Raw genomic sequence first — 135911 nt, forward strand, 5'->3', positions numbered from 1 at the left:
AATATCCACAACAACTCAAAAAAGCCATTAAACTATGAAATAGGTAACTGAAGCTAAAACAGACATAAAAGGCAAAATAAATTTAAAAAACTGGTCCTACCGTTCCCAAACGTACGGTAACATGTTTGTGCCTATGTGACAAATAAAAAAGACATTTTGCCTAACTTCCAGGCTCTAGTGATTACAATATTGACGATCTGACGGTAAGTTGGCGGCCCCGGTCTAGAAAGCCAAGAAAAACGGCCGAGAGGATTCGTCGTGCTGACTACACGACACCTCGTAATCTGCGGGCCTTTGGGCTGAGGAGTTGTCGCTAGGTACGCCACAGCACTTCGAGGCTGTTACGCCGTGGGGTTTGGTTTGTTTGGTTTCATTAAAGATCTAAGCTAATTTTATTACAAATTAAATTATAAATAAACCTTATTCCTAAAATTTACCTGATTTTAAAATGTATTTTTCAGTGATGTTTGCTAAATAAAATCATGAAACGTTCAGTCGAATGGATTTATATGTAGTACAATCTAATACCTAAATTAAGTCAAACGATGGGGTTTTATGATGATTTTAAAGGAAAATAACCGATGACACACTATACAGTGAAAAGCGATAAGCAAAACCTTAATTGACACACTAGTTGGTAAAGGTTTGCCATCCCTGTCCTAGACTATGCTGTTGTTTGAGTCATCAGTCCATAGACTGGTTTGATACAGCTCTCCATGTCACCCTATCCTGTGCTAAACTTTTCATTTCTACATAACTACTACATCCTACATCTGCTCTAATCTGCTTGTCATGTTCGTATCTTGGTCTGCCCCTGCCGTTCTTACCACCTACATTTCCCTAAAGAACCAGCTTAGAAGACCTGGTTATCGTAAGTTGTGCCCTTCTTCTGGTCAAATTAGCCAAATCGATTACCAATTCGATTCAGTATCTCTTCATTCGCGATTCTATCTACCCATCTCACGTTCGACATTCTTCTGTAAAACCACATTTCAAAAGCTTCTATTCTCTATCTCTCTGAGCTAGTTATCCTTCATGTTTCAGTTACATACAATGCCACACGCGAGACGAAAGTCTTCAGAAACATCTTTCTAATTCCTATATTAATGTTCGAGGAGAACAAATTTCTTTTTGTAAGAAAAGCCTTCCTTGCTTGTGCCAGTCTGCATTTTATGCCCTCGTTACTTTTACCATCACTGGTTATTTTACTACCCAAGTAACGATGGTCATCTACTTCCTTTAGGACTTCATTTCCTAATTTAATATTCCCTGCATCACCTGTTCGACTGCACTCCATTACTTTTGTTTTGGACTTATTTATTGTCATCTTGTATTCCTTCCCCAAGGCACTGTCCATACCATTCAGCAATTTCTTCAGATCTTTTGCAGAGTCAGATAAAATAACGATATCATCGGCAAATCTCAGGGTTTTGATTTCCTCTCCTTAGACTTTGATTCCCTTTCCAAATTCCTCTTTGGTTTTCTTTACCGGACAAACTGTAGCCTTGCCTCACTCCTTTCTGGATTGCTGCTTGTTTTTTTAATGCCTCGATTCTTATCACTGCAGACTGATTTTCGTATAGATTGTAAATAATCCTCCTTTCAGGTTATCTGATCTCGATCACCTTCAGAATCTTAAATAGCTTGGTCCAATCAACATTATAGAATGCCTTTTCTAGGTCTACGAACGCCATGTATGTTGGCTTGTCATTATAACATTTAACGTCTAGGACAAAAATAAATACATTTATTTTAAACCACAATTTTCACTCTGGGTGTAAATAGTGATTAGGTGTAATTGGAATAGATAAATTGATTGTAACAAGAAAGTCATGCATGTATCAAACAATAATTTGGGTTACAGTAAATGATTACTGTCTCTCTAGTTCCTGGTCATCCGGAAGGAGGGGATGGGAGTATTCTATTCTAAAAGAAATAAAGAGATAAAATGAACATGCGTTAACTTTGTAAGATTTTAAATAACCTAAGTTATTGGGCTGTCTTTTAAAAGCTATTGCCATGTGATGGGTTCCTAACAGAGCCTTTAGCACTGATGGAAATGATCGAGCGAGAACGATTGCACACCCTGCAATAAGAAGTACTCCTCGTCGAGCTCAGTTGGTTGCGAAAACTTCTCCCCATCTCCTCACATTTGTTTCTTTGACCAACTGTTTCGTTTTCTCTCAACACTCAGTTTCGATCTACTAATATATTGCCGACTTTAAGACTTTAAATTCTTCCAGTAGCTGACTCTAAATTCTCAAGTTTTAATTTAATTTTAGCGACCAGCCAACTGTTTAGCTGATGTCGTTACCTCGTCCAAGTTTCAAACTGAAGACAACACCTGCGATCTCTGTACAGCCAAAGAAAGCGGGCGATGAATTTTCACGTAGAATACATCTATAGTCAGGAGCCCCTGAGTGCTACAAAAACATAAGAGTATTAAACTTGAAATCATTTCCAGACAACACTTCCGACGGCTTTGTTCAGTATTTCATGTGAAGAGGAAGGAGCACTACATTTAAAAACAAGAGTCTGATCTCAGTAGGATTATCTTTCTTACAATTTCCTTTATTCCGCAGCGACACAGGCAGGTCTTATGGCGACGATGGGATATAGAAGGGCAAGGAATGGGAAGGAAGCGGCCGTCGCTTTAATTAAGGTACAGTGCCAGGTTGCGTGAAAATCGGAAACCACGGAAAATCATCTTCAGGGCTGCCGACAGTGGATTTCTAACCCACTATCTCCCGAATGCGGTACGATTTATTTATTTACAAAAAATATTTTTTTCATGCTGAAAGTTAAGCCGCGCACAAATTGAAGAAGAAGGAATGCGATGAAGACACAACGAACAAGTTAAAAAAACAGAATACAAATATAAAGCGAAAGAAGAAGACAATGCAGAAAAGATAAAGAGAAATACAAAAACAGAAAGGAAACAAAATATGAATAAATATATAAATTAATAGGTTGTCTGGCTCCATGGCTAAATGGGTAGCATGCTACCGTTTGGTTCAAGGAGCCACGGGTTCCATTCTCGATCGGGTTGGGGGCTTTATTTTTCACTGGTTAATTCCTCTGGGCCGGGAGGGTGATGGGGGCTGTATGTTCGTGCCGTCTTAATAATTATTAGAATTCATTTAAAGTAGGACCCCATCCTCACAGTAGCGCAGGTCTCCTTTAAGGGTGTCAGCTCGAAAGAAATGCACCAGGTCTGTCCGCAGGCCACACGCCATTATTATTAATAGATTAACTTAAATAGATTAACTGAATAGCCGTCGTTGACGCTGTTAGTAGGCTCTGTGTGGGTACCTGAAGGTGATGTCGCTTTGTCTGGAATTCTTCTCCGCAGTCACAGCTGGGAGAAGGCCGTACGCACCAAGAATGCATCGCAGAGCCACTTCTTCCGCGCCTGGCATAGCAGGGCGCTGGAAGATGAAATCCGGGTGGGAGCTGTGTAGAGTCGAAGGTCGATGTATATTGACCAGGGACCTTCGCAGTTCATTCTTAATTCCAGGTTCGCGATCCAGAGCAATTTTCTTCCATCAGTTTTTGAGGCAGCAGCAGAGGAGGTGTCTGGATTTCAGTCGGGTTGAAGCGATTCTATGGATGCCTTGGTGAATCGAAAGTGATTTATTGGCCTTTATTTTATTTGCTTCTCGTACAAGAGTGTTCTTGTGGTATACACGTGCTGGAAGAATGTAAATATGTGGATATTACATTAGGGTAGCTTTGTTCTCCGGCATGGTAGCTCGTCCGGGTTGTCTCAGTGAGTTCAACAAGTATACGGCAAAAAATAAAATAGAAGGCATCTGAGAAAATCGCGGTGCGAAGAATTCCTTTCTTTCGCAAAATCTCCCGATATGTGGACAATAAATGGCTTCAAAACTATCGAAAAAGCATTTCTTAGGGTACTGTAGAGCGGCTTAAGAATCGCAAAAGGTTTATCGGGAGCGTTTGAAAGTCAAGGCGGCCGAGCGTCGAGAGGCAAGTTCCCAACTGAGCACACCTACCACCCCAGTAGCTCTTAAATTGGGGAGCGAGGGTTGGCGACCACGGAGCTCTTAGCTGAGTCCTGGCATTGGCTTCCACTTACTTGTGCCAGGCTTCCAACTTTCATCTATCCTATCCAACCTCCCTTGGTCAACACTTGTTCTTTTCTGACCCCGATGGTATTTAGTGTCAAGGCCTGGGGAGTCTTTCATTTTCACGCCATTCGTGAGCTTTGTCTTTCTTTGGCCAATGGCTTCATTTTCGAAGTTTTTTAATAACTGGCTTTACGATCCATTGCAATGCAGCCTTCCACCTCATGTCGTATGTAATCACGCATTCGTTGGAACACCCCTCGCTGCATCACAGGCACTGAACACGCGTACTCGTAGTGTACCCATATCGTTTATGGGGACCGCACACACCATGATCTTACATGTTCCCAAAGCTAAAACTCTGAAGGATTACGTTCAGGCGGACGGATATTGGCCTACCCCGACTAATCCATTGCTTAAGGAAGACCCCTGTAAGGTGCCGCCAAAGACATTCTTCGAACCGTGTCTTAGGCAGTAACAACTGTTGGTCAGTGTGACTGGTCATGCAAGATATTTACTAAATTTAACCATATATAAGAAAAATATACAATGTTTTATTTGTCACTTGTGGACATTTATACGATTTACTTCGTTCACTGTCGGAGGCAGAACTTCACATGCCCGTACGAATGCGATGGAATTTGGCGCAAAGCTCGGCTTTGTTAAATATGCATAAGTGACTTTAATTCACTTAGTACACTTATTTCGTTATTTTATTAAAATGAGTGCAAGCATTTTCCCCTGAAGGACTTAGGAACACTTGTTCTTCTTCGCACTCGTTACAGCTTTCAGATCTTTTTCTCATTTAAGATCCTGTTGTCGAACAAACTTCCTTTCCACACTCACTTTCAAACTGCACACTTTACAAAATTCACCAAAATTCTAATTCAAAATTCAAAATTTTCCAAATTCACTCACCAACTGAATTTAAAAATACACTTTGCGATGGTCACACTTTTGGCCTTTTCCCTTATACAGAACTACTTGGGAGGTAATTCCGTGCTGAACCGGAAAGTTATATAACTGTTGTTTCCAATCCCTTCTCCGTTCAATTTAAAGCTATTGGTATCAAAAGGAGCAATCTCCAATTTTCGTCTAAATTGAGTTACTGACACCATTGCATTGTACTACTAGCCCTCTATTAAAATATGTTGTTTTTCCCAAAACAGAACAAAATCCTACCGTGTCAGGGCATGCGAGTACAACATTTCTTTCAAACAGAACAACTCCGCCATCTGTTGGAATCAAGTGGGACAATCTCCATAACCACCAATCAGCCCTTTCCGTTCCGCAGCCATATTGTTTCAATGGAGTTATGAAGTGAGACTGCCCTGCAAATTTGTCGGATTTGTATGCATTAGAGGTATATTCGGTGTTTTGAAACTACATGAAGGTGCACGAACAAATTATACCAGGTGGCTCACGAACGCCGTACTTTCTACATATAAATGTCCCGCATGCACAAGTGAAGACTGGGATGTCTACAACTGATTTTCATAGGGGAACTACTGCCAGCGGGCAGGTTACGTCAGAATATGAAGAGATAAGGACAGCAGTGTCGCTCACAGCATGTTACTAAGCGCTACCGGTCAAATGCACCCCTTGCATTAGTAAGCATCATTTTCGACCGCATAGTTCTAGGCTGGTGTATGGTACAGCCGCACTATATTTGCTGTCTGCATATCGGCAATGGCTAGTGTGTTCAGCAGCGCCGAATACACAGACATTATTTTAATGTGGATAACCTGGTCGGAATGCAACAGAAGCTCCAAACAGATGTATGCCTTCTACATACGTACTTCACCGAACAGTATTCGTTTTCGTTTCATACATGCAAGTCTTTTATCTAGTGGAATGTCTACACGTGTATAAATTAATAAGTTATTAGATTTCCTTGTCTGCATCTTTGGCGTATCTACAAACAGTAGCGGTGATCAGGGGGTGGGGGTGAAGAGGTACTGTCACCCCCCCCCTACTTTGTGGAGTAAACATTACATTTCTATTCCAATTTAGCCAGCTGGAACTAGGCATTCTTTTAAAAACAGCTCTTTGTACAAACCTTCTTACCTTATCTGCTAATTCCTTCGTTTATTTTTTTTAATTATTAACATAATTATTGACGGAAGTACGCACAAAATGCTGTTCGTCGCGGCTAACCAATTTGTATAGCACTACGGCAAGTAGTGGAGACTTTGCATGTGCTGTGAGGAAGGGTATTAGGGGTAAATTTTTTTGCCAAGGTCGTGGCCACTGAGTTATAATTCACCCGCTTTCCGCGCGCATTCGTCAGTCTGGCAGTCACTTTAGTGTCTGTTAGGTCATTAGTGTGTATTCAAATACTAAATTATTTTTAATTGCATTATCATGCCATACTTCTATGTAATTTTACTGGGCGAGCTGGCCGTGGAGTTACGGTTGCGCAAGCTGGAATCCCACTGTCGGCCGTCCTGAAGATGGATTTCCGTGGTTTCCCATTTTCATGCCAGGCAGATGCTGGGGCTGTACCTTAATTAAGGCCATGGCCGCTTCCTTCCCGCTGTGTCAGTGCGACGTAAAGTCAATTGTAAAAAAGTTTTATATTTAATTGTAATTTCAACGCGAGCGAATACCAACCTTACTTTAACCGGACTAACTTCATTCGTTTTTATTATGTTATATGTAAATGTAATTAACCTGCCCCGTGGATTATTCGTAATAATAGTTTTCTTTTGAAAATTTGATTCAATGCTGCATAATCACATTTTCACCAGGTCTCACATACTACGGAACAGTTAAATACATTTACTTAATAAATAACATAACACAAAGAAGTAATGTAGCCCAGTGAAAGGAACGTTGGTATTATCAACCGTTGAAATACATTTACAACAGAATATTTTTTTTTACAATTGGCTTTACGTCGAACCGACCTAGATAGTATTTATGGCGACGATGAGACAGGAAAGGGCTACGCGTGGAAAGGAAGCGACCGTAGGCTTAAATAAGGTACAGCCCCAGCACTTGCCTGGTGTGAAAATGGGAAACCACGGAGAACCATCTTCAGGGTTGCCGATAGTGGGATTCGAAACCACTACCTCCCGAGTGCAAGCTCACAGCTGCGCGCCCTTAACCACACTGCCATTTCGCCCGGTACAATTAAATAGAAGTACGGCATGATTATGCAATTAAAAATCATTTTGTATTTAAACACACACTAAGAAACCAAGAGCCATTAAAGAGACTGCCAGACTGACGAATACACGCGGCAAGCGGGTGAATTATAACTCAAGTGGCCACGACCTTGGCCCAAAAAAAAAAAAAAAAAAAAAATTGTACCCCTATTACCCTACCTCACAGCACATGCAAAGTCTCCACTATTTGCCGTAGTGCTATACAAATTGGTTTGCCGCGACGAACAGCATTTTGTGCGTATTTCCGTCAATAATTATGTTAATAATTAAAGAAAATTAACGAAGGAATTAGCAGATAAGATAAAAAGGTTTGTACAAACAGCTGTTTTTAAAAGAATTCCTAGTTCCAGCTGGCTAAATTGGAATAGAAATGTAATGTTTATTCCACAAAGTGGGGGGGGGGCGACAGTACCTCCTCACCCCACCCCCTAATCACCGCTACTGTTTATAGACACGCCAAAGAAGCAGACAAGGAAATCTAATAACTTATTAATTTATACACGTGTAGACATTTCACTAGATAAAATACTTGCATGTATGAAACAAAAACTAATACTGTTCGGTGAAGTACGTGTGTAGAAGGCATACATCTGTTTGGAGCTTCTGTTGCATTCCGACCAGGTTATCCACATTAAAATAATGTCTGTGTATTCGGCGCTGCTGAACACACTAGCCATTGCCGATATGCAGACAGCAAATATAGTGCGGCTGTACCATACACCAGCCTAGAACTATGCGGTCGAAAACGATGTTTACTAATGCAAGGGGTGCATTTGACCGGTAGCGCTTAGTAACATGCTGTGAGCGACACTGCTGTCCTTATCTCTTCATATTCTGACGTAACCTGCCCGCTGGCAGTAGTTCCCCTGTGAAAATCAGTTGGTAGACATCCCACTCATCACTTGTGCATGCGGGACATTTATAAGCAGAAAGTATGGCGTTCGAGAGCCACCTGGTATAATCAAAACAAGCTGCAACTTTCTGTTATAGATACGATGCCACAAAACTTCACAGCTTTGTCAATCACAAAAGCGAGAAAATGGAGCCAGGAACAAAGGAAATGGAAAACAACTGTTGCTAAAAAGCTGAGCTAATAATAACCTGTGCAGAGGGGGAGGAAGAGGAGGAAGCCAAAAGATGAAAAGCATATTGGAAAGTGATTTCATACTAAATTTTATGTTCGGAACAGTAAAAGTACAAAAGTTTCTGCATGTAAGCAAGCTTTTCTGAATATCCTTCATGTTTCCGGAAAGCGTGTTGAAACTATAGCTAAAACATATGCACAAACAGCCAACCCCCCTGTTGAAAATCGTAGGGATGATAAGAAGACACAAATATTCTGACAAAATCAGGAAAATGTTGTGCAATTTATATCTTCCTCAGTGTGTGTTGATTCTCACTATTGCCGTAATAAGCCAAGGCTGAGAATGTACTAGCCTTATGAATTAAGTGTATTTTCCTTGCAGATAACATTATCCGTCACTTTTCTAACAGTCTTAAATAAACGTACCTTATAGTGCTATTCTTGGCCTTTCAGTTTAGTGTAAAGAATATAAATAATATTTTAATGGCATTTATATTCAAATAGAGAATGTAGATATCACAATTATATATGTTATTAACAGAAATATATATCTCCACGCATGTTGATATAAAAAGGAGCAATATGCACGAAAATCGTTCAGTTTGTATCAATAGGGACAATGTCCAAAATAAAATTTAAAATATCTAATAATTAAGTAATAATCATGAATGTGTTTGTTTTTTAAATTTTATTATTCGCATACAACCTGTTTTCTGTATACATAAGAAAATAAGGGAAATTGTAGAAGACAGGTGGTCGAATGTTCTAAGGGGGAAGGAGATTGCAGGCTAAGGGCTCTATTTACGATCAGAATTCAGGACAGGTGTCTGTGAGAAATCGGTACGAGTCACTCCAGGTAGAACAACAGAGGGAAGATGAGGGACAGGGAATTGTTGCTGAGAAGTAGGAGGAAGGGAAAAGTTAGGAAAGGGAAATGTAGAGTAGAGGATAGGTAAAGACAGGTGAAACAGGATCATGGCCGTGGGGGGGAGGGGAGGAGGAAGTAGCTTCTGCAGCTGTCAGTAAAGTTAGGGCTGACCAAGAGGGGAGGGGAGCAAAATAGGTGGGTAGATTTGAGGCTCTGGTCATGGGCGATTCCATTGTTAGACATGTGGGGAAAGTGTGTGGAGTAAAGGGAACCAGGGTATAGTGTTATCCAGGAATTAGGTTGAAGCAGATATTGAAGAAAGTAGAACAGAAGGAGGAGGGAAAGGAGAAGGTGGTAATGCTTCACGTTGGTACCAACAACGTAAGGCAAGCAGGTATAAGAACCAACATAGTTGCGGGATGTGTGGGATCTGCTTAATACAGCTCGGGTGAAGTTTAAGGAAGTGGAGATTGTTATCAGTGGAATAATGTGTAGGAAGGATACTGACTGCAAGGTTATTGGGGATTTAAATGAGACGATGGAGATGGTATGTGGGAAACTGGGAGTGAGATTCTAGATCCTAAAGGTGGGTAGGAGATAGGGATCTATGCTGAGATGGCCTTCATTTAAACCGCAGTGGTACGGATAAGTTAGGAAACTTGTTTAGAAGTGTTATAAGGAGGTACATTCAGGGAAACGGAGTGGTCCAGGGAGCGGTGATAAGGGTACAGGGATCTGGAAGTCAAGTAGGGATGGCATAAAACGTTTGTGGTGAACCGCAGAAGTATTGTAAAGAAAGGAATAGAATTAAGTAATTTAATATATATGCTTACCAGATACTGTAAATAGGAGTTGAATCATGAGTGAGAAATGATATAATGGATGCAGAAATTTTCTCACGGAACTGGAGTGTGTATTGTAGAGATAGGATAGGAATGGTAGGAGGTGGAGTGTTCGTTCTGGTAAAAGAAGAATTTGTAAGCTACGAAAAAGTTAAAGATGAGAAACATGACATTCTAGGTGTAAGGCTCATTTCTAAAGATAATATAAAATTTGATGTCTTTGGAGTGTACAGACAGGAAAAGGGTAGCGCTGACACGGATTCAGAATTATTTGATAAGATAATCAGCTATGTGGGAAACGACGTGGAAATGAATGTTATTGTAGTGGGAGATCTCAATTTACCAAATGTCAATTGGGAAAGTAATGCGAACGACAGGAAGCATGACCAACAAATAGCAAATAAGAAATAAACTACTACCTTGCTACGACTTTTTACTCAGGCTGAGTTAGATCTCGCCCTGAGTAAATTTCAAACTGGGAAGGCTGCAGGCCTTGATGATATAAGAGTTGAGCAGATTAAGAACTTTGGGCCGATAACTAAGTGTTGGTTGCCAGATCTGCTGAACAACTGTATCCAGTCTTGTAAGATTGCTAAACTGTGGAGGAAACCTGAACTTAAAGCTATTCGTAAACCAGGAAAGGATAAGGATGATCCTACTAGTTATCGTCCTATCTCTCTCCTCTGTTATTTGTATAACGTTCTTGAAAGGCTCATTCTGAACAGAATATCGGAGAAGCTAGAGGCAGTCTACACACCACAACAGGCTGGATTCAGATCAGGAAAGAGTTGCACGTCTCAGGTGTTGAAACTAACACAGCACATAGAAGATGGTTTCGAAAGGAAAGAGATTACAGGAGCTGTGTTTATAGACCTAACAACGGCTTATGATACAGTAAATCACAGTCTATTTCTTATGGAACTGTATAATGCTACCAAAGATTATCAACTTACTTGCTTCATAAGGAATATCCTTGAAAATAGAAGATTCTTTGTTGAATTTCAAGGACAAAGAAGCAGATGGGTATCGCAGAGGAATGGATTACCCCAGGGGAGCGTGCTTGCTCTCGCGCTGTTCAACGTTTATACTAATGATCAACCATTACCTGAGGGAACGCAGAGTGTCACCTATGCAGATGATTGTGCCAAACTTGCCCAAGCTCATTATTTTGAAAATGTTGAACAGACACTTACTAAGGAATTGACAGAATTGTCCGACTAATATAGGGAGAACCACCTGAGACCAAATCCCAGTAAAACTCAGACTTGCGCTTTTCACCTTAAAACAGACAGGCAGCAAGAACCCTTAATATTAACTGGGAAGGAATTACACTAGAACAATGCACGTCTCCAAAATATCTAGGAATCACCGTCGATCATGCTCCGGCTTACAGGAGGCATTGCCTGAATACCAAACAAAAAGTGGCAGCCAGAAACAACATTAAGAAGAAATTAACGGGCACAACACGGGGAGCTAACCACACCACTGTGTAACTGTTCCATCTCGTCAAAACACTTGGGGAGATGAAAGTTATTATCTTGGGACACATGAATATTAAATAAACTATTTGTGACTTGCCCGCAAATTGCCACGCAAATAGAAACAATTAACATTCCATGGTTTCCCATTTCTCTATGTAATGTTTGGGCGCCATGGTTACAGTTTTAAATAAAACTGTAAACCAAAATTTATATTTACTAGCATAGAGACTTACACTTAAATCACAGGGGTATTATTTTAAATAATTAACCATTAAGTATCGCTTAAGAAAGAAAATTAACGCAATATAAAATACAAATGAATTTATTATACAAAAAATGAGATGAATCGGAAAAGTTTCCTTAAAGCGTGGAGGAATTTATAATTTACTGAATTTACCATTGCTTGCTTTATCTAATTGAAGATCACCAATTGCAGCTTCCGATGAAGTCATCTGGTTTCCGTGGTTACTCGTTCTCTTCTTCTCGATGTAGACTTTGCTCCATGGACATCCTTCCTTCCTTATTTGATATGGTACGGGCTATCTGGACTAGCACTCCCTGCTTGCCTAGTCTTTAAATTAGACATTGGCTCTATACTTGTAAAAACTGATCAGCGTTGATCGTATGAGGAGAAAATTCAGAGATATGAATTTTTCCATATTAGTAGAAATCTCAATCCAACTGAGCTATACTATTTATACGGTACAGACTTGTACCAAAATTCCGTAGACTTGAACTAAACATAGTTCTTCGTTCACAATATTTACTGAATATCACACAAGCCATAAGCTTGCTTCGTTTCTCGTAGATCCGATAACATTACCGCAGCGACAACACATTGTACAAAAGTAACTATGTCGCGGAGCGACCACACACTGTTTCAAAAATCACATCACGTCGTTCAAAGTAGATGTTCACAGTAGAAGTAGTACTTAGTTAGGTGCCGTTCTCGTGTTGAGAATCAGTATATATCCGGGCTCACCCCCACTCTTGGTAACAGTTCAATCTCAAAACTCATATACAACGAAGTATCTGATTCGATAGATCGAAGCATCAACTCCCCTTCTCTTCCTTCTCGACAAGTCCAGAAGGCGTGGCGATGATATAGCTGACCAGCTTTGCAAGCCTCGCGCACGGGTCGCTGTTTACTAGCCTTGGTCATAAAATAAACCCATGACTAACGCAAAATCCCAAGCTTCAAGAATAACCCTCCGTATACACAAACATGAGATGAAATGAAAACAACTATGTCTCAACATATTGACCGTATTTACAACATAATGAATTCTTATCCTACATAATATAATAATTTAAATAATAAAACGATGTTATCATATATACAATATGATTCCAAAAAGCCTTGATTACAAATGATTGACGTTGAATAAATATGTTATTACAAATAATTGCCGATGGCGGATAAATTTGATATCAAATGATATCGCGTAAAATGATGTTATATTAAATTAGTAGGGCTGGAGAAGCCTGGACGGTTACAACTGTAAGAACATTTTCCCTTGCACTCTGTTACTCTGCCGGGGAATATGCAAGTCCAGTGTGGTCTCGATCTAGTCGTGCCAAATTAGTAGATGTCGCTCTTAACGATACTTGACAGATCATCACCGGGTGCTTAAAGCCCACCCCGCTTGACAAGCTTTATTGCCTTGCTGGTATTGCACCTCCTGACATCGGCAGAGAGGTAGCGCCAAAACGTGAGATGTACAAGGTGCAAACTTCTCAAGCACATTCTTTATATGGATATCAACCAGAAACCCCACGACTAAAATCAAGGAACAGCTTTCTCAGAACAACAGAGGCTCTTGTCGGGACACCACAGCATTCCCGAACTGATCTCTGGCGTGCAAGTTTTAACAGCCCTGAGGGATGGCTTACACCCTGTGAAAAACTTCCCGCTGGATTCACAAAGAAATGGACCACATAGAGATCGCTCAATAGATTACGTTCAGGTGTTACTAAATGCAGGAATGACTTGGTGAAATGGGGTTTCCGTACGGAGTACTGTGGAGGACCTGATTAGTGCTACACAAAATGTAATCGATGTTGCTAACTTCTAGGCGGCAAAAGTGTGAACGAACTGTCAATTCATTATTATACTGTATCATGTAAATATTTTGCATTATTATTACATTAACTTCAATCATTTTAAGTGTTCTGACACGAATAATAATAATAATAATAATAATAATAATAATAATAATAATAATATGAGTAAAGAAGTGGAATCAGAGATAAGGCTTTTTGCGGTTGATGTTATTCTGTATAGAGTAATACATAAGTTACAAGATTGTGAGCAACTGCAAAATGACCCCGATAATGTTGTGAGATGGACATCAGGCAATGGTATGGTAATAAACGGGGTTAAAAGTCAGGTTGTGAGCTTCACAAATAGGAAAATTCCTCTCAGGTTTAATTACTGCGTTGATGGGGCTGAAAATTTCCCATCGGGATCACTGTAGGTACCTAGGTCTTAATATAAGGAAAGATCTGCATTGGGGTTATCAGATAAATGGGATTGTAAATAAAGGGTCCAGATCTCTGCACCTGGTTATGAGGGTATTTAGGGGTTGTAGTAAGGTTGCAAAGGAGACGGCATACAGGTTTCTGGTAAGATCCCAAATATATATGGTTCCAGTGTATGGGACCCTCACGAGGATTACTTGATTCAAGAACTGGAAAAAATTCAAAGAAAAGCAGCTCGATTTTTTCTTGGTAGTTTTCGACAAAAGAGTAACGTTACAAAAGTGTTGCAAAGTTTGGGCTGGGAAGACTTGGGAGAAAGAAGACGAGCTGCTCGACTAAGTGGTATGTTCCGAACTGTCAGTGGAGAGATGGCGTGGAATGACATTAGTAGATGAATAAGTTGGATTAGTGCCTTTAAAAGTAGGAAAGATCACAATATGAAGATAAGGTTGGAATTCAAGACGACAAATTGGGGCAAATATTCATTTATAGCAAGGGGAATTAGGGATCGGAATATCTTACCAAGGGGGATGTTAGATAAATTTCCAATTTCTTTGAAATCATTTCAGAAAAGGCTAGGAAAACAACAGATAGGGAATCTGCCACCTGAGCGACTGCCCTCAATGCATACCAGTAGTGATTGACTGATTGAAACCAGTCATGTAGAGTGGACAGACATGTATTACATGAAAGTGACTCCTACTGCAAAATACAGGAAGGTGAAGATTGCTCCTTGTGATACCAATAGCTTCATTTGTCCTTAAGGCATGCGGGGGTGAATGACTGGATCTAGGAGCGGGTGCGAATGCTGAAGCATTCATTGTGCTTGAGACACGTTTGGAAATACTTTGTCCTAATCTTCAGAGTTCTATATTATTCCTGCACAAGTTTTGGAAACACAAGACTCACAGGTATAATTCCTTCCCTTACTGTTTCTTAGTCAGTAACAACTGCTAGTCAGTTTGCTTGGCCATATGAGCATTTAGCAAATTTAATCGTATATAAGAAACATGTACTGTATAATTGTTTATTCGTCGTTTGTGGACTTTTATCAGTTTGACAATAAAGAATGCATGCATAAATTAAAAATAACATTTTAAAATGATATAAAAATTCCTCAGAATTCTATATGTACAGATGGTCGTTTGGGATCTCTGGTGACGAGTTTGAAGGACGCTGGCTTGATCACCTTCAAGAAGACATCCGCTATGTTCATCTTAATAGAACTAAGTGGGCATTGGCTTGCGGACCCTGCTCTATTGCGGGAGAAACGCTAAGATGATGATGATGGTGATGGTGATGATGATGATGATGGTGATGATGATGATGATGATGGTGATGATGGTGATAATGCTAGAGACTTTATTTGGACAATGCCTATCACACTGTTAGTATTCTGCGTCAAAACTTGTGGCTTTGACCGTGGCATAGCCCCCTTTGAACTTTTCCTTCAATCCATTTCCTGTTAATTAGAGAGGCTGGGCAATCTCACCTTTTGTTTCTCTTCACTCGTACCCTCTGACAGTTGATAATACCCAAATAATTAATGTCTGAGAGTTTTCAATTAAGAGATTACCTCTCCCTCAACTAATTACTCATCAGATTTTTTTACATACACAGAGGAAGACATCAATCTTAGTAGGGCAAGATTTTCAAAATGTTGAATAAGGACTATACTTCGATAATTATAGCATGGAGTTGGTGGTAGTGGTGATTTATTTTTTTAATAGGAAGTTCAACTAGGCAACCATCCTCTATATAGCACTAATCACAGAGAAAAATGGAAGAGATCCGACACTTCGAAAAATGAAGGTATCGGCCAAAAGAAGACAAGTACCACGAAGGGCGTGAAAATTAAAGACTCAAGAGACCTCAGAAACTTAATAGCGTCGGGATCGAAAAAAACAAGGGTTGAACATGGAAGGTCGGATATGATAGATGAAAGTGAGGAGCCTGGCACAAGTAAGTGGAAGGAATGCCAGGATTGAGCTAAGGGCCCCGTGGTAAAAATAGCTGCAAATATCTAGTGATCTGGTTGTGTGTTTCGAACCGTGTTGCTAATAGCTTGCATTAGGGAGATGGTGGGTTCGAACCGCAGTAGTAGCAGCCCTAAATATTGTTTTCCATGGCTTCCCATTTCCGCACCAGGCAAATGGTGGGGTTATATCATAATTGAGACCACGGTCGGCACCTTCCCCTCCCTATCCTTGTCTCTCCATCACTATAATAACTGCTTAAGTTTTTGGTGAAAGGGGCCTTCTAAACTGTGAAATGGGCAATATTTTCCCGGGGTCATTTATGGGGCCCAGGTGAGCACGCTCAGAATTTTAAATGGAACCACGATAAAAAGAATTTTGTTCTCTTGTTTTCCTCAATAAACTCATTTTTACAAAATATCTAGACTAGTTTTGCTCAAACAATTCACAAAATTGCCTATAATTTGAAGCAAATTCTTTAAATAATGAGAAAAGGTAGCATATCCCTGTCGCTCATTTCCCGCGCGCCCTTTTCGCTTATAAATATTACACTATAACATACTTGTAAAAAAATTATTAGTCAAGGAATAAAAATACACACCATTAAACAAGGAATGACATGTTTCAATCTTAAAAGAATATCATCAGATTCGATTGTCACACTCAAATATTTAAAAGTAACATTTATGTTTATCTCTGTTTAATATGTAGAAACATAAATTCCTGAACTTATCTTAATGATGTCCTGCTTTGTCTCCACTGCGAGGTTACACTTGATATTTATATTCAACTTGTGTGTTCGACATAATGAAGAGCGTTTAAGTTATATTTATCTGAGTCTACACTGGAAAGAATAACTTTCTTCCTAACGAACTTCTCGCTTATATACAAACGAATTGCCCTGCCCTCTTACTAATTCCCTGAAACTGCATCTAATGTGTGAGTTCTTCCTTATTAGGTGACTAGTTACCGGGCGAGTTGGCCGTGCGCGTAGAGGCGTGCGGCTGTGAGCTTGCATCCGGGAGATAGTAGGTTCGAATCCCACTATCGGCAGCCCTGAAAATGGTTTTCCGTGGTTTCCCATTTTCACACCAGGCAAATGCTGGGGCTGTACCTTAATTAAGGCCACGGCCGCTTCCTTCCAACTCCTAGGCCTTTCCTATCCCATCGTCGCCATAAAACCTATCTGTGTCGGTGCGACGTAAAGCCCCTAGCAAAAAAAAAAAAAAGGTGACTAGTTGTAGATGAATGAAGCGAACAGCTTGGAGCCTACCAATTTTCCAACTGCGATGTATTTGTTAATAATAATAATAATAAAATATTAACTCACTGAAACAACTAAATGTTCTCAGACAACAAGCAACAAAGTTAGGGCTACACATTTCACTTGAGAAAAAACACACTACATCAAAAACATTAGCGAATCTTCGTGTACACTGCATCTGGAGCAAGGAGAGATCAAGAAAACCAACAGGTTTAAGTACCTGGGAGAATGGCTGGAGTTCAATCTCTGCGAAGGAGTAGCATTATCAACTCGAGTTAATAAGCTAGATCTGGCATACCAACAGACCAAGTACACCTACAATAAAAAGTATCTCTCCCGAAACACTAAAATGAAGCACTACCAGTCAGGCATTCGCCCTGAAGCCTTACATGTTTCAGAATGTCTAATATGTAACAGGAAGGGACTCATGGACAAGCTCGAAATCCAGGAGAGAAAAATATTGAGGCAGATATTAGGACCAGTCAAGAAGGGAATGAATACAAAACCATACTGTAAAAAATCATCATCATCATCATCATCATCATCATCATCATCATCCTTTCATGTATTAGTCCTATAGAAGAACTGTTACGGTCTATATAAAAGATTTGCATTTTCACGCCATGTCTTCCTGGAGCGTCCCAGAGATGTCTTCCCACCGGGGCAGTAGTTTTTGACTGCTTTGGGGATTCTGCTTCTGTCCGTCCTGTTTAGGTGTTCTACCCAATTTCTCTGGTATTTATAGATGTATTCCAATATAGGTGTGCTTTTAAGATCATTCAGCACTTCTGTACTTCTGTTGTTCGCCGCATGTATTTCATTTCAGCTGTAGTTATTCTTCTTCTTTCATCGCATTTCCTCAGGGTCCACGCTTCACTTCCAAAGCAAAGTACAGGTCTTGCCAAGGTTTTGTACATTCTTGTATGGGTGTGTTTTTGAACTAATGATGACTAATGAACTGTATTGATGATTTCCAAACATCTGTTGAATTTGGAAATTTTCTGAGGAATGTCCAGTTCTTCAAATAAAGACAGTTTGTAGCCGAGATATTTAAAATCATTTACTCTTTCCAAAATGTTGTTACTTAAGCAGACCTTGCTTCTTACTGGTTCCTTGCTACAGAAAGCCATTATCTTAGTTTTCTCACAGGCATTTCCATTGAGTATTTTCCTGAGACTGTGAAAAAATACTGTGAAAAAATCATGAATGTGGGCAGGAAGGGACGCCTAGCATTTTACGGACATTTCTACAGGATGCATCATGCTAGATTGACCAACCAGATTCTTGTTTACTAGCAAAAGAGGAAGAACAAGTCGCCATGGTTGACGGAAGTAAACAAAGAACTGCAGGAACTGGGAGGACTAGAACGAGACTTGAAAGACCGAACATCTTTCTGGAGGATGCTTAAACAAACGAGGTTCCAGGACAGACCTCCAAGAAGGAAGAAAGGTACCCTCTGGACAAAGGAGAAGAAAGAACAACTGAGCCAGAGGATGCGCAATTACTGGGCAAACATCAAAACCCACCCCATCCGCAATAGTTGGATATCGTGACCCTTAGTCGGCCTATACGAAAAGAGAATAATAATAAAATATTAACTGTTCATCCTCGTTGCCTTACTGACGTCGATTTAGCTTGATACTGTAATAACTGAAGTTTGACACTTCGTGGCATTCATTCTCTTAGCTACATTTTATTGAAGAGAATATTGTTACCAAAGAGTAGCCTCCGTGGCTTAGGCGGCAGCGCGTCGGCCTCTCACCACTGGATTCCGTGGTTCATATCCCGGTTAGACCATGTGAGATTTGTGCTGGACAAAGCGGAGGCGGGACAGGTTTCCCTGTCATATTTCATTCCAGCAACCCTCTCCAATACCATTTCATTTCATCTGTCGTTCAATAATCATTGCCCCCGAAGAGTGTGACAGGCTTCGGCAGCCGGCACGATTCTTATCCTCGCCGCTAGATGGAGGATTCATTCCATTCCTGACCCGGTCGAATAACTGGAAACAGGCTGTGGATTTTCATTTTCATTGTTACCAAAGTTGATATCGTACCTGCCATCCTGCTAGCCATGATCGTTAAGGTAAGCAAAGCAAGGATTCATCTCCGTACAGGTCATGAAGGTCCCGGGAGATATGGAAGGTAAAGGCTTCCACTATCCGTAACCTCGGCACTTGGAGTGGTAGAGTGGTTAGCTTTACGTCCGGCCGCTTTTCGCCCTAGGAATTAAACCTGGTATGTACTCATTTTTGGTGTTTGGCTGAATGGTCAGCGTTGAAGCCTTCGGTTCAGATGGTCCCAGGTTCGGCTGGGCCGGGGATTATAATCGTGTTTGATTAATTCTTCTGGCTCCGGGACTGGGTGTTTATGTTTGTTCCAACACTTTTCTATTCATATTAAGACAGCACACTACACTACCAACCACCACAGAAACACGCAATAGTGATATAAGGTTGGCGTCAGGTAGGGCATCCAGTCGTAAAACAGGGCCAAATTCAGATGTGCGACCCCACAGGTGTGGGAAGAGAGCTAGAAGAAGAAGAATAACTCATTTTTTGTGTAGGCTGAGTGAACCTCATGGCCATATGCACCTACGGAAGTGGAAATTGTTCGGCTTCCTGACGGGGAATCGAACCCACGTGAACCAAGCACGCCTTTATCGCCTCGGTCAGGCAGCCCACTGATCGTTAAGGAGTGAAGTCTATATTGTCTGAGACCGTGGTTACGCGGCTTGGTGATTGTGGTGATTGTTGTTTTTAAGAGGAAGTACAACTAGGCAACCGTAATCAGAAAGAAAAAAATCGAATTTAGGTCGGAAGTGATTTTCGAATTTTTTGTTAGTTTGATAAAGTTATCCAAGACTCATAATTTGAAACCTTTGCCGGCCCTTTAGCCCTTCAACTTTCGGCACAATTAAGGAAATTGCTTAATTTTACGTTTTTCGTAGTGTGGGGACCCTACTTTGATTGATAAGAAGCGTTTTTAACATTAACAAATTATTAACTTCGTGTTAGGTGGAGCCGGTGGATCAGCTATTGAGGCCGGTTGCTGTACCATGGTTCAGTTTCACACCGGGATACTTATTTATGTAATGTTCGGAATGAGAATGATGCTGTAGCCGTATTTACTGATTTCTCCAAGTCATATAACTGACTGCGGCATGTGAATATTTAAATCGCTCCAATTCTTTCACGTTTTTCCTCTGTGAAGATGAATAAACACAAGAGTCGGTTAACTTTCTTATTACTATCGACAAATTGTCGCAAGTTCCCCCAGCATGCGCCTCGGCCATACATATGCAAGCAGCCTTGTGTAAACACGGTCTCCGAACTGAAGCTAAATGGAAGGCTTCTGCAGACCCAGCTTCCCTTACAGCTCTGTTTCATGTGCTGCTACTTGAATACGATTGTCTGTGAGTTACTCTCGAAGGAACTAATCAAATGTCATCCACATAACAACAAAATGGGCAATATTATCACTTTTATTACCATAATCATTTTTCTTTCCTTCCGATTTTGACCTCTATAGATCGCGTGGAACTTAAGGTATTCTGGCCAGACCTTTTTTTTTTTTTTTTTTTTGCAGAAGCTTTTCACTTTTTCGCTCCTCATCTTCCTCTGTTGATGGAATATTATCGGGCTAGCGTTTTAGCAATTTCTCTTGTAATTGTTTGAAGATGTGGTTCAAATCTGCTGAGATATAAATGTTTTCTGTGCCCTTCTTGACCTCCCCCACCCTTTAGTCAAGGATATATTCAAAATTACGTTTGTTCAGTGGCGGTGATAAGGACCCCGAAGACTCCGCGGAGCAGGAGGGCGGGGGCCATGGGTTGTGAGGAGCCCATGACTGTTTCTTAATTCAGTTGCTGAAGAGTGATTTTAAATATTGATAAAGCTACAACACATAACACAATATTATTTGTATTACAGTGGATTGTTCAAAACTTGTCCGGCTCCATGGCTAAATGGTTAGCGTGCTGGCCTTTGGTCACAGGGGTCCGGGTTCGAATCCACTTCAGGATCGGGAATTTTAACCATCATTGGTTAATTTCACTGACACTGGGGCTGGGCGTGCGTGTTATCTTCATCATAATTTCATCCTCATCACGACGCGCAGGGCGCCTGCACCTAGAGAGCCGAACATGTCCTCGGACACTCCCGGCATTAAAAGCCATTCGCCATTTCATTTCATTCAAGACTTAGGCCGTTCGTAGTGCAGAGCTTCCTATATAAATAGGAGTACGGTAGTTATTTATGAAAGAATGTGTGTTTCCCAACCTGTTCCAATAATAACCATCGCTTGCTACCACTCACAACAATCAACAAGGCGTTTGAAGTAATTAGCCAGTTGTGAGAACCCAGTAGTCAGCGAAGTGGCGATAACAAGACATGCTCCTTATCTAAACTCAAAATAGCGGTACTGAAGTTTCGAGCCTGTTTATAACTCTTGGCAGTCAGTGTAGCTAAGTAGGTTTACAATGGAGGGTTGAGTTGTGAATCATTTGGTCCTAGGAAAGAGATTATTTCTTAATATTGTGACGGTCAGAGTGTTTTGGTTAGTATAATTGAAATATGCATTTCTTGTGTGTGTGCTCGTACCATGTAAGTGTATTTTAATTCTTTCGCATTTGAAAACGAAATTATTATTATCATCGTTGCATCGTTGTTGTTCTTTGTAATAATATATAACCCTGTACTACGGAATAACCTTGCAACTTTCCTTATCAGGAAACAAGGGGGCCTATTTTCAGTTATTGCGGGCATACTCCGAGCTTCTTAGCGCCGCTACTGCTTTTTTTCAGTCGGTTTTCGTCCATACTCATTATAGGCTTTTCTTTCTTAATCTGCTTACCCTCCGGGGTAGGTTCTTCCCTCGGACTCAGCGAGGGATCCCACCTCTACCGCCTCAAGGGCAGTGTCCCGGAGCGTGAGACATTGGGTAGGGGGATACAACTGGGGAGGATAACCAGTACCTTGCCAAGGTGGCCTCACCTGCTATGCTGAACAGGGACCTTGCGGGGGGGATGGGAAGATTGGAAGGGATGGACAAGGAAGAGGGAAGGAAGCGACCGTGGCCTTAAGCTAGGTGCCATTCTGGCATTTGCCTGCAGGAGAAGTGGGAACCACGGAAAACAACTTCCAGGATGGCTGAGGTGGAAATCGAACCCACCTCTACTCAGTTGACCTCCCGAGGCTGAGTGGACCCTGTTCCAGCCCTCGTACCACTTTTCAAATTTCGTGGCAGAGCCGGGAATCGAACCCGAGCCTCCGGGCGTGGCAGCTACTCATACTAACCCCTACACCACAAAGGCGGACCTATAAAATTTCAACATTCGTTTTCACATTGTGTCGTTAATATTTTCGGTGTACTTGTACAGGTCCTCATTTATCTTCTTCCATGTCCCGTCTGAAGTCTTCTGTGGTCCTAAATTTTCCTAAATATATTTTCTTTCTTTCTTTCTTTCTTTCTTTCTTTCTTTCTTCGCGACATTTTTTTTTTTGCTATTTTGCTTTACGTCGCACTGACACAGGTAGCTCTTATGGCCACGATGGGATAGGAAAGGCCTAGGAATGGGAAGGAAGTGGCCGTGGCCTTAATTAAGGTACAGCCCCAGCATTTGCCTGGTGTGAAAATGGGAAACCACGGAAAACCATCTTCAGGGCTGCCGACAGTGGGATTCCTTCGCGACATCTCCCCCACCCTCTCTCTTATTCAAAAAGAGTGTAACTCCGTGGCTCAGACGGCAGCGCGCCGGCCTCTCACCGCTGGATACCGTGGTTCATATCCCGGTCATTCCATGTGAGATTTGTGCTGGACAAAACGGAGGCGAGACAGGTTTTTCTCCGGGCACTTCGATTTTTCCTATCATCTTTCATTCCAGCAACACTCTCCATTCTCATTTAGTAGCATCTATCATTCATTAATATATCACTTTGGGAGTGACGACCCCATCGTAATAATAGTCTATATATGTTTCCTTCATTACATCCCTGACCCGGTCATTGACTGGAAAACAGGTTGTAGGTTTTTCCTTTTTCATTTTCAATATCATCATCATCATCATCTGTTTACCCTCCAGGTTCGGGTTTTCCCTCGGACTGAGCGAGGGATCCCACCTCTACCGCCTCAAGGGCAGTGTCCTGGAGCTTCAAACTCTTGGTCGGGGGATACAACTGGGGAGTATGACCAGTACCTCGCCCAGGCGGCCTCACCTGCTATGCTGAACAGGGGCCTTGTGGAGGGGTGGGAAGATTGGAAGGGATAGGCAAGGAAGAGGGAAGGAAGCGGCCGTGGCCTTAAGTTAGGTACCATCCCGGCATTCGCCTGGAGGAGAAGTGGGAAACCACGGAAAACCACTTCTAGGATGGCTGAGGTGGGAATCGAACCCACCTCTACTCAGTTGACCTCCCGAGGCTGAGTGGACCCCGTTCCAGCCCTCGTACCACTTTTCAAATTTCGTGGCAGATCCGGGAATCGAACCCAGGCCTCCGGGGATGGCAGCTAATCACACTAACCACTACACCACGATTCCCGACAAGGTCGGGAATTTTAACCATCATTGGTTAGGAATAAGAACATGTTCATTTTTACGGACAGCCAAGCGGCCATTAATGCACTAGAGGCAGTCCGGATAATATCCAGAATTGTCTGGTATTGCCAGTCACTTCTCCTGAAGCTCTCAAAGTACAACATTATCAAAATAATATGGGTACCAGAGCATCCAGGTATAGAAGGAAATGAAAAGGCAGATAAGCTGGCCAGGAAAGGGGCAGGAACACATTTTTTTTGCTAGGGGCGTTACGTCTCACCGACAGAGATGGGTCTTATGGCGACGATGGGATAGGATAGGCCTGTTGGAAGAAAGCGGCCAACTCGCCCGGTGGAACACATTTTGTAGGCCCAGAACCTGTCTGCGGGATTTCCTATAGACAAGCCCGACACTACATAGAAAAATGGATACAAAAGGAACAAATGGAAAACTGGAAAAATACTCCATGATGCAGGCTTGCAAAGGAACTGATAAAAGGACCAAACAAGAAGCATACTAAAGAACTGTTGATACTCAGCAGAGAAAATATAAGATGGGTAGTAGAACTGTTGACAGGACACTGCCATCTGAAAAAACACCTACATAAAATTGGAGTAATAAGAGACAATATATGTAGGAAATGCAATGAAGCAGAGGAAACAGCTGAACACAGACTTTTCGAATGTGAGGCGATGGGTAGAATCAGACTCTCCACTCTAGGACTACCAGGTGAAGAGAGAGAAAACACCCAGGAAGACCCAATAAGAACAACCTGCAGCTTTGTGAAGGGAGCAGGTACATATAGGTGGGAATGAAGGAAAAACATGGTAGCAAAAGATCTTAGAGGTCAACTCTAATTAGGAACTAATATTTAGAGGCCCCATGAAGAAAAGGAGGAGGAGAAGAAGAAGAAGTACCATCATTGGTTAATTTCACCTCCACGGGGACTGGGTGTATGTGTCGTCTTCATCATCATGTCATCCTCATCATGATGCGCAGGTTGCCTAAGGGAGTCAAATCAAAAGACCTGCACTTGGCGAGCCGAACATTTCCTCGGGCACTCCAGGCACTAAAACACATGTCATTTCATTTCATTTTACATGAAATGTTCAGAACTGAATAACTGAATCAGCGACGGTGGGTTGATGCATGTTTCACTGCTAACGGAGGGAAGCGGTAAAGAGTTTCTCATATAAACTCAGACCGAACGCACGGTGTTTGTTCTCTGCGCTACGGCAGCTGCCTCAGCCGAATTTACGTCGCGCGCGGCCGCCCTGCTTTAAACGTGTATTCAATCTTAATATATGAAATCTTACTGTAGCGTCTGGACAAGCAATGTTGTTATGAATCGAGAAGGCGTTGAACTTGTAAGTTAAGTTTTAAAAACGAAGACGAATTTACCTTTGTTGTGCTATGTGATTGCTGTGAAAACTGGCTGAATCTCTAAATATACGGTTGAGAATTTGGGGAAGGGGTGAAACGGGTAGTTTCATTGCTGTTCCAACATGATTTGGTGACCCCGACGTGATGTAAGTACCTAGGTGTTAATGTAAGGAAAGATCTTCAATGGGGTAATCACATAAATGGAATAGTAAATAAAGGGTACAGATCAGTGGCGTATCCTGGAATCTCCACTGAGGCATGCAACTAGTAACCATGCAGTTAACACAATGTATTAAGTAAATTTCAATTCTACTCACCCTAATTACATGTAGGTGAACTCGAGCCAAACAGTTTTACTGTAAGTTTCTGGAGTGAACGGGCGTGCACAATTCTTGTGTTCTGTTTTTAAATTTACGAGGGCCCGTCTCTGTGGTGTAGTGGTTAGTGTGATTAGCTGCCATCCCCGGAGGCCCGGGTTCGATTCCCGACTCTGCCACGAAATTTGAAAAGTGGTACGAGGGCTGGAACGGGGTCCACTCAGCCTCGGGAGGTCAACTGAGTAGAGGTGGGTTCGATTCCCACCTCAGCCATCCTCGGAGTGGTTTTCCGTGGTTTCCCACTTCTCCTTCAGGCAAATGCCGGGATGGTACCTAACTTCAGGCCACGGCCGCTTCCTTCCCTCTTCCTTGTCTATCCCTTCCAATCTTCCCATCCCCCGCAAGGCCCCTGTTCAGCATAGCAGGTGAGGCAGCCTGGGCGAGGTACTGGTCATCCTCCCCGGTTGTATCCTCGACCCAGAGTCTGAAGCTCCAGTACACTGCCCTTGAGGCGGTAGAGGAGGGAACCCTCGCTGAGTCCGAGGGAAAAGCCAACCCTGGAGGGTAAGCAGATTAAGAAGAAGAAGAAATTACGAGAGAAGGTAGAGGTCTCCCGGCTTTAACTATTTGAATCTTTTCATCAAACGAACGGCCAGTAAATGGCTTTTCAAACTGATTTACAAGTATATCCGTTTTAGACTCATCCATCGTTAATACCACATGTGCGCAAAATATAATAAAACACCGAAAACACAATGAATTAACTCAATAGTTAGCCACAACTCAAGCACTGGAGGTAAGTCACCCCAGTGGCATTGGTCAGTTTCGTCACATTGGGTTCTCGCTGGGGTGGGGGTGGGGGGTAATCTGTGGGTCCCGTTCGCTGTAAAGATGCCGACTTTCTCCAAGTTGCTAACAGATGGCAGAGGATAGCACGGGTATGGGGTGACAAATTCTGACCAAGTTTCAATTGCAGCGACATCGTTCGGAGGGTTTCAGAACTACGTCTGCCACCGAATGCAATTTTAAGACTGAATGCCTTACATCCTTAACTCCTCCATCCGCTGTCTCTTTCTTCCTAGAGTGGAGTAGACGGCGAGACTACACCAGCACCACACGTAGTCAAGCAACGGAACCAGTACAGTTGCGCGAACCTTTTGAACTTCTGAGAGATGAAATAGTTAATATTTGACTTGAAACAACCTAAAATCGTACATCACACAGTTCTTTGTGTTATCAGAACGCATGCAACGAATGCCTTGCATTCAAGGAGAATACGCCCCTGGTACAGATCTCTGCATATGGTGATGAGGGTGTTTAGAGGTTGTAGTAAGGATGTAAAGGAGACAGCATATAAGTCTCTGGTAAGACATCAACTAGAGTATGGTTCCAGTGTATGGGACCCTCACCACGATTACTTGATTCGAGAACAGGAAAAAATTCAAAGAAAAGCAGCTCCATTTGCTCTGGGTGATTTCCGACAAAAGACTAGCGTTAAAAAATGTTGCGAAGTTTGAGCAGGGAGGACTTGGGAGAAAGGAGACGAACTGATCGACTAAGTGGTATGTTCTGAGCCCTCAGTGGACAGATGACGTGAAATGACATTAGTAGACGAATAAGTTTGAGTGGTGTCTTTAAAAGTAGGAAAGATCACAATATGAAGATAAAGTTGGAATTCAAGAGGAAAAATTGGGGCAAATATTCGTTTATAGGAAATGGAATTAGGGATTGGAATAACTTACCAACTTCAATAAATTTCCAATTTCTTTGAAATCATTTAATAAGAGGCTAGGAAACCAACAGGTCTGCCACCTGGGCGACTCTCCTAAATGCAGATCAGTATTGACTGATTCATTGATTGATTGATTGATTGATTGATTGATTGATTGATTGATTGATTGATTGATTGATTGATTTAATAACGCAGATACTGGTGAGTCACAATCTGGTTATTATAGGTCTATTATCGTAACGGAAGAAATAAGGCAGTACTTAAACGTAAAGTGGTGAGAGCATGCTTTATTAAACTTATGACAGTTTTACACAAGAAATAGATTCTGAGAATCCGAATGAGGAAATAATGAAATTAAAGTTTTCTACGTTAGATAGGTTATGTGGCGATCTTAATAAACTAGACGAGCGAATGGCCACCTTGATGTTAGATGATGAAAATGCTGACTTTAAAACATAATATAACATAGCAGAAGCATGTAGAGAAAAAGTGGATCGTGTTAATGTGAAGATAATAATAATAATAATAATAATAATAATAATAATAATAATAATAATAATAATAATAATAATAATTTCGTGTGGCTATTTTTAGCCGAGTGCAGCCCTTGTAAGGCAGACCCTCCGATGAGGGTGGGTGGCATCTGCCATGTGTAGGTAACTGCGTGTTATTGTGTTGGAGGATAGTGTTATGTGTGGTGTGAGAGTTGCAGGGATGTTGGGGACAGCACAAACAACCAGCCCCCGGGCCATTGGAATTAACCAATGAAGGTTAAAATCCCCGACCCAGCCGGGAATCGAACCCGGGACCTTCTGAACCGAAGGCCAGTACGCTGACCATTCAGCCAACGAGTCGGACAATGTGAAGATGGAAACCTTTGTTACGAAATGAGTTCAAATAGGACTAGTCAATGATGCCCAGTCGGTTATTTCATCTCTAAGCTCGAGTAGGATGAAACTTAAACTTCATAAAATAAAGCTGAAACAATATTTTTTGAGTTTTTGGAACCAGTTTAAAAGAATTGATGAAGACAGGGAAATGGAAGAAGCAGATAAATTTCGGTATTTGCTTCAGGCTACAGTAGAAGGTTCACGGGCTGGAGAGTTTGTAAATAGTTTCGCCACATCTGCTGAAAATTTTAACAAAGCTATTGAAAGCTTAAAAAATAGATTCGGTAAGGAAGAATTGTTAACCGAATATTACGTGAGAGAATTTAACTGAGATCCAAACCAAGCTTGAAATAGATCATCTCTACGATAAGTTAAAAGCACACCTGAGAGCATTGGAATCATTCGGGATGACGTCAGATAAATACGCAGCGATGCTATTTCCACTTGTGGAATCCTGTATTCCAGAAGATCTACTTCGCGTGTTGTTAAGGAAACCTGTGGCAGTCGAACAAGAGAACGAAGAAGGTAGAAACTATGAAGACCGATTGAAACATATTTTAGCATTCTTGCGGTGTGGAGCTGAGGGTGAGGAACGAATAACACTAGCAAAACCTGGCTTTAAATTTCGTGGAGATTTCAAGTAACAGGAGAACAACGAAGAGCAAGTTAATGACAATGATGTTATGATTACTTCAGCAGATTGAATTTCTGGTGAGAAGAAGAAGAGTCCTGTTGTGTGTCTGTTCTATGATAGAACTCATGACAGTAAGGAATGTTTTCATGCCCAAAAATTATCCCTTAGCCACAAGCACGACTTGGTGAGAAAAGGGAAACGATGTTTCGCGTGTTTAAAACATGGCCATCGAACAAAAGACTGCAAGCAGAGAGTATGTTGCCTAATCTGCGCCAAAATACATTATACAATCATGTCTCCAAATCTATAAAATGCACAGAAAAATTTATCTGTAGAAGATAAATGTGATGAAGACGACAAAACGTGTTTATCTAGCCAGTGTACCTCAGAGGTATTTCTTCAAAAACTCATGGTAAATCTCGTTGTAAATAGGAGAAAGCGAAAATTAAGGGTGCTAATTGACTCAGGTTCATAACAATCGTATATCTTGAAGAAGATTGCAGAAGAAATGAGGTGTTGACATGTAAATACTGGGGTGGTAAAACACGTCTTATTTGGTGAATGCTCAACCAAGAAAACGGAGTACCGATGTTACAGCATCTCATTAGAGTGCTTGGAAGGAAACTACGCTAGCAAAGTTGAGGTACTAGACCAGCCCATAATATGTGGATCCATATCTCCAATGTCGTCTACGGCTTGCTTGGAAGAGCTGAACCAACGTTGAATGAAAATAACTGATGTCGGAAACGGACAGCCAACAATTGAGATACTCTTAGGTGCTGACGTTGTGGCGATGCTTTACACTGGAAATGTTGAAGAAATGGAATGTGGGCTCACAACAGTGGAAACTCTACTAGGATGGGTTGTGATAGGACGAATGGAAAGACGACTCGGGTAACCTAACCATGCTGTGATGTTAACCACCTTGCTGATAAAAACCAATAATTTACCAGAGCTATGGAAATTGGATGTTTTAGGGATTCTTTATCCTTCTGAAAGTCAGACTAATGAAAAGGGGGAAGCAGTGGTTATGGGACTTTGAAAAACTATGAAGAGGAATTATGAGGGGCGCTATGAAATCCGTCTACCTTGGTTACAGGGTAGGGAAGAGTTACCAGATAATAGGCTCCTTGCTGAGAAACGATTACTATCTACAACTTCCAAACTCAGAACTGCTAATAAGTTACTAGATTACAATAGGGTACTGAAGGGTTGGCTGGAAGAAGAAAAAATTGAAGAAGTGTCAAGAAAAGAAGAGAATTGTTCAGCGTATTACCTGTCTCATAGAGGAGTGTTTAAGAAAAACTCTACAACTAATATTAGGCCTGTTTTTGATGCGTCTTGCAAACCAAAGAATGGCTGTTCTTTGAATGACAATCCCTCAAAGGGTCCAAACCTGTTAGACTTGATTCCAAAAGAAATGCTGGACTTTAGATTAAGAAGAATTGGAGTCATCTCTGATATTAAACAAGCTTTCATGCAAATGTCTGTCAATCCAGAGGACAGATATTTTCTGCGATTTCTCTGGTGGGAGAGTGTGAATGAGAAGAAGATCAAGATTTTGAGACATTGTAGAGTACCATTTGCAATAAACTCCAGCCCACTTCTTTTTACGGGATGTCATACAACATCATTTGCATCAATACAAACCACAGCTGAAGGACATTGCTGAAAAACTGAGACGAACATTTTATGTAGACAACTATGTCACATCTGTTAATTCAGAAGAAGAGCTACAAAAGTTTATTGATAAGGCTACGCAGATAATGGCTGATGGAAAATTTAAATTAAGAGGATGGGAAAATACTTAATTTAAACATCTGGAAGAAAGTATAAGGCCGCTGTCTGTGTTCAGACTCTGATGGGACAAAGTTCACTGTTTTGTCACGTAAGTGGAATTAACAAGCCTCAAGATGTAATTACACGAAGAATTTTGTTGTCTACTGCACAAGGAGTGTTTGACCCCATAGGTTTTAGCTAGCCTGTTACCCTTTGTCCGAAGCTATTCTTGCAGGAAAGTTGTAAAACCAAGTTTGGATAGGACAATGAGGTTCCAGTGGAGGTGTACAGGGAATTCATCAAGGGGTTGAAGAGCTACCATACTTAACAAAGTTAAGAGTGCGTAGATGATCTTTGCAGAACATTACTCATGCTCGTTAAATATTTTCTGCGGTGCTTCAAAGTTTTCGTATGTGGTTGCGGTATACCTACGGTCTAAAGATAATGCCAATGTAATGTTTCAACTGTTTGTTTGTCCAACCCTTGTCCCGTTTCTCTGTGGGGTCGGGTATGAGGTCAGATGAATCTGTCGTGGCGGGTTTTATGACTGGATATCCTTCCTGACGTCAACCTCATTAGAGTCAATGAGATGAAATGAATGATGTGATTATGGTAGTAGGAAGGGAAAGGGTGAAACCCGATGCCGGCACATAGCCTACTCCTGTCGAATAGCACAAAGGGGTGTGCTCAAGGCTTAAAGTCCCCATCCGACGGACGAATCACCATCAAGAGCGTAATATTCCCTCACTCCACATGAGCACTGAGGAGAGGTTTGGAATTTAATCCAGGCTTTTGGCACGCAATCTAGTGATAATATCACCACCTCTCCTACCATGGCAGCGAACATTCTCATGGCGAAATTTTTTCGACCAACGAGACTCGAACCTGCTAACCTCGGTGTCAAACCGCTTAGACTTCAACGCCTTAACGATCATGTCCACCAGGCGGTCTAATCCAATGTTTCAACTGCTGCAATGTAAATCAAGAGTTGCCTCTCTGAAGAACACAACAATCCCTAGACTAGAATTAATGGCATGTTGCATAGGGGTACGAATGGCCTTACAGGTCAAGAAGAGTCTCAAATCGTTACATCTGAAGGAGTATTATTGGACGTATTCCACTTCTGTTCTTACTGGATCAAGAATAATGAACAGTGGTGGACCTTTGTCAAGAACAGGGTTAAAGAAATACGTGCCGACTCGGACAGTGCAGATTGGAGACATATCCCAGGTCAAGATAACCCAGCTGATCTGCCTTCAAGAGGCTGTAGTGTGAAACGGTTAATCGAATCCAGATGGTGGCAGGGGCCGGAGTGGTTAAGATATGATGAGAACGAGTGGCTCACAACTCACTACAGCCGAATGAAGATGAAATAAACCAAGAAAAGGTCTGCATCACCCTCATCTGGAGAAGAATGGTATCTTAAATATTTCTCGAGATATTCAAGAATTGTACGCATGGTGACTTGGGTACTTCGGTTCCTTAACAACGCTAAACGCAAAGAAGACAAGCTTATGTCGACAGAAATAAAGAATGCAGAAATAAAACTGCTAAGAATTGTACAGAACGACGCGTTTCAAAAGCGAGAGAGATAAGACTTCAAATCAATGTATTCATTCCATAATAGAGAGGGGCTATTGAGAATCCGCACCAACATAGTGAGAAGAAACTATGAAGAAGACTTTGGATTTCCCATATTGTTGCCACCTGAACATGAAATAACAGCTTTACTTGAAAGCTTCTCATGCAGGAGTACAGATCTTGTTATCTATACTTAGAGAACACTTTTGGGTCATCGAGGGAAGGAAGACATTTCGTAGCATTCTGGCCACATGTAGAAGGTTTGAATCAAACAATGCTGAAACAGAACCTGTGGAACTTCTGGAAGCTCGAGTAACAAGTGATCGGAAATGATCTAGTGGGTCCATTGCACCTAAGAGGTAATACAAAATCATGTGCTGTTGTCAGGGCAGTTCACTATCAATTAGTTAGCTCACTCTCTGTGTCCAGTTTTATGTTGGCATTGAGACGATTCATATCTAGACGGGTTAGACCGTATGCTAACAGCGACAATGGCACAAACTTCCGTGGAACCGAGAATTTACTCAAGACACTTGACTGGAAGAAAACAACCGAAGAAACATCAGTTTTGAAAATTGAATGGAGATTCAACCCACCCACTGTAGCCTGGTGGGGTGGGAACGAGTCGTTCAGATGGTCAAAAGGTTGTTTCGATGGGTACTAGGCCATGCTAGTCCGCCTCTGTGGTGTAGTGGTTAGCGTGATTAGCTGCCACCCCCGGAGGCCCGGGTTCGATTCCCGGCTCTGCCACGAAATTTGAAAAGTGGTACGAGGGCTGGAACGGGGTCCACTCAGCCTCGGGAGGTCAACTGAGTAGACGTGGGTTCGATTCCCTCCTCAGCCATCCTGGAAGTGGTTTTCCGTGGTTTCCCACTTCTCCTCCAGGCGAATGCCGGGATGGTACCTAACTTAAGGCCACGGCCGCTTCCTTCCCTCTTCCTTGCCTATCCCTTCCAATCTTCCCATCCCTCCACAAGGCCCCTGTTCAGCATAGCATGTGAGGCCGCCTGGGCGAGGTACTGGCCATTCTCCCCAGTTGTATCCCCTGACCAAGAGTCTGAAGCTCCAGGACACTGCCCTTGAGGCGGTAGAGGTGGGATCCCTCGCTGAGTCCGAGGGAAAAACCGAACCTGGAGGGTAAACAGATGATGATGATGATGACTAGGCCATGCTTTTGTAAACCATGAAAAAATGATAGCGATTCTTATTGACTGCGAAGCGGTTGTAAATTCCAGACCATGGACTTACATATAAGATGACCAGAAAGACCTTATGGCTCTGGCACCCTCAATGTACATACAAGATATCAAAAGGTTGGGAGTGCCAGATCTCGATTCCATTGATAACATTAATTTGTCAAAAATTCTGCAATACTAACAACGCTTTGCAGAAGAATTGAGGAAGAGATTCAGACTGGAATATATAGGACAACTCGTTCACAAGAAAGGAGACATGAAGGGGAGGAGAGAAGAGATAAAGTGTGGAGATGTTATGCTGTTCGGCATTGACAACATGAAGAGAATGGACTGGCCATTAGCGAGAGTGACATAGGTGTTCGCCGGTAAGGACAATGTAGTACGAGTAGTGAAGGTGAAAACTGCTGCTGGAGAATTCATCCGGTCAATGGAACGCAACTATCCCTTAGAGATGTGTTTCTCTTCCATACGCCCACGTAAAGGCGCAACACTAGACGTTACCCCCCGAAATACCAAAGTATCTGTTCCAAAGTCTCCATCTCGTGGTCCCCACTTGCAAGGTACCAAAGTTACCAGAATAGGTTGGAAAGTGAACATCCTTACACGTTTTCTTGAGAGAAAGAAATTAAAATGTGTTTGAAATTCTGTTTAATATATCTTGTTAAAGTGTAAATAAATTTGATTTGAAAGTGTAAAATCAAAGATGGGAGAAAGCGTCAGGACAAGCAATGTTGTTGCGAATCGAGAAGGTGGTGAACTTGTAAGTAATGTTTTAAAAACGAAGACGAATGTCCCTTTGTTGTGCTATGTGGTTGCTGTGAAAACTGGCTGAATCTCTCAATATACGGTTGAGAATTTGGGGAAGGAGTGAAACCGGATAGTTCCATTACTGTTCCAACACTTACCTTAAAAAGATGCTGGAAGTGTCCTCCTTCCTGGGTTAAACAGGCATTGTATCGGGTAACCACATTCTTGCTGACGCGAATGAGTTCTGCCATTGTAATCTTTCTGATTTCATTCGCAATGTTTTCTTTCAGTACCTCCAATGTATAAGGATTTGTTCGATACACTTTTTCTATCAGTTTACCCCAACAAATAAAAATCACACACTGTTAAATCTGGAGAACGTGGGGGAAATAGACCAGCACTGATCACTCTGTCTGCAAACACTTCCGAGATCGTAAGAAAGGAATCTTCTGCTGTACGAACAAGGGCTGAATATTACTACCTACTGACTACTACCTACTGAATTCCGTTGCAAATTCAGGAAAAACACTTGTCGAACCCCGGGCCCGGACCAGAGACCATTGGATCTTCGGCCTAACACTCCACAGCTGAGCTATTTCGGTTGCGAAGGAAAGCATAGTACCAGTAACACAACGTGGCGCGTAAAAGCGTAGAATTCCGATTTAATTTGTTCAAATTTACGCCAAGCTTCGAGCATTCAAAGAAAAATAATACCACCTACTGCTGCTACCTGCAGAATTACGTTGTAATTTGACCAAAACTACCGGCCGAAACCCGGGATCGAACCAGGGACCTTTAGATCTTCAGTCTAATGCTCTCCCAGCTGAGCTATTTCGGCTACAACTCATCCAATTTTGCATATAATAGCCTAGACATCCGTTGTAATTTGAATAAATTGGGCTAACCTTTTCAATTTGAAAGACGGAATATTACTACCTACTGACTACCACCTACTGAATTCCGCTGCAAAATCACGAAAATTACTTGTCTAAACCGGGACCATTGAATCTTCAGCCTAACAATCTCCCAGCTGAGCTATTTCGGTTGCAAAGGAAGACATAGTGCCAGACACACAAAGTAGCGTAAAAAAGCGTAGAATTCCGATTTAATTTGACCAAATTTACGCCAAGCTTCGAGCATTCAAAGAAAGAATATTACCATACATAGGCTACATACATACATACATATCTTTATTACCCACCCTAGAATACACCATCGGCTTTACAGGTAATAAAGACAGACAGAGCGACTACATCTCTCCTAAAACTACTTAGCAAAATTATTTACCTCTAAATCTACTCAGTGTCCTCCCACACGCACGCGGATAGCCGGCAAACGTGCAGGAAGCACTGCACTACAAATTACCCTATTTCCCTATTCCCCTATTCCTACCAACCACCTAGAAAAAATATATATAGTAGACCGGTCTCTGCGTCAGCCCTGGTATGGAATACATGCCCACCAACCCGTTGATCGCAGGGACCAGCCTCGCCACGTGAGAACTGATCTTATTTCTCACCTACACCTGCTGACAATGTATTCCTTACCTACCATGTGTGCCAAGCCAGCTTGGCGGAAACCGGACCCATCACATGGCTTGTCACACACTTCCGCTATATACGTCACACCTTCTCTGTTCATTGTCAGCTCACTACCTTCCCTCTTCTTTTTCTTTTCTTGCCGTGCAGACATGCTAAAGCCTAGCTTCTTTGGGTTGGGTCAAGCCCCAACCCGTCCCTCTTCCCTTGATACGCCACCTTCTCCTCTCTCGCACTATTCCCGCCCACTACATCTCACCTTCTTGAACTTAAGACTTAAACATCAACAATTTTTTTTTCACTTACACACAAACAGACAGTTTCCATTCCAAGTCCATCAGTTCACTCAGTCTTCACAATCTACAACACCACACTTGCCTCAAACCGTTGGACTTAATTTTTATACTTCCAACATTTTCTCCTTAACTACAGTCCCCCTTAATCTATCTAAATTACTATTACACATTAAACTTAATACATAAACATCAAGAATCCCTCAATTTTACACCCTTCATCAAGGCATCTACACCATTTAATTTTTTTTACCTACTTTCATAATTTACATACTGCCCACATTTTCTCCTTAACTACATTCCCACTTAATCTATCTCAATATCTATCACATATACCTTCTTTATACTTCTTCCTCACAAACAATCCCTTTTTTTTTCCACTCCTCATTTACACACCAACAGACAGTACTCCATTCCAAGTCCATTAGTTCACTCAGTCAACTCGCTTTTTTTTTTTTTTTTACTAAGCTTTACACTACCCTCAAACCTACTCAACCTCCCCTTTTCTCAACGCTTACCTAATTTTCTCAGGCTTTCCCTTTGCCCCAGGCGGATCACCTTTCCACAGGGCAAGGTGCTCTCCCCCTTTCCCCTAACACTAAAGCCCCCTCTTCTGATATCATGATTATCATGATACCCTTCCCGCATTTGCTCAGGGCGGATATCCATTCCCCTGAGCAGAATGCCTTCCCTCTTTCTCCCTCAGCACAAACCACATTATCTGCACAACCCCTGTTACTCCCTCAATTTCTTTATAAATATAGCTCTGGCCACATTTAAGAATTTCGTTATATTCGTTCCTTTCTCCCACTCTCTACATAACCAAGATGTTATCTTATAGCTTTCCCCTACCATATGCAGCTCCTTCTTACTTAGTAGTTTGATCTTTATCTCCGCCAAAGGTCGGCATTGATTAAAAATATGCAGGTCCTCCCACTTCTCTCCACATAACACACATCTATCCCTATTCTCACTACCTACCCATCCCCTATTCCTCGGAACACCCAATAACCACCAATACAAACCTCTCTTATCCCTTCTACCCTCAAACTCCGTTTTCGGGTTTATTACTTCCACCAATTTATTTAAAACTGATAAAGAGACTCTCTCTCTACATTCCCCTATTAAGCTCTGTCTTTCCATATCTAGTAGTCTTCCCTTTATCCTTTCCCATACCCATTTATTCCTACCATCCCCCCAGACCTCTCCATATAACCCCAATCCAATCTTTTGTAACCATTTTTTGCACTTATTCACCCAGTAACCTTCATTCGTCATATCTTTCTGAAAATTAAACGTTTCTTGTACTAACGCCCCACCCTTCCCTTCCTCCAATCTAATCCAGTACTTGAACACCCTCTTAGCTATTTCAACCTCTATCGATTCTTTACAGACTAATCTGGCCCCGGCATTGGCTGTACAATTCGGTAGGTCCATCATGATCTTGCTAAATTTCGCCACCACCTGGTTTAGTTCACTCCTATCTTCCTCCATTCCCCATACTTCAACCCCAAATAGCATTTTGCCCATTACCAGTGATTTAAACACCGTTTTCTGAATTTTGTATTTAACGTCTGGAAATTTCTTTTCTAATGCCCCTACTACCGCAAGCGCTCCTCTTCCTTTAAGTTTTGCCTTCTTACACTGATTTTTCCAAGAAGCATTCTTACTAATTATTACACCTAGGTACTCAATTTTTCCCCCTGGTTTAATTTCTTCCTGCTCCAGCCTCCAGACTTCCTTATTCTTTCTCCCACCCCTTTTCCTACACACCAATATCTGAGTCTTTCTTACATTTACTCTGAGAGACCATTTCCTAGTATATTCAACTACCTTGTCCAACCCTTTCTGCAAACCATTTGCCGTCAAAGCCAAAATCAATAGGTCATCCGCGAATAGCAACCCCGGAACCTCCATTTTCCCTACCCAAGGGCAATGCCATGCGTCTCCACCATGACCCTCTAAAATATTATTTATAAATAATATAAATAATATCGGGGATAGCTTACATCCCTGTCTCACCCCGCTTTTCGATTCAAAACACTTACTCAACCTTCCATCCTGCAATTTAATCATCACAAACACTTCCTCATAAATAGTTTCAATTGCCACCCTCATTTTTTTCGACATTCCAACCTCCCCTAATCTCAAAAATAGCGCCTCCCTACTGACCGTATCAAAGGCTTTTTCTAAGTCAATCGCTGCTATAAATAATTTACGCCCTGCTATCCTCACATACTTTGTAATCAAAGTGTCCAGAATCCAAACATTATCAACTGTATTACATCCTTTCCTAAATCCATTTTGGAACTCAGATATCCTACCGTACTGTTCCGCCCAATTTGTTATCCTATTCGCCAAAACCCCTGTGTACACCTTTGACAGCGAGTCTAGGAGTGTAATTCCTCTATAGTTGTTTGGATCACTACTAGCTCCTTTATTTTTATAAATAGGGCATAATACCCCCATCCTCCATTCTCTAGGAAATTTCCCCGTTTCCAGCAACCTATTAAAGAATTTCACTATCCCTCTCAACATCGGTTCATTTGCCCCTACCTCTTTCCATACACTATTGGAAATACCATTCACACCTCCTGCAGCCTTGGGTCTAGCATTTTTTAATACTGTAATTACCTCCTGCCTTGTTATCTCCCCATCCAATATTGTAATGCCTACTTCCAGTTCCCTTCCAATTTGTGACTTGTCTATTTCTCTACCCAATTTCCTCTCCCCTTCTAAAAGCCTTTTAAAATGCCTAACCCACTCGTTTTCTCCTATTTTATCTCCCTTCCCCTCCGGTTTCGTTCTTCTGATCTTGTTTATTGACTCCCAAATCCTCTCAAATTTCTTCTCTCTGCAATATATATTTATTTTTTCAGCTTCCGCCTCCTTCCATTCTCTCTTCTTCTCATTCAATACCTCTTTATATTCCCTTCTCAATTTACAATATTCCTTCCTTTTTTCTTGCGTGAAGATGGTTTTCCGTGGTTTCCCATTTTCACACCAGGCAAATGCCGGGGCTGTACCTTAATTAAGGCCACGGCCGCTTCCTTCCACTTCCTAGGCCTTTCCCATCCCATCGTCGCCATAAGACATATCTGTGTCGGTGCGACGTAAAACAAATAGCAAAAAAAAAAAAAAAATTTTCTTGCGTACCCTCCTTCCTAAACTCCGCTAGGGCTCTCATTACAACCTCACGTTTTCTCCTACAGTCTTCATCAAACCATCCATTCATTTTATTCTTTTTTCACTCTACCCTTCTCCTCACTTTCTTCCCCACCCTCCATACAGGGAGTTCAATTAATTTTAACACGTTATCCATATCATTCCCTTCTACCGCCCTTTCAATTCCTACCCTTAATATATCTCCCTCCTCTTTCAAATGCCGTCTTAATTTCTCTTTGGTATTATCATCCCATACATACTTCCATCCTCCATTCCTATACCTCTCCTTACTTTCCTCCATCTTTCCCTTCTCATCAGCAACCAAAGTTCTCAATTTTATTTTGATAGGCATATGTTCTGTCAACCCATATTCTAACACCTCAAAAATGATTCTCCTTAACGCTATCTCTGAGCTTATTCCTATGTCCACCACACTCCCTCCATTTGTTGTAATATACGTCAAATCACCCACACTATCCCCCTTCATCCACCCATTTAAAATAAATAAATGTTCTAGAGCACATAACTCTAATAACCTTTCTCCATAACTATTTACAACATTATCCTTGCTCTTCCTTTGCAGTATCCCGTCTACTTTTACTTCTTTCCCATATACCGGTACTCTATTGCTCACTCTCGCATTCCAATCCCCCAATAAAATCATCCCATCTTCTACATACATTCCTTTAATTGTGTTTATTTCTTCAATCAGTTCGTCAAAAAAATGTTTATTTGCATACACTGAATCGCTCGGATGGTTATAAAGCAGTGCCAGACAAATTGCTTCCGCTGCCCCCTTCCCCATTTTTACTCTCAACCACACTACCCCTTCTACCCTAGTCTGTAACGTCTCCACCCATTCAGCTATCTCATTCCTTATTAAAACTACTATGCCCCCTGGGTTTCGGCCCCTCTTCCCTATTTTTTCCCTTAACACGTTAACTACTCTATAACCATCCCATGTAATTTCAACCCCCTTCCCTAACCACGTCTCTACTAGAGCAATAATCTCAAAATCTTTCACTAAATCCACAATTTCCTTATTCCCTAACTTCCCCATCAAGCCCTCAATATTCAGCATCCCTATCACCATATCTAGTTATTTATTTCCTCCCCCTCCCTCCCTATACTTCTGCATTTCACCACTTCCCCCCTTACTTCTCGTGATTCTTCCTTTTGGCTCCACCCCATCCCTCTCTTTCTTCTCACCCCCATCCTTCCCCTTTTCCGTGCCAGAGCCTTTTTTCCCACCCCATAGATCTTTTAAACTTAAGGATCTCGCCTTATTTAACGCCTGCTTTCTCTCCAGGTTTATTTCTGCATTATTCCTATTTGGGGAGGTTAAGTCACTAGCCTGACTCCTTTCCCTTCCCGTCACCTCTTCACTACCTGTATCCACTTCACTTCGGTCTAGTGTCCTACTTGTTGATTCACTCCTTCCTGGGCTGTTCTGACTCACCAAGGACTCTGCTGTCTTCGCTACCTGCCCGCTGACACCGCAGTCCCCTCTTCTCTCTTCCTTCTCCGTACTGATGTCGCCCTGCTCTCGATTTCTGCAACTCATTTCCTCCTCACATTTTTCCATCCTCAGCAGTTCCTCCTGTGTCCACGATCGCGACCAATTTCTGCCTGAAGTAACCAGACACCTCCCCACTATCTTGACTCGCAATCCCTCCACTCTAGCACGCCACATATGCCGCTTATAGACCTCCAACCTCATCCTATCTTCTTTCTCTATCTCAGCCTTCAAATAAATGTTCGATCCTTTCAAATTTCCAGCATTCCTCAGAAGTATATCAGCCATCAGGGTTGATATTAATCTTAACTTCACCGGTCTATGTCCCTTGTTCCTTCCCACTCTATATATATCATCTATATCAACTTCAGAAAAGTTTATCTTCATTTTGTTCGAAACTATGTCCACCACTTTCAATACTAATTCCACTTTTGATTCTATTCCTTCCTCAGGTACACCATACACAAACACATTTTTTCTTGCCGATTCGTTCCTCGCTAACCTCACTTCTCTCTTCATTGCTGTTAATTCCTCTTCCAGTACCACCACCTTCTTTTTCAAGCTCTCTACCTCATCTTCTATCTCCGCTAACTTGTCATTTACACCTCCAATTTCTTCTTTTATAAAACTTTTTAAGTCCTTCATCTCCTTCATTTGGGTTGCCTGGTGTTCCTGCATCATTTCCTTAATTTCTTCTCCTTTGCTTGCTTCCTTCACCACTCTCTTGATCTCTTCAAGCTCCTCCCAGCCGAACGGTCCCTGGTTTGGACCCGGACTCTTTTCTATACCTCCTACCACCAGCAGCGTCGCAATAACCGTCGCACACAACATAATCTCCAACAGTACTTTATAACCACTAATTTCTCTTCCTCTCTCAACTCCACCTTCCTTCCAACCCTGCCTTGCACCATGCCATCTTCCAATTCTTAGCCTGTATTGCTGTATCGTTATTCCCATATTGCGCACCTCAGCTCATTCACACGTCTGCACTTCCCGATGTCTCGCTCGTAACTGTGAGAAGAATATTACCACCTACTGCTGCTACCTGCAGAATTACGTTGTAATTTGACTAAAGCTTCCTGCCGAACCCCGGGATCGAACCAGGAAATTTTAGATCTTCAGTCTAACGCTCTCCCAGCTGAGCCATTTCGGCTACGAAACAAGCTGTTGTACCACTCACCCAATGTTGCATATAAAATCGTAGAATTCCGATTTAATTTGACCAAATTTACGCCAAGCTTCGAGCATTCAAAGAAAGAATATTACCACGTACGGCTGCTACCTACAGAATTACGTTGAAATTTGACCAAAACTTCCTGCCGAAACCCGGGACCGAACCAGGGAAATTTATACCTTTTTTCTTGCTAGTTGCTTTACGTCGCACCGACATAGATACGTCTTATGGCGACGATGGGAGAGGAAATGGCTAGGAGTGGGAAGGAAGCGGCCGTGGCCTTAATTAAGATACAGCCCCAGCATTTGCCTGGTGTGAAAATGGGAAACCACGGAAAACCATTTTCAGGGCTGCCGACGGTGGGATTCGAACCTACTATCTCCCGAATACTGGATACTGGCCGCACTTAAGCGACTGCAGCTATCGAGCTCGGTCTTTAGACCTTTAGTCTATCGCTCTCCCAGTTGAGCTTTTTCGGCTACGAAAGAAGCTGTTGCACCACTCATCTAATGTTGCATATAAAAGCGTAGAATTCTGTTGTAAATTTGCCAAATTTACTCTAAGCTTCGAAAATTCAAGGATAGAATATTACTACCTACTGTTACTACGTACTGAATTCCATTGCAAATTCAGGAAAATCATTTGTCGAACCCCCGGGTCGGACCAGGGACCATTGGATCTTCGGCCTAACACTCTCCCAGCTGAGCTATTTCGGTTGCGAAGGGAGGCATAGTACCAGTCACACAGCGTAGCGCGTAAAAGCGTAGAATTCCGATTTAATTTGATCCAATTTACGCCAAGCATCGAGCATTCAAAGAAAAATATGACCACCTACTGCTCCTACCTGCAGAATTCCGTTGTAATTTGACCAAAACTTCCTGCTTAAACCCGGGATCGAACCAGGGACCTTTAGATCTTCAGTCTAAACCTCTCCAACCTGAGCTATTTCGGCTACTAATAAAGCCGTTGTACCACTCATACAATGTTGCATACAAAAGCCTAGAATTCCCTTGTAATTTGAAAAAATCGGGCTAACCTTTTAAATTTGAAAGACCGAATATTACTACCTACTGACTACTACCTGTCCGCCTCTGTGGTGTAGTGGTTAGCGTGATTAGCTGCCACTCCCGGAGGCCCGGGTTCGATTCCCGGCTCTGCCACGAAATTTGAAAAGTGGTACGAGGGCTGGAACGGGGTTCACTCAGCCTCGTGAGGTCAACTGAGTAGAGGTGGGTTCGATTCCCACCTCAGCCATCCTGGAAGTGGTTTTCCGTGGTTTCCCACTTCTCCTCCAGGCGAATGCCGGGATGGTACCTAACTTAAGGCCACGGCCGCCTCCTTCTCTCTTTTTTGCCTATCCCTTCCAATCTTCCCATTCCTCCACAAGGCCCTTGTTCAGCATAGCAGGTGAGGCCACCTGGGCGAGGTACTGGTCATACTCCCCAGTTGTATCCCCCGACCAAGAGTCTGAAGCTCCAGGACACTGCCCTTGAGGCGGTAGAGGTGGGATCCCTCGCGAAGTCGGAGGGAAAAACCGAACCTGTAAACCGATGATGATGACGATGATGATGATGATAAAAGGGTAGAATTCCGATTTACGACAAGCTTCGAGCATTCAAAGAAAGAATATCAGCACCTACTGCTGCTACCTACTGAATTACGTTGTAATTTGACGAAAACTTCCTGCCGAAACCCGGGATCGAACCAGGGACCTTTAGATCTTCAGTCTAACGCTCTCACAGCTGAGCTATTTCGGCTACTAACGAAGCCATTGTACCACTCATCAAACGTGGAATTCCCTTGTAATTTGACCAAATTTACGCTAAATAATTAACAATCAAAGAACGAATTATACTTCCCACTGGATGCTACCTACTGAACTACGTTGCAAGTTGGCACGAATTCCTGCCGAAACCCGGGATCGAACCAGGGACCATTAGTTCTTCAGATTAACGCTCTCCCAGCTAAGCTATTTCGGGTACTAACGAAGACCTTGTACCACACACCCAATGTTGCATATAAAATCGTAGAATTCCGATTTAATTTGACCAAATTTACGCCAAGCTTCGAGCATTCAAAGAAAGAATATTACCACGTGCAGCTGCTATCTACAGAATTGCGTTGAAATTTGACCAAAACTTTCTGCCGAAACCCGGAATCGAACCAGGGAACTTTAGATCTTCAGTCTAACGCTCTCCCAGCTGAGCTATTTCGGCTACGAAACAAGCTGTTGTACCACTCATCCAATGTTGCATATAAACGCCTAGAATTCCCTTGTAATTTGAAAAAATCGGGCTAACCTTTTAAATTTGAAAGACCGAATATTACTACCTACTGAATACTACCTACTGAATTCCGTTGCAAATTCAGGAAAATCACTTGTCGAACCCCGGACTCGGACCAGGGACCATTGGATCTTCAGCACAACACACTCCTAGCTGAGCTATTTCGGTTGCGAAGAAAGACATAGTACCAGTCATACAACGTAGCGTATATAAGCCTAGAATTCCGATTTAAATTGGCCAAATTTACGCCAAGCTTCGAGCATTCAAAGAAAGAATATTACCACGTACGGCTGCTAGCTACAGAATTGCGTTGAAATTTGACCAAAACTTCCTGCCGAAACCCGGGATCGAACCAGGGACCTTTAGTCTAACGCTCTCCCAGCTGAGCTATTTCGGCAACTAGCAAAGCCATTGTACCACTCATCAAACGTGGAATTCCCTTTTAATTTGACCAAATTTACGCTAAATAATTAACAATCAAAGCACGAATATTACTTCCCACTGGATGCTACCTACTGAACTACGTTGCAAATTGACACGAATTCCTGCCGAAACCCGGGATGGAACCAGGGACCTTCACATCCATAGTCTAACGCTCTCCCAGCTGAGCTATTTCGGCTACTGACGAAGCCATTGTACTACTCATCGTACGTGGAAATCATTGTAATTTGACCAAATTTTCGCTAAAATTTTAACAATCAAAGAACGAATATTACTTCCTACTGGCTACAACCTACTGAATTCCGTCGTAATTTGACCAAACCTTCCTGCCGAAACGCGGGATCGAACCAGGGACCTTTGGTTCTTCAGTGTAACGCTCTCCCAGCTGAGCTATTTCGGCTACGAAACAAGCAGTTGTACCACTCATCCAATGTTGCATATAAAAGTTTAGAATTCCGTTGTAATTTGAAAAAATCGGGCAAACCTTTTAAATTTGAAAGACCGAATACTACTACCTACTGACTACTACCTACTTAATTCCGTTGCAAATTCAGGAAAATCACTTGTCGAACCCCGGGCTGGGACCAGGGACCATTGGATCTTCAGCACAACACGCTCCTAGCTGAGCTATTTCGGCTGCGGGGGAAGGCACAGTACCAGTCATACAACGTAGCGTATATAAGCCTAGAATTCCGATTTAATTTGACCAAATATACGACAAGCTTCGAGCATTCAAAGAAAGAATATTACCACGTACGGCTGCTACCTACAGAATTGCGTTGAAATTTGACCAAAACTTCCTGCCGAAACCCGGGATCGAACCAGGGACCTTCAGATCTTCAGTCTAACGCTCTCCCAGCTGAGCTATTTCGGCTACGAAACAAGCTGCTGTACCACTCATCCAATGTTGCACATAAAAGCCTAGAATTCCGTTGTAATTTGAAAAAATCGGGCTAACCTTTTAAATTTGAAAGACCGAATATTACTACATACTGACTACTACCTACTGAATTCCGTTGCAAATTCAGGAAAATCACTTGTCGAACCCCGGGCTCGGACCAGTGACCATTGGATCTTCAGCACAACACGCTCCTAGCTCAGCTATTTCGGTTGCGAGGAAAGACATAGTACAATTCATACAACGTAGCGTATATAAGCCTAGAATTCCGATTTAATTTGACCAAATTTACGCCAAGCTTCGAGTATTCAAAGAAAGAATATCACCACCTACTGCTGCTACATACAGAATTACATTGTAATTTGACCAAAATTTCCTGCCGAAACCCGGAATCGAACCAGAGACCTTTAGATCTTCAGTCTAACGCTCTCCCAGCTGGGCTATTTCGGCTACTAGCAAAGCCATTGTACCACTCATCAAACGTGGAATTCCCTTGTAATTTGACCAAATTTACGCTAAATTATTAACAATCAAAGAACGAATATTACTTCCCACTGGATGCTACCTACTGAACACGTAGCAAATTGACACGAATTCCTGCCGAAACCCGGGATCGAACCAGGGACCTTCACATCTATAGCCTAACGCTCTCCCAGCTGAGCTATTTCGGCTACGGACGAAGCCATTGTACTACTCATCGTACGTGGAAATCATTGTAATTTGACCAAATTTTCGCTAAAATTTTAACAATCAAAGAACGAATATTACTTCCTACAGGCTACAACCTACCGAATTCCGTCGTAATTTGACCAAACCTTCCTGCCGAAACGCGGGATCGAACCAGGGACCTTTGGTTCTTCAGTGTAATGCTCTCCCAGCTGAGCTATTTCGGCTACGAAACAAGCAGTTGTACCACTCATCCAATGTTGCATATAAAAGCTTAGATTTCCGTTGTAATTTGAAAAAATCGGGCAAACCTTTTAAATTTGAAAGACCGAATATTACTACTACCTACTGACTACTACCTACTGAATTCCGTTGCAAATTCAGGAAAATCACTTTTCGAACCCCGGGCTAGGACCAGGGAACATTGGATCTTCAGCACAACACGCTCCTAGCTGAGCTATTTCGGTTGCGAGGAAAGACATAGTACCAGTCATACAACGTAGCGTATATAAGCCTAGAATTCCGACTTAATTTGACAAAATTCACGCCAAGCTTCGAGCATTCAAAGAAGGAATATCACCACCTACTGCTGCTACATACAGAATCACGTTGTAATTTGAGCAAAACTCCCTGCCGAAACCCGGGATCGAACCAGGGACCTTTAGATCTTCAGTCTAACGCTCTCCCAGCTGAGCTATTTCGGCTACTAACAAAGCCATTGTACCACTCATCAAACGTGGAATTCCCTTGTAATTTGACCACATTTACGCTAAATAATTAACAATCAAAGAACGAATATTACTTCCCACTGGATGCTACCTACTGAACTACGTTGCAAATTGACACGAATTCCTGCCGAAACCCGGGATCGAACCAGGGACAATTAGTTCTTCTGATTAACGCTCTCCCAGCTAAGCTATTTCGGGTACAAACGAAGACCTTGGTCCGCCTCTGTGGTGTAGTGGTTAGCGTGATTAGCTGCCACCCCCGGAGGCCCGGGTTCGATTCCCGGCTCTGCCACGAAATTCGAAATGCGGTACGAGGGCTGGAACTGGGTCCACTCAGCCTCGGGAGGTCAACTGAGTAGAGGTGGGTTCGTTTCCCACCTCAGCCATCCTGGAAGTGGTTTTCCGTGGTTTCCCACTTCTTCTCCAGGCGAATGCCGGGATGGTACCTAACTTAAGGCCACGGCCGCTTCCTTCCCTCTTCCTTGCCTATCCATTCCAATCTTCCCATCCCCCTACAAGGTCCCTGCTCACCATAGCAGGTGAGGCCGCCTGGGCGAGGTACTGGTCATACTCCCCAGTTGTATCCCCCGACCAAGAGTCTGAAGCTCCAGGACACTGCCCTTGAGGCGGTAGAGGTGGGGTCCCTCGCTAAGTCCGAGGGAAAAACCGAACCTGGAGGGTAAACAGATGATGATGATGATGATGATCAAAGAACGAATATTACTTCCTACTGGCTACAACCTAAAGAATTCCGTCGTAATTTGAACAAAAATTCCTGCCGAAACCCGGGATCGAACCAGGGACCTTTAGATCTTCAGTCTAACGCTCTCCCAGCTGAGCTATTTCGGCTACTGACGAAGCTTGGCGTAAATTTGCTCAAATTAAATCGGAATTCTACGATTTTATATGCAACATTGGGTTAGTGGTACAAGGTCTTCGTCATCATCATCATCATCTGTTTCGGCTACTAGCAAACCCATTGTACCACTCATCAAACGTGGAATTCCTTTGTAATTTGACCAAATTTACGCTAAATAATTAACAATAAAAGAACGAATATTGCTTTCGACTGGATGCTACCTAATGAACTACGTAGCAAATTGACACGATTTCCTGCCGAAACCTGGGACCATTAGTTCTTCAGATTAACGCTCTCCCAGCTAAGCTATTTCGGGTACAAACGAAGACCTTGTACCACTCACCCCGTGTTGCATATAAAATCGTAGAATTCCGATTTAATTTGACCAAATTTACGCCAAGCTTCGGGCATTGAGAGAAAGAATATTACCACGTACGGCTGCTACGTACAGAATTGCGTTGAAATTTGACCAAAACTTCCTGCCGAAACCCGGGATCGAACCAGGGACCCTTAGATCTTCAGTCTAACGCTCTCCCAGCTGCGCTATTTCGGCTACGAAACAAGCTGTTGTACCACTCATCCAATGTTGCATATAAAAGCCCAGAATTCCGTTGTAATTTGAAAAAATCGGGCTAACCTTTTAAATTTGAAAGACCGAATATTACTACCTACTGACTACTACCTACTGAATTCCGTTGCAAATTCAGGAAAATCACTTGTCGAACCCCGGGCTCGGACCAGGGACCATTGGATCTTCAGCACAACACGCTCCTAGCTGAGCTATTTCGGCTGCGGGGGAAGGCACAGTACCATTCATACAACGTAGCGTATATAAGCCTAGAATTACGATTTAATCTGACCAAATTTACGACAAGCTTCGAGCATTCAGAGAAAGAATATTGCCACGTACGGCTGCTACCTACAGAATTGCGTTGACATTTGACCAAAACTTCCTGCCGAAACCCGGGATCGAAAGAGGGACCATTAGATCTTCAGTCTAACGCTTTCCCAGCTGAGCTATTTCGGCTACGAAACAAGCTGTTGTACCACTCATCCAATGTTGCATATAAAAGCCTAGAATACCGTTGTAATTTGAAAAAATCGGGCTAATCTTTTAAATTTGAAAGACCGAGTATTACTACCTGCTGACTACTACCTACTGATTTCCGTTGCAAATTCAGGAAAATCACTTGTCGAACCCCGGGCTCGGACCAGGGACCATTGGATCTTCAGCACAACACGCTCCTAACTGAGCTATTTCGGTTGCGAGGGAAGACATAGTACCAGTCATACAACGTAGCGTATATAAGCCTAGAATTCCGATTTAATTTGACCAAATTTACGCCAAGCTTCGGGCATTCAAAGAAAGAATATTACCTCGTACGGCTGCTACCTACAGAATTGCGTTGAAATTTGACCAAAATTTCTTGCCGAAACCCGGGATCGAACCAGGGACCCTTAGATCTTCAGTCAACGCTCTCCCAGCTGAGCTATTTCGGCTACGAAACAAGCTGTTGTACCACTCATCCAATGTTGCATATAAAAGCCTAGAATTCCGTTGTAATTTGAAAAAATCGGGCTAACCTTTAAAATTTGAAAGACCGAGTATTACTACCTACTGTTACTACCTACTGAATTCCGTTGCAAATTCAGGAAAATCACTTGTCGAACCCCGGGCTCACCCAGGGACCATTGGATCTTCAGTACAACACGCTCCTAACTGAGCTATTTCGCTTGCGAGGGAAGACATAGTACCAGTCATACAACGTAGCGTATATAAGCCTAGAATTCCGATTTAATTTGACCAAATTTACGCCAAGCTTCGAGTATTCAAAGAAAGAATATCACCACCTACTGCTGCTACATACAGAATTACGTTGTAATTTGACCAAAACTTCCTGCCGAAACCCGGGATCGAACCAGGGACCTTTAGATCTTCAGTCTAACGCTCTCCCAGCTGAGCTATTTCGGCTACTAGCAAACCCATTGTACCACTCATCAAACGTGGAATTCCTTTGTAATTTGACCAAATTTACGCTAAATAATTAACAATAAAAGAACGAATATTGCTTTCGACTGGATGCTACCTAATGAACTACGTAGCAAATTGACACGATTTCCTGCCGAAACCTGGGACCATTAGTTCTTCAGATTAACGCTCTCCCAGCTAAGCTATTTCGGGTACAAACGAAGACCTTGTACCACTCACCCCGTGTTGCATATAAAATCGTAGAATTCCGATTTAATTTGACCAAATTTACGCCAAGCTTCGGGCATTGAGAGAAAGAATATTACCACGTACGGCTGCTACGTACAGAATTGCGTTGAAATTTGACCAAAACTTCCTGCCGAAACCCGGGATCGAACCAGGGACCCTTAGATCTTCAGTCTAACGCTCTCCCAGCTGCGCTATTTCGGCTACGAAACAAGCTGTTGTACCACTCATCCAATGTTGCATATAAAAGCCCAGAATTCCGTTGTAATTTGAAAAAATCGGGCTAACCTTTTAAATTTGAAAGACCGAATATTACTACCTACTGACTACTACCTACTGAATTCCGTTGCAAATTCAGGAAAATCACTTGTCGAACCCCGGGCTCGGACCAGGGACCATTGGATCTTCAGCACAACACGCTCCTAGCTGAGCTATTTCGGCTGCGGGGGAAGGCACAGTACCATTCATACAACGTAGCGTATATAAGCCTAGAATTACGATTTAATCTAACCAAATTTACGACAAGCTTCGAGCATTCAGAGAAAGAATATTGCCACGTACGGCTGCTACCTACAGAATTGCGTTGACATTTGACCAAAACTTCCTGCCGAAACCCGGGATCGAAAGAGGGACCTTTAGATCTTCAGTCTAACGCTTTCCCAGCTGAGCTATTTCGGCTACGAAACAAGCTGTTGTACCACTCATCCAATGTTGCATATAAAAGCCTAGAATACCGTTGTAATTTGAAAAAATCGGGCTAATCTTTTAAATTTGAAAGACCGAGTATTACTACCTGCTGACTACTACCTACTGATTTCCGTTGCAAATTCAGGAAAATCACTTGTCGAACCCCGGGCTCGGACCAGGGACCATTGGATCTTCAGCACAACACGCTCCTAACTGAGCTATTTCGGTTGCGAGGGAAGACATAGTACCAGTCATACAACGTAGCGTATATAAGCCTAGAATTTCGATTTAATTTGACCAAATTTACGCCAAGCTTCGAGTATTCAAAGAAAGAATATCACCACCTACTGCTGCTACATACAGAATTACGTTGTAATTTGACCAAAACTTCCTGCCGAAACCCGGGATCGAACCAGGGACCTTTACATCTTCAGTCTAACGCTCTCCCAGCTGAGCTATTTCGGCTACTAGCAAACCCATTGTACCACTCATCAAACGTGGAATTCCTTTGTAATTTGACCAAATTTACGCTAAATAATTAACAATAAAAGAACGAATATTGCTTTCGACTGGATGCTACCTAATGAACTACGTAGCAAATTGACACGATTTCCTGCCGAAACCTGGGACCATTAGTTCTTCAGATTAACGCTCTCCCAGCTAAGCTATTTCGGGTACAAACGAAGACCTTGTACCACTCACCCCATGTTGCATATAAAATCGTAGAATTCCGATTTAATTTGACAAAATTTACGCCAAGCTTCGGGCATTGAAAGAAAGAATATTACATCGTACGGCTGCTACCTACAGAATTGCGTTGAAATTTTACCAAAATTTCCTGCCGAAACCCGGGATCGAACCAGGGACCTTTAGATCTTCAGTCTAACGCTCTCCCAGCTGAGCTATTTCGGCTACGAAACAAGCTGTTGTACCACTCATCCAATGTTGCATATAAAAGCCTAGAATTCCGTTGTAATTTGAAAAAATCGGGCTAACCTTTTAAATTTGAAAGACCGAGTATTACTACCTACTGACTACTACCTACTGAATTCCGTTGCAAATTCAGGAAAATCACTTGCCGAACCCCGGGCTCGGACCAGGGACCATTGGATCTTCAGTACAACACGCTCCTAACTGAGCTATTTCGCTTGCGAGGGAAGACGTAGTACCAGTCATACAACGTAGCGTATATAAGCCTAGAATTTCGATTTAATTTGACCAAATTTACGCCAAGCTTCGAGTATTCAAAGAAAGAATATCACCACCTACTGCTGCTACATACAGAATTACGTTGTAATTTGACCAAAACTTCCTGCCGAAACCCGGGATCGAACCAGGGACCTTTAGATCTTCAGTCTAACGCTCGCCCAGCTGAGCTATTTCGGCTACTAGCAAACCCATTGTACCACTCATCAAACTTGGAATTCCTTTGTAATTTAACCAAATTTACGCTAAATAATTAACAATAAAAGAACGAATATTGCTTTCGACTGGATGCTACCTAATGAACTACGTTGCAAATTGACACGATTTCCTGCCGAAACCTGGGACCATTAGTTCTTCAGACTAACGCTCTCCCAGCTAAGCTATTTCGGGTACAAACGATGACCTTGTACCACTCACCCCATGTTGCATATAAAATCGTAGAATTCCGATTTAATTTGACCAAATTTACGCTAAGCTTCGGGCATTGAAAGAAAGAATATTACCACGTACGGCTGCTACGTACAGAATTGCGTTGAAATTTGACCAAAACTTCCTGCCGAAACCCGGGATCGAACCAGGGACCTTTAGATCTTCAGTCTAACGCTCTCCCAGCTGAGCTATTTCGGCTACTAGCAAACCCATTGTACCACTCATCAAACGTGGAATTCCTTTGTAATTTGACCAAATTTACGCTAAATAATTAAAAATCAAACAACGAATATTACTTCCCACTGGATGCTACCTACTGAACTACATTGCAAATTGACACGAATTCCTGCCGAAACCCGGGATCGAACCAGGGTCCTTCACATCTATAGTCTAACGCTCTCCCAGCTGAGCTATTTTGGCTACTGACGAAGCCATTGTACTACTCATCGTACGTGGAAATCATTGTAATTTGACCAAATTTTCGCTAAAATTTTAACAATCAAAGAACGAATATTACTTCCTACTGGCTACAACCTACCGAATTCCGTCGTAATTTGACCAAAACTTACTGCCGAAACGCGGGATCGAACCAGGGACCTTTAGATCTTCAGTGTAACGCTCTCCCAGCTGCGCTATTTCGGCTACGAAACAAGCTGTTGTGTCCGCCTCTGTGGTGTAGTGGTTAGCGTGATTAGCTGCCACCCCCGGAGGCCCGGGTTCGATTCCCGGCTCTGCCATGAAATTTGAAAAGTGGTATGAGGGCTGGAACGGGGTCCACTCAGCCTCGGGAGGTCAACTGAGTAGAGGTGGGTTCGATTCCCACCTCAGCCATCCTGGAAGTGGTTTTCCGTGGTTTCCCACTTCTCCTCCAGGCGAATGCCGGGATGGTACCTAACATAAGGCCACGGCCGCTTCCTTCCCGCTTCCTTCCCTCTTCCTTGCCTATCCCTTCAAATCTTCCCATCCCTCCACAAGGCCCCTGTTCAGCATAGCAGGTGAGGCCGCCTGGGCGAGGTACTGGTCATTCTCCCCAGTTGTATCCCCGACCAAGAGTCTGAAGCTCCAGGACACTGCCCTTGAGGCGGTAGAGGTGGGATCCCTCGCTGTGTCCGAGGGAAAAGCCGACCCTGGAGGGTAAACAGATGATGATGATGAACAAGCTGTTGTACCACTCATCCAATGTTGCATATAAAAGCCCAGAATTCCGTTGTAATTTGAAAAAATCGGGCTAACCTTTTAAATTTGAAAGACCGAATATTACTACCTACTGACTACTACCTACTGAATTCCGTTGCAAATTCAGGAAAATCACTTGTCGAACCCCGGGCTCGGACCAGGGACCATTGGATCTTCAGTACAACACGCTCCTAGCTGAGCTATTTCGGCTGCGGGGGAAGGCACAGTACCTGTCATACAACGTAGCGTATATAAGCCTAGAATTCCGATTTAATTTGACCAAATTTACGACAAGCTTCGAGCATTCAAAGAAAGAATATCACCACCTACTGCTGCTACATACAGAATTACGTTGTAATATGACCAAAACTTCCTGCCGAAACCCGGGATCGAACCGGGGACCTTTAGATCTTCAGTCTAACGCTCTCCCAGCTGAGCTATTTCGGCAACTGACGAAGCCATTGTACCACTCATCAAACGTGGTATTCCCTTGTAATTTGACCAAATTTACGCTAAATATTTAACAATCAAAGAACGAATATTACTTCCCACTGGATGCTACCTACTGAACTATGTTGCAAATTGATGCGAATTCCTGCCGAAACCCGGGATCGAACCAGCGACCATTAGTTCTTCAGATTTAACGCTCTCCCAGCTAAGCTAATTCGGGTACAAACGTAGACCTTGTACCACTCATCCAATGTTGCATATAAAATCGGTATATTCCGATTTAATTTGACCAAATTTACGCCAAGCTTCGAGCATTCAAGGAAAGAATATCGCCACCTACTGCTGCTACATACGGAATTACGTTGTAATTTGACCAAAACTCCCTGCCGAAACCCGGGATCGAACCAGGGACCTTTAGATCTTCAGTCTAACGCTCTCCCAGCTGAGCTATTTCGGCTACGAAACAAGCCGTTGTCCACTCATTCAATGTTGGATATAAAAGCCCAGAATTCCGTTGTAATTTGAATAAATCGGGCTAACCTTTTAAATTTGAAGAACCGATTATTACTACTGACTACTACCTACTAAATTCCGCTGCAAATTCAGGAAAATCACTTGTCGAACCCCGGGCTCGGACCAGGGACCATTGGATCTTCAGCACAACACGCTCCTAGCTGAGCTATTTCGGTTGCGAGGGAAGGCATAGTACCAGTCATACAACGTAGCATATATAAGCCTAGAATTCCGATTTAATTTGACCAAATTTACGACAAGCTTCGAACATTCAAAGAAAGAATATCACCATCTACTGCAGCTACATACAGAATTACGTTGTAATTTGACCAAAACTTCCTGCCGAAACCCGGGATCGAACCAGGGACTTTTAGATCTTCAGTCTAACGCTCTCCCACCTGAGCTACTTCGGCTACTAACGGAGCCGTTGTACTACTCATCATACGTGGAAATAATTGTAATTTGACCAAATTTTCGCTAAATAATTACCAATCAAAGAACGAATATTACTTCCTACTCGCTACAACCTAAAGAGTTCCGTCGTAATTTGAACAAAACTTCCTGCCGAAACCCGGGATCTAACCAGGGACCTTTAGATCTTCAGTCTAACGCTCTCCCAGCTGAGCTATTTCGGCTACGAAACGAGCTGTTGTACCACTCATCCAATTTTGCATATAAAAGCCGTGAAATCCGTTGTAATTTGAAAAAATCGGGCCAACCTTCTAAATTTGAAAAAACGAATATTACAACCTACCGACTACTACCTACTGAATTCCGTTGCAAATTCAGGAAAATCACTTGTCGAACCCCGGGCTCAGACCAGGGACCATCGGATCTTCAGCACAACATACTCTTAGCTGAGTTATTTCGGTTGCGAGGGAAGACATGGTACCAGTCATACAACGTAACGTATATAAGCCTAGAATTCCGATTTAATTTGACCAAATTCACGCCAAGCTTCGAGCATTCAAAGAAAGAATATTACCACCTACTGCTGCTACATACAGAATTGCGTTGTAATTTGACCAAAACTCCCTGCCGAAACCCGGGATCGAACCAGGGGCCTTTAGATCTTCAGTCTAACGCTCTCCCAGCTGAGCTATTTCGGCAACTAACAAAGCCATTGTACCACTCATCAAACGTGGTATTCCCTTGTAATTTGACCAAATTGACGCTAATTAATTAACATTCAAAGAACGAATATTACTTCCCACTGGATGCTACCTACTGAACTACGTTGCAAATTGACGCGAATTCCTGCCGAAACCCGGGATCGAACCAGGGACCATTAGTTCTTCAGATTTAACGCTCTCCCAGCTAAGCTATTTCGGGTACAAACGAAGACCTTGTACCACTCATCCAATGTTGCATATAAAATCGGTTTATTCCGATTTAATTTGACCAAATTTACGCCAAGCTTCGAGCATTCAAAGAAAGAATATTACCACGTACGGCTGCTACGTACAGAATTACGTTGAAATTTGTCCAAAACTTCCTGCCGAAACCCGGGATCGAACCAGGGACCTTTAGATCTTCAGTCTAACGCTCTCCCAGCTGAGCTATTTCGGCTACGAAACAAGCTGTTGTACCACTCATCCAATGTTGCATATAAAAGCCTAGAATTCCGTTGTAATTTGAAAAAATCGGGCTAACCTTTTAAATTTGAAAGACCGAATATTACTACCTACTGACTACTACCTACTGAATTCCGTTGCAAATTCAGGAAAATCACTTGTCGAACCCCGGGCTCGGACCAGGGACCATTGGATCTTCAGCACAACACGCTCCTAGCTGAGCTATTTCGGCTGCGGGGGAAGGCACAGTACCATTCATACAACGTAGCGTATATAAGCCTAGAATTACGATTTAATCTGACCAAATTTACGACAAGCTTCGAGCATTCAGAGAAAGGATATAACCACGTACGGCTGCTACCTACAGAATTGCGTTGACATTTGACCAAAACTTCCTGCCGAAACCCGGGATCGAACCAGGGACCTTTAGATCTTCAGTCTAACGCTCTCCCAGCTGAGCTATTTCGGCTACGAAACAAGCTGTTGTACCACTCATCCAATGTTGCATATAAAAGCCTAGAATACCGTTGCAATTTGAAAAAATCGGGCTAACTTTTTAAATTTGAAAGACCGAGTATTACTACCTACTGACTACTACCTACTGAATTCCGTTGCAAATTCAGGAAAATCACTTGTCGAACCCCGGGCTCGGACCAGGGACCATTGGATCTTCAGCACAACACGCTCCTAACTGAGCTATTTCGGTTGCGAGGGAAGACATAGTACCAGTCATATAACGTAGCGTATATAAGCCTAGAATTCCGATTTAATTTGACCAAATTTACGCCAAGCTTCGAGTATTCAAAGAAAGAATATCACCACCTACTGCTGCTAAATACAGAATTACGTTGTAATTTGACCAAAACTTCCTGCCGAAACCCGGGATCGAACCAGGGACCTTTAGATCTTCAGTCTAACGCTCTCCCAGCTGAGCTATTTCGGCTACTAGCAAACCCATTGTACCACTCATCAAACGTGGAATTCCTTTGTAATTTGACCAAATTTACGCTAAATAATTAACAATAAAAGAACGAATATTGCTTTCGACTGGATGCTACCTAATGAACTACGTTGCAAATTGACACGATTTCCTGCCGAAACCTGGGACCATTAGTTCTTCAGATTAACGCTCTCCCAGCTAAGCTATTTCGGGTACAAACGAAGACCTTGTACCACTCACCCAATGTTGCATATAAAATCGTAGAATTCCGATTTCATTTGACCAAATTTACGCCAAGCTTCGGGCATTCAAAGAAAGAATATTACCTCGTACGGCTGCTACCTACAGAAATGCGTTGAAATTTGACCAAAATTTCCTGCCGAAACCCGGGATCGAACCAGGGACCTTTAGATCTTCAGTCAACGCTCTCCCAGCTGAGCTATTTCGGCTACGAAACAAGCTGTTGTACCACTCATCCAATGTTGCATATAAAAGCCTAGAATTCCGTTGTAATTTGAAAAAATCGGGCTAACCTTTTAAATTTGAAAGACCGAGTATTACTACCTACTGACTACTACCTACTGAATTCCGTTGCAAATTCAGGAAAATCACTTGTCGAACCCCGGGCTCACCCAGGGACCATTGGATCTTCAGTACAACACGCTCCTAACTGAGCTATTTCGCTTGCGAGGGAAGACGTAGTACCAGTCATACAACGTAGCGTATATAAGCCTAGAATTTCGATTTAATTTGACCAAATTTACGCCAAGCTTCGAGTATTCAAAGAAAGAATATCACCACCTACTGCTGCTACATACAGAATTACGTTGTAATTTGACCAAAACTTCCTGCCGAAACCCGGGATCGAACCAGGGACCTTTAGATCTTCAGTCTAACGCTCGCCCAGCTGAGCTATTTCGGCTACTAGCAAACCCATTGTACCACTCATCAAACGTGGAATTCCTTTGTAATTTGACCAAATTTACGCTAAATAATTAACAATAAAAGAACGAATATTGCTTTCGACTGGATGCTACCTAATGAACTACGTAGCAAATTGACACGATTTCCTGCCGAAACCTGGGACCATTAGTTCTTCAGATTAACGCTCTCCCAGCTAAGCTATTTCGGGTACAAACGAAGACCTTGTACCACTCACCCCGTGTTGCATATAAAATCGTAGAATTCCGATTTAATTTGACCAAATTTACGCCAAGCTTCGGGCATTGAAAGAAAGAATATTACCACGTACGGCTGCTACGTACAGAATTGCGTTGAAATTTGACCAAAACTTCCTGCCGAAACCCGGGATCGAACCAGGGACCTTTAGATCTTCAGTCTAACGCTCTCCCAGCTGCGCTATTTCGGCTACGAAACAAGCTGTTGTACCACTCATCCAATGTTGCATATAAAAGCCCAGAATTCCGTTGTAATTTGAAAAAATCGGGCTAAACTTTTAAATTTGAAAGACCGAATATTACTACCTACTGACTACTACCTACTGAATTCCGTTGCAAATTCAGGAAAATCACTTGTCGAACCCCGGGCTCGGACCAGGGACCATTGGATCTTCAGCACAACACGCTCCTAGCTGAGCTATTTCGGCTGCGGGGGAAGGCGCAGTACCATTCATACAACGTAGCGTATATGAGCCTAGAATTACGATTTAATCTGACCAAATTTACGACAAGCTTCGAGCATTCAGAGAAAGAATATTGCCACGTACGGCTGCTACCTACAGAATTGCGTTGACATTTGACCAAAACTTCCTGCCGAAACCCGGGATCGAACCAGGGACCTTTAGATCTTCAGTCTAACGCTTTCCCAGCTGAGCTATTTCGGCTACGAAACAAGCTGTTGTACCACTCATCCAATGTTGCATATAAAAGCCTAGAATACCGTTGTAATTTGAAAAAATCGGGCTAATCTTTTAAATTTGAAAGACCGAGTATTACTACCTACTGACTACTGCCTACTGATTTCCGTTGCAAATTCAGGAAAATCACTTGTCGAACCCCGGGCTCGGACCAGGGACCATTGGATCTTCAGCACAACACGCTCCTAACTGAGCTATTTCGGTTGCGAGGGAAGACATAGTACCAGTCATACAACGTAGCGTATATAAGCCTAGAATTCCGATTTAATTTGACCAAATTTACGCCAAGCCTCGAGTATTCAAAGAAAGAATATCACCACCTACTGCTGCTACATACAGAATTACGTTGTAATTTGACCAAAACTTCCTGCCGAAACCCGGGATCGAACCAGGGACCTTTTGATCTTCAGTCTAACGCTCTCCCAGCTGAGCTATTTCGGCTATTAGCAAACCCATTGTACCACTCATCAAACGTGGAATTCCTTTGTAATTTGACCAAATTTACGCTAAATAATTAACAATAAAAGAACGAATATTGCTTTCGACTGGATGCTACCTAATGAACTACGTTGCAAATTGACACGATTTCCTGCCGAAACCTGGGACCATTAGTTCTTCAGATTAACGCTCTCCCAGCTAAGCTATTTCGGGTACAAACGAAGACCTTGTACCACTCACCCAATGTTGCATATAAAATCGTAGAATTCCGATTTAATTTGACCAAATTTACGCCAAGCTTCGGGCATTCAAAGAAAGAATATTACCTCGTACGGCTGCTACCTACAGAATTGCGTTGAAATTTGACCAAAATTTCCTGCCGAAACCCGGGATCGAACCAGGGACCTTTAGATCTTCAGTCTAACGCTCTCCCAGCTGAGCTATTTCGGCTACGAAACAAGCTGTTGTACCACTCATCCAATGTTGCATATAAAAGCCTAGAATTCCGTTGTAATTTGAAAAAATCGGGCTAACCCTTTAAATTTGAAAGACCGAGTATTACTACCTACTGACTACTACCTACTGAATTCCGTTGCAAATTCAGGAAAATCACTTGCCGAACCCCGGGCTCGGACCAGGGACCATTGGATCTTCAGTACAACACGCTCCTAACTGAGCTATTTCGCTTGCGAGGGAAGACGTAGTACCAGTCATACAACGTAGCGTATATAAGCCTAGAATTTCGATTTAATTTGACCAAATTTACGCCAAGCTTCGAGTATTCAAAGAAAGAATATCACCACCTACTGCTGCTACATACAGAATTACGTTGTAATTTGACCAAAACTTCCTGCCGAAACCCGGGATCGAACCAGGGACCTTCAGATCTTCAGTCTAACGCTCGCCCAGCTGAGCTATTTCGGCTACTAGCAAACCCATTGTACCACTCATCAAACTTGGAATTCCTTTGCAATTTAACCAAATTTACGCTAAATAATTAACAATAAAAGAACGAATATTGCTTTCGACTGGATGCTACCTAATGAACTACGTTGCAAATTGACACGATTTCCTGCCGAAACCTGGGACCATTAGTTCTTCAGATTAACGCTCTCCCAGCTAAGCTATTTCGGGTACAAACGATGACCTTGTACCACTCACCCCGTGTTGCATATAAAATCGTAGAATTCCGATTTAATTTGACCAAATTTACGCTAAGCTTCGGGCATTGAAAGAAAGAATATTACCACGTACGGCTGCTACGTACAGAATTGCGTTGAAATTTGACCAAAACTTCCTGCCGAAACCCGGGATCGAACCAGGGACCTTTAGATCTTCAGTCTAACGCTCTCCCAGCTGAGCTATTTCGGCTACTAGCAAACCCATTGTACCACTCATCAAACGTGGAATTCCTTTGTAATTTGACCAAATTTACGCTAAATAATTAAAAATCAAACAACGAATATTACTTCCCACTGGATGCTACCTACTGAACTACATTGCAAATTGACACGAATTCCTGCCGAAACCCGGGATCGAACCAGGGTCCTTCACATCTATAGTCTAACGCTCTCCCAGCTGAGCTATTTTGGCTACTGACGAAGCCATTGTACTACTCATCGTACGTGGAAATCATTGTAATTTGACCAAATTTTCGCTAAAATTTTAACAATCAAAGAACGAATATTACTTCCTACTGGCTACAACCTACCGAATTCCGTCGTAATTTGACCAAAACTTACTGCCGAAACGCGGGATCGAACCAGGGACCTTTAGATCTTCAGTGTAACGCTCTCCCAGCTGCGCTATTTCGGCTACGAAACAAGCTGTTGTGTCCGCCTCTGTGGTGTAGTGGTTAGCGTGATTAGCTGCCACCCCCGGAGGCCCGGGTTCGATTCCCGGCTCTGCCATGAAATTTGAAAAGTGGTATGAGGGCTGGAACGGGGTCCACTCAGCCTCGGGAGGTCAACTGAGTAGAGGTGGGTTCGATTCCCACCTCAGCCATCCTGGAAGTGGTTTTCCGTGGTTTCCCACTTCTCCTCCAGGCGAATGCCGGGATGGTACCTAACATAAGGCCACGGCCGCTTCCTTCCCGCTTCCTTCCCTCTTCCTTGCCTATCCCTTCAAATCTTCCCATCCCTCCACAAGGCCCCTGTTCAGCATAGCAGGTGAGGCCGCCTGGGCGAGGTACTGGTCATTCTCCCCAGTTGTATCCCCGACCAAGAGTCTGAAGCTCCAGGACACTGCCCTTGAGGCGGTAGAGGTGGGATCCCTCGCTGTGTCCGAGGGAAAAGCCGACCCTGGAGGGTAAACAGATGATGATGATGAACAAGCTGTTGTACCACTCATCCAATGTTGCATATAAAAGCCCAGAATTCCGTTGTAATTTGAAAAAATCGGGCTAACCTTTTAAATTTGAAAGACCGAATATTACTACCTACTGACTACTACCTACTGAATTCCGTTGCAAATTCAGGAAAATCACTTGTCGAACCCCGGGCTCGGACCAGGGACCATTGGATCTTCAGTACAACACGCTCCTAGCTGAGCTATTTCGGCTGCGGGGGAAGGCACAGTACCTGTCATACAACGTAGCGTATATAAGCCTAGAATTCCGATTTAATTTGACCAAATTTACGACAAGCTTCGAGCATTCAAAGAAAGAATATCACCACCTACTGCTGCTACATACAGAATTACGTTGTAATATGACCAAAACTTCCTGCCGAAACCCGGGATCGAACCGGGGACCTTTAGATCTTCAGTCTAACGCTCTCCCAGCTGAGCTATTTCGGCAACTGACGAAGCCATTGTACCACTCATCAAACGTGGTATTCCCTTGTAATTTGACCAAATTTACGCTAAATATTTAACAATCAAAGAACGAATATTACTTCCCACTGGATGCTACCTACTGAACTATGTTGCAAATTGATGCGAATTCCTGCCGAAACCCGGGATCGAACCAGCGACCATTAGTTCTTCAGATTTAACGCTCTCCCAGCTAAGCTAATTCGGGTACAAACGTAGACCTTGTACCACTCATCCAATGTTGCATATAAAATCGGTATATTCCGATTTAATTTGACCAAATTTACGCCAAGCTTCGAGCATTCAAGGAAAGAATATCGCCACCTACTGCTGCTACATACGGAATTACGTTGTAATTTGACCAAAACTCCCTGCCGAAACCCGGGATCGAACCAGGGACCTTTAGATCTTCAGTCTAACGCTCTCCCAGCTGAGCTATTTCGGCTACGAAACAAGCCGTTGTCCACTCATTCAATGTTGGATATAAAAGCCCAGAATTCCGTTGTAATTTGAATAAATCGGGCTAACCTTTTAAATTTGAAGAACCGATTATTACTACTGACTACTACCTACTAAATTCCGCTGCAAATTCAGGAAAATCACTTGTCGAACCCCGGGCTCGGACCAGGGACCATTGGATCTTCAGCACAACACGCTCCTAGCTGAGCTATTTCGGTTGCGAGGGAAGGCATAGTACCAGTCATACAACGTAGCGTATATAAGCCTAGAATTCCGATTTAATTTGACCAAATTTACGACAAGCTTCGAACATTCAAAGAAAGAATATCACCATCTACTGCAGCTACATACAGAATTACGTTGTAATTTGACCAAAACTTCCTGCCGAAACCCGGGATCGAACCAGGGACTTTTAGATCTTCAGTCTAACGCTCTCCCACCTGAGCTACTTCGGCTACTAACGGAGCCGTTGTACTACTCATCATACGTGGAAATAATTGTAATTTGACCAAATTTTCGCTAAATAATTACCAATCAAAGAACGAATATTACTTCCTACTCGCTACAACCTAAAGAGTTCCGTCGTAATTTGAACAAAACTTCCTGCCGAAACCCGGGATCTAACCAGGGACCTTTAGATCTTCAGTCTAACGCTCTCCCAGCTGAGCTATTTCGGCTACGAAACGAGCTGTTGTACCACTCATCCAATTTTGCATATAAAAGCCGTGAAATCCGTTGTAATTTGAAAAAATCGGGCCAACCTTCTAAATTTGAAAAAACGAATATTACAACCTACCGACTACTACCTACTGAATTCCGTTGCAAATTCAGGAAAATCACTTGTCGAACCCCGGGCTCAGACCAGGGACCATCGGATCTTCAGCACAACATACTCTTAGCTGAGTTATTTCGGTTGCGAGGGAAGACATGGTACCAGTCATACAACGTAACGTATATAAGCCTAGAATTCCGATTTAATTTGACCAAATTCACGCCAAGCTTCGAGCATTCAAAGAAAGAATATTACCACCTACTGCTGCTACATACAGAATTGCGTTGTAATTTGACCAAAACTCCCTGCCGAAACCCGGGATCGAACCAGGGGCCTTTAGATCTTCAGTCTAACGCTCTCCCAGCTGAGCTATTTCGGCAACTAACAAAGCCATTGTACCACTCATCAAACGTGGTATTCCCTTGTAATTTGACCAAATTGACGCTAATTAATTAACATTCAAAGAACGAATATTACTTCCCACTGGATGCTACCTACTGAACTACGTTGCAAATTGACGCGAATTCCTGCCGAAACCCGGGATCGAACCAGGGACCATTAGTTCTTCAGATTTAACGCTCTCCCAGCTAAGCTATTTCGGGTACAAACGAAGACCTTGTACCACTCATCCAATGTTGCATATAAAATCGGTTTATTCCGATTTAATTTGACCAAATTTACGCCAAGCTTCGAGCATTCAAAGAAAGAATATTACCACGTACGGCTGCTACGTACAGAATTACGTTGAAATTTGTCCAAAACTTCCTGCCGAAACCCGGGATCGAACCAGGGACCTTTAGATCTTCAGTCTAACGCTCTCCCAGCTGAGCTATTTCGGCTACGAAACAAGCTGTTGTACCACTCATCCAATGTTGCATATAAAAGCCTAGAATTCCGTTGTAATTTGAAAAAATCGGGCTAACCTTTTAAATTTGAAAGACCGAATATTACTACCTACTGACTACTACCTACTGAATTCCGTTGCAAATTCAGGAAAATCACTTGTCGAACCCCGGGCTCGGACCAGGGACCATTGGATCTTCAGCACAACACGCTCCTAGCTGAGCTATTTCGGCTGCGGGGGAAGGCACAGTACCATTCATACAACGTAGCGTATATAAGCCTAGAATTACGATTTAATCTGACCAAATTTACGACAAGCTTCGAGCATTCAGAGAAAGGATATAACCACGTACGGCTGCTACCTACAGAATTGCGTTGACATTTGACCAAAACTTCCTGCCGAAACCCGGGATCGAACCAGGGACCTTTAGATCTTCAGTCTAACGCTCTCCCAGCTGAGCTATTTCGGCTACGAAACAAGCTGTTGTACCACTCATCCAATGTTGCATATAAAAGCCTAGAATACCGTTGCAATTTGAAAAAATCGGGCTAACTTTTTAAATTTGAAAGACCGAGTATTACTACCTACTGACTACTACCTACTGAATTCCGTTGCAAATTCAGGAAAATCACTTGTCGAACCCCGGGCTCGGACCAGGGACCATTGGATCTTCAGCACAACACGCTCCTAACTGAGCTATTTCGGTTGCGAGGGAAGACATAGTACCAGTCATATAACGTAGCGTATATAAGCCTAGAATTCCGATTTAATTTGACCAAATTTACGCCAAGCTTCGAGTATTCAAAGAAAGAATATCACCACCTACTGCTGCTAAATACAGAATTACGTTGTAATTTGACCAAAACTTCCTGCCGAAACCCGGGATCGAACCAGGGACCTTTAGATCTTCAGTCTAACGCTCTCCCAGCTGAGCTATTTCGGCTACTAGCAAACCCATTGTACCACTCATCAAACGTGGAATTCCTTTGTAATTTGACCAAATTTACGCTAAATAATTAACAATAAAAGAACGAATATTGCTTTCGACTGGATGCTACCTAATGAACTACGTTGCAAATTGACACGATTTCCTGCCGAAACCTGGGACCATTAGTTCTTCAGATTAACGCTCTCCCAGCTAAGCTATTTCGGGTACAAACGAAGACCTTGTACCACTCACCCAATGTTGCATATAAAATCGTAGAATTCCGATTTCATTTGACCAAATTTACGCCAAGCTTCGGGCATTCAAAGAAAGAATATTACCTCGTACGGCTGCTACCTACAGAAATGCGTTGAAATTTGACCAAAATTTCCTGCCGAAACCCGGGATCGAACCAGGGACCTTTAGATCTTCAGTCAACGCTCTCCCAGCTGAGCTATTTCGGCTACGAAACAAGCTGTTGTACCACTCATCCAATGTTGCATATAAAAGCCTAGAATTCCGTTGTAATTTGAAAAAATCGGGCTAACCTTTTAAATTTGAAAGACCGAGTATTACTACCTACTGACTACTACCTACTGAATTCCGTTGCAAATTCAGGAAAATCACTTGTCGAACCCCGGGCTCACCCAGGGACCATTGGATCTTCAGTACAACACGCTCCTAACTGAGCTATTTCGCTTGCGAGGGAAGACGTAGTACCAGTCATACAACGTAGCGTATATAAGCCTAGAATTTCGATTTAATTTGACCAAATTTACGCCAAGCTTCGAGTATTCAAAGAAAGAATATCACCACCTACTGCTGCTACATACAGAATTACGTTGTAATTTGACCAAAACTTCCTGCCGAAACCCGGGATCGAACCAGGGACCTTTAGATCTTCAGTCTAACGCTCGCCCAGCTGAGCTATTTCGGCTACTAGCAAACCCATTGTACCACTCATCAAACGTGGAATTCCTTTGTAATTTGACCAAATTTACGCTAAATAATTAACAATAAAAGAACGAATATTGCTTTCGACTGGATGCTACCTAATGAACTACGTAGCAAATTGACACGATTTCCTGCCGAAACCTGGGACCATTAGTTCTTCAGATTAACGCTCTCCCAGCTAAGCTATTTCGGGTACAAACGAAGACCTTGTACCACTCACCCCGTGTTGCATATAAAATCGTAGAATTCCGATTTAATTTGACCAAATTTACGCCAAGCTTCGGGCATTGAAAGAAAGAATATTACCACGTACGGCTGCTACGTACAGAATTGCGTTGAAATTTGACCAAAAATTCCTGCCGAAACCCGGGATCGAACCAGGGACCTTTAGATCTTCAGTCTAACGCTCTCCCAGCTGCGCTATTTCGGCTACGAAACAAGCTGTTGTACCACTCATCCAATGTTGCATATAAAAGCCCAGAATTCCGTTGTAATTTGAAAAAATCGGGCTAAACTTTTAAATTTGAAAGACCGAATATTACTACCTACTGACTACTACCTACTGAATTCCGTTGCAAATTCAGGAAAATCACTTGTCGAACCCCGGGCTCGGACCAGGGACCATTGGATCTTCAGCACAACACGCTCCTAGCTGAGCTATTTCGGCTGCGGGGGAAGGCGCAGTACCATTCATACAACGTAGCGTATATGAGCCTAGAATTACGATTTAATCTGACCAAATTTACGACAAGCTTCGAGCATTCAGAGAAAGAATATTGCCACGTACGGCTGCTACCTACAGAATTGCGTTGACATTTGACCAAAACTTCCTGCCGAAACCCGGGATCGAACCAGGGACCTTTAGATCTTCAGTCTAACGCTTTCCCAGCTGAGCTATTTCGGCTACGAAACAAGCTGTTGTACCACTCATCCAATGTTGCATATAAAAGCCTAGAATACCGTTGTAATTTGAAAAAATCGGGCTAATCTTTTAAATTTGAAAGACCGAGTATTACTACCTACTGACTACTGCCTACTGATTTCCGTTGCAAATTCAGGAAAATCACTTGTCGAACCCCGGGCTCGGACCAGGGACCATTGGATCTTCAGCACAACACGCTCCTAACTGAGCTATTTCGGTTGCGAGGGAAGACATAGTACCAGTCATACAACGTAGCGTATATAAGCCTAGAATTCCGATTTAATTTGACCAAATTTACGCCAAGCCTCGAGTATTCAAAGAAAGAATATCACCACCTACTGCTGCTACATACAGAATTACGTTGTAATTTGACCAAAACTCCCTGCCGAAACCCGGGATCGAACCAGGGACCTTTTGATCTTCAGTCTAACGCTCTCCCAGCTGAGCTATTTCGGCTATTAGCAAACCCATTGTACCACTCATCAAACGTGGAATTCCTTTGTAATTTGACCAAATTTACGCTAAATAATTAACAATAAAAGAACGAATATTGCTTTCGACTGGATGCTACCTAATGAACTACGTTGCAAATTGACACGATTTCCTGCCGAAACCTGGGACCATTAGTTCTTCAGATTAACGCTCTCCCAGCTAAGCTATTTCGGGTACAAACGAAGACCTTGTACCACTCACCCAATGTTGCATATAAAATCGTAGAATTCCGATTTAATTTGACCAAATTTACGCCAAGCTTCGGGCATTCAAAGAAAGAATATTACCTCGTACGGCTGCTACCTACAGAATTGCGTTGAAATTTGACCAAAATTTCCTGCCGAAACCCGGGATCGAACCAGGGACCTTTAGATCTTCAGTCTAACGCTCTCCCAGCTGAGCTATTTCGGCTACGAAACAAGCTGTTGTACCACTCATCCAATGTTGCATATAAAAGCCTAGAATTCCGTTGTAATTTGAAAAAATCGGGCTAACCCTTTAAATTTGAAAGACCGAGTATTACTACCTACTGACTACTACCTACTGAATTCCGTTGCAAATTCAGGAAAATCACTTGCCGAACCCCGGGCTCGGACCAGGGACCATTGGATCTTCAGTACAACACGCTCCTAACTGAGCTATTTCGCTTGCGAGGGAAGACGTAGTACCAGTCATACAACGTAGCGTATATAAGCCTAGAATTTCGATTTAATTTGACCAAATTTACGCCAAGCTTCGAGTATTCAAAGAAAGAATATCACCACCTACTGCTGCTACATACAGAATTACGTTGTAATTTGACCAAAACTTCCTGCCGAAACCCGGGATCGAACCAGGGACCTTCAGATCTTCAGTCTAACGCTCGCCCAGCTGAGCTATTTCGGCTACTAGCAAACCCATTGTACCACTCATCAAACTTGGAATTCCTTTGCAATTTAACCAAATTTACGCTAAATAATTAACAATAAAAGAACGAATATTGCTTTCGACTGGATGCTACCTAATGAACTACGTTGCAAATTGACACGATTTCCTGCCGAAACCTGGGACCATTAGTTCTTCAGACTAACGCTCTCCCAGCTAAGCTATTTCGGGTACAAACGATGACCTTGTACCACTCACCCCGTGTTGCATATAAAATCGTAGAATTCCGATTTAATTTGACCAAATTTACGCTAAGCTTCGGGCATTGAAAGAAAGAATATTACCACGTACGGCTGCTACGTACAGAATTGCGTTGAAATTTGACCAAAACTTCCTGCCGAAACCCGGGATCGAACCAGGGACCTTTAGATCTTCAGTCTAACGCTCTCCCAGCTGAGCTATTTCGGCTACTAGCAAACCCATTGTACCACTCATCAAACGTGGAATTCCTTTGTAATTTGACCAAATTTACGCTAAATAATTAAAAATCAAACAACGAATATTACTTCCCACTGGATGCTACCTACTGAACTACATTGCAAATTGACACGAATTCCTGCCGAAACCCGGGATCGAACCAGGGTCCTTCACATCTATAGTCTAACGCTCTCCCAGCTGAGCTATTTTGGCTACTGACGAAGCCATTGTACTACTCATCGTACGTGGAAATCATTGTAATTTGACCAAATTTTCGCTAAAATTTTAACAATCAAAGAACGAATATTACTTCCTACTGGCTACAACCTACCGAATTCCGTCGTAATTTGACCAAAACTTACTGCCGAAACGCGGGATCGAACCAGGGACCTTTAGATCTTCAGTGTAACGCTCTCCCAGCTGCGCTATTTCGGCTACGAAACAAGCTGTTGTGTCCGCCTCTGTGGTGTAGTGGTTAGCGTGATTAGCTGCCACCCCCGGAGGCCCGGGTTCGATTCCCGGCTCTGCCATGAAATTTGAAAAGTGGTATGAGGGCTGGAACGGGGTCCACTCAGCCTCGGGAGGTCAACTGAGTAGAGGTGGGTTCGATTCCCACCTCAGCCATCCTGGAAGTGGTTTTCCGTGGTTTCCCACTTCTCCTCCAGGCGAATGCCGGGATGGTACCTAACATAAGGCCACGGCCGCTTCCTTCCCGCTTCCTTCCCTCTTCCTTGCCTATCCCTTCAAATCTTCCCATCCCTCCACAAGGCCCCTGTTCAGCATAGCAGGTGAGGCCGCCTGGGCGAGGTACTGGTCATTCTCCCCAGTTGTATCCCCGACCAAGAGTCTGAAGCTCCAGGACACTGCCCTTGAGGCGGTAGAGGTGGGATCCCTCGCTGTGTCCGAGGGAAAAGCCGACCCTGGAGGGTAAACAGATGATGATGATGAACAAGCTGTTGTACCACTCATCCAATGTTGCATATAAAAGCCCAGAATTCCGTTGTAATTTGAAAAAATCGGGCTAACCTTTTAAATTTGAAAGACCGAATATTACTACCTACTGACTACTACCTACTGAATTCCGTTGCAAATTCAGGAAAATCACTTGTCGAACCCCGGGCTCGGACCAGGGACCATTGGATCTTCAGTACAACACGCTCCTAGCTGAGCTATTTCGGCTGCGGGGGAAGGCACAGTACCTGTCATACAACGTAGCGTATATAAGCCTAGAATTCCGATTTAATTTGACCAAATTTACGACAAGCTTCGAGCATTCAAAGAAAGAATATCACCACCTACTGCTGCTACATACAGAATTACGTTGTAATATGACCAAAACTTCCTGCCGAAACCCGGGATCGAACCGGGGACCTTTAGATCTTCAGTCTAACGCTCTCCCAGCTGAGCTATTTCGGCAACTGACGAAGCCATTGTACCACTCATCAAACGTGGTATTCCCTTGTAATTTGACCAAATTTACGCTAAATATTTAACAATCAAAGAACGAATATTACTTCCCACTGGATGCTACCTACTGAACTATGTTGCAAATTGATGCGAATTCCTGCCGAAACCCGGGATCGAACCAGCGACCATTAGTTCTTCAGATTTAACGCTCTCCCAGCTAAGCTAATTCGGGTACAAACGTAGACCTTGTACCACTCATCCAATGTTGCATATAAAATCGGTATATTCCGATTTAATTTGACCAAATTTACGCCAAGCTTCGAGCATTCAAGGAAAGAATATCGCCACCTACTGCTGCTACATACGGAATTACGTTGTAATTTGACCAAAACTCCCTGCCGAAACCCGGGATCGAACCAGGGACCTTTAGATCTTCAGTCTAACGCTCTCCCAGCTGAGCTATTTCGGCTACGAAACAAGCCGTTGTCCACTCATTCAATGTTGGATATAAAAGCCCAGAATTCCGTTGTAATTTGAATAAATCGGGCTAACCTTTTAAATTTGAAGAACCGATTATTACTACTGACTACTACCTACTAAATTCCGCTGCAAATTCAGGAAAATCACTTGTCGAACCCCGGGCTCGGACCAGGGACCATTGGATCTTCAGCACAACACGCTCCTAGCTGAGCTATTTCGGTTGCGAGGGAAGGCATAGTACCAGTCATACAACGTAGCGTATATAAGCCTAGAATTCCGATTTAATTTGACCAAATTTACGACAAGCTTCGAACATTCAAAGAAAGAATATCACCATCTACTGCAGCTACATACAGAATTACGTTGTAATTTGACCAAAACTTCCTGCCGAAACCCGGGATCGAACCAGGGACTTTTAGATCTTCAGTCTAACGCTCTCCCACCTGAGCTACTTCGGCTACTAACGGAGCCGTTGTACTACTCATCATACGTGGAAATAATTGTAATTTGACCAAATTTTCGCTAAATAATTACCAATCAAAGAACGAATATTACTTCCTACTCGCTACAACCTAAAGAGTTCCGTCGTAATTTGAACAAAACTTCCTGCCGAAACCCGGGATCTAACCAGGGACCTTTAGATCTTCAGTCTAACGCTCTCCCAGCTGAGCTATTTCGGCTACGAAACGAGCTGTTGTACCACTCATCCAATTTTGCATATAAAAGCCGTGAAATCCGTTGTAATTTGAAAAAATCGGGCCAACCTTCTAAATTTGAAAAAACGAATATTACAACCTACCGACTACTACCTACTGAATTCCGTTGCAAATTCAGGAAAATCACTTGTCGAACCCCGGGCTCAGACCAGGGACCATCGGATCTTCAGCACAACACACTCTTAGCTGAGTTATTTCGGTTGCGAGGGAAGACATGGTACCAGTCATACAACGTAACGTATATAAGCCTAGAATTCCGATTTAATTTGACCAAATTCACGCCAAGCTTCGAGAATTCAAAGAAAGAATATTACCACCTACTGCTGCTACATACAGAATTGCGTTGTAATTTGACCAAAACTCCCTGCCGAAACCCGGGATCGAACCAGGGGCCTTTAGATCTTCAGTCTAACGCTCTCCCAGCTGAGCTATTTCGGCAACTAACAAAGCCATTGTACCACTCATCAAACGTGGTATTCCCTTGTAATTTGACCAAATTGACGCTAATTAATTAACATTCAAAGAACGAATATTACTTCCCACTGGATGCTACCTACTGAACTACGTTGCAAATTGACGCGAATTCCTGCCGAAACCCGGGATCGAACCAGGGACCATTAGTTCTTCAGATTTAACGCTCTCCCAGCTAAGCTATTTCGGGTACAAACGAAGACCTTGTACCACTCATCCAATGTTGCATATAAAATCGGTTTATTCCGATTTAATTTGACCAAATTTACGCCAAGCTTCGAGCATTCAAAGAAAGAATATTACCACGTACGGCTGCTACGTACAGAATTACGTTGAAATTTGTCCAAAACTTCCTGCCGAAACCCGGGATCGAACCAGGGACCTTTAGATCTTCAGTCTAACGCTCTCCCAGCTGAGCTATTTCGGCTACGAAACAAGCTGTTGTACCACTCATCCAATGTTGCATATAAAAGCCTAGAATTCCGTTGTAATTTGAAAAAATCGGGCTAACCTTTTAAATTTGAAAGACCGAATATTACTACCTACTGACTACTACCTACTGAATTCCGTTGCAAATTCAGGAAAATCACTTGTCGAACCCCGGGCTCGGACCAGGGACCATTGGATCTTCAGCACAACACGCTCCTAGCTGAGCTATTTCGGCTGCGGGGGAAGGCACAGTACCATTCATACAACGTAGCGTATATAAGCCTAGAATTACGATTTAATCTGACCAAATTTACGACAAGCTTCGAGCATTCAGAGAAAGAATATAACCACGTACGGCTGCTACCTACAGAATTGCGTTGACATTTGACCAAAACTTCCTGCCGAAACCCGGGATCGAACCAGGGACCTTTAGATCTTCAGTCTAACGCTCTCCCAGCTGAGCTATTTCGGCTACGAAACAAGCTGTTGTACCACTCATCCAATGTTGCATATAAAAGCCTAGAATACCGTTGCAATTTGAAAAAATCGGGCTAACTTTTTAAATTTGAAAGACCGAGTATTACTACCTACTGACTACTACCTACTGAATTCCGTTGCAAATTCAGGAAAATCACTTGTCGAACCCCGGGCTCGGACCAGGGACCATTGGATCTTCAGCACAACACGCTCCTAACTGAGCTATTTCGGTTGCGAGGGAAGACATAGTACCAGTCATATAACGTAGCGTATATAAGCCTAGAATTCCGATTTAATTTGACCAAATTTACGCCAAGCTTCGAGTATTCAAAGAAAGAATATCACCACCTACTGCTGCTAAATACAGAATTACGTTGTAATTTGACCAAAACTTCCTGCCGAAACCCGGGATCGAACCAGGGACCTTTAGATCTTCAGTCTAACGCTCTCCCAGCTGAGCTATTTCGGCTACTAGCAAACCCATTGTACCACTCATCAAACGTGGAATTCCTTTGTAATTTGACCAAATTTACGCTAAATAATTAACAATAAAAGAACGAATATTGCTTTCGACTGGATGCTACCTAATGAACTACGTTGCAAATTGACACGATTTCCTGCCGAAACCTGGGACCATTAGTTCTTCAGATTAACGCTCTCCCAGCTAAGCTATTTCGGGTACAAACGAAGACCTTGTACCACTCACCCAATGTTGCATATAAAATCGTAGAATTCCGATTTCATTTGACCAAATTTACGCCAAGCTTCGGGCATTCAAAGAAAGAATATTACCTCGTACGGCTGCTACCTACAGAAATGCGTTGAAATTTGACCAAAATTTCCTGCCGAAACCCGGGATCGAACCAGGGACCTTTAGATCTTCAGTCAACGCTCTCCCAGCTGAGCTATTTCGGCTACGAAACAAGCTGTTGTACCACTCATCCAATGTTGCATATAAAAGCCTAGAATTCCGTTGTAATTTGAAAAAATCGGGCTAACCTTTTAAATTTGAAAGACCGAGTATTACTACCTACTGACTACTACCTACTGAATTCCGTTGCAAATTCAGGAAAATCACTTGTCGAACCCCGGGCTCACCCAGGGACCATTGGATCTTCAGTACAACACGCTCCTAACTGAGCTATTTCGCTTGCGAGGGAAGACGTAGTACCAGTCATACAACGTAGCGTATATAAGCCTAGAATTTCGATTTAATTTGACCAAATTTACGCCAAGCTTCGAGTATTCAAAGAAAGAATATCACCACCTACTGCTGCTACATACAGAATTACGTTGTAATTTGACCAAAACTTCCTGCCGAAACCCGGGATCGAACCAGGGACCTTTAGATCTTCAGTCTAACGCTCGCCCAGCTGAGCTATTTCGGCTACTAGCAAACCCATTGTACCACTCATCAAACGTGGAATTCCTTTGTAATTTGACCAAATTTACGCTAAATAATTAACAATAAAAGAACGAATATTGCTTTCGACTGGATGCTACCTAATGAACTACGTAGCAAATTGACACGATTTCCTGCCGAAACCTGGGACCATTAGTTCTTCAGATTAACGCTCTCCCAGCTAAGCTATTTCGGGTACAAACGAAGACCTTGTACCACTCACCCCGTGTTGCATATAAAATCGTAGAATTCCGATTTAATTTGACCAAATTTACGCCAAGCTTCGGGCATTGAAAGAAAGAATATTACCACGTACGGCTGCTACGTACAGAATTGCGTTGAAATTTGACCAAAACTTCCTGCCGAAACCCGGGATCGAACCAGGGACCTTTAGATCTTCAGTCTAACGCTCTCCCAGCTGCGCTATTTCGGCTACGAAACAAGCTGTTGTACCACTCATCCAATGTTGCATATAAAAGCCCAGAATTCCGTTGTAATTTGAAAAAATCGGGCTAAACTTTTAAATTTGAAAGACCGAATATTACTACCTACTGACTACTACCTACTGAATTCCGTTGCAAATTCAGGAAAATCACTTGTCGAACCCCGGGCTCGGACCAGGGACCATTGGATCTTCAGCACAACACGCTCCTAGCTGAGCTATTTCGGCTGCGGGGGAAGGCGCAGTACCATTCATACAACGTAGCGTATATGAGCCTAGAATTACGATTTAATCTGACCAAATTTACGACAAGCTTCGAGCATTCAGAGAAAGAATATTGCCACGTACGGCTGCTACCTACAGAATTGCGTTGACATTTGACCAAAACTTCCTGCCGAAACCCGGGATCGAACCAGGGACCTTTAGATCTTCAGTCTAACGCTTTCCCAGCTGAGCTATTTCGGCTACGAAACAAGCTGTTGTACCACTCATCCAATGTTGCATATAAAAGCCTAGAATACCGTTGTAATTTGAAAAAATCGGGCTAATCTTTTAAATTTGAAAGACCGAGTATTACTACCTACTGACTACTGCCTACTGATTTCCGTTGCAAATTCAGGAAAATCACTTGTCGAACCCCGGGCTCGGACCAGGGACCATTGGATCTTCAGCACAACACGCTCCTAACTGAGCTATTTCGGTTGCGAGGGAAGACATAGTACCAGTCATACAACGTAGCGTATATAAGCCTAGAATTCCGATTTAATTTGACCAAATTTACGCCAAGCCTCGAGTATTCAAAGAAAGAATATCACCACCTACTGCTGCTACATACAGAATTACGTTGTAATTTGACCAAAACTTCCTGCCGAAACCCGGGATCGAACCAGGGACCTTTTGATCTTCAGTCTAACGCTCTCCCAGCTGAGCTATTTCGGCTATTAGCAAACCCATTGTACCACTCATCAAACGTGGAATTCCTTTGTAATTTGACCAAATTTACGCTAAATAATTAACAATAAAAGAACGAATATTGCTTTCGACTGGATGCTACCTAATGAACTACGTTGCAAATTGACACGATTTCCTGCCGAAACCTGGGACCATTAGTTCTTCAGATTAACGCTCTCCCAGCTAAGCTATTTCGGGTACAAACGAAGACCTTGTACCACTCACCCAATGTTGCATATAAAATCGTAGAATTCCGATTTAATTTGACCAAATTTACGCCAAGCTTCGGGCATTCAAAGAAAGAATATTACCTCGTACGGCTGCTACCTACAGAATTGCGTTGAAATTTGACCAAAATTTCCTGCCGAAACCCGGGATCGAACCAGGGACCTTTAGATCTTCAGTCTAACGCTCTCCCAGCTGAGCTATTTCGGCTACGAAACAAGCTGTTGTACCACTCATCCAATGTTGCATATAAAAGCCTAGAATTCCGTTGTAATTTGAAAAAATCGGGCTAACCCTTTAAATTTGAAAGACCGAGTATTACTACCTACTGACTACTACCTACTGAATTCCGTTGCAAATTCAGGAAAATCACTTGTCGAATCCCGGGCTAGGACCAGGGACCATTGGATCTTCAGTACAACACGCTCCTAGCTGAGCTATTTCGGTTGCTTGGGAAGGTATAGTACCAGTCATACAACGTAGCGTATATAAGCCTAGAATTTCGATTTAATTTGACCAAATTTACGCCAAGCTTCGAGTATTCAAAGAAAGAATATCACCACCTACTGCTGCTACATACAGAATTACGTTGTAATTTGACCAAAACTTCCTGCCGAAACCCGGGATCGAACCAGGGACCTTCAGATCTTCAGTCTAACGCTCTCCCAGCTGAGCTATTTCGGCTACTAGCAAACCTATTGTACCACTCATCAAACGTGGAATTCCTTTGTAATTTGACCAAATTTACGCTAAATAATTAACAATAAAAGAACGAATATTGCTTTCGACTGGATGCTACCTAATGAACTACGTTGCCAATTGACACGATTTCCTGCCGAAACCTGGGACCATTAGTTCTTCAGATTAACGCTCTCCCAGCTAAGCTATTTCGGGTACAAACGAAGACCTTGTACCACTCACCCCATGTTGCATATAAAATCGTAGAATTCCGATTTAATTTGACAAAATTTACGCCAAGCTTCGGGCATTGAAAGAAAGAATATTACATCGTACGGCTGCTACCTACAGAATTGCGTCGAAATTTGACCAAAATTTCCTGCCGAAACCCGGGATCGAACCAGGGACCTTTAGATCTTCAGTCTAACGCTCTCCCAGCTGAGCTATTTCGCTTGCGAGGGAAGACGTAGTACCAGTCATATAACGTAGCGTATATAAGCCTAGAATTTCGATTTAATTTGACCAAATTTACGCCAAGCTTCGAGTATTCAAAGAAAGAATATCACCACCTACTGCTGCTACATACAGAATTACGTTGTAATTTGACCAAAACTTCCTGCCGAAACCCGGGATCGAACCAGGGACCTTTAGATCTTCAGTCTAACGCTCGCCCAGTTGAGTTATTTCGGCTACTAGCAAACCCATTGTACCACTCATCAAACGTGGAATTCCTTTGTAATTTGACCAAATTTACGCTAAATAATTAACAATAAAAGAACGAATATTGCTTTCGACTGGATGCTACCTAATGAACTACGTTGCAAATTGACACGATTTCCTGCCGAAACCTGGGACCATTAGTTCTTCAGATAACGCTCTCCCAGCTAAGCTATTTCGGGTACAAACGAAGACCTTGTACCACTCACCCAATGTTGCATATAAAATCGTAGAATTCCGATTTAATTTGACCAAATTTACGCTAAGCTTCGGGCATTGAAAGAAAGAATATTACCACGTACGGCTGCTACGTACAGAATTGCGTTGAAATTTGACCAAAACTTCCTGCCGAAACCCGGGATCGAACCAGGGACGTTTAGATCTTCAGTCTAACGCTCTCCCAGCTGAGCTATTTCGGCTACTAGCAAACCCATTGTACCACTCATCAAACGTGGAATTCCTTTGTAATTTGACCAAATTTACGCTAAATAATTAAAAATCAAACAACGAATATTACTTCCCACTGGATGCTACCTACTGAACTACATTGCAAATTGACACGAATTCCTGCCGAAACCCGGGATCGAACCAGGGTCCTTCACATCTATAGTCTAACGCTCTCCCAGCTGAGCTATTTTGGCTACTGACGAAGCCATTGTACTATTCATCAAACGTGGAAATCATTGTAATTTGACCAAATTTTTGCTAAACTTTTAACAATCTAAGAACGAATATTGCTTTCCACTGGATGCTACCTACTGAACTACGTTGCAAATAGACACGAATACCTGCCGAAACCCGGGATCGAACCAGGGACAATTAGTTCTTCTGATTAACGCTCTCCCAGCTAAGCTATTTCGGGTACAAACGAAGACCTTGTACCACTCACCCAATGTTGCATATAAAATCGTAGAATTCCGATTTAATTTGAGCAAATTTACGCCGAGCTTCGGGCATTCAAAGAAAGAATATTACCACGTACGGCTGCTACCTACAGAATTGCGTTGAAATTTGACCAAAATTACCTGCCGAAACTCGGGATCGAACCAGGGACCTTTAGATCTTCAGTCTAACGCTCTCCCAGCTGAGCTATTTCGGCTACGAAACAGGCTGTTGTTCCACTCATCCAATGTTGGATATAAAAGCCTAGAATTCCGTTCTAATTTGAAAAAATCGGGCTAACCTTTTAAATTTGAAGGACCGATTATTACTACCTACTGACTACTACCTACTGAATTCCGCTGCAAATTCAGGAAAATCACTTGTCGAACCCCGCGCTCGGACCAGGGACCATTGGATCTTCAGCACAACACGCTCCTAGCTGAGCTATTTCGGTTGCGAGGGAAGGCATAGTGCCAGTCATACAACGTAGAGTATATAAGCCTAGAATTCCGATTTAATTTGACCAAATTTACGACAAGCTTCGAGCATTCAAAGAAAGAATATCACCACCTACTGCTGCTGCTACATACAGAATTACGTTGTAATTTGACCAAAACTTCCTGCCGAAACCCGGGATCGAACCAGGGACCTTCAGCTCTTCAGTCTAACGCTCTCCCAGCTGAGCTATCTCGGTTTCTGACGGAGCCACTGTACTACTCATCATACGTAGAAATCATTGTAATTTGACCAAACTTACGCTAAAAATTTCCAATCAAAGAACGGTCCGCCTCTGTGGTGTAGTTGTTAGCGCGATTAGCTGCCACCCCCGGAGGTCCGGGTTCGATTCCCGACTCTGCCACGAAAATTTGAAAAGTGGTACGAGGGCTGGAACGGGGTCCACTCAGCCTCGGGAGGTCAACTGAGTAGAGGTGGGTTCGATTCCCACCTCAGCCATCCTCGAAGTGGTTTTCCGTGGTTTCCCACTTCTCCTCCAGGCGAATGCCGGGATGGTTCCTAACTTAAGGCCACGGCCGCTTCCTTCCCTCTTCCTTGTCTATCCCTTCCAATCTTCCCATCCCTCCACAAGGCCCCTGTTCCGCATGGCAGGTGAGGCCCCCTGGGCGAGGTACTGGCCATTCTCCCCAGTTGTATCCCCGACCAAGAGTCTGAAGCTCCAGGACACTGCCCTTGAGGCGGTAGAGGTGGGATCCCTCGCTGAGTCCGAGGGAAAAACCGAACCTGGAGGGTAAACAGATGATGATGATGATGATCAAAGAACGAATATTACTTCCTACTGGCTACAACCTAAAGAATTCCGTCGTAATTTGAACAAAAATTCCTGCCGAAACCCGGGATCGAACCAGGGACCTTTAGATCTTCAGTCTAACGCTCTCCCAGTTGAGCTATTTCGGCTACTGACGAAGCCATCGTAGTACTCATCATACGTGGAAATCATTGTAATTTGACCAAATTTTCGCTAAAAATTTAACAATCAAAGAACGAATATTACTTCCTACTGGCTACAACCTACCGAATTCCGTCGTAATTTGACCAAAACTTACTGCCGAAACGCGGGATCGAACCAGGGACCTTTGATCTTCAGTGTAACGCTCTCCCAGCTGCGCTATTTCGGCTACGAAACAAGCTGTTGTACCACTCATCCAATGTTGCATATAAAAGCCCAGAATTCCGTTGTAATTTGAAAAAATCGGGCTAACCTTTTAAATTTGAAAGACCGAATATTACTACCTACTGACTACTACCTACTGAATTCCGTTGCAAATTCAGGAAAATCACTTGTCGAACCCCGGGCTCGGAGCAGGGACCATTGGATCTTCAGTACAACACGCTCCTAGCTGAGCTATTTCGGCTGCGGGGGAAGGCACAGTACCTGTCATACAACGTAGCGTATATAAGCCTAGAATTCCGATTTAATTTGACCAAATTTACGACAAGCTTCGAGCATTCAAAGAAAGAATATCACCACCTACTGCTGCTACATACAGAATTACGTTGTAATATGACCAAAACTTCCTGCCGAAACCCGGGATCGAACCAGGGACCTTTAGATCTTCAGTCTAACGCTCTCCCAGCCGAGCTATTTCGGCAACTGACGAAGCCATTGTACCACTCATCAAACGTGGTATTCCCTTGTAATTTGACCAAATTTACGCTAAATATTTAACAATCAAAGAACGAATATTACTTCCCACTGGATGCTACCTACTGAACTATGTTGCAAATTGATGCGAATTCCTGCCGAAACCCGGGATCGAACCAGGGACCATTAGTTCTTCAGATTTAACGCTCTCCCAGCTAAGCTAACTCGGGTACAAACGTAGACCTTGTACCACTCATCCAATGTTGCATATAAAATCGGTATATTCCGATTTAATTTGACCAAATTTACGCCAAGCTTCGAGCATTCAAGGAAAGAATATCGCCACCTACTGCTGCTACATACGGAATTACGTTGTAATTTGAGCAAAACTCCCTGCCGAAACCCGGGATCGAACCAGGGACCTTCAGATCTTCAGTCTAACGCTCCCCCAGCTGAGCTATTTCGGCTACTAACAAAGCCTTTGTACCACTCATCAAAGGTGGAATTCCCTTGTAATTTGACCAAATTTACGCTAAATAATTAACAATCAAAGAACGAATATTACTTCCCTGTGGATGCTACCTACTGAACTACGTTGCAAATTGACACGAATTCCTGCCGAAACCCGGGATCGAACCAGGGACCATTACTTTTTCAGATTAACGCTCTCCCAGCTAAGCTATTTCGGGTACAAACGAAGACCTTGTACCACTCACCCAATGTTCCATATAAAATCGTAGAATTCCGATTTAATTTGACCAAATTTACGGCAAGCTTCGAGCGTTCAAAGAAAGAATATTACCACGTACGGCTGCTACCTGAGCTGCATGTGTGGTGTAGTGTTTAGCGTGAATAGCTGCCACCCCTGGAGGTCCGGGTTCGATTTCCGGCTCTGCCACGAAATTTGAAAATTGGTACGAGTGCTGGAACGGGGTCCACTCGGCCTCGGGAGGTCAACTGAGTAGAGGTGGGTTCGATTCCCACCTCAGCCATCCTGGAAGTGGTTTTCCGTGGTTTCCCACTTCTCCACCAGGCGAATGCCGGGATGGTACCTAACTTAAGGCCACGGCCGCTTCCTTCCCTCTTCTTTGCCTATCCCTTCCAATCTTCCCATCCCTCCACAAGGCGCCTGTTCAGCATAGCATGTGAGGCCGTCTGGGCGAGGTACTGGTCATACTCCCCAGTTGTATCCCCCGACCAAGAGTCTGAAGCTCCAGGATACTGCCCTTGAGGCGGTAGAGGTGGGATCCCTCGCTAAGTCCGAGGGAAAAACCGAACCTGGAGGGTAAGCAGATGATGACGGCTGCTACCTACAGAATTGCGTTGAAATTTGACCAAAACTTCCTGTCGAAACCCGGGATCGAACCAGGGACCTTTAGATCTTCAGTCCAACGCTCTCCCAGCTGAGCTATTTCGGCTACTTACAAAGCCATTGTACCACTCATCAAACGTGGAATTCCCTTGTAATTTGACTAAATTTACGCTAAATAATTAACAATCAAAGAACGAATATTGCTTTCCACTGGATGCTACCTACTGAACTACGTTGCAAATAGACACGAATACCTGCCGAAACCCGGGATCGAACCAGGGACCATTAGTTCTTCAGATTAACGCTCTCCCAGCTAAGCTATTTCGGGTACAAACGAAGACCTTGTACCACTCACCCAATGTTGCATATAAAATCGTAGAATTCCGATTTAATTTGACCAAATTTACGCCAAGCTTCGAACATTCAAGGAAAGAATATCGCCACCTACTGCTGCTACCTACAGAATTGCGTTGAAATTTGACCAAAACTTCCTGTCGAAACCCGGGATCGAACCAGGGACCTTTAGATCTTCAGTCCAACGCTCTCCCAGCTGAGCTATTTCGGCTACTTACAAAGCCATTGTACCACTCATCAAACGTGGAATTCCATTGTAATTTGACTAAATTTACGCTAAATAATTAACAATCAAAGAACGAATATTGCTTTCCACTGGATGCTACCTACTGAACTACGTTGCAAATAGACACGAATACCTGCCGAAACCCGGGATCGAACCAGGGACCATTAGTTCTCCAGATTAACGCTCTCCCAGCTAAGCTATTTCGGGTACAAACGAAGACTTTGTACCACTCACCCAATGTTGCATATAAAAGCCTAGAATTCCCTTGTAATTTGAAAATATCGGGCTAACCTTTTAAATTTGAAAGACCGAATATTACTACCTACTGACTACTAACTACTGAATTCCGTTGCAAATTCAGGAAAATCGCATGTCGAACTCCGGGCTCGGACCAGGGACCATTGGATCTTCAGCACAACACGCTCCTAGCTGAGCTATTTCGGTTGCGAGGGAAGACAGAGTACCGGTCATACAACGTAGCGTATATAAGCCTAGAATCATCATCATCATCATCATCTGTTTACCCTCCAGGTTCGGTTTTTCCCTCGGACTCAGCGAGGGATCCCACCTCTACCGCCTCAAGGGCAGTGTCCTGGAGCGTCAGACTCATGGTCGGGGGATACAACTGGGGAGAATGACCAGTACCTCGCCCAGGCGGCCTCACCTGCTATGCTGAACAGGGGCCTTGTGTAGGGATGGGAAGATTGGAAGGGATAGGCAAGGAAGAGGGAAGGAAGCGGCCGTGTCCTTAAGTTAGGTACCATCCCGGCATTCGCCTGGAGGAGAAGTGGGAAACCACGGAAAACCACTTCGACGATGGCTGAGGCGGGAATCGAACCCACCTCTACTCAGTTGACCTCCCGGGTTTGAGTGGACCCCGTTCCAGCCCTCGTACCACTTTTCAAATTTCATGGCAGAGCCGGGAATCGAACCCGGACCTCCGGGGGTGGCAGCTAATCAGGCTAACCACTACACCACAGAGGCGGACTAAGCCTAGATTTCCGATTTAATTTGATCAAATTTACACGCTTCGAGCATTCAAGGAAAGAATATCACCACCTACTGCTGCTACATACAGAATTACGTTGTAATTTGACCAAAACTTCCTGCCGAAACCCGGGATCGATCCAGGGACCTCTAGATCTTCAGTCTAACGCTCTCCCAGCTGAGCTATTTCGGCTACTGACGAAGCCATTGTACTACTCATCATACGTGGAAATCATTGTAATTTGACCAAATTTTCTCTAAAAATTTAACAATCAATGAACGTATATAACTTCCTACTGGCTACAACCTACCGAATTCCGTCGTAATTTGACCAAAACTTCCTGCCGAAACGCGGGATCGAACCAGGGACCTTTGGTTCTTCAGTGTAACGCTCTCCCAGCTGAGCTATTTCGGCTACGAAACAAGCTGTTGTACCACTCATCCAATGTTGCATATAAAAGCCTAGAATTCGGTTGTAATTTGAAAAAATCGTGCTAACCTTTTACATTTGAAAGACCGAATATTACTACCTGCTGACTACTACCTACTGAATTCCGTTGCAAATTCAGGAAAATCACTTGTCGAACCCCGGGCTCGGACCAGGGACCATTGGATCTTCAGCTCAACACGCTCCTAGCTGAGCTATTTCGGTTGCGAGGAAAGACATAGTACCAGTCATACAACGTAGCGTATATAAGCCTAGAATTCCGATTTAATTTTACCAAATATACGCCAAGCTTCGAGCTTTCAAAGAAAGAATATCACCACCTACTGCTGCTACATACAAAATTACGTTGTAATTTGACCAAAACTCCCTGCCGAAACCCGGGAGCGAACCAGGGACCTTTAGACCTTCAGTCTAACGCTCTCCCAGCTGAGCTATTTCGGCTACTAACAAAGCCATTGTACCACTCATCAAACGTGGAATTCCCTTGTAATTTGACCAAATTTACGCTAAATAATTAACAATCAAAGAACGAATATTACTTCCCACTGGATGCTACCTACTGAACTACGTTGCAAATTGACGCGAATTCCTGCCGAAACCCGGGATCGGACCAGGGACCATTAGTTCTTCAGATTAACGCTCTCCCAGCTAAGCTATTTCGGGTACAAACGAAGACCTTGTACCACTCACCCAATGTTGCATATAAAATCGTAGAATTCCGATTTAATTTGACCAAATTTACGCCAAGCTTCGAGCATTCAAAGAAAGAATATTACCACGTATGGCTGCTACCTACAGAATTGCGTTGAAATTTGACCAAAACTTCCTGCCGAAACCAAGGACCTAACAAGTGAATTTTAACTCTTCAGTCAAGCGCTCTCCCAGCTGAGCTATCTCGGCTACTAGCTAAGCCATTGTACCACTCATCAAACGTGGAATTCCCTTGTAATTTGACCAAATTTACGCTAAATAATTAACAATCAAAGAACGAATATTACTTCCTACTGGCTACAACCTACCGAATTCCGTCGTAATTTGACCAAAACTTCCTGCCGAAACGCGGGAGCGAACCAGGTACCTTTGGTTCTTCAGTGTAACGCTCTCCCAGCTGAGCGATTTCGGCTACGAAACAAGCTGTTGTACCTCTCATCCAATGTTGCATATAAAAGCCTAGAATTCCGTTGTAATTTGAAAAAATCGGGCTAACCTTTTAAATTTGAAAGACCGAATATTGTCCGCCTCTGTGGTGTAGTGGTTAGCGTGATTAGCTGCCACCCCCGGAGGCCCGGGTTCGATTCCCGGCTTTGCCACGAAATTTGAAAAGTGGTACGAGGGCTGGAACGGGGTCCACTCAGCCTCGGGAGGTGGGTTCGTTTCCCACCTCAGCCATCCTGGAAGTGGTTTTCCGTGGTTTCCCACTTCTCCCCCAGGCGAATGCCGGGATGGTACCTAACTTAAGTCCACGGCCGCTTCCTTCCCTCTTCCCTGCCTGTCCCTTCCACTCTTCCCATCCCTCCACAAGGCCCCTGTTCAGCATAGCAAGTGTGGCCGCCTGGCGAGGTACTGGTCATACTCCCCAGTTGTATCCCCGACCAAGAGTCTGAAGCTCCAGGACACTGCCCTTGAGGCGGTAGAGGTGGGATCCCTCGCTAAGTCCGAGGAAAAAAACCGAACCTGAAGGGTAAACATATGGATTATAATGACGAAGCCGTTGTACCACGCACCCAACGTTGCTTATATTGCAATCGAATTCTAGGCTTTGTCAAGGATCGTTGGATGAGTAAGCCGCTGACTGCGTTCGAAGCCGAGGTAGCTCAGCTGCAAGAGCATTAGACATGTTCTAATTAGAGGTCCATGGTTTGATGGCGGGTGTCGGGAGGTAATTTTGTTGATATTCCTTCGTTCGTAATCGGTTTACCCGCCAGGGTCTGTTTTTCCCTCGGACTAAGCGTGGAATCCAACCTATACAGCCTCACGGACAGTGTCCTGGAGCTTCAGCCTCTAGGTCTGGTGATACAACTGGGGAGGGTGAACTCTTTTTTGCATATTGCTGTCGAATTTAGGAACAATGGACGAGTGGGCCACTGGCTGCAATTTTAGGTGAAATAAACAAGCCAGGAGAGTGTTTGACGATGAGTGGGACGTTTGATAGCGGAAATGGCTCATCTGGGAGAGCGTTAGACTTAAGATCTAAAGTTCCCTGTTTTGATCTAGAGTTTCGGCACTAAATTTTGATCATATTACAATGGAAATCTGGGCTTTGTTAAGCGACGATGGAGGAGTGGACTGGTGGCTTCCTTCGAATCCGAAGTAGCTCTGCTAAGGGTGCGTTGGACTGAAAATCTAAAGGTAACTTGTTCGATCCTGGGTTTCGGCATGAAATGTTCGTCAAATTTGAACGTTGTACTAGGCTTTTATATGAAACGGTGGATGAGTGGGACAGTTGCTCCGGTCGTAGCCGAAATAGCTCAGGTGGGAGAGCGTTGGACTGAAGATATAAAGGTAACTGGTCCAATCCGGGGTTTCGGCAGGAAATTTTGGTCAAATTAGAACGGAAATATAGGCTTTTATATGCAACGTTGGATGAGTGGGACAGGGGCTCCTTTAGCAGCCGAAATAACTCAGCTAGGAGAGGTTTAGACTGAAGATCTATTAGACGCTGCTTCGATCCCGGGATTCCGCAGAGAATTTTGATCATATTGCAATGTAATTCTGGGCCTTGTTAAAATCGTTGGATGAACGGACTGCTGACTTCGTTGTTTGGCGAAATAGTTCAGCTGGGAGAGCGTAAGACTGAAGATGAAACGCTCCCTTGTTCGATCCCGGGCTTTGCGGGACAATTTTGTTCATAGTACAATGGAATTCTAGGCTTTGTTAAGCAACATTGGATGACTGGGCCGCACTTGCTTCGCAGTCGAAATAGCTCACCTGGGAGAGAGTAAGACTGAAGATCTTAAGGTCCCTGGTGCGATCCCTGCTTCCGCGCAATATTTTGATCATATTACAATGGATTTCTGGGCTTTGTTAAGCAACATTGGATGAATGGGCCTGGCTGAAAGCGTTAGAATGAAGACCAGGTTTCTTTGTTAATCAGCTAACCTTCCAGGGTTGGTTTTTCCCTCGGGCTCAGCGACGTATCCCACCTCTACCGCCTCAAGGGCAGCGTCCTGGAGCGTGAGACATTAGGTCGGGAGATACAACTGGGGAGAATGACCAGTACATCACCCAGGCCGTGGCCTTATATTACGTACACTTCTTGCATTTGCCTGGTTGAGAAGTGGGAAACCATGGAAAACCACTCCAAGATATCTGCGGTGGGAATCGAACCCACTCATTTCAGTTGACCTCCCAAGGCTGAGCGGCCCTTGTTCCAACACTCGTACAATTTTCCAAATTTCGTGGCTGAGCAGGGAATGGATTCCGGACCTTCGGAGGTGGCAGCTAATCACACTAATCACGATAGCACAGAAGCGGACCAACAGACCAAGTACCATTTATTTTACGTGGTCCCTCCCCATCACATTACCATAGGCTTGAGGAGTACCTCTGGTTCAACCTGAAAGACATTACCGACCTACGGTCGTGCAAATATACTTGCTTTAAATGGTATTCTAGGTCATGTTAAGTAACGTTGGACGACAGCGCCGCCGTCGCGGTGAGAGCGTTATACTGAAGTAGTTAATGTCCCTGGTTCGATCCTGGGTTTGGGCAGTATATTTTGTTCATATTGAAATCGAATTCTAGGCTTTGTTAAGCAACGTTCGACGAGTGGGCCACTGGCTTTGTTCGTAGCCGAAATAGCTGAGTTCCTGAGTGTTAGGCTGAAGATCTATAGGTCGCTCGTTCGATCCCGGGTGTGGGCAGGAAATGTTGTCAAATTACAACGGAATTTTAGGCTTTTATATGCAACGTTGGATGCGTGGGCCAATTGCTTTGTTCTTAGCTGAAAAAGCTCAGCTAGGAGTTTTTTAGACAAGGTCTCAAGGACCCTGGTTGATCCCGGGATTCCACGCAAAATTTTGACCATATTGCAATCTAATTCTGGGCTTTGTTAAAGATCGTTGGATGAACGGACTGCTGACTTCGTTAGTAGCCGAAATATTTCAGCTGGTAGAGCGTTAGACTGTAGATCTAACACTCCCAGGTTCGATCATGAGATTCGGGAGACAATTCTGTTCATTGTACAATGGATTTCTGGGCTTTGTTAAGCAACATTGGATGAATGGGCCTATAGCTTATGTCGCAGCCGAAATAGCTTAGCTGGGTGAGCGTTAGACTGAAAGACTAATGGACCGTGGTTCGAAATTCTGTTCGACATACATTTTGGATCATGTTACTATGGAATTCTAGGCTTATTAATCAACGTTGCATGACTGGGCCACACTTTCTCCGCAGCAGAAGTAGCGAAGCTAGGAAAGCGTTAGAATGAAGACCAACTTTCTTTGTTAATCTGCTTACCCTTCAAGGTTGGTTTTAACCTCGGACTCAGCGAGGGGCCCCACCTATACCGCCTCACATTTAGTGTTCTGGAACTTCAGACTCTGGGTTGGGGGATACAACTGCGAAGGATGACCAGTACCTCGCCCAGGCGGCCTCACCTGCTGAGTGAACTCCGTTTCAGCCCTCGTACCACTTTTCAATTGTCGTGGCAGAGCCGGAAATCGAACCGGTGCCTCCAGGGGTGACAGCTAACCACACTAACCACTACACCACAGATTCGGCATTGTATGGAATTCTATGCTTTGTGAATCAACGATGGATGAGTGGGTCGTTGGCTTCGTTTGTAGCCAAAATAGCTCAGCTGGGAGGGCGTTTGACTGAAGAGTTAAAATTCACTTGTTAGGTCCTTGGTTTCGGCAGAAATTTTTGATAATATTACAATGACATTCTATTTTTTGTTAAGAAGCGCAGGGTGAGTATATTCTTTAGCAGCGTTAGACTGAGGATCTAAAGGTCCCTGGTTCGATCCCGGGTTACGGCCAGAAATTTTGCGTGTCGTCTCAAAACTCACGAATCTCAAAACTCACGAGTCCCAAAACTCACGAATTCCAGGAAGAGGTTAGTAAAAACAGGTTTCTCTACCTGGGCCAGTCTCAAAACTCACGAACAGGGCCAGTTCTTCTTTGAATGGATAATAATATCCATCCTATTAGTGATGGGATAATGGAATACTTTTAATAATCGAATAAATTCCATCCAATTATTTAAATAATGGAATGATTTTCTAATATCTTCCTTTCTTAATCTGTTTACCCTCCAGTGTTGGATTTTCCCTCGGACTCAGCGAGGGATCTCACATCAACCGCCTCAAGGGCAGTGTCCTGGAGCGTGAGACATTGGGTCGGGGATACAACTGGGAAGAATGACCAGTACCTCGCCCAGGCGGCCTCACCTTCTATGCTGAACAGGAGCCTTGGTGTGGGATGGGAAGATTGGAAAGGATAGGCAAGGAAGAGGGAAGGAAGCGGCCGTGGCTTGGAGGAGAAGTGGGAAACCACGGAAAACCACTTCCACGATGGCTGAGGTAGGAATCGAATCCACCTCTACTCAGTTGACCTCCCGAGGCTGAGTGGACCCCGTTCCAGCCCTCGTACCACTTTTAAAATTTCGTGGCAGAGCCGGGAATCGAACCCGGGCATCCGGAGGTGGCAGCTAATCACACTAACCACTACACCACAGAGGCGGACATTTTCTAATATCATTCCGTTATATCGCACAGAATAATCGGATGCGTCACGAGTAATGTTTTTCGGTTTAAGTGTGTCTGGTAGACAATCTATTGAAGAAAAAACGAATAGATGAACTCTTACGGAAAAAATACGCCTTTTTTCCCGAATTAATCTCCAAGTGTTGAAACTACAGTAAATTAGTGAATTAACTGTCTTGATCTTTAATATCTCTAAATAACATTCCCTATTCAAGTAAATGCCGCCTTCTGGCTGCATAATGGAACTAAGTCCCCAGTACTACAAACTGACTAGCAGCGGGCAATATAGCTACTTTAATTTTATGTCGCCCGGCGCTTGCCTAAATTGTTAGCATGTTGGTCTTTGGTCCAAGGGGTCCAGGGGGTCCCGGGTTCGATTTCCGGTCGGGTCAGGGATTTTAACTTTCATGAGTTACAATTCCTTTGGCTCGGGGACTGGGTGTTCGTGCCGACTTCAGCATTATATTTCATCTAAGGTAGGGCGTCATCCTTACACACGTGCAGTTCACCTATACGGCGTCAACTCTAAAGACCTGCACTAGACCTCCCCGGAGGCCACACGTCGTTATTATAAATGTGTGTTAAAGGTAAACAATGCATTATATTAGCTTTAACACAATAGCAAAATATTTTAATAATAATAATAATAATAGCCGCCTCTGTGGTGTAGTGGTTAGCGTGATTAGCTGCCACCCCCGGAGGTCCGGGTTCGATTCCCGGTTCTGCCACGAAATTTGAAAAGTGGTACGAGGGCTGGAACGGAGTCCACTCAGCCTCGGGAGGTCAACTGAGTAGAGGTGGGTTCGATTCCCACCTCAGCCATCCTGGAAGTGGTTTTCCGTGGTTTCCCACTTCTCCTCCAGGCGAATGCCGGGATGGTACCTAACTTAAGGCCACGGCCGCTTCCTTCCCTCATCCTTGCCTATCCCTTCCAATCTTCCCCATCCCCCTACAAGGCCCCTGTTCAGCATAGCAGGTGAGGCAGCCTGGGCGAGGTACTGGTCATACTCCCCAGTTGTATCCCCCGACCAAGCGTCTGAAGCTCCAGGACACTGCCCTTGAGGCGGTAGAGGTGGGATCCCTCGCTGAGTCCGAGGGAAAAGCCGAACCTGGAGGGTAAACAGATGAATAATAATAATAATAATAATAATAATAATAATAATAATAATAATAATAATACACCATGGTCTCTTTCATTCACCATCCATTATTTTTCCCCTGTGGGTTGGGGTGGCAGAATGTCATCCACAGTATCCCCTGCCTGTCGTAAGGGAAGCGTGAGTCTCCGCGTACCTCATCCCTCCTGCGGTCATCGCAAGCACCTGCTGTCCGGAGTCGTGAATTTTGAGACTCATTAGAATGTTTACTTTAGCTACCAGTTTGTAGTCGTGAGTTTTAATCATCATCATCATCTGTTTACCCTCCAGGGTCGGCTTTTCCCTCGGACACAGCGAGGGATCCCACCTCTACCGCCTCAAGGGCAGTGTCCTGGAGCTTCAGACTCTTGGTCGGGGATACAACTGGAGAGAATGACCAGTACCTCGCCCAGGCGGCCTCACCTGCTATGCTGAACAGGGGCCTTGTGGAGGGATGGGACGATTGGAAGGGATAGGCAAGGAAGAGGGAAGGAAGCGGCCGTGGCCTTATGTTAGGTACCATCCCGGCATTCGCCTGGAGGAGAAGTGGGAAACCACGGAAAACCACTTCCAGGGTGGCTGAGGTGGGAATCGAACCCACCTCTACTCAGTTGACCTCCCGAGGCTGAGTGGACCCCGTTCCAGCCCTCATACCACTTTTCAAATGTTCGTGGCAGAGCCGGGAATCGAACCCGGGCCTCCGGGGGTGGCAGCTAATCACGCTAACCACTACACCACAGAGGCGGGTGAGTTTTAATACTATTTGTAACTAATTTTAGCCCGTGAGTTTTGAAACTCGTGAGTTTTGAGACGTAACCGAAATTTTGATCATATTACAATGGAAATGTAGGCTTTGTTAAGTTACGTAATATGAGTGGGATGCTGACTTTGGTTGTATCCGAAGTAGCTCAGCAGGGAGAGCGTAAGACTGAAAATCTAAACGTCCCTGGTTCGATACCGGGATTCGGCAGGTAATTTCGATCTAATTAAAATGGAATGATAGGTATCCTTAAGCAAGTTTGGATGAGTGAGCCGCTGGCCTCGTTCGAAGCCGAAATAGCTCAAATGGGAAAGCATTATACTTCTTCTTCTTCTTAATCGGTTTACCCTCCAGGGTTTGTTTTTCCCTCGGACTCAGCGAGGGATCCCACCTCTACCGCCTCAAGGGCAGTGTCCTGGAGCATGAGACTGTGGGTCGGGGGTACAACTGGGGAGGATGAACAGTACCTGTCCCAGGCGGCCTCAACTGCTATGCTATACAGGGCCTTTGTCTGGGATGGGAAGATTGAAAGTCATAGAGAAGAAGTGGAAACCACGGAAAACTACTTCCAGAATGGCTGAGGTGGGAACCGAACCAACCTCTACTCAAGTGACCTCCCGAGGCTGAGTGGACCCAGTTCAGCCCGCGTACCAATTTTGAAATTTCGTGCCAGAGGCGGGAATCGATGGTGATAAATTGAATAATGACAAAAATCAACTGAAAAGAAAAAATGCAAGAACTGCAAAATCTAACGAAAATAGTGAGTTAATGCGTGTTTCAAAACAAGATTTGGTGTTTTCTTTAGCCAGATATCTAGCTTTTGTAGAATATAAATGAATATCGAAAAAAAAAAAACATTTTACATAGGAAATTGAAGTGTTCCACCTTTCCTGCCGGTCTCTGCACATGTGTAAGAAGTGTAGAGCATAAAAAGCTCTACAAAAAATTCGTGTGACCACATACAGATCTTTAGACCTTAAAGGTCACACACAATAAAAATTTTTATATTGCACTTAGAAGTCATCATCATCATCATCATCTGTTTACCCTCCAGGGTCGGCTTTTCCCTCGGACACAGCGAGGGATCCCACCTCTACCGCCTCAAGGGCAGTGTCCTGGAGCTTCAGACTCTTGGTCGGGGATACAACTGGGGAGAATGGCCAGTACCTAGCCCAGGCGGCCTCACCTGCTATGCTGAACAGGGGCCTTGTGGAGGGATGGGAAGATTGGAAGGGATAGGCAAGGAAGAGGGAAGGAAGCGGCCGTGGCCTTATGTTAGGTACCATCCCGGCATTCGCCTGGAGGAGAAGTGGGAAACCACGGAAAACCACTTCCAGGATGGCTGAGGTGGGAATCGAACCCACCTCTACTCAGTTGACCTCCCGAGGCTGAGTGGACCCCGTTCCAGCCCTCATACCACATTTCAAATTTCGTGGCAGAGCCGGGAATCGAACCCGGGCCTGCGGGGGTGGCAGCTAATCACCACAGAGGCGGACGCACTTAGAAGTAAAAATTAAAATTAAAACACGTTCTCCATGATAGTCGAGTCTGGACAAAAGCTAGTAAATTTTACACAGCATATTATTCACAGTAGATCTTTGATGCTCTCGAACTTCTTACGGTCTGTTTCAATTGTAAAACATCCTATGAAGGGCCTCCGGAGGTATTAGTTAGTTAGTTGTTAGTCGTTTAGTCGCTTTCGACTCTCCGTGACCCCATAGACCAAAGTGCGCCATTTCTTCCTGTCGTATACAATTTTCCGAAGTCTTTCTAAATTGAGAGCCGTGGCTTCCTTGATGTCATCAATCCACCTCATCCGTTGTCGCCCTCTTCTCCTGTTACCATCAGTCTTCCCCAGCATTAAGGTCTTTTCCAGTGAATCATGTTTTCTCATGATATGACCGAAGTACTTTAGTTTTTGCCTGAGTATTTGACCTTCCAGTGAACAGCCTGGGTTGATTTCCTGTAATATGGACTTATTAGATCTCTTCGCAGTCCACGGAACTCTAAGGAGTTTTCTCCAACACCATAGTTCAAATGCATCTATTCTTCGGCGCTCAGCCTTTCTTACTGTCCAGGTTTCGCTTCCGTACATTGCTACTGGGAAGACCATAGCCTTCACTATACGAATCTTCGTTCTTAAAGTTACGTCTCTACTCTTGAAAACGTTATCAAGGTTGGCCATTGCCTTCCTCCCAAGGAGCAAGCGTCTCTTAATTTCATGGCTGCAATCGCCATCAGCACTTATTTTGGAGCCCAAGTAGATGAAACTAGGAACAACCTCCATTGTTTCACCATTTATATGCCAGGAGGTGATAGGTTTAGTTGCCATGATCTTTGTTTTCTTGACATTCAACCTTAGTCCAGCTTTTGCACTTTCTTCTTTCACCTTCATTAGTAGATACTTAAGTTGTTCTTCACTTTCTGCCAACAGGGTGGTGTCATCAGCATATCTAAGGTTATTTATATGTATCCCACCAATTTTAGCTCCAGTTTCTGTTTCATCTAATTTGGCATTCCTCATCACATACTCTGCATATAAGTTGAATAAGTAAGGTGACAATATGCAGCCTTGACGTACACCTTTCTCAATCTTGACCCATTCAGTTGTTCCATATAGGGTTCTCACCGTAGCTTCCTGATCAGAGTAGAGATTTCTCATAAGGCAAATAAGATGATCTGGTACTCCCATAGTCTTGAGTACTTGCCACAATTTATTGTGGTCGACACAGTCAAAGGCTTGAGCATAGTCAATAAAGCATAAGTATAGGTCTTTCTGAAATTCTCTTGCTTTCTCCATAATCCAGCGAATATTAGCAATTTGATCTCTGGTTCCTCTGCCTTTGCGGAAACCGGCTTGTTCTTCAGGTAGTTCTCGATCTACATACTGCCGAAGCCTATTTTGCAGGATCTTGAGCATAACCTTACTAGCATGCGATATAAGTGCGATTGTTCGGTAGTTTGAACATTCTTTAGCGCTGCCCTTCTTTGGAATTGGGATGAACACTGAGTTTTTCCAATCTTTTGGCCACTGCTGGGTTTTCCATATTTGCTGACATATTGAATGTAGCACTTTCACAGCATCCTCTCCTAGGATTTTGAACAGTTCTGCAGGGATTCCATCATAACCACTTGCCTTATTGTTTGCAATACTCTCTAGGGCCCACTTGACCTCACTTTCTAAGATATCTGGTTCTGGCTCTGACAACAGAGTAACTTCATCATCAGGAGTATTCCCATCTTTCCTATACAAATTGCCTACATATTCCCTCCACCTTTTTTTAATCTCCTCTGCTTCAGTAAGATCTTTTCCATTTTTATCTTTTATCATTCCAATCTTAGCCTGGAATTTCCCTCTGATGTCTCCAATTCTTATGTAAAGATCTCTTGTCTTACCCAGTCTGTTATTTTCCTCAACTTCCTTGCACTGTTCATTCAAAAAGGCATTCTTATCTCTTCTAGCTAGTTTCTGAAACTCTGCATTTAATTTAGACATTTTCGATCTTTCCCCTTTGATTTTTGCATTCCTTCTTTCTTCTGCTATTTGTAGTGCTTCACCCGATAACCATGTGGCCTTCTTCTTGTTCTTTTTCTTGGGAATATGCTTTTCCGCTGTCTCCTTAACAACACAACGTACTTCTGACCATAGCTCTTCTGGGACTCTATCTCTTAAATCTAATCCATTAAATCTGTTTCTAACCTCTACTGTATATTCAAGAGGTATGCTATTTAGGTCATATCTGCTTGATGGTTTAGCTCTGTCAATCCTCTTTAATTTGAGCCGGAATTTGGAAATTAAGAGCTCGTGATCTGATCCACAATCAGCCCCAGGCCTTGTTTTGGATGACTGTACAGCACTCCTCCACCTTTGACTACAGAGTATGTAGTCGATCTGATTCCGACATTTACCATCTGGCGAGGTCCAGGTGTATAGGCGTCGTTTGGGCAATTGAAACAGTGTGTTGGTAATGACCAGTGAGTTGTCTTGACAGAATTCTAGGAGTCTCTGTCCAGCTTCATTTGTTGTGCCAAGGCCAAATTTTCCCGTTACTCCATCTACAGTTTGATTTCCTACTTTGGCATTCCAGTCGCCAATAATGAAGACGACATCCTTCTTTGGTGTTAACTGTAGCAATTCTCGTAAGTCTTCATAAAACTGGTCAATATCTTCCTCTTCAGCTTCAGTGGTTGGTGCGTAAATTTGTATGACTGTGATGTTAAAAGGTTGGCCTTGAAAACGTACAGACATCATTCTATCAGTTTTAAAATTGCACCCCATTATAGTTTTACGCACCCTGTTGCTAACTATGAGGGCAACTCCATTTTTCTTTTGGTTTTCATGTCCAGAATAGTATACCATGTACTCATCTGTAGCAAATTCACCAATACCAATCCATCTCACTTCGCTTATTCCCAGTATATCGATGCCCAGTCTCTTCATTTCTCGTTTGACTATATCCAGCTTTCCTTGATACATGGATCTTACATTCCAAGTTCCTAAACAGTACTGTTCCTTGCAGCATCGCACATTTCTTGAGGCTTCTCTCAACGTAGTTCCCCCCGGAGATCCGACTGGGGAACTTGAAACTCCGGAATATTTTGAATTGAGCAAAGCCATGGGGTTTTCTTGGGAAAATTACAGTGGTGGTTTCCCGTTGCCTTCCACTGTCCTCCACTCCTGTTGGCTCACTGACCCAGTTTCCCGCTGGGGTTGTAAACCCAACCTTCCACTGGGTTGCTCAGCTTAACAGGGGCACCACGCGTAGGTAGGATTTGGAGAATTGAGGTGTGAGAGGCTAAGTGAACTCTCTTGGTGAGTTCATATATTCGCATCACACCCCCGTTTCTAGCCAGAGTCTCAAGATGTTCGTAGAGACTCCCCCAGGTCGTTTCCGGAGGTATTAGCTAATCACAAAAACAAATACACCACCGAGGCGGGTCCACCCCATCACATTACCAATGGATTCAAGAGTACCTCTACTTCAACCTGAAAGATATTACCGAACTACGTCATCATCATCATCATCATCATCTGTTTACCCTCCAGGTTCGGTTTTTCCCTCGGACTCAGCGAGGGATACCACCTCTACCGCCTCAAGTGCAGTGTCCTGACCTTCAGACTCTTGGTCGGGGGATACAAGGAAGCGGCCGTGGCCTTATGTTAGGTACCATCCCGGCATTCGCCTGGAGGAGAAGTGGGATACAACCGGGGAGAATGACCAATACCTCGCCCAGGCGGCCTCATCTGCTATGCTGAACAGGGGCCTTGCGGGGGATGGGTAAGATTGGAAGGGATAGACAAGGAAGAGGGAAGGAAGCGGCCGTGGCCTTAAGTTAGGTACCATCCCGGCATTTGCCTGGAGAAGATGTGGGAGCCCACGGAAAACCACTTCCAGGATGGCGGAGGAGAGAATCGAACCCCTCTCTACTCAGTTGACCTCCCGAGGCTGAGTGGACCCCATTCCAGCCCTCGTAGCACTTTTCAAATTTCGTGGCAGAGCCGGGAATCGAACCTGGACTTCTTGGGTGGCAGCTAATCACGCTAACCACGACACCACACAGGCGGACGCCGAACTGCGTTCGTGTAAATATACTTGGTTTACAGTGGTATTCTAGGCGATGTTAAAGAACATTGGATGACTGGGCCACTGGCTTCATTCGTAGCCAAAATAGCTCACTTTGGAGCGCGTTAGACTCAATATTTAAATGTCTCTGGTTCGATTCCGGCATTCCTCAGGAAATTTTGATCATATTATAATGTACGGTAATTCTATGGTTTGTTCAGCAGCGTTGGATGAGCAGCTCGTTTGGTAGCGGAAATGGCTGAACTGGGAGAGGTTTAGTTTGAAGACCTAACGGTCCATGATTTGAACCCAGGTTCCGGCATGCAATTTTGATCATATCACAATGGAACTATGAGCTTCGTTAAGCAAAGGTGGGTGAGTGGACCGCAGGCTTCGTTTGTAGTCGAAATAGCTCAGCTGGGAGAGCGCGAGGCAGAAGATTTAAAGGTCCCTGGTTCGAAACCGGGTTTGGGTAGCAAATTTTGTTCATATTGCTATCGAATTCTAGGCTTCGTTGAGAAACTGTGGATGAGAGGGCCGCCGGCTTCGATCGTAGTCATAATAGTTCGGTTGGGAAAGCGTTAGATTATAGATCTATAGGACCCTGAGTAGATCTCTGGTATCGGCACAAAATATTGATCATATTGCAATTGAATTCTGGGCTTTGTTATAAAGGGTTGGATAGTAACCGAAATAGGGCGACGATCTAAAGGACCCTGCTTCGAAACTCGGTTCGGCAGGGAATTTTGATCATATTACTAGTTAATTCGAGGCTTGTTAATCAACGTTGGATGACTGGGCCACACTTGTTTCGCAGCCGAAATAGCTCAGCTGGGAGAGCGTTAGACTGAAGATCTAAACGTAACTGTTTCGCTCCAGGGTATCGGCAGGAAATTTTGGTGAAATTAGAACTAAATTCTAGGCTTTTATATCCAACGTTGAATAAGTGGACCTCTACGTCCATCGCGATATTTTGTTCATATTACAATCGAATTCTAGGCTTTGTTAAGGAACGTTGGATGAGTGAGCCGCTGGCTTCGTTCGAAGCCGAAGTAGCTCCGGTGCTAGAGAATTAGACGGAAGACATTAAAGTCCCTGGTTCGATCGCGGGTTTCGGCAGGTAAGTTTGTTCATATTCATTCGTTCGTAATCGGTTTACCCTCCAGGGTCGGTTTATCCCTCGGACTCAGCGAGGAATCCAACCTGTACCGCTTCAAGGAGTTTGTTCTGGAGCTTCAGGCTCTGGGTCAGGGGATACAACTGTGAGGGTGACGAGTTTAGTTCATTTTGCAGTCGAATTCCAGGCTTTGTTAAGCAACAATGGATGACTGGGCTTCGATCGTAGCTGAAATAACCCAGTGAGGAGAGTGTTAGTCTGCCGATCTAAAGGTAACTGGTTCGATCCCCGGATGCGGCAGAGTTTTGGTCACATTACAATGGAATTCTATTCTTTGATAAGCAACGTTGGCAAGTGGGGCGCTGGCTCCTTCCTAGCCGAAATAGCCCAGCTTAGAGAGGGTTGAAGGGAAGAAGTAAAAGACTCTGGATCTCTCCTATGTTCGTTCGTTCGTAATCTGTTTTACCTCCAGGGTTGGTTTTTCTCTCGGACTCAGCGAGGGATCGCACCTCTACCGCCTAAAGGGCAGTGACCTGGAGCTTCAGACTCTTGGTCGGGGATACAACTGGGGAGGATGACCAGTGCCTCGCCCATGCGGCCTCACCTGCTATGCTGAACAGAGGCCTTGTGTGGGGCTGGAAAGTTTGGAAGGGATAGACAAGGAAGAGGGAAGGAAGCGGCCGTGGCCTTAAGTTAGGTACCATCCCGGCATTTGCCTGGAGGAGATGTGGGAGCCCACGGAGAACCACTTCCAGGATGGCGGAGGAGAGAATCGAACCCCCCTCTACTCAGTTGACCTCCCGAGGCTGAGTGGACCCCGTTCCAGCCCTCGTAGCACTTTTCAAATTTCGTGGCAGAGCCGGGAATCGAACCCGGACTTCTTGGGTGGCAGCTAATCACACTAACCACTATACCACAGAGGCGGACTCTCCCTTGTTTCAGCAGAATATTTGGATCATATTACAGTGGAATTCTAGGCTTTGTTAAGCAACGATGGATGAGTGGACCGCTGGCTGTCTCCGTATCCGAAGTAGCTCAGCAGGGAGAGCGTGTGACTGAGGATGTAAAGGTCCCTGGCTCGTTGCCGGGTTTCAGCGGGATATTTTGGTCATATTACAATGCAATTCCAGGCTTCGTTAAGCAACGTTGGATGAGTGGGCCGCTGGCTTCGTAGTAGCCGATATAGCTCGGCTGGGAAAGCTTCAGACTATAGATCTATAGGTCCCTGACTCGGTCCCGTGTATCGGCACAAAATTTTGATCACATTACAATGGAATTCTGGGCTTTTTATGCAACGTTGGATAAGTGGGCCTCTACGTCCATCGCCGCCGAAAGAGCTCAGATTGGAGAGCGTTAGACTGAAGGTCTAAAGGTCCCTGGTTCGATCATGGGTTTCGGCGCAATGTTTTGTTCATATTACAATGGATTTCTGGGCTTTGTTAAGCAAGGTTGGATAAGTGTGCCACTAGCTTGCATCGCAGCTGAAATAGCTCTGCTGGGGGAGCGTTAGACTGAAAATCTAATGGATCCTGGATCGATACTCGGTTCGGCAGACAATTTGGATCAATTTACTATTTAATTCTAGGCTTATTAATCAACGTTGGATGTCTGGGCCACACTTGCTCCACAGCAGAAATAGCGAAGCTGGGAGACCGTTAGACTGAAGACCAGCTTTCTTTCTGCTTACCCTCCAATGCTGGATTATTCCTCGGTCTCAGTGACGTATCCCACCTCTACCGCCTCAAGGGCAGTGTCCTGAGCGTGAGACTTGGGGTCGGGGGACACAACAGGGGAGAATGACCAGTACCTCACCCAGGCCATGGCCTTATATTACGTACAATCGCGACATTTGCCTTGTTGATATATATATGAGGTGGGAATCGAACCCACTCATTTCAGTTGACCTCTTGAGGCTGAGTGGAATCCGTTCCAGCCCTCGCACAATTTTTCAAATTTCGTGGCAGAGCCGGGAATAGATTTCGTGCCTCCGGGGGTGGCAGCTAATCCCATTAACCACAACACCACAGAGATGGACCTGGAGACCAAGTACCATTTATTTTACGTGGGCCTTCCCCATCACAATACCACAGGCCTCAGGAGTACCTCTGGTTCAACCTGAAAGACGTTACTACCTACGATCGTACAAATATTCTTCTTCTTCTACTTCTTAATCTGGTTACCCTCCAGGGTCGGATTTCCCTCGGACTGAGCGAGGGATCCCACCTCTACCGCTTCAAGGTCAGTGCCCTGGAGCAACAGACTCTGGGTCGGGGGATACAACTGGGGAGGATGACCAGTACTTCGCCCAGGCGGCGTCACCTGCTACGCTGAACAGGGGTCTTGTGAAGGGATGGGAAGACTGGAAGGGATAGACAAGAAATTGGGAAGGAAGCGGCCGTAGCCTTAATTTAGGTACCATCCCGGCATTTGCCTGGAGGAGAAGTGGGAAATCATGGAAAACCACTTCCAGGATGGTTGAGGTGGGAATCGAACCCCCCTCTACTCAGTTGATCTCCCGAGGCTGAGTGGACTCCGTTCCATCCCTCGTACCAGTTTTCAAATTTCGTGGCAGAGCCGGGAATTGAACCCGGGCCTCCGGGGGTGGCAGCTAATCACACTAACCACTACCCCTTCTTTGGCAGACTCGTGTAAATATACTTGGTTTAAAATGGTATTCCAGGCCATGTTAAGCAGCGTTGGATGACTGAGCCACCGGCTTCGTTCGTAGCGGAAATAGCTCAGCTGGGAGACCGTTAGACTAAAGATCTAGAGGTCCATGGTTCAATCCCCATTTTCGGCAGAAATCTTCATCATATTACAATGGAATTATAGGCTTCGTTAAGCAATGGTTGATGTGTGGGCAGCTCGTTGCGTTCGTAGCCGAAATAGCTCAGCTGGGAGAGCGTTGAACTGAAGATCGAAGCGTAACTGTTTCGATCGAGGGGTTCGGCAGGAAATTTTGGTCCAATTAGAACGGAATTCTAGGCTTTTATATGCAACGTTGGATGAGTGGTACAACGGCTTCGTTCGTAGCGCAAAATGGCTCACCTAGGAGAGGTTTAGACTTAAGATCTAAAGGTCGCTGGATCCGGCGCAAGTTTTTGATCATATTACAATGGATTTCTGGGCCTTGATAAAAAATGTTGGATGAGTGGGCCTCTAGCTTGCATCGCATCCGAAATAGCTCAGCTGGGAGAGCGTTACACAGAAAGTCTAATGGACCGTGGTTTGATACTCGGTAAGGCACACGTTTTGGATCATATTCCTATGGAATTCTAGGCTTATTAATCAATGTTGGATGACTGGGCCGCACTTGCTGCACAGTAGAAGTAGGGATTCTGGGAGAGCGTTAGAATGAACACCAGCTTTCTTTGTTAATCTGCTTACCCTCCAGGGTTGGTTTTTCCCTCGGGCTCAGCGACGCATCCCACCTCCACCGCCTCAAGGGCAGTGTCCTGGAGTGTGAGACATAGGGTCGGGGATACAACTGGGGATAATGATAAGTACATCACCCAGGCCGTGGCCTTGTATTACGTACAATCCTTGTATTTGCCTGGTTGAGAAGTGGGAAACAACGGAAAACCACTTCCAGGTTATCTGAGGTGGGAATCGAACCCAACCTCCCGAGGCTGAGTGGACCCCGTTCTAGCCCTCGTATAATTTTTCAAATTTCGTGGCTGAGCGGGGAATAGATTCCGTTCCTCCAGGGGTGGCAGCTAATCCCATTAACCACAACACCACAGAGGTGGACCTGGAGACCAAGTACCATTTATTTTACGTGGGCCCTCCCCATCACGTTACCACAGGCTTCAGGAGTACCTCTGGTTTAGCCTGAAAGGCATTACCGACCTACGATGGTGCACATATACTTGGTTCAAAATGGTATTGTAGGCCATTTTAAGCAAATTTGAATAACTGGGCCTTCGACTTCGCTCGAAGGTTGAAATAGCTCAGATTGGAGAGCATTAGACTGAAAGTCAAAAGCTCAGTGGGTCGATCCCGGGTTTCAGCAGAAATTTTGATCATATTACAATGGAATTATAGACTGCGTTAAGCAACGGTTGATGAGTCGGCTGCTGACTGCGCTCGTAACCGAACTAGCTCATCTGTGGGAGCGTTGTAGTGAAGAAGTAAAGGTCCCTGGTTCGATCTCGGGTTTCGGCAGTAAGTTCTGTTCATATTGAATTCGAATTCTAGGCTTTGTGAAGCAACGATGGATGAGTAGGCCGCGGATGTTCGTTGTATCCGAAGTAGCTCATCGGGGAGAGCGAAAGACTGAAGATCAAACGGTCTCAGGTTCGATCCTGGATTTTGGCAGGAAATTTTGATCATATTACAATGGGATTATAGGCTTTCGTTAAGCAACGTTGGATGAGTGGGCCGTATACTTGCATCGCAGCCGGAATAGGGCAGCCGGGAAAGCGTTAGACTCAAGCTCTAATGATCCCTGGTTCCATTCCTGATTACGGCATAAGGTTTTAATTATGTTACAATCGAATTCTGGCTTTGTTAAGCAACGTTGGATGAGTTGGCAGCAATGTTGCTTGGCAGCCGAAATAGCCCAAATGGGTGAGTGTTAGATTGAAGATCTAAGTGTCCCTGGTTCAATCCCGGGTTTCGGCAGGAAATTTTGATCATATTGCAATGGAATTTTAGGCTTTGTTAAGCAACATTGGATAAGAGGGCCGCTGGCTTCGTTCGTAGCCCATATAGCTCAGGCGGGAGAGCTTTAGACTGAAGATCTAAAGGTCAGTGGTTGGACGCCGCGTTTTGGGAGGAAATTTCTGTCATATTACAATGGAATTCTATGGTTTGTTAAGCAGCGTTGGATGAGTAGACCGTTTGGTAGCCGATATAGCTGAGCTGGGAGAGCGTTCGACTGAGGATCTAAAGGTCCTGTGTTTCGGTGGAGAATTTTGATCATACTACAATGGAATTCTAGGCTTTGTTAAGCAACCGTGCAGAATGAGTCGCTGTCTATTCTGCAGCCGAAATAGTTTAGCTGGGAGAGCATTAGACTGAAGGTCCAAGGTTCGATCCCGCACTTCGTCGGAATATTTTGATCATGTCTTCTTCTTTATCTGTTTACCCTCCAGGGTTGGTTTTTCCCTCGGACTCAGGGAGGGATCCCACCTCTACCGCTTCAAGGGCAGTGTCCTGGAGCTTCAGACTCTGGGTCGGCGATACAACAGGGGAGGGTGACCGGTACCTCGCCCAAGCGGCTTCACCTGCTATGCTGAACAGGGGCCTTGTGGGGGGATAGGAAGATTGAAAGGGATAGACAAGGAAGAGGGAAGGAGGCGGACGTAGCAATAAGTTATGTACCATCCCAGCATTTGAATGGAGGAGAAGTGGGGAAACTAAGGAAAACCACTTCCAGGATGGCTGAGTTGGGAATCGAACCCACCTCCACTCAGTTGATCTCCCGAGGCTTAGATGACTCCATTCCAGCCCTCGTACCACTTTTCAAATATCGTGGCAGAGCTGGGAATCGAACCCGGGCCTCCGGGTGGCAATTAATTACACTAGCCACTACACCACTGAGGCGGACTAATGTGAAGTTTCTTCATCAAAATACAGAGACGCTGCTTTATCCCCTCCATTCTTCTGACAATTCCGGTGCGTGCCTTAATAAAATGTAAACGCTTCTTGTGAAGACACATCGAAGTACTTCTGTAACTTCTTTATATCAGAACTGTTATTTTGACTAACGTGATTAAGAATGGATGTGCCACAACTGTATCCATGTTCTTTACATTACTAATTCAGGGATAACTGACCCTTCTAATATTGCAACACACGGACGCCAGTCATTTCGAAAGGAAGCTTCTTCTTAAAAACTTTCTGAGATTTAGGTTTGAATTCAAATATCTTCATCACATCAGATTTCCTAAAAATCGGTCGAGTGGGAGACTGTTGGCGATTTACATGAAAGAACGCCTTGCGTTTTAAATGTATAGATATCAAGTTTCAGTAAGTAAAAGGCCGTTGCCGGTAGATGTTAAGATTCGTGAAAACTCCGTTACTTCATCCACCTTTTAGCTAAGTTTCGACTACGCCAATGAATTCAGCTGGTGCTGAAACGTAAGAATACACCAATTTTCCCCGAGTGGACGTGTCTTAGTGTCTCCCCACTACATTTTCGGCCCGGCTATCTTGCCTTGAAATCTGTGTCACTTAGGAAATTAATTCCGACTTGGTTCTATTATTATTATTATTTTCTGTGCGGCTTATATCACTAAGTTTAATTGAATCCTCTCCACCCGTGGAGTTATATTCTGTCGTTAAAATATTATGTATTTCCCTCCTTTCTCCAGTTATTTTGAGGTCCTGTGCTGGACCAGTTGTAGAGTGAGTCTTTCTTTCGAGTCTCGTCTTCTCTCCTGCCCTCTTCTGCTTCGTGTTGCCTTGCTGGTGAGCTTTGAGTCTATCGTTAGCCATGATGGAGACTGGTCGTGCAATGCAGTGGCTTGTGTGTAGAGTGTCTATTCAGCTAACCGTGCCAGGATAGTTCGTAATGGATGAGGGCTTAATGCCCTCGAGTTTTTAATTATTTACCTGGGAGTGGACGTCCGCTGTTTATTCATTTACTATTTCCTGATTTCTGGCAGTTGAGTGAGTAATAAGATCTCTACTGACGCCAAGAGTTAGCACTTTTTAAGGACTCAAGTAAGTTATCTTCAACAAGTTTATTTTTTCCTCCTGGAGCTGGAGAGAAATGTCTTTTAAACTTATTTAATTTGGCGGATTTAAAGTCGTCCTGTGGATATTAATATTTGATGAATCTTCAGATTAATTGAACTTTAACATTTTGAAACATGAATATGTAATTGACTTAATGGCTACACAGTCTAAACCTTCGTATGGGAGGGAGAAATCTCAAAACCTGTTAAAGTTTCTACATTCTTCTGCGAAATGTTTAAGTGTTATGACATATACTTTAATGATATCTTATATTGGATGGCATTGAATTTCTAACAGGAAGTCATCCACTAAAATGATTGGCACCACGGGATTTTCTCCGGCGATCGGAATCTCTTTCTTCCTTTAAATTTTCTTTCTCTGATTTTCCTTTTTCTTAATGTAATTATTCATTTATGCTTTTGTGGCTCTTTTACATGTTGTCGTCTCCATGGCAACCGTTGTCCATGGGGATGATTGTTTTAATTATTGGTGGATAATTGTTTGATGTGGGCGTGTTCCTTATGATTAGAGCTGGATTTGCTCTTAATTCTTGATGATTTGATAATTAATTAGTGTGGGCGTGTCCCCAATATATTGAGCTGCTTTGTTCTTACCATTTTGTGAAGTGTGGTGAATTTTTAGGTCGTTATTGTGACCTATTTAATGTTAACCAATCATAGTGTCCCATTTCTGCCTTTGGACATGCGTTCCGTTTGCGTTAATTTACCATCCTGTAGTGTCCTTTGAGATCCGGTTCTTTGGAAGAATCTCGTGGCCTCCCCTTACTTCGTTGTATGGTAAATTAAACGGAAGGAAATCCTGTGAAAAGTGAACTTAATCATAATTTCAAAGGTAACTATCTGAAAGGAATAAGATATTTATTCTTCTGAGCCTTCAGCCAGTAAATCTAGTCCGTGGACAATTTTTAAACTTATTATTCTGTTATTTTTTCTTCTTTTAATTTATCAATTAATTTTAATTTGCTGTTGTCCGGCTCCATGGCTAAATGGTTAGCGTGCTGGCCTTTAGCCACAGGGGTCCTGGGTTCGATTCCCGGTAGGGTCGGGAATTTTAACCTTAATTGGTTAATTTCTCTGGCACAGGGACTGGGTGTATGTGTCGTCTTCATCATCATTTCATCCTCATCACGACGCGCAGGTCGCCTACGGGAGCCAAGTCAAAAGACCTGCACCTGGCGAGCCGAACATGTCCTCGGACACTCCCGGCAATAAAAGCCATACGCCATTCATTCAATTTGCTGTTGTTTTCAATTTAGAGGACGTCCCTCACTTATATGGCAAATGATCATTGACTATTTAATGCAGTTTCAATTTAATTACTTTATTAATTTCTTGGTTAATTTAATTTTTCTTTTAAAGGTGCACCATAGGTTTTAAAAAATTGTAGGTTCTTGTCTCGATTAATTGTAACTTTTCTTTCAGAAAAGTATTATCAATTAAATTATCATTTGTTTCACAAAGTAAATAACTTTTGTATTGCTTTCAAAACTTCCGTTTTTTTACCGTGCCAAAAAGTATTTCTTTCGGTCCACGTTGTCCCTGGGTTGCCTCCAGTTGCTTCATAAGTTTGGTGAGTATCTTGCTGTTTATTTTAATGATATTTTAAGGGTATTTGCTATCTCTTGTCTGTGTATTACTTGTACCAGCAAGCGACGGTATGGCTGGTGCACCAATATTTCAAAATTGATAATTTTGTAGATGTTAAGTTTTCTGAAACCTCCCTTCAATTGTTGTGACAGGGGATACGAAACTGATATAAGTAGGCATTCCGAGTGCTTATGACATGTATAAGTTACTCCCAGGATGGTAGTAGAGCAACTCAAAGAGAATCTAGGTGTGGCCAAGGTAATGCAGTTCGCCGTCTTTACTGACAGCGCTTTTCTAATACGAAGAAAGTCGTCTCTCGTACGAAATTATCTTCACATCGGTCTGTTTTCAGAGCGATCCTGTAGAACAGGAGCGAAAGCTTGGTGATTGATAAAGCCTTCTTCATAAATTGGAAGTAAAAGTAGAGAAAGTAGCGAAAATGACTTTTGGCAACAATGGAAGGAGGGCACTCGGAATAAGGACATCAAGACTAAGACCCTCTGCACACGGGTCGACTGTTAAGCAACGGGAGTTTGAAACCAGTTGCATATGAAACTGTTCTGCAACTTTCAATGCCTGAAAAGCACCCATACACTCTTAAAAGAGGACCTCCAACCCCTTGGTGGGGCCGAGAATGTTCACTGATGATTGCAAGGCGTAAGCAAGATTTTAACCAGTACCGACACCAACCTACTTTGAATAATTATGTGTTGTACCAACAGACGAATGCTAAAGTGAAACGTTACTTGAAACAACGAAAAGGTCAAAGTTGGAGGAGTTTCTGTGAACGTATTAATAAAGATTAATGAAGATATGGTCGCAAATCAGAGGCCTCCGGAAAGATAGCCACACTACATCCTTTCTGTACAACCTTGCAGATGTGGGAGAACAGTTTGTTGACATTATTACACCTCTGTTCGTGCCTCTATCCATAGATACAATGGATGACGTCTGCAACGATCCCAATCACTTCCTCATACAACCATTTACACTGCATGAGTTTCAGCGGGCTCTTAAAGACTGTAACAATACTGCCTGGGAAAGGACAACATACAATACTCCATGCTTAGTAAATTGCCTCTCGCGGCTCAACTCCTCCTTGTCCAGATTTTTAATGCCATATGGACACATTGCCCACTACCCACTACCGGAAGACTGGACTACTTAAACAGTGGTACCCATATTAAAGCCCGGTAAGGATCTTCAAGATGCAACATCTTACAGACCAATAGTTTTATCCTCTTGCCTCGTTAAAACACTAGAACGGATGGTCAAAAACAGATTAGAGTGGTTTCTGGAAAACATGGATTTCGATGAGGACGCGGAGCCATGGATCATCTCAGCATACTCACCACTGACATCGAGCGTACATTTCTAACTCGGGGTTGTCTGGCCACACTTTGCTTGGACATTGGTTCTGCTTACGACAATGTGGACGTATCTCTACAGCTGCGTAAGTTAGCAACATTGAAACTACCAAGAACTCTTATCTTCGGGATTGCGACTTTTGCGACGCACCATATACATTCGGAACGGCCCTACTTTTATTGGACCGCGTACAGTCTCTAATGGCCTCCCACAGGGCAGTGTATTAAGTCCCTTACTGTATGCTATTTACACCTGTGACTTGGACGCAATATTTAGTCCCGCCATCCGTGTCTTGCAATATGCTGATGACGTCTGCATTTACACATCTTCAATAAATTTGACAATTACTCTTCACCGTCTGCACACAGCGTCACGATGTCTTCAAGAATGGACTACACAGAGTGGACTTGCACTTCCTCCTTCAAAATCATCAGTAACTATATTCACCAAACAGAAACTGGTTCTTCCGTCTCCTACAATTCAACTTGGACCATATTGTTTTCCTTTGAAGTCTACTGTCCGCCTCCTGAGGATACATTTGGATAGCAAACTAACTTGGAGTGGACATATTACTTACATCCGGACACGCGCACTACGTGCACTGAACGTCCTTCGTTTCTTAACCCGCACTTGGTGGGGCACTCCTCCAGGCTCTTTGCTAATTCCTTACCGCTCCTTGATACGGACCGTTATTGACTATGGCAGAATGTTGTACAACAACGCTCCAAAGCATTTTTTGGATAAATTAAATGTCCTACAATTTCGTGCTCTCAGAGTATGTCTTGGTGCTACGTTGTCAACGCCTACAAATGCTCTACAAGTCGAAGCTCATGAACTAGCCCTGCACTTGAGAAGGAAACAACTGGCAACAAAATTCCTTTTTCAACGTTCTACTCTGGAGGATCACCGTTATTCAAGAGCCTACGCCTTCTCCATAACCAGTATGGCGACCATTATGGAAAACATCCACCTCTACTTCTAGAATGTTTCAGAGAACTGAAGTTCTGTCTGCCCTTGACTTTGAAGTCCCACACAATTCCGGCATTCCAGTTTAACTACGCCTGCTCAATATCTCCAACTTCCACGTATTATGTCCCGAAGTACCTAGCAGAAAAACCTACTCCAAATAAACACGTAATTGATTTTATTGAATCTACCTGGTCAAACTACATACACATTTATACCGACGGTGCAAAGTTTACAAATTCAGTTGGTTTTGCATATTTTTGCGTGAAAACGCAAGAATATGTCCATTTTTCTATTCCCGTTGAATCATCCATCTACACTGTCCGACTCGTTGGCTGAATGGTCAGCGTACTGGCCTTCGGTTCAGAGGGTCCCGGGTTCGATTCCAGGCCGGGTCGGGGATTTTGACCTTAATTGGTTAATTCCAATGGCTCGGGCGCTGGGTGTGTGTGGCGTATTCAACATTAGAAATTATGCTAGGTAGGGGCCTCATCTTTAGAGACGTGCAGGTCGCCTAATAGGCCGTCTGCTAGAAAAAGACCTGCACCAGGCCTCTCCGGAGGCCATACGCCATTATTATTATCCATCTACACTGGTGAACTTGTCACCATCCGGGAGGCACTGTATTACTCACAATCCAGAAATTTTCATAAGATACTTATTTGAGACTCTCGAAGTGCTAATTAGGAAATTCGGACATCCTCGAAGAAAGATACGAACACACTCCTACATCTATGAAATATTAGAATTATCGTCTGTCATGAAATCGCGCGGAAAATATGTCACTTTTGTGGGTGAAACGACACTGAGAACTTCCATACAATGATCTGGTTGACAGTCTGGCCAAACAAGACGCACGCACTGGCTTCAGCTCTGTGGAACAGGATTACTCAACACAAAGGACGATACCATGCCTGTTGTTATTAATATTACGTAACTGGTAATTACAACGTGTCCGGTACTGGCCTTCGGTTCAGAGGGCCTCGGGTTCAAATCCCGGCCGGGATGAGGATTCTAACTGTGTACGGTAAATTTCTTAGGACCGGGCGAGTTGGCCGTGCAGTTAGGGTCACGCAGCTGTGAGCTTGCATCCGGGAGATAGTGGGCTCGAACCCCACTGTCGGCAGCCCTGAAGATGGTTTTCCGTGTTCCGTGGTTTCCCATTTCCACACCAAGCAAATGCTGAGCTGTACCTTAATTAAGGCCACGACCTGCTTCCTTCCCACTCCTTGGCCTTTCATGTCCCATCGTCGCCATAAGATCTATCTGTGTCGGTGCGACGTAAGGCAAATAGCAAAAAAATGCTTAGGCTCGGGGACTGGGTGTTTGTGTCTTAGTACACTCCTCCGTCTACAGAGGACGTATGACATAACTAACTACTGTAGAAACACGTAATAGTGAATACATCCCTCCAGAAAGAGCTGACGTCAGACAGGGCATCCTGTCGTTAAACTGGGACCAACTCATATCACAATGTCGTCCGACTTGTTGTCTAGAAATGATTTACTTTTCAAAACTTTCGTGTCCTGTTAACGATCATCGACCCAAGAATGATACCAAAACCATAGACATATTCTTTCCTTCTTTCTTTCTTTCTTTCTTTCTTTCTTTCTTTCTTTCTTTCTTTCTTTCTTTCTTCCACCTGCTATGCTATGCTGAACAGGCCTTGTGGAGGATGGCAAGATACCTCCCATCTTCTGTCACTATCCCATCCGATCTTCCCGTCCCCCACAAAGTCCCTGTTCACCATGGGAGGTGATGCCGCCTGGGCGAGGTACTGGTCCACCTCCCAGTTGTATCCCCGATCCAATGTCTCACGCTCAGGACACTGCCTTTCAGACGGTAGAGGTGGGATCCCTCGCAGAGTCCGAGGGAAAAACCAACCCTGGAGGGTAAACGGAATAAGAAAGAAAGAAAGAAAGAAAGAAAGAAAGAAAGAAAGAAAGAAAGAAAGAAAGCGTATTTAAACATAGGGGGGCGATAAATAAACCTATTACCGGGCGAGTTGGCCATGCGGTTAGGGGCGCGCGGCTGTGAGCTTGCATGCGGGAGATAGTGGGTTCGAATCCCACTGTCGGCAGCCCTGAAGATGGTATTCCGTGGTTTTCCATTTTCACACCAGGCAAATGCTGGGGCTGTACCTTCATTAAGGTCACAGCCGCTTCCTTCCATCTCCTAGGCCTTTCCTATCCCATCGTCGCCATAAGACCTATCTGTGTCGGTGCGATGTAAAGTCACTAGCAAAAAAAGAAATAAACCCATTACTGTATCATATATTAATTCTAGACCACACATATTTTAGAACTGACTCCGTTTATTTTAAATCACCACATTCGCTTCTCTAAAGGAAGATTATTACAACTTTATTTTTGACGACTCCATGGCAAAGAGCGAATACAGTATTATCTCTTTTCCTTCTGTTGATCGTCCTTTTTTTCTTTTTGCTTAATCTCCGTGTCACCATGGCGCCACGAAAGACCCTACCATACAGGAAGGGTGCAAAATTTTTGACGTGAAAATATACTTTTGACATTATATTTCTTCCCATTCATTTAATTTTGATTATTGTAAGCAATTTCCTTTATTTTTCTGGTAAGCCGTGTGAGATAACCTAAATTCATGTGGGTTTTAAACTTGTATTATGAACAAAGAGACTGATGTAGAACTTGTGGTGTACGCTCCTGTGTTGGTTTAATTTAAAGCATACCGGTACGTTTTATGGTAACTTTTGTCATTACAATATAAGTAAAAACTAATAGCAGCCATGCATACAACTGCCCTTCACGTAATGGTGCAATGACTGTATGTTATAATATTTTATAAAAATTAACTTTGCACTGAATATTTTTGACAAATTTCATTGATAGTGTAATACCAGTCTGAAGGAGTCTTACATGCAGAACAGACTTAACTGAGTACATTTACTTCTATCCTCAGCTATTTTAATGATGAACACGGGAATAGATTTGTGAGCCATCACGTGTGCAATAATTAATTCCAGCTGAATAGAAATACGACATTGTAACAACAGTGTCGTGACCATGCGTACGAAGGTATTGCAGGCGGCCAAGTACAAGCTCGGAACTCCCATTCGTCTAGATTCTCTTGCTAGGCTGCGAACGAACACTGCTGTGGAGTTCCGGTCGATGGCTAGCAGGAGGTTAGGTCTACAAATGCGGTAGTGTGTCGGGCGATCGCACGAAGCGCGCAGCGCTATCACGGGACGGCGGATTCTCCACGACGCGGGAGCGTAATTTGACGGCTAACAAGAGCGAGTGAAACTTAACTTCAGCCTTGTTTATTATCCGAGAAAAATGTCAACGCGATTGAAATATAGAACACTCTTTGTACACGTCAAAGAACTCTAATAATTTAAGTGAATTTTTATTTTTACTGCTATATCCAGTATTTGTTCCATCATTATGAGTGTTCAGTGTAGTCTTGTGTTTTACTGACTCTAGTGCTTCCTTGTAATATTTGTTATTCTCTATCGGATTTTTTGACTGATGAGTGTGTGAAATAAACCAGAACACGACTGGATGATGGATTGGTGGAATGGATATTTTATACTCTGGGCTGCATCATCGCTCTTCAGCTGTCAAGGTAGGAAATTAAATCACCTTCCCATCTAATTATTTAAAATTAAACATTTCTATAACTTACAGTAAAGTGTTGAAGTAGCGTAAATTCCTCTAGACAAGTAATTTTTGCCTGGAAATTGTCGAAAGCGTATGGAATACTGTTTGGTTTTGAAACTTCACTTGGGTGGAAAATTCAAGAAGAATTGCCACCTGTTCTCGGATTATGTTGCAGTACTTTGTGGATTGTGTACTTAACTATTACGATTATTGATAGTTAGGGTGCCTCTGTGGTGTAGTGGTTAGCGTGATTAGCTGTCCGGGTTCGATTCCCGGCTCTGCCACGAAATTTGAAAAGTGGTACGAGGGCTCGGGAGGTCAGCTGAGTAGAGGTGGGTTCGATTCCCACCTCAGCCATCCTCGAAGTGGTTTTCCGTGGTTTCCCACTTCACCTCCAGGCGAATGCCGGGATGGTACCTAACTTAAGGCCACGGCCGCTTCCTTCCCTCATCCTTGCCTATCCCTTCCAATCTTCCCATCCCCCTACTAGGCCCCTGTTCACCGTGGGAGGTGAGGCCGCCTGGGCGAGGTATTGGTCATACTCCCCAGTTGTATCCCCAGACCAAGAGTCTGAAGCTCCAGGACACTGCCCTTGAGGCGGTAGAGGTGGGATCCCTCGCTGAGTCCGAGGGAAAAGCTGGACCTGGAGGGTAAACATATGATGATGATGATGATGATGATGTTGATAGTTTGGGTTCGTTTCTGTTACGTTGGCGAGGGGAAAATTTCAAATAGGCTCATTTTCACAGTTCTGCTAAACGGCTAATTGGTGGCATGAAAAAGTTACGGAAGTTATCAAATTCATTACAATCTAGCGGGTCATAGTAGACGATATAATTGAACTGCTACCTATCACATGTATCTCAAAATATTAAACTTACCAAAAACAAAACATCAAACATGCAATTTTATTTAATTCATAGTTAGTCACTTATAGATAACGAATATTATTGTTTTAAGGGATTAACATTAGGTAATCTGTCCACTTGTAGAGAATAAGAGCAAGAAAAAATCAGCAGAATTCTGTAAATCAAGTTAGGGAAAATGGCAGTAAGGAGATAAATTCAACTAAGAGGGGAAGTGGTAGGGACCAGCTTGTGGTAGATGTGAGAAAAGGGAAAATCCACGAGAAAAGAAAGCTAGGAAATCAATGAATGTTAGACTATAAAGACATGGAACTAGCGAAATACTGTGAAGGAACAAGAAAATCATAGGCAAATAAATGGATAAGAAAGTTGCATCTTAAGTTAAAAGAGAATTTCAACTTTTTGTTACCGTAAAATTATGTGATGTCCGCCTCTGTGGTGTAGGTTAGTGTGATTAGCTGCCACCCGCGGAGGCCCGGGTTCGATTCCCGGCTCTGCCACGAAATTTGCAAAGTGGTACGAGGGTTCGAACGGGGTACACTCAGCCTCGGGTGGTCAACTGCGTAGAGGTGGGTTCGATTCCCATCTCAGCCATCCTGGAAGTGGGTTTTCCGTGGTTTCCTACTTCTCCAGGCAAATGTCGGAATGGTACCTAACTTAAGGCTACGGCCGCTTCCATCCCTCATCCTTGTCTATCCCTTCCTATCTTCGCACCCCCACCAAGGCCTCTCTTCAGCATAGCAGATGAGGCCGCCTGGGCGAGGTACTGGTCATCCTCCCCAGTTGTATGCCCGATCTAATGTCTCACGCTCCAGGACACTGCCCTTGAGGCGGTAGAGGTGGGATCCTTCGCTGAGTCCGAGGGAAAATCCAACCCTGGAGGGTAACCAGATTAAGAAAGAAGAAAATAATGTAATATCATCAAAGGAATGTGGGAAATAAAATCGAAGGAAGGTGAACATGAAAACGATACATGGAGGAATTAGTAAGGAAGTATAGTCACTCAATAATGAAGAAGCGCGTGGTATTTTATGTTCTTCCCAATTAATATTCTATCACACTTTATTGTAATCAGTGTCAAAATATATTCTTCTCCCATGAAGATAACCCCCCGTCCCATACACAAATTTATATCTATATGTTATTTTTTTCTGAGAAAAGTATGACTGTGAGGAACTTACACATTACCATGTGCTCACTCTTATTTAGAGCCTCCGTGGCTGAGTTCCGTAGTTCCAGTCCCGGTCACTCCATGTGAGATTTGTGCTGGGCAAAGCGGAGGCGGGAAAGGTTTTCCTCCGGGTACTCCGGTTTTCCCTATCATCTTTCATTCCAGCAACATTCTCCAATATCATTTCATTTCATCTGTCACTCATTAATCATTGTCCCAGAGAATTGCGACAGGCTTCGGCAAACGGCACAATTCCTATCCTCGCCGCTAGATGGGGGCTTCATTCATTCTATTCCTGACCCGGTCGAATGAGTGGAAACAGGCTGTGGATTTTTGTTTTTTCATTCTTATTTGAGACTATTCGCGCAATAGTGGCCTAACCAACATTTATATGTAGTGTGATATTGGCCTATAATAGCCCTTTATGACACCGGAATACGGTGTACAACTATGTTGTTGTGCTGTCACATCGTGAATGTTGGTGGCAGGTGGCTTTGGTCACTGTAGACACTGGTTTAGGCCATGGAGGACTGTTAGAGGCAGATATTGCAGTTCATGAAATGATGTTGGTTAGGCCACTATTGCGCTGATAGCCTCATTTTTTAGCGACTGTAGATGAGCGGGTTGTACCTCAGAATCTTATGACTTGGCTGAAGTCTAGGAAATGCTTTGTAATATCAAGTATGATTAATTGTTAAATGATACATCTATGAAAGGTTTTGGGGGTATATGCAAGTGATTTATGTTTTAATTAATTATTTACAATAATTGGTTGTTCGGAATATTTTCAGTATTTTGGATTTTAAGGATTAGAATAAATCCATACTCCCACCCCCATTTTTGGTTATCCGTGATTGGTAGAGAAGTCTAAATTTTCGACTCGTTTATTCTGTGGGTACCAGGAGATACCAACTCATAAATCGAAAAGATCACTGAGACGGTCTATAATAATAATAATAATAATAATAATAATAATAATAATAATAATAATAATAATAATAATAATAATAATTTGGCCGAACGTGTAACTATGCGCTTAGAATCACGTATATGTTAGCTTGCATCCTGGGGAAAGTGGGTTCGATCCCCCCCCCCCCCCCCGTCGATAGCCCTAAAGATAGTCACACCAGCAAAATGCTGGAGGACCGAGCTCGATAGCTGCAGTCACTTAAGTGCGGCCAGTATCCAGTATTCGGGAGATGGTGGGTTCGAATCCCACTGTAGGCCGCCCTGAATATGGTTTTCCGTGGTTTCCCATTTTCACACCAGGCAAATGCTGGAGGCTGTACCTTAATTAAGGCCACCGTCGATTCCTTTCAGCTTCTAGCTTGTTCCTATTCTATCGCCGCCATAAGATCTATCGGTGTCAATGTGACGTAAATAAAATTGTAAATAATGTGCTGTACCTATCTGTTGATTATTCCCTGATTATGAATGCTGTAGTCCGCCTCTGTAGTGTAGTGGTTAGCGTGATTAGCTGCCACCCCCGGAGGTCCGGGTTCGATTCCCGGCTCTGCCACGAAATTTGAAAAGTGGTACGAGGGCTGGAACGGGGTCCACTCAGCCTCGGGAGGTCAACTGAGTAGAGGTGGGTTCGATTTCCACCTCAGCCATCCTGGAAGTGGTTTTCCGTGGTTTCCCACTTCTCCTCCAGGCGAATGCCGGGATGGTACCTAACTTCAGGCCACGGCCGCTTCCTTCCCTCTTCTTTGCCTATCCCTTCCAATTTTCCCATCCCTCCACAAGGCCCCTGTTCAGCATAGCATGTGAGGCCGTCTGTTCGAGGTACTCGTCATACTCTCCAGTTGTATCCCCCGACCAAGAGTCTGAAGCTCCAGGATACTGCCCTTGAGGCGGTAGAGGTGGGATCCCTCGCTAAGTCCGAGGGAAAAACCGAACCTGGAGGGTAAACAGATGATGATGATGATGATGATGGTGAATGCTGTAGAAAGAGTAGATCATCTGTTTGCGCTAAGGATAGAGATGTGAGTATTTATTTCGTGTTAATGGCATTCGTTCCATTCAATCACAATATGGTCACTTTTGAAGCCATAAAATGACACAATCACATGCCTCGATAGCAAGTTATAGCCCTTGAAGCCTTGAGTGAATTTCTGAACATTTTCTAACAGATGGGTATGGAATTGGTGTAATTTTCGGAACGGAATTGAGTTGGCTGGACCCTGTAGAGTGGATGTTTGGGCGAGTAGGGATCTGGGCATTTGTACCCGAGATCTTAAGCATCGTAGTTTCCCAATGAGCTCACTGGGGTTGGAATTTACACCAGAACAACTTTTCTGGATTGTCCTCTGAATTGTGGTGTAAATTTGTTTCATATGTCAAGTCGTCGTGGATTTTTCGGTTTTGTTCGAACCATTGAGCGCTAGATATCACGCGTAATTCTTTCAACACTTACAAGATAGTCCCCCATATCAAGTGAAGGCCTGCAGATTAGGAGGTGTCGCGTGGTCAGTGTGACTGCTCGTGGCTGCTATTTCACCGAAATTAACTAATCATGTAGGCTGAGTGGACGTCGAGCCAGTCCTCAGAATCAGGTAAAAAGCGCTGATTTGGCCGGGAATTCAACCGACGGCGTCCGAGTAAGAGGTAGACACGTTACTTCTTGACTATAAGCTGGCATTATACAGGATCATTCAACTAAGATGTCACCTCAAATAACCCGTGAAGATATCGACATTTCTCACTCCCGGTTATATTGCGAAGGGGCTCGCCATCCAAATTGCAATACTTCTCCAGGGTGTGGTACTTTGTTTCTTGAATGGAAATACTCTTGTTTTCTATATCCAGACTTAACATTAACGGGTATTACAAATTTACTGCTGTGATGATCTTGAAAATCGCACAGTAATTTTTCGAGAAAATGGAATGTATTCAAACTTACTTCTTTTGCCAAATATAGATTGCCCTATTCGACTGAATCACAATCCAGGTGGCCAAAAGACGCGCTACGTATTAAACATGAATGTTGAAGTACGGAGTTCCTTCATCATCTTCTGACAGCTAGGTTTTCGCACTAATGTGCCCATAAATGTATGTGAATATGGCGCTGAGACATGAATCATCACAGCATTTTCATGCAACTGTGTGTACGTTCAACTCTTAATCCGTTTCTGAACGGTGTAAGGAATCTGCATTTTCCTGTAATTGAAGTGCATGTTTGAGCTAGTAATTGGAATATAATTCACCATAAAATACCAAGAGCCGTCTCCGTAGCTTAACGGTTAGTGTAATTACCTGCCGTCCTCGCGGGCCCAGGTTCGATTTCCGGTACTGCCAAAAATTTAAGAATGCCAGAAGGGCTGGTATATGGTTGAAATAGTACCTGCCGCTTACCTCCATTGGGGGTGTGCGTGATATGAGCTGCACCACCTCAGGATGAGGATACGAGTTTACATTACGACGCGCAGGTCGCCTAAGGGTGTCACAACAAAAACCTGCACCAAGCCTCTCCGGAGGCCACACATTATGTTAAAACGGTGCTGGTGGTTGTGTTATTTGACCAATAACACTACGACGCTAAAAAAGTAACAAGTTGTATTATTATTATTATTATTATTATTATTATTATTATTATTATTATTATTATTATTATTATTATTATTATTATTAACTTATTATTAAAATCAAACGCAAGTTCTAATGTTTATTTCACCTGGGCTCATGTTATCTTGACGACACACCCATGTGGATTTAAATGTTTTAAATAAGCCGGTTTGAGTGGCTCAGACGGTTGAGGTGCTGGCCTTCTGACCCCAACTTGGCAGGTTCGATCCTGGCTCCGTCCGGTGGTATGTGAAGGTGCTCAAATACGTGAGCCTCGTGTTGGTAGATTTACTGGCACGTACAAGAACTCTTGCGGGACTAACTTCCGGCACCTCGGCGTCTCCGAAAACCATAAAGGTTGGTGTCTGAAAACCGGTTATGAGCTAAAAATTTGTGTGCTGATGAAACCGTTTTATTTTAATAATAATATAATTCAATGTTCGCGTATGTCCACATGTTTGGACCCCAGTGGTTGCCCTTGAGTCGTCACCACGAACGTTTACCTCAGAGATTCAACACTTCAGAAAAGGTCTCACCTGTCATATTGATCCAGTTTATTTCTGACAGGTCCGTCCATTTATCATTCCTATTTGACCCCTTCCACGCCAGCTCGTTTTTCTCTTACGAATATGATGAAATGAAATGGCGTATGGCTTTTAGTGCCGAGAGTGTTCGATCACAAGTTCGGCTCTCCAGATGCAGGTGTTTTGATTTGACTCCCATAGGCGACCTGCGCGTCGTGATGAGGATGAAATGATGATGAAGACGACACATACACCCAGCCCCTGTGTCAGCGGAATTAATCAATTATGGTTAAAATTCCCGACCCTGCCGGGAATCGAACCCGGGACCCCTGTGGCCAAAGGCCGGATATGAATACGATGAAGCACAAGGAAGTCGTTTGTTATCTTACCTTAATTGGCCCCTCCCTTAATTTAACTGATATTTTCATTCTTAGAAGCCAAATGGTCAGCGTAGCATCCTTTGGTTTTGAAGGTCCCTGGTTTGAATACCGGTTAGATCGGGGATATTATCAGTCAATTTGTAAGGATACAAATGCGGGTACTCCTGATAATGTTTCGACAAATTCCTACTTGCACCAATAAACGACGTTGAGATTTCCTCGGACTTCGTTCCAGGCTTTCCTTGACTCGAGCAATGTTTTCCGCTGTTCTAACTCTTTTCGGATACTTACGGTTTTTCTTCGCTACATAGCCGTTTCGTGCCATTTTGTCACTGAGTTTTGCATTGCAGACTTTGCTGGAAGTTTTGGCGAAACACTTCCAGGCTTAAACTTTTGCGCGAACAGTTCCGCACAGGTTTTCCACGAATCGTGCTCCGCATAACAGTCGACAATGAATACACGCTGCATCGTAAGTATTCAACAGGTCACTAAACACGTCTACTCCTCTCACTCACACACGTAATGACACAGCGACGTACGCGCAGACATGTGACAGCAAGCCTTGGTGCATTGAAATCATGGTTTCCAGCATTTCCTGTGATAGCCAGTTCTCCTGTTCATTAACAGGGGTCAGTTCTTCGTCAGTCTTACAAATATTTTCCGCGCCCGTTTTATTTTGCCCGTTAGTGGGAGGTAAAGCCTATAACATCTACTGTATACAGAGTGTTTCTAAATTCCCATTGCAGACTTTGAGGGCTAGCAGTGGGAACCAAGACGGTTAAATTTATCATAGGAACTTGTGTCCGGAAACGTACCATCTTCCCGCTATCCGCAAAAAACCACCACAGCTCACGTTCACAGTTCCACCTACTTTCGGCGCTCTGCCGTCTCCTGTTGCTTGTCGTCTGGGTCCAATTACAGGTGGGGCTCCATGCGACGATCAGCGGCGTCAACACAGACACAGTACCTCTGTACCATGTTCTCCTACACACGATCACATATCCCCGATCCTCAAACATCCGCCGCAGCCATAACACGTGCCAATAGATCTTCCTCTGATTCCACTGGTGTCTCATAAATCAACTTTCCATGTGACCCTACAGGTAGTAGTCTTGCAGTGTCAAGTCGGGTGAACGTGCAGGCCAAGAAATCGGGCCACCACGACCTATCCACTACTGCTCAAAAGTTTGGTGCAGATGAATTATTGTACGTACAGCTTACTGCTGTGTACGTAGTCAAGAATTATTGCTGTACTGTAGCATGAACTAAAGTACAACACGTCTCCGTGCGGATGACACACTCAAGTGAATGTCAGCAAACCTGAAGGGGTACGATACATCACGTGATCGTTCAATAACGTACGTACTTTGGTCAGTTGCGCGTACAGTGCTGGAGATTTGAACGTGTGCTGTGGTGGGTTTTTCAAGGGTAGCGGAAATACGATACGTTTCCGGACACAAGTTCCTATACTAAACTTAACTGTCTTGGTCCCCACTGCAAGCCCTTAAAGTCTGTAATGTGAATATAGAAACACCCTGTATATTAAAAGAGTTTACTAAAAACAGCTTTGTATTCGGGAGATAGTAGGTTCGAACCTCACTGTCGGCAGCCCTGAAAATGGTTTTCCGTGGTTTCCCATTTTCACACCAGGCAAATGCTGGGGCTGTACCTTAAGGCCACGGCCGCTTCCTTCCCAGTCCTAGCCTTTTCCTGTCCCATCGTCGCCATAAGACCTATCTGTGTCGGTGCGACGTAAAGCAAAAAAAAAAAAAAAAGCTTTGGCAAATTTGTCCGTCCGTTCTACTGGGCCGATTTGCTTCATTTCTGTTTTATTGTCTCCGCAATTACTTTTTTTTGCTAGTTGCTTTACGTCGCACCGACACAGATAGGTCTTATGGCGACGAAGGGATAGGGAAGGGCTAGGAGTGGGAAGGAATTGGCCGTGGCCTTAATTAAGGTACAGCCCCAGCATTTGCCTGGTGTGAAAATGGGAAACCACGGAAAACCATTTTCAGGGCTGCCGACAGTGGGGTTCGAACCTACTATCTCCCGAATACTGGATACTGGCCGCACTTAAGCGACTGCAGCTATCGAGCTCGGTCCGCAATTACCTGCCGGTGAGTCATGAGACATTGATAGGTCTCAAAATTCAGCCAACTTTGAGTAATCATAAAATCAAATCATTAAATGATCACTCCAGTAATTGCAGGCGAATGCTTACCCTAACCCGCAGTACATTCTGTACTTAGCAGGTTGCTAAGCGACTAACACTTTCATTAATATTCTGATATATGTGATTTTAAGGGGTCTGACTCATTGGCTGAATGGTCAGGGTTGAGGCCTTCGGTTTAGAAGGTCCCGGGTTCGATTGCCAGCTGGGTTGGGGATTTTAGTCATACATACATAGATACATAGATACATACATACATACATACATAATCATAATAGACTGTTATGCCTTTCAGCGTTCAGTCTGCAAGCCTCTGTGAGTTTACTAAACGTCGCTACAATCCTCGATTTGCAACTAGTGTTGTGGCCTCATTTAGTTCTATACCTCTTATCCTTAAATCGTTAGAAACTGAGTCTAAGAATCGTCGCCTTGGTCTACCTCTACTTCTCTTACCCTCCATAAGAGTCCATTATTCTCCTAGGTAACCTATCCTCCTCCATTCGCCTCACATGACCCCCACCACAGAAGCCGGTTTATGCGTACAGCTTCATCCATCGAGTTAATTCCTAAATTAGCCTTTATCTCCTCATTCCGAGTACCCTCCTGCCATTGTTCCCACCTGTTTGTACCAGCAATCGTTCTTGCTACGTTCATGTCTGTTACTTCTAACTTATGAATAAGATATCCTGAGTCCACCCAGCTTTCGCTCCCGTAAAGCAAATTGATCTGAAAACAGACTGATGTAAAGATAGATTCGTCTGGGAGCTGACTTCCTTCTTACAGAATACTGTTGATTGCAACTGCGAGCTCACTGCATTAGCTTCATTACACATTGATTCAATCTCACTTACTACATTACCATCCTGGGAGAACACACAACTTAAATACTTGAAATTATCGACCTGTTCTAGCTTTGTATCACCAATCGGACATTCAATTCTGTTGAATTTCTTACCTACTGACATCAATTTAGTCTTCGAGAGGCTAATTTTCATACCATACTCATTGTGCCTATTTTCAAGTTCCAAGATATTAGACTGCAGGCTTTCAGCACAATCTGCCATTAAGACCAAGTCATCAGCATAGGCCAGACTGCTTACTACATTTCCACCAAACTGAATCCCTCCCTGCCATTTTATACCTTTCAGCAGATGATCCACGTAAACTACGAACAGCAAAGGTGAATTATTACAGCCTTGTCTAACCCCTGTAAGTACCCTGAACCAAGAACTCATTCTACCATCAATTCTCACTGAAGCCCAATTGTCAACATAAATGCCTTTGATTGATTTTAATAATCTACCTTTAATTCCATTGTCCCCCAGTATAGCGAACATCTTTTCCCTCGGTACCCTGTCATATACTTTCTCTAGATCAGGGCCATCCAGCCATTGCGCTCCGAGAGCGCGCCCGCGCTCGGGGAGCACTGGGCAGTCAGACTAGCGCTCCTTCCCCTACCACTACTACAGTTCGGCAGCGAGGAGACCTGAGACAGACGATGTTCGGACCGCGCTGACCAGATACGTACGTACAGTCTTGCGTCTGACGGCTTTTGTGGGTTTGTTGCCATCATATTGATAGGGCTATTTTGCCATAAAAATATACCGCATCTACAAATCGAAAGGTACTCCGATGTATGGAATATGCAGGAAACGAAATCAAGTGCTAAGTAAAGAATACAGTAATGTGATTTATTCAAAACTGAAATTTGAACATATCTAAGAGGAAAATTCAACAACGTTTTACCGATATGAACAGATAGTACAGACATTGAGTGACTTTTGGTCAGTCGTTTTCACGAGCTTTTACTTTTGGAGCAAACAATCATCTCCAAATTGAGTAGGCCTACAATATGTCTGGACACAGCTATTCTTAAACAATTGCGCAAGTTTCTATCGCTTATCGTTGCACGATGTTTACTTTTGGTAAACTTAAGAACCGAAAGGAACACTCAAAAATGCACGTTGAGCCGAACATTGACAGAACTTTACATGCATGTTTATACAAAAGGGGGTATTCTTCTTGCGGAAAGCCGCTGCAAAATTCTTCTAAACTTCGTGACATTACAAAGCGGTCTTTAAGACGAACATTGCACTGCACTTTAAGCAACTCTAATTGAAATAGCTGTGGAGCACTGTCTGCACTAAGAGAAAATGGTCGAACAAATACATCTAACACCGCTTGGAGTTCTGTATTCTGAAAATCTCTTTTCAAACTCATTTTGTAATTGGCGAATTACCTGCAAATACTCTTCAAAGTCGACACCGTATTTCACTGTTTCAAGCAATGGAAAATGTCCTGTGTTCCTTGCACGCAACTGGTTTTCCCACAAAATCAATTTTCTTTGGAACGCTTGAATTTTTTCCACCAAATCGGAGATAATGTGCTTGTCGCCCTGAAGCGAAGTGTTCAAAGTATTCAGATGGGCAGTAAAGTCACTTAAGGGGGCCAAATCCACCACCCACTTAGGATCACGCAAAAGAACTTCGGGCCACCCTTTCATGTCATAAAAGGCATCTATTGCATTCCGCAAGCAAAAAGCTCGATGAAGTACTTCGCATGGCTCAGCCATCTTACTTCTGCATGGTACGGGATATCCGGATACTCCGCTTCGATGTCATCCAAGAACTCTGATTTTTTTCTTTTGTTACTTGCTTTACGTCGCACCGACACAGATAGGTCTTATGGCGACAATGGGACAAGAAAGGCCCAGGAATGGGATGGAAGCGGCCGTGGCCTTAATTAAGGTATAATTAAGGTACAACCCCAGCATTTGCCTGGTGTGAAAACGGGAAACCACAAAAAACCATCTTCAGGGCTGTCGACAGTGGGGTTCGAACCCATTGTCTCGCGATTGCGAGCTCACAGATGCGCGCCCCTAACCGCACGGCCAACTCGCCCAGTACTCTTTCAATTGACGGTGCATGAGTTCATGGGAGCGAAGAAAATTTACCATTCGCACAACTGTTTCCATTATGTCTTTAAGCTTGGCGACTTTTGCACAGATTGCCTCCTGGTGTATAAAGCACTGGATCGCCGCCATTAGGTTACTACTGCACTCAGCCATGTTTAATTTTACATACGGTAGCTGAGGAACCCCGTGCGTAGACCACGTAAAGCAGGAGCTCCATCCGTCGTTACACTCGTCAACCCCTCCCATTTTAATCCCATTGACTCAAAAACACCCTCCACTGCTTGGAAAATATCGAAACCGATAGTGGTGTTTTTGAGAGCTACCAAGTCTAGGAAATCCTCGGTAACCCGAAGATCGTCATCCACCCCTCAAATGAAAATAACGAGCTGAGCTTTTTCCGCAATGTCGGTTGATTCGTCGAGGGCGATGGAAAATTATACAAAATTTGCTGCCTTCTCCATTAATTGCTGTTCCATATCAACGGCCATGTCGTCTATTCTGCGAGCCACAGTTTGTGGAGAAACAGAGATTTTATCAAATTTCTCAACTAGCTCCATAGGACAAAGACATGCCGCCGCATCCATTAGGCACTCCTTGATTACATTCCCTTCCGTGAAGGGTTTCCCAGCTTTGGCAATTCGCGGCGAACATTTGTAGCTTGTTCGTAAAATGGGTCCACCAACCTCGCTCTCCTCAATCATCTGTCAGACAAAAATACGGCAAGTCACAATTTTAGTATTTTTCAGATAATTCAATCATTTCTTCATTCCCGTTTGTAAACAAGCATTTAAAAATTAAAAGCAATAATATTTACAGAACAGTGCTGCTTGAAATTTTCTTTCAATTCTTCCAACTTCGATTGGCGACTGGCGTCTGTCAAATCACCGTAATCATCCCTGTGGTTGGCACTGTAGTGCCGTTCCAAATTGTGCTTTTTTAAAACACATTAAATCTCGGTGGCACACTAAAAATTTGGCATTGCCTTTATAAGCTGTACAGAAACATGAAATTTCCCATTCTGCTTTGAAGGCTGCTGCTTCACCGCTCCTTTTTTTTTTTTTTTTTTGTATGATGTTCAGCCATGACAACTGCGAAACTGATTTAGTTATTTAGTTACACGCTGTTAACAAAGCGCATTGTACTAGACTACAGTGACACTACACTATATGTATAGAGTCACTGTAGACTAGACTACGATTGACAGATCGACTGCTCTCTTCGGCGCGGCGGGCAGACCGCTCGCTCAGCCAGCCAAGCTTCTCCCACCACCCACCTTCCCCAAAGCGCTCGGAGCACTGGCTTGGAGCGCGGCCAGAGCGCTAGCGCTCGGGGAGCGCTGTTTGGATGGCCCTGCTCTAGATCTACGAAACATAAACACAACTGCCTATTCCTCTCGTAGCAATTTTCAATTACCTGGCGCATACTGAAAAACTGATCCTGACAGCCTCTCTGTGGTCTGAAACCACACTGGTTTTCATTCAACTTCCTCTCAACTACTGATCGCACCCTTCCTTCCAAGATGCCAGTGAATACTTTGCCTGGTATACTAATCAATAAGATACATCGATAGTTGTTGCAATCCTTCCTGTTCCCTTGCTTATAGATAGGTGTAATTACTGCTTTTGTCCAATCTGAAGGTACCTTACCAACACTCCATGCTAATTTTACTACTCTATGAAGCCATTTCATCCCTGCCTTTCCACTATACTTCACCATTTCAGATCAAATTTCTTCTATTCCTGCTGATTTATGACAATGGAGTTTATTTATCATCCTTTCCACTTCCTCAAGTGTAATTTCACCATCATCATTTTCCTCCTCCCCATGAGCTTGGCTGTTCGTAACACCACCAGGATGATTTCCTTTTACATTGAGAAGATGTTCAAAATATTCCCTCCTCACCTGAATTACTCAAAACACTGTTCATTTCCTTTTTTCCCCTCCCTTCCGAAGATTCCTTATTACTGTCCAGAAAGGTCCCCCTGCTGCTTGACCTAGCCTTTCCAGGTTATTACCAAAATCTTCCCACGACTTCTTTTTGGATTCAACAACTCTTTGTTTCGCTCTGTTTCTTTCATCTACGTACAAATCCCTGTCTGCCTCGGCCCTTGTTTGGAGCCATTTCTGATAAGCCTCCTTTTTAAGTTTACAAGCTGTTCTCACTTCATCATTCCACCAAGATTTTCGCCTTTTACCATCTTTACAAACAGTTGTTCCTAGGCATTCCTTGCTGTTTCTACTACAGCATCCCTGTATGCCACCCATTCACTTTCTCTATCCTGAACCTGCTTACTGTCTACTGTTCGAAACTTCTTACTAATCATATCCATGTACTTCTGTCTAATTTCCTCGTCCTGGAGATTTTCTGCCCTTATTCGTTTTCAGACAGATTTCACCTTCTCTACCCTAGGACTAGAGATACTTAGTTCACTACAGATCAGATAGTGGTCTGTATCATCGAAAAATCCCCGGAAAACTCGTACATTCCTAACAGATTTCCTGAATTCAAAGTTGGTTAAGATATAGTCTATTATGGATCTGATACCCCTAGCCTTCCATGTGTCGCGGTGAATAGCCTTATACTTGAAGAATGTATTCGTAACTGCTAAACCCATATTAGCACACGCTTCCCATTCCCATTAGCTTCCATATCTTCCCCACATTTACCAATCATCCTTTCGTATCCTTCAGTTCTATTTCCAAATCTCGCACTGAAATATCCTATTAGCTCTGTCCTTTCCTTGCTGTTTACCCTGACTACGATGTCACTCAATGATTCATAAACCTTGTCAACTTCATCCTCATCTGCATCCTCACATGGTTAATACACTGAGTCAATTCTCGTCCTAATTCCTCCAACTTACAAATCTACCCACATCATTCGCTCATTTACGTGCCTAACAGAAACTATGTTGCGTGCAATGGTATTCCTGATATAGAGCCCTACCCCAGACTCTGCCCTTCCGTTTCTAACACTCGTCAAGTGCACTTTATAATCTCCTATCTCTTCCTCGTTATCTCCCCTTACTCCTAGCACATCCAGATGCATCCTCTTTGCTGACTCAGCCAGTTCTACTTTCTTTCTTCCATAAGCCCCATTAATATTGATAGCTCTCCATCGAATTCCATTTCGTTCGCGAAGTTGTTTCCAAGGAGTTCCTCGCCTGTCAAATGGGAGTGGGACTACGTTACTCCCATAGGTCCGAGGCTTGCTTAAAATGTTCTGAGCTCGGTAAATTCATGAAGCAGGATGCTACCCTACTTGCACATAGTCCAAGTGAGGATCTCACCTCGAACGGGTTATGGACCGCCGGTGAATTGTATAGTCCTAGCCGCCTGAGCACAAGGAGGGCCATGACTCAGAATATGTCCGAGATGCCCACTCCCATTCCATAGCAACTGGTATCCCGACTCTCAGGACCACTTGCTAGGCCACTCAGCCGTTGCCCATGGTTCACGAACTAGGACATGACTACAGTAACCCACACCATGAATCATGGGATTTTAGTCGTGTTTGATTAATTCTTCTGGCTCGGGGGCTGGGTGTTTGTGTTTGTTCCAAAACTTTCCTCTTCATATTCAGTCAACACACTACACCACCAACCACCACAGAAACACGCAATAGTGATTGCATCTTTCCATATAAGGTTGGCGTCGGAAAGGGCATCCGGCCTTAAAACAGAGTCAAATGCACATGTGCGACGCAGTTAGCACCCGCGACTCCACAGGTGTGGGGAAAAGTGGTAGAAGTAGAACAACGTGATTTTCAGGGGCTGTCTGGCCGAGGCGGTAAAGGCGTGTTCGGTTCACCCGGAAGGACGTGGATTCGATTCCCCGTCAGGAAGTCGAAACATTTAAGAAAAGAGATTTCGACTTACGGAGGTAAATATGGTCCTGAGGTTCACTCAGCATACACCAAAATAAGTACCAGGTTAATTCCTGTGGGCAAAGGCGGCCGGGCTTAGTGCTAACCACTCTACCCCATCAAGTGCCCGAGGTTACTCCAAGGGCCTTCATGGCCTGTACGGAGATGACTTTACTTTGCTATGTGATTTTAATCCTTAGTAATGTCATTGCATGCAGCCATGTTTGATTACTACCTGTCAAGCCAGAGAGTATACACTTCTTCTGATCACGGAAGAATACTATTTATTTCTAGATACTCTTTGACTCTCTAACTTTTTGCAGCTTCCAAATACGGTATCTTCAACAGATGGCAGAGAGTTCCTAATAACTCACATACTGCTAAGTGAGAAAAGTCTACGAACAAACAGAACCCATCATGGCATACGTCTTAGACATCATCTGGGAACACATATGAAAGGATAATCTAGAAACACTAGAAAGAGTGAAGGGCAAGCATCTTAAAAATGTTATCTTTGTGGCAAAAACCGCCCCTTCGAGATTAACCTATGAGCTCACAAGACAACCGTTCTATATAGAAGAACTGCGATTAAGAATACCATTGCCTTGTACGGCAAAATACTAAGCTTTACATCAAGTACTGCAGGATAAAAATAGCGAATATGTGGATAGATTTTTACCAAACAGACGGTATGACGACGTCAGAATGGATTAATTCTAACTATGAACTGCGGCATATCATAACGCGCTTTTTATTAAATGTTCATTAAACTATTGAAAGGGCAGGCAATACAATATGACTACGACAGACATATCAGGACGAGTTATCTGATCTGTTTATAACGAATGTTGGGGAGCAGCACGAGTCCTCTAGTTATTATTTACTGTATTTTTCCCACGCTGCATAAGTTCTACGTAAGTACATTTTTGTCAGAAACAATTGAATCTACGTAATAATGTTTATTGCGGGTATCCACAGCTTTTCTATCTTCTATCTTGAATAGAACTGATAAGCTTTTCAATAATAATTAATGTTACTGGCTTTACTGGCCGAGTCCTGCAAGAGTTCTTTCTCATGTCAGTAAATCTACCGACACGAAGCTGAGGTATTTGAGTACCTTCTATCAACACCGGACTGAGCCAAGTTGGGGGCAGAAGGCCAGCACCTCAACCGTCTGACCTCTCAGCCCGGCTATAAGCTTTTCAGTCATCACTCTGTTATTAAATATTTTTTTCTTTTCTAGTGTTTCCTTAATCTTGGATTAATTTCGACAGGCTGGTAAACTTACAGGTTACGAGCTAGCAATCATTCTCGCTACTTTCGTGTCTGTTCCAATTTATTAATAATACATCATGGATTCATTCAGCTTTCACTCCCATACATAAAAACCATTCCTGAAAACAGACCGATGTAAAGAAAGTTTTGTCTGAGAATTGTGTTCTCTCTCACAGAATAACGTTTCTTGCAGTTGCTGGTTACGTGATTTTTCTCTCAATGGCCCAAATGTGATGGTGATCTATTAACTCCTTTCCTACGTATATATTTTTTTAATTTGCTTTACGTCAGACAGATATAGATAGGACTTATGGCGACGATGGAACAGGAAAGGGTTAGGAGTGGAAAGGAAGCTACTGTGGCCTTGATTAGGAAGAGCTCCAGCATTTGCCTCGTGTGAAATGGGAAATGACGGAAAACAACCTTGTGGGCTGATGACAGTGGGCTTCGAACCCACTGGAGTGTTTTGACCGTCGGTCCAGTTCGGTACTATCTGCTCCCAAGGGGTACAGAACCTGTCATCATAGGTAGCTTACTCTGTGAAAAACCTACAACTTGTTTTCCAGATAATAACCGCGTCAGGGATGGAATGAATGAAACCCCCATCTTGCGGCGAGGATAGGAATTGTGTCGGCTGCGGAAGCCTGTCGCACTCCTCTGGGGCAATGATTATTGAGCGACAGATGGAATTAAATGATAGTGGAGTGTGTTTCTGGAATGAAATATGACAGGGAAAACCGGAGTACCCGGAGAAAAACCTGCCCCACCTCCACTTTGTCTAGTACAAATCTCAGATGGAGTGACGGGGATTTGAACCAGAGAACCCAGCAGTGAGAGGCCGACGCGCTGCCGTCTGAGCCACGGAGGCCATAGATAGGTTACTCTGTGTCCATCCTTATTCCATCTGCGAGACAGGGGCAGTAGGCCTATAGCCCAGATCTCGAGCACTTTACTCCAACTCATCTCAGTTTAGAACGAGTAGCTTACGCTCCTCCTTGTCGTATATTGTAGCGGTGATATAAAACGTGACCTCCCCGGTCACAAGTCTCCACGGACGAGCCCAGCGCTGTCCGACTGCACTTAGCTTCCACGTCTTGCCTCGGCTTTTATGTGCTTAAAATTGGGTCATCTCTTATCTAAGGAAAATGCTCCCGCTCCTCTGGGAAATTTAGTAATGCTGTTCCTCGTCGCCTGTCAACCTACACAGAGTGTGAACCGGGAACGTCATGCGCGAAATACACGCGCCATATCCGTCCCTTGTTGAGGAACAGGCTTTGAAGATGATCAAAACCTGTGAATATTTTATGTCGACCGCGGAGTCCAGATATAAATCTAGTCATTTTTGTCAACTTCGGAAGTGCTCATTTACAGTGGCCAGATCGAATGTTGTCGAAGTCCCTCGTCACTCAAAAATAATTTCTTTTTACAATTTTGGTTTACGTCCCATCGACACAGATAAATCGTACGGTGGGATTGGGGTGGGGAGGAAGCGGGCGTTGCCATAATTAAGGTACAGCCCCAGAATTTGCCTGGTGTGAAAATGGGAGACCGTGGAATACCATCTTTAGGACAGCCGACACTGGGGTTCAAACCCAACTCGCTCGGTGAAAATGGTGAGATGGACAGATTGGTTTTTATTAAAGGCGACTCATATAAAGTAGTTTTTAATTTGTAGGCTTGTAACAAACCAACACTTAATGATATTTTTCAAGGCACATAACATCAATTCCCTCAGTTCGAGTGTTAGCTGGGGAAGCAGTTTCTGTCTGGTCAGTCCCTCAATTCGAGTGTTTGTATTTAGGTGAGGTGGGTAGAATACGCTCAGTTCGTTGCGTCGAGTAAAATTTGTGGTTGAACTGGTCCGACCGGTAGTTGGCAGGAATTCCCGAATGGGTTACTGAGCTAACCTCCCACCTCTCAAAAACTGCCTCATTTCTGTAGACTCTAGTCAGTTCTCAGTGTAGTGTAGTGTAGTACTAGTAGAAGTGTAAAATGTGTTCCATGTTGAGTGAGAGTGGCTTTAAGTTAGTCGTTCTTGAGGGATTTAAATATACGAAAGATGAGAAGACACAATCGGGTCAAAAGAGGCGATCCTAACCTAAGCTAAAGGCCACTACATATATACTGTTTGTTACTTGACAAGGCCGAAAGGCTGCTACATATATCTCCTGTAAATGTAAAGGAGAATAATTTTTTTCGGAAAATTCATTTAAGGGGAAGTGAAAAAGGGGGGGGGGGTGGATTTTTAGAATGGGTATATCTAGCAAAAACGTTACATGTTATAGACGTGAAACTTGGTATTCATAATCTTAAAAAAAAGAAACATGTGTGTTTTGTTTTCGAAAAAACAAAAGGGGGGTTAAAAAGGCTGAAAAAGGGGTTGAATTCTTTTTATTTGGATACTGATACCTCAAAACCTGAAGATGTTACAGACATGGAAATTGGTATTTGGACTCTCCTTAAGAAAGCATGTAATTTTTTTCTATTCGACTAGAGAGAGGGCTGCTTTTCGCATCGACAGTTGTATGTCGTATGAGTTAGCTCTGCCAGTCGCCTAGTCATCTTAGCCTCAAAAGGCAATACCACAAACGTGGTTTGCAAAGAGGTACTGGGGTAAATGAAACTAAATTTTGCAGGCAGTTTTTATACCTTAGGAATTTTCAGAAAATGTCTTAATACAGTAGCGGGGAACGTTTACTTTTATCAAATTACGAAATGCACGAGAGCAAAGCCCTGGGTAACTGCTAGTTTAATATATTGTCCTGTGTCATTTTACTGAGATAGTTTGTAAAATCTATGATCGAATGATAAGGTTTCTTCGATCCTTGGTTTTGATACGTTAGCGTCGGACCAGTACAACCCCATCCCCTGCGCTAAGAGTCGGACCAGTTCGACCCCACCCCCTGTGCTAGCAGTCGGACCAATTCGACAACACCCACAGCCAAATCTGTATGAGATAGAATCGAGTGATGTTCCTTTCTTCTGGGATGAGGGGTGTAGTGAAGTTGGTGTGAGGCGGAATAGACTCGAGATCCCGTTTTCTTGGTTGGTACCTGCGTAAGAAGGTATTGGGAAAATCCCTGTTTTCCGCGGACGGCAGGGCACAATGGCAGTTCCGTTAGAAGGAATGGAGTAAAACCTGTGTTAAACAGAATGGAGGAAAATTTCTGTCTTGCACAGTGAGACAATGGGGCATAGTGAAATGGAGACAAATTCCTATCGTTCGCTGTGGGGCACAACGAGATTTAGTATATATTAGAATGAATTAGTACAGTTAAACCTATGTTAGACGGATAGAAGACTAATTCCTTGTTTCCAGGGTATGAAATGAAATGGCGGATGGCTTTTAGTGCCGGGAGTGTCCGAGGACATGTTCGGCTCGCCAGATGCAGGTCTTTTGATTTGACTTCCGTAGGCGACCTGCGCGTCGTGATGAGGATGAAATGATGATGAGGACGACACATACACCCAACCCCCGTGCCAGCGAAATTAACCAATGATGGTTAAAATTCCCGACCCTGCCGGGAATCGAACCCGGCACCCATGGAGCCATGGAGCCGGACGTTTCCAGGGTAGGACACTGTTAAACCGGCGTTGGATGGAATGGAGACAAATTCCTGTCTTACACAATCTTCTTCTTTCTTCTTCTTTTCCTGCCGCTGTTTCCCACACCTGTGGGGTCGCGGGTGCGAACTGCGTCGCACATGTGGATTTGGCCCTGTTTTACGGCCGGATGCCCTTCCTGACGCCAACCCTCTATGGAGGGATGTAAGCACTATTGCGTGTTTCTGTGGTGGTTGGTAGTGTAGTGTGTTGTCTGAATATGATGAGGAGAGTGTTGGGACGGACATGTACACCCAGTCCCCGAGCCAGAAGAATTAATCAGAAGCGATTAAAATCCCCGACCCGGCCGGGAATCGAACCCGGGACCCTCTGAACCGAAGGCCAGTACTCTGACCATTCAGCCAACGAGTCGGACAAATTCCTGTCTTACACAATGCGGCACAGTAAAATATGTATTAGTTGGAATGGTGCCAAGATCCTAACTTCCATAACAAAGCCAAACAAAATCCGTATAAGGCGGAATGACGGAATATGATGTTTTTTCTAAGTCCTCAAAAACTTCAGTTTAAAAACTTACCTTAATGAAGTTCTCACTGCTCTCACTCTAGCATAGAGTAAATAAATGTTTACAAATTTTTGAATATATTTTAGTGTGATTTGATATAATCTGATGATGTTCTTTCAAGAAACATGTCATTCTAACCCCTGCGGGTGAGGGACGCAGACGAATACACCGACGATATCCTCTGCCTGTCGTAAGGGGCGACCAAGAGATGATTGATTTCGAACAATGAGATTACCTGTGATTAGTACCACCATGTAAGGAACACCATGGGTCTACGTTACCTGTGATTAGTACCACTATGTAAAGAACACCATGGATCTACGTTACCTGTGATTAGTACCACTATGTAAGGAACACCATGGGTCTGTGTTACCTGTGAGTAGTAACACTATGTAAGGAACACCATGGGTCTACGTTACCTGTGATTAGTACCACTATGTAAGGAACACCATGGGTCTGTGTTACCTGTGATTAGTACCACTATGTAAGGAACACCATGGGTATGTGTTACCTGTGAGTAGTAGCAGTATGTAAGGAACACCATGGGTCTGTGTTACCTGTGATTAGTACCACTATGTAAGGAACACCATGGATCTACGTTACCTGTGATTAGTACCACTATGTAAGGAACACCACGGGTCTGTGTTACCTGTGAGTAGTAGCACTATGTAAGGAACACCATGGGTCTACGTTACCTGTGATTAGTACCACTATGTAAGGAACACCATGGGTCTGTGTTACCTGTGATTAGTACCACTATGTAAGGAACACCATGGGTCTACGTTACCTGTGATTAGTACCACTATGTAAGGAACACCATGGGTCTATATTACCTGTGATTAGTACCATTATGTGAGGGACACCATGGGTCTACGTTACCTGTGATTAGTACCACTATGTAAGGAACACCATGGGTCTGTGTTACCTGTGACTAGTACCACTATGTAAGGAACACCATGGGTCTGTGTTACCTGTGATTAGTACTACTATGTAAGGAACACCATGGGTATGTGTTACCTGTGATTAGTACCACTATGTAAGGAACACCATGGGTATGTGTTACCTGTGATTAGTACCACTATGTAAGGAACACCACGGGTCTGGGCGGCACCTGTGATTAGTACCACTACGTGAGGAACACCATGGGTCTATGTTACCTGTGATTAGTACCATTATGTGAGGGACACCATGGGTCTATGTTACCTGTGATTAGTACCACTATATAAGGAATACCATGGGTCTGAGCGGCGCCTGTGATTAGTACCACTAACACCATAGTTCTGCTTTACCAGTAATTAGCAAGGAACTTAGAACACTCAATAGATAGGCCATTCCGGGCATGTGCTGGCATTGGTCAGCGGATTGTGACGTCCTGTCCAGCCTCCGCTTTGTCCAGCATAAATCTCGCTTGGAATGACTGGGATTTGAACCACGGGACCCAATGTTCATGGACCGGCGCGCTCCCGCCTGAACCACGGAGGCTTATTATTTCGTGAATATCTCTGATAATTTGTAATACTAACACATTATCATTTTGTACGTATTCTACGTCAAAATTCGTAGCCGTGATTCGGACAGAGCCCAATTCAAGCTTTTCAGAGACAGAGATTTTTTTCTTAAAATTTGCTTTACGTTGCACCGACACAGTTAGGTCTTATGCAGATGATGGGTAGAAAAGGGCTAGGAGTGTGAAGGAAGTGGCCGTGGCAATAATTAAGATACAGCCCCAGCATTTGCCTCGTGTGAAAATGGAAATCCTCTGCTGCCGACAGTGGGGTTCGATCCCACTGTCTCCCGAATGCAAGCTCACAGTTGCGCACCCATAACCACATGGCCAACTCGCTCGGTCAGAGAGAGAGAGAGAGAGAGAGAGAGAGAGAGAGAGAGAGAGAGAGAGAGAGAGAGAGAGAGAGAGAGAGAGAGAGAGAGAGAGAGTGGATAAAAATAATTAATAAAATGATGTCAGATGTAATTCTTCCATCCACCTGTTCAAATAAGAACTTCACTACAAATAAATTAGGAAAGCCAAGCGCAGGCTATCTCTGCATCTAGAAAGTACTTTGCTCTTAAAATGAAATGTCAACTCGGGCAAACATTGTAGGAGTATTGAAGTGAGTTTCAGAGAATATTTAATATGTCATTACGGTCGACGAAAAAAAATTACTCCTGTTTATTCCTTTTCCAAGCAGCCTGTGCTGAGTCAACAACACGACTCTCCGGCTCTGCTTCTAAATATATTTTCATTGAATTGTGATTATAGTGCGTTGAGTGTGGTGTTAATTTTATATTGAATTCCCTGTAGTTACACCTTCAATGATTACATTTAAACTGGTTCAAGTCTGACACGTTAAATTGGCATAGTGTCAGCGAAAGAAATAACGCATTTATTTATTTATTTATTTATTTATTTATTTATTTATTTATTTATTTATTTATTTATTTATTTATTCTTCTTCGTTTAGGCCTACGATGGACCACGTGGTTCTTAACTCTGGTGAGCTATTTTATTTATTTATTTATTTATTTATTTATTTATTTATTTATTTATTTATTTATTTATTTATTTTGTGGACCAGAGGTAGTGTTAGCCAGACCTTTGAAGGCATGCCCAGAGGATTGAAAAGTACACTGATCTCGCAGCAGAAGTTCGAGAACTGTGGGAGATGGACGTGGAAACAGTGAGGCCTTTAGTCATCTCTGCCACTGACCTTGTGCACAGTAAGCTGCAATAACACCTGCAGGATCTGGACATCGCTAATGCACTTCCACAAATGCAGAAAGGTGTCATTGCAAACACCTGCCGCATGACAAGAACCTTCCTGTCACAGTAGTAAAGGTCGGGAGAACTTGACAATAGCCCGTCTCCTGATAGATGAACCACCACGGCGAGTGAAATAATAATAATAATAATAATAATAATAATAATAATAATAATAATAATCAGGTATCAACAATCAACCATTAACCACCAAATATGGAAATATCACTCAAGTGGACAAATTTAAGTATCTGGGTAAAATTATTGAACCAACAGGGTTAAATATGCAAGATAACAAAGAAAGAATTGAAAATCTTCAAAGAGCATACAAAATTACTTGGAAAAGACACAATAAAAGAACTACATAAACAAGGCAAAATTACGGCATTTAGAACAGTAGTTACAACAGAAGCGT

At 43.6% G+C, this 135911-nt stretch overlaps 94 non-coding genes across 94 annotated transcripts; 1 reads left to right on the forward strand and 93 right to left on the reverse strand.

Annotated features, from left to right (window-relative positions):
- Positions 1-34806: 34806 nt before the first annotated feature.
- On the reverse strand, positions 34807-34879 carry TRNAF-GAA (transfer RNA phenylalanine (anticodon GAA)). The gene has a single exon. It is a non-coding gene; the product is annotated as a tRNA-Phe (tRNA).
- A 6754-nt stretch (positions 34880-41633) lies between these two features.
- TRNAF-GAA (transfer RNA phenylalanine (anticodon GAA)) lies at positions 41634-41706 on the reverse strand. The gene has a single exon. It is a non-coding gene; the product is annotated as a tRNA-Phe (tRNA).
- A 1705-nt stretch (positions 41707-43411) lies between these two features.
- On the reverse strand, positions 43412-43484 carry TRNAF-GAA (transfer RNA phenylalanine (anticodon GAA)). Its single transcript has one exon. It is a non-coding gene; the product is annotated as a tRNA-Phe (tRNA).
- Positions 43485-43633: 149 nt separating this feature from the next.
- Positions 43634-43706, reverse strand: TRNAF-GAA (transfer RNA phenylalanine (anticodon GAA)). Its single transcript has one exon. It is a non-coding gene; the product is annotated as a tRNA-Phe (tRNA).
- Positions 43707-43870: 164 nt separating this feature from the next.
- On the reverse strand, positions 43871-43943 carry TRNAF-GAA (transfer RNA phenylalanine (anticodon GAA)). Its single transcript has one exon. It is a non-coding gene; the product is annotated as a tRNA-Phe (tRNA).
- A 615-nt stretch (positions 43944-44558) lies between these two features.
- Positions 44559-44631, reverse strand: TRNAH-AUG (transfer RNA phenylalanine (anticodon GAA)). The gene has a single exon. It is a non-coding gene; the product is annotated as a tRNA-His (tRNA).
- A 623-nt stretch (positions 44632-45254) lies between these two features.
- On the reverse strand, positions 45255-45327 carry TRNAF-GAA (transfer RNA phenylalanine (anticodon GAA)). Its single transcript has one exon. It is a non-coding gene; the product is annotated as a tRNA-Phe (tRNA).
- A 401-nt stretch (positions 45328-45728) lies between these two features.
- Positions 45729-45801, reverse strand: TRNAF-GAA (transfer RNA phenylalanine (anticodon GAA)). The gene has a single exon. It is a non-coding gene; the product is annotated as a tRNA-Phe (tRNA).
- A 148-nt stretch (positions 45802-45949) lies between these two features.
- TRNAY-AUA (transfer RNA tyrosine (anticodon AUA)) lies at positions 45950-46022 on the reverse strand. The gene has a single exon. It is a non-coding gene; the product is annotated as a tRNA-Tyr (tRNA).
- A 626-nt stretch (positions 46023-46648) lies between these two features.
- Positions 46649-46721, reverse strand: TRNAF-GAA (transfer RNA phenylalanine (anticodon GAA)). Its single transcript has one exon. It is a non-coding gene; the product is annotated as a tRNA-Phe (tRNA).
- An 800-nt stretch (positions 46722-47521) lies between these two features.
- Positions 47522-47594, reverse strand: TRNAF-GAA (transfer RNA phenylalanine (anticodon GAA)). The gene has a single exon. It is a non-coding gene; the product is annotated as a tRNA-Phe (tRNA).
- A 490-nt stretch (positions 47595-48084) lies between these two features.
- Positions 48085-48157, reverse strand: TRNAF-GAA (transfer RNA phenylalanine (anticodon GAA)). The gene has a single exon. It is a non-coding gene; the product is annotated as a tRNA-Phe (tRNA).
- A 401-nt stretch (positions 48158-48558) lies between these two features.
- Positions 48559-48631, reverse strand: TRNAF-GAA (transfer RNA phenylalanine (anticodon GAA)). Its single transcript has one exon. It is a non-coding gene; the product is annotated as a tRNA-Phe (tRNA).
- Positions 48632-49032: 401 nt separating this feature from the next.
- TRNAF-GAA (transfer RNA phenylalanine (anticodon GAA)) lies at positions 49033-49104 on the reverse strand. The gene has a single exon. It is a non-coding gene; the product is annotated as a tRNA-Phe (tRNA).
- A 399-nt stretch (positions 49105-49503) lies between these two features.
- Positions 49504-49576, reverse strand: TRNAF-GAA (transfer RNA phenylalanine (anticodon GAA)). The gene has a single exon. It is a non-coding gene; the product is annotated as a tRNA-Phe (tRNA).
- A 374-nt stretch (positions 49577-49950) lies between these two features.
- Positions 49951-50023, reverse strand: TRNAF-GAA (transfer RNA phenylalanine (anticodon GAA)). Its single transcript has one exon. It is a non-coding gene; the product is annotated as a tRNA-Phe (tRNA).
- Positions 50024-50424: 401 nt separating this feature from the next.
- TRNAF-GAA (transfer RNA phenylalanine (anticodon GAA)) lies at positions 50425-50497 on the reverse strand. Its single transcript has one exon. It is a non-coding gene; the product is annotated as a tRNA-Phe (tRNA).
- Positions 50498-50898: 401 nt separating this feature from the next.
- TRNAF-GAA (transfer RNA phenylalanine (anticodon GAA)) lies at positions 50899-50971 on the reverse strand. The gene has a single exon. It is a non-coding gene; the product is annotated as a tRNA-Phe (tRNA).
- A 374-nt stretch (positions 50972-51345) lies between these two features.
- Positions 51346-51418, reverse strand: TRNAF-GAA (transfer RNA phenylalanine (anticodon GAA)). Its single transcript has one exon. It is a non-coding gene; the product is annotated as a tRNA-Phe (tRNA).
- Positions 51419-51819: 401 nt separating this feature from the next.
- On the reverse strand, positions 51820-51892 carry TRNAF-GAA (transfer RNA phenylalanine (anticodon GAA)). The gene has a single exon. It is a non-coding gene; the product is annotated as a tRNA-Phe (tRNA).
- A 374-nt stretch (positions 51893-52266) lies between these two features.
- Positions 52267-52339, reverse strand: TRNAF-GAA (transfer RNA phenylalanine (anticodon GAA)). The gene has a single exon. It is a non-coding gene; the product is annotated as a tRNA-Phe (tRNA).
- A 149-nt stretch (positions 52340-52488) lies between these two features.
- On the reverse strand, positions 52489-52561 carry TRNAY-AUA (transfer RNA tyrosine (anticodon AUA)). The gene has a single exon. It is a non-coding gene; the product is annotated as a tRNA-Tyr (tRNA).
- A 149-nt stretch (positions 52562-52710) lies between these two features.
- On the reverse strand, positions 52711-52783 carry TRNAF-GAA (transfer RNA phenylalanine (anticodon GAA)). Its single transcript has one exon. It is a non-coding gene; the product is annotated as a tRNA-Phe (tRNA).
- A 908-nt stretch (positions 52784-53691) lies between these two features.
- Positions 53692-53764, reverse strand: TRNAF-GAA (transfer RNA phenylalanine (anticodon GAA)). The gene has a single exon. It is a non-coding gene; the product is annotated as a tRNA-Phe (tRNA).
- A 387-nt stretch (positions 53765-54151) lies between these two features.
- Positions 54152-54224, reverse strand: TRNAF-GAA (transfer RNA phenylalanine (anticodon GAA)). The gene has a single exon. It is a non-coding gene; the product is annotated as a tRNA-Phe (tRNA).
- Positions 54225-54620: 396 nt separating this feature from the next.
- TRNAF-GAA (transfer RNA phenylalanine (anticodon GAA)) lies at positions 54621-54693 on the reverse strand. The gene has a single exon. It is a non-coding gene; the product is annotated as a tRNA-Phe (tRNA).
- Positions 54694-54842: 149 nt separating this feature from the next.
- TRNAF-GAA (transfer RNA phenylalanine (anticodon GAA)) lies at positions 54843-54915 on the reverse strand. Its single transcript has one exon. It is a non-coding gene; the product is annotated as a tRNA-Phe (tRNA).
- Positions 54916-55316: 401 nt separating this feature from the next.
- On the reverse strand, positions 55317-55389 carry TRNAF-GAA (transfer RNA phenylalanine (anticodon GAA)). Its single transcript has one exon. It is a non-coding gene; the product is annotated as a tRNA-Phe (tRNA).
- A 149-nt stretch (positions 55390-55538) lies between these two features.
- On the reverse strand, positions 55539-55612 carry TRNAF-GAA (transfer RNA phenylalanine (anticodon GAA)). The gene has a single exon. It is a non-coding gene; the product is annotated as a tRNA-Phe (tRNA).
- A 164-nt stretch (positions 55613-55776) lies between these two features.
- TRNAF-GAA (transfer RNA phenylalanine (anticodon GAA)) lies at positions 55777-55849 on the reverse strand. The gene has a single exon. It is a non-coding gene; the product is annotated as a tRNA-Phe (tRNA).
- Positions 55850-56250: 401 nt separating this feature from the next.
- TRNAF-GAA (transfer RNA phenylalanine (anticodon GAA)) lies at positions 56251-56323 on the reverse strand. The gene has a single exon. It is a non-coding gene; the product is annotated as a tRNA-Phe (tRNA).
- A 401-nt stretch (positions 56324-56724) lies between these two features.
- TRNAF-GAA (transfer RNA phenylalanine (anticodon GAA)) lies at positions 56725-56797 on the reverse strand. The gene has a single exon. It is a non-coding gene; the product is annotated as a tRNA-Phe (tRNA).
- Positions 56798-57171: 374 nt separating this feature from the next.
- Positions 57172-57243, reverse strand: TRNAF-GAA (transfer RNA phenylalanine (anticodon GAA)). Its single transcript has one exon. It is a non-coding gene; the product is annotated as a tRNA-Phe (tRNA).
- Positions 57244-57643: 400 nt separating this feature from the next.
- TRNAF-GAA (transfer RNA phenylalanine (anticodon GAA)) lies at positions 57644-57716 on the reverse strand. The gene has a single exon. It is a non-coding gene; the product is annotated as a tRNA-Phe (tRNA).
- A 374-nt stretch (positions 57717-58090) lies between these two features.
- On the reverse strand, positions 58091-58163 carry TRNAF-GAA (transfer RNA phenylalanine (anticodon GAA)). Its single transcript has one exon. It is a non-coding gene; the product is annotated as a tRNA-Phe (tRNA).
- A 401-nt stretch (positions 58164-58564) lies between these two features.
- Positions 58565-58637, reverse strand: TRNAF-GAA (transfer RNA phenylalanine (anticodon GAA)). Its single transcript has one exon. It is a non-coding gene; the product is annotated as a tRNA-Phe (tRNA).
- Positions 58638-59038: 401 nt separating this feature from the next.
- TRNAF-GAA (transfer RNA phenylalanine (anticodon GAA)) lies at positions 59039-59111 on the reverse strand. The gene has a single exon. It is a non-coding gene; the product is annotated as a tRNA-Phe (tRNA).
- Positions 59112-59485: 374 nt separating this feature from the next.
- Positions 59486-59558, reverse strand: TRNAF-GAA (transfer RNA phenylalanine (anticodon GAA)). The gene has a single exon. It is a non-coding gene; the product is annotated as a tRNA-Phe (tRNA).
- A 401-nt stretch (positions 59559-59959) lies between these two features.
- On the reverse strand, positions 59960-60032 carry TRNAF-GAA (transfer RNA phenylalanine (anticodon GAA)). Its single transcript has one exon. It is a non-coding gene; the product is annotated as a tRNA-Phe (tRNA).
- A 374-nt stretch (positions 60033-60406) lies between these two features.
- On the reverse strand, positions 60407-60479 carry TRNAF-GAA (transfer RNA phenylalanine (anticodon GAA)). Its single transcript has one exon. It is a non-coding gene; the product is annotated as a tRNA-Phe (tRNA).
- Positions 60480-60628: 149 nt separating this feature from the next.
- On the reverse strand, positions 60629-60701 carry TRNAY-AUA (transfer RNA tyrosine (anticodon AUA)). The gene has a single exon. It is a non-coding gene; the product is annotated as a tRNA-Tyr (tRNA).
- A 149-nt stretch (positions 60702-60850) lies between these two features.
- TRNAF-GAA (transfer RNA phenylalanine (anticodon GAA)) lies at positions 60851-60923 on the reverse strand. Its single transcript has one exon. It is a non-coding gene; the product is annotated as a tRNA-Phe (tRNA).
- Positions 60924-61831: 908 nt separating this feature from the next.
- On the reverse strand, positions 61832-61904 carry TRNAF-GAA (transfer RNA phenylalanine (anticodon GAA)). Its single transcript has one exon. It is a non-coding gene; the product is annotated as a tRNA-Phe (tRNA).
- A 387-nt stretch (positions 61905-62291) lies between these two features.
- TRNAF-GAA (transfer RNA phenylalanine (anticodon GAA)) lies at positions 62292-62364 on the reverse strand. Its single transcript has one exon. It is a non-coding gene; the product is annotated as a tRNA-Phe (tRNA).
- Positions 62365-62760: 396 nt separating this feature from the next.
- TRNAF-GAA (transfer RNA phenylalanine (anticodon GAA)) lies at positions 62761-62833 on the reverse strand. The gene has a single exon. It is a non-coding gene; the product is annotated as a tRNA-Phe (tRNA).
- A 149-nt stretch (positions 62834-62982) lies between these two features.
- Positions 62983-63055, reverse strand: TRNAF-GAA (transfer RNA phenylalanine (anticodon GAA)). Its single transcript has one exon. It is a non-coding gene; the product is annotated as a tRNA-Phe (tRNA).
- A 401-nt stretch (positions 63056-63456) lies between these two features.
- TRNAF-GAA (transfer RNA phenylalanine (anticodon GAA)) lies at positions 63457-63529 on the reverse strand. Its single transcript has one exon. It is a non-coding gene; the product is annotated as a tRNA-Phe (tRNA).
- A 149-nt stretch (positions 63530-63678) lies between these two features.
- Positions 63679-63752, reverse strand: TRNAF-GAA (transfer RNA phenylalanine (anticodon GAA)). The gene has a single exon. It is a non-coding gene; the product is annotated as a tRNA-Phe (tRNA).
- A 164-nt stretch (positions 63753-63916) lies between these two features.
- On the reverse strand, positions 63917-63989 carry TRNAF-GAA (transfer RNA phenylalanine (anticodon GAA)). Its single transcript has one exon. It is a non-coding gene; the product is annotated as a tRNA-Phe (tRNA).
- Positions 63990-64390: 401 nt separating this feature from the next.
- TRNAF-GAA (transfer RNA phenylalanine (anticodon GAA)) lies at positions 64391-64463 on the reverse strand. Its single transcript has one exon. It is a non-coding gene; the product is annotated as a tRNA-Phe (tRNA).
- Positions 64464-64864: 401 nt separating this feature from the next.
- TRNAF-GAA (transfer RNA phenylalanine (anticodon GAA)) lies at positions 64865-64937 on the reverse strand. The gene has a single exon. It is a non-coding gene; the product is annotated as a tRNA-Phe (tRNA).
- A 374-nt stretch (positions 64938-65311) lies between these two features.
- Positions 65312-65383, reverse strand: TRNAF-GAA (transfer RNA phenylalanine (anticodon GAA)). The gene has a single exon. It is a non-coding gene; the product is annotated as a tRNA-Phe (tRNA).
- A 400-nt stretch (positions 65384-65783) lies between these two features.
- TRNAF-GAA (transfer RNA phenylalanine (anticodon GAA)) lies at positions 65784-65856 on the reverse strand. The gene has a single exon. It is a non-coding gene; the product is annotated as a tRNA-Phe (tRNA).
- Positions 65857-66230: 374 nt separating this feature from the next.
- On the reverse strand, positions 66231-66303 carry TRNAF-GAA (transfer RNA phenylalanine (anticodon GAA)). Its single transcript has one exon. It is a non-coding gene; the product is annotated as a tRNA-Phe (tRNA).
- Positions 66304-66704: 401 nt separating this feature from the next.
- Positions 66705-66777, reverse strand: TRNAF-GAA (transfer RNA phenylalanine (anticodon GAA)). The gene has a single exon. It is a non-coding gene; the product is annotated as a tRNA-Phe (tRNA).
- A 401-nt stretch (positions 66778-67178) lies between these two features.
- Positions 67179-67251, reverse strand: TRNAF-GAA (transfer RNA phenylalanine (anticodon GAA)). The gene has a single exon. It is a non-coding gene; the product is annotated as a tRNA-Phe (tRNA).
- A 374-nt stretch (positions 67252-67625) lies between these two features.
- On the reverse strand, positions 67626-67698 carry TRNAF-GAA (transfer RNA phenylalanine (anticodon GAA)). The gene has a single exon. It is a non-coding gene; the product is annotated as a tRNA-Phe (tRNA).
- A 401-nt stretch (positions 67699-68099) lies between these two features.
- Positions 68100-68172, reverse strand: TRNAF-GAA (transfer RNA phenylalanine (anticodon GAA)). The gene has a single exon. It is a non-coding gene; the product is annotated as a tRNA-Phe (tRNA).
- Positions 68173-68546: 374 nt separating this feature from the next.
- On the reverse strand, positions 68547-68619 carry TRNAF-GAA (transfer RNA phenylalanine (anticodon GAA)). Its single transcript has one exon. It is a non-coding gene; the product is annotated as a tRNA-Phe (tRNA).
- Positions 68620-68768: 149 nt separating this feature from the next.
- On the reverse strand, positions 68769-68841 carry TRNAY-AUA (transfer RNA tyrosine (anticodon AUA)). Its single transcript has one exon. It is a non-coding gene; the product is annotated as a tRNA-Tyr (tRNA).
- Positions 68842-68990: 149 nt separating this feature from the next.
- Positions 68991-69063, reverse strand: TRNAF-GAA (transfer RNA phenylalanine (anticodon GAA)). The gene has a single exon. It is a non-coding gene; the product is annotated as a tRNA-Phe (tRNA).
- A 908-nt stretch (positions 69064-69971) lies between these two features.
- On the reverse strand, positions 69972-70044 carry TRNAF-GAA (transfer RNA phenylalanine (anticodon GAA)). The gene has a single exon. It is a non-coding gene; the product is annotated as a tRNA-Phe (tRNA).
- Positions 70045-70431: 387 nt separating this feature from the next.
- TRNAF-GAA (transfer RNA phenylalanine (anticodon GAA)) lies at positions 70432-70504 on the reverse strand. Its single transcript has one exon. It is a non-coding gene; the product is annotated as a tRNA-Phe (tRNA).
- Positions 70505-70900: 396 nt separating this feature from the next.
- TRNAF-GAA (transfer RNA leucine (anticodon GAG)) lies at positions 70901-70973 on the reverse strand. The gene has a single exon. It is a non-coding gene; the product is annotated as a tRNA-Phe (tRNA).
- Positions 70974-71122: 149 nt separating this feature from the next.
- On the reverse strand, positions 71123-71195 carry TRNAF-GAA (transfer RNA leucine (anticodon GAG)). Its single transcript has one exon. It is a non-coding gene; the product is annotated as a tRNA-Phe (tRNA).
- Positions 71196-71596: 401 nt separating this feature from the next.
- Positions 71597-71669, reverse strand: TRNAF-GAA (transfer RNA phenylalanine (anticodon GAA)). The gene has a single exon. It is a non-coding gene; the product is annotated as a tRNA-Phe (tRNA).
- A 149-nt stretch (positions 71670-71818) lies between these two features.
- TRNAF-GAA (transfer RNA phenylalanine (anticodon GAA)) lies at positions 71819-71892 on the reverse strand. Its single transcript has one exon. It is a non-coding gene; the product is annotated as a tRNA-Phe (tRNA).
- A 164-nt stretch (positions 71893-72056) lies between these two features.
- TRNAF-GAA (transfer RNA phenylalanine (anticodon GAA)) lies at positions 72057-72129 on the reverse strand. The gene has a single exon. It is a non-coding gene; the product is annotated as a tRNA-Phe (tRNA).
- A 401-nt stretch (positions 72130-72530) lies between these two features.
- Positions 72531-72603, reverse strand: TRNAF-GAA (transfer RNA phenylalanine (anticodon GAA)). Its single transcript has one exon. It is a non-coding gene; the product is annotated as a tRNA-Phe (tRNA).
- A 401-nt stretch (positions 72604-73004) lies between these two features.
- On the reverse strand, positions 73005-73077 carry TRNAF-GAA (transfer RNA phenylalanine (anticodon GAA)). The gene has a single exon. It is a non-coding gene; the product is annotated as a tRNA-Phe (tRNA).
- A 374-nt stretch (positions 73078-73451) lies between these two features.
- Positions 73452-73523, reverse strand: TRNAF-GAA (transfer RNA phenylalanine (anticodon GAA)). The gene has a single exon. It is a non-coding gene; the product is annotated as a tRNA-Phe (tRNA).
- A 400-nt stretch (positions 73524-73923) lies between these two features.
- On the reverse strand, positions 73924-73996 carry TRNAF-GAA (transfer RNA leucine (anticodon GAG)). Its single transcript has one exon. It is a non-coding gene; the product is annotated as a tRNA-Phe (tRNA).
- A 374-nt stretch (positions 73997-74370) lies between these two features.
- TRNAF-GAA (transfer RNA phenylalanine (anticodon GAA)) lies at positions 74371-74443 on the reverse strand. Its single transcript has one exon. It is a non-coding gene; the product is annotated as a tRNA-Phe (tRNA).
- A 401-nt stretch (positions 74444-74844) lies between these two features.
- TRNAF-GAA (transfer RNA phenylalanine (anticodon GAA)) lies at positions 74845-74917 on the reverse strand. The gene has a single exon. It is a non-coding gene; the product is annotated as a tRNA-Phe (tRNA).
- A 401-nt stretch (positions 74918-75318) lies between these two features.
- On the reverse strand, positions 75319-75391 carry TRNAF-GAA (transfer RNA phenylalanine (anticodon GAA)). The gene has a single exon. It is a non-coding gene; the product is annotated as a tRNA-Phe (tRNA).
- Positions 75392-75765: 374 nt separating this feature from the next.
- TRNAF-GAA (transfer RNA phenylalanine (anticodon GAA)) lies at positions 75766-75838 on the reverse strand. The gene has a single exon. It is a non-coding gene; the product is annotated as a tRNA-Phe (tRNA).
- Positions 75839-76239: 401 nt separating this feature from the next.
- TRNAF-GAA (transfer RNA phenylalanine (anticodon GAA)) lies at positions 76240-76312 on the reverse strand. Its single transcript has one exon. It is a non-coding gene; the product is annotated as a tRNA-Phe (tRNA).
- Positions 76313-76686: 374 nt separating this feature from the next.
- Positions 76687-76759, reverse strand: TRNAF-GAA (transfer RNA phenylalanine (anticodon GAA)). Its single transcript has one exon. It is a non-coding gene; the product is annotated as a tRNA-Phe (tRNA).
- A 164-nt stretch (positions 76760-76923) lies between these two features.
- TRNAF-GAA (transfer RNA phenylalanine (anticodon GAA)) lies at positions 76924-76996 on the reverse strand. Its single transcript has one exon. It is a non-coding gene; the product is annotated as a tRNA-Phe (tRNA).
- A 373-nt stretch (positions 76997-77369) lies between these two features.
- TRNAF-GAA (transfer RNA leucine (anticodon GAG)) lies at positions 77370-77442 on the reverse strand. Its single transcript has one exon. It is a non-coding gene; the product is annotated as a tRNA-Phe (tRNA).
- Positions 77443-77591: 149 nt separating this feature from the next.
- On the reverse strand, positions 77592-77664 carry TRNAY-AUA (transfer RNA tyrosine (anticodon AUA)). The gene has a single exon. It is a non-coding gene; the product is annotated as a tRNA-Tyr (tRNA).
- A 385-nt stretch (positions 77665-78049) lies between these two features.
- TRNAF-GAA (transfer RNA phenylalanine (anticodon GAA)) lies at positions 78050-78122 on the reverse strand. The gene has a single exon. It is a non-coding gene; the product is annotated as a tRNA-Phe (tRNA).
- Positions 78123-78526: 404 nt separating this feature from the next.
- On the reverse strand, positions 78527-78599 carry TRNAF-GAA (transfer RNA phenylalanine (anticodon GAA)). Its single transcript has one exon. It is a non-coding gene; the product is annotated as a tRNA-Phe (tRNA).
- Positions 78600-79245: 646 nt separating this feature from the next.
- TRNAF-GAA (transfer RNA phenylalanine (anticodon GAA)) lies at positions 79246-79318 on the reverse strand. Its single transcript has one exon. It is a non-coding gene; the product is annotated as a tRNA-Phe (tRNA).
- A 622-nt stretch (positions 79319-79940) lies between these two features.
- TRNAF-GAA (transfer RNA phenylalanine (anticodon GAA)) lies at positions 79941-80013 on the reverse strand. Its single transcript has one exon. It is a non-coding gene; the product is annotated as a tRNA-Phe (tRNA).
- Positions 80014-80400: 387 nt separating this feature from the next.
- TRNAF-GAA (transfer RNA phenylalanine (anticodon GAA)) lies at positions 80401-80473 on the reverse strand. Its single transcript has one exon. It is a non-coding gene; the product is annotated as a tRNA-Phe (tRNA).
- A 149-nt stretch (positions 80474-80622) lies between these two features.
- TRNAF-GAA (transfer RNA phenylalanine (anticodon GAA)) lies at positions 80623-80695 on the reverse strand. The gene has a single exon. It is a non-coding gene; the product is annotated as a tRNA-Phe (tRNA).
- A 656-nt stretch (positions 80696-81351) lies between these two features.
- On the reverse strand, positions 81352-81424 carry TRNAF-GAA (transfer RNA phenylalanine (anticodon GAA)). Its single transcript has one exon. It is a non-coding gene; the product is annotated as a tRNA-Phe (tRNA).
- Positions 81425-81573: 149 nt separating this feature from the next.
- On the reverse strand, positions 81574-81646 carry TRNAF-GAA (transfer RNA phenylalanine (anticodon GAA)). The gene has a single exon. It is a non-coding gene; the product is annotated as a tRNA-Phe (tRNA).
- A 164-nt stretch (positions 81647-81810) lies between these two features.
- TRNAF-GAA (transfer RNA phenylalanine (anticodon GAA)) lies at positions 81811-81883 on the reverse strand. The gene has a single exon. It is a non-coding gene; the product is annotated as a tRNA-Phe (tRNA).
- A 149-nt stretch (positions 81884-82032) lies between these two features.
- On the reverse strand, positions 82033-82105 carry TRNAS-GGA (transfer RNA serine (anticodon GGA)). Its single transcript has one exon. It is a non-coding gene; the product is annotated as a tRNA-Ser (tRNA).
- Positions 82106-83005: 900 nt separating this feature from the next.
- Positions 83006-83078, reverse strand: TRNAF-GAA (transfer RNA leucine (anticodon GAG)). The gene has a single exon. It is a non-coding gene; the product is annotated as a tRNA-Phe (tRNA).
- A 623-nt stretch (positions 83079-83701) lies between these two features.
- Positions 83702-83774, reverse strand: TRNAF-GAA (transfer RNA phenylalanine (anticodon GAA)). The gene has a single exon. It is a non-coding gene; the product is annotated as a tRNA-Phe (tRNA).
- An 18393-nt stretch (positions 83775-102167) lies between these two features.
- On the forward strand, positions 102168-102240 carry TRNAF-GAA (transfer RNA phenylalanine (anticodon GAA)). The gene has a single exon. It is a non-coding gene; the product is annotated as a tRNA-Phe (tRNA).
- The last annotated feature ends 33671 nt before the right edge of the window (positions 102241-135911 follow it).

This window comes from Anabrus simplex, chromosome 9, assembly GCF_040414725.1.
Source record: "Anabrus simplex isolate iqAnaSimp1 chromosome 9, ASM4041472v1, whole genome shotgun sequence".
NCBI lineage: Eukaryota > Metazoa > Arthropoda > Insecta > Orthoptera > Tettigoniidae > Anabrus > Anabrus simplex.